The 144,179-nt window shown below is 32.0% G+C and overlaps 1 protein-coding gene and 2 long non-coding RNA genes across 3 annotated transcripts; all 3 read right to left on the reverse strand.

Annotated features, from left to right (window-relative positions):
* Positions 1-10,972: 10,972 nt before the first annotated feature.
* On the reverse strand, positions 10,973-95,976 carry LOC141542499 (cadherin-related family member 4-like). Its single transcript, XM_074266931.1, has 8 exons — positions 95,845-95,976; positions 56,769-56,910; positions 56,338-56,594; positions 22,398-22,528; positions 20,195-20,287; positions 19,333-19,402; positions 18,282-18,318; positions 10,973-11,175 (listed from the first exon to the last, which is right to left on the reverse strand). Exons 1-8 carry the CDS (start codon positions 95,914-95,916, stop codon positions 11,117-11,119), a joined length of 861 nt encoding a protein of 286 aa, XP_074123032.1. The 5' UTR covers positions 95,917-95,976; the 3' UTR covers positions 10,973-11,116.
* Positions 95,977-102,814: 6,838 nt separating this feature from the next.
* On the reverse strand, positions 102,815-109,046 carry LOC141542500 (uncharacterized). Its single transcript, XR_012482180.1, has 3 exons — positions 108,905-109,046; positions 107,250-107,406; positions 102,815-102,896 (listed from the first exon to the last, which is right to left on the reverse strand). It is a non-coding gene; the product is annotated as an uncharacterized LOC141542500 (long non-coding RNA).
* A 1,377-nt stretch (positions 109,047-110,423) lies between these two features.
* LOC141543344 (uncharacterized) lies at positions 110,424-115,369 on the reverse strand. Its single transcript, XR_012482415.1, has 3 exons — positions 115,285-115,369; positions 111,006-111,118; positions 110,424-110,563 (listed from the first exon to the last, which is right to left on the reverse strand). It is a non-coding gene; the product is annotated as an uncharacterized LOC141543344 (long non-coding RNA).
* Positions 115,370-144,179: the final 28,810 nt, after the last annotated feature.

Genomic DNA, 144,179 nt, shown 5'->3' on the forward strand with positions numbered 1-144,179 from the left:
TGTCTTCCCCATGTGAGGGCAGAAATCATGATTTCGTCACATTTTTGTATCTCTAGGATTCAATGCAGTTCCTGATACAATTAGTGCTTATTAAATGAGCAATGACTCAATGAATTTCCTTACTATAACTATCTTGTAATTTAGCCAACATCTCCATAAAGTGTCTGCAAAGTTTGTGAAAGGAAATTGGTTTCATGTTTTGAAGAAATTATGTATAATGTGTCTACAATATTCCTGGGACATAAAAATTTATTTACTGTCACCAAAACGAGTGAGATTTGTTTGGCATGTCTTGTTGTTTAAGAAGCCATGATAACTCCTTTGCTTTTTAAATGTACACAGATTACTCCTAGAATAAAACTTCCATAATTTTGCCAAGAATTGAAGCCAAGTTCACTGGCCTATAGTTTATAACTTTTTTGAACTTTTCCCCTCTTCTGAAAATTAGCACCTCAGCTCTTTCCCAGTGCTGCTGTACTTCTCTTATTCTCCATGAATTTTCAAAATAGACTCAGCAATCATAGGTTTTTCAGTGCTTTGACACGTAGGTTGTTCAGACCTGATAACATCTGTTTTGTTTTGTTTTTTTTTTTTAGAATGTAGAATTTTACACTATCAAAATCAATATAGACAACTCTATTTTTCTAAACATTCTGAAAATTATATTTTCTACAATTATAGAATATTTCAAATAATTTCTGTCTTCTCTCTTTACTTTCATAAATTTCTTTAGAAAGTGGTTGAAGTTGAAGTTGACCTTCACTCTTTCACCTCCAAAAAAGATTTCAATTATTTTTATTTCAGCAACAAGTTGGTCAGAATTAGTTCCTAAAGAATAATTTCTTCTTTTTCATTTTAAAGAGTGAAATTAGTATTAAGGAGAGTCCAGAATTTTTCAGTTACTTTATTTTTGGCAGAAAACAGAACTCCAGGTGTTGATAATTAAAGTCCTCCATCATTACTATGTGATATTTTTCTTTGAGGTTCATGATCTGTTTCCTGAATTCTGCATCTATTTCTTCCTTCTGTCCAGATGGTCTGTATTTCAGTCTCCTCATGATATTTTTCTAAATCCTCCCTCTATTGATTACAAATAGTTTTGTATTATAATCATTTGTATATGTCATCTGATCTACCAGACTGTAAATTTCTTGAGTACAGGGAACATCTTTTACTCATATTTATGTCTCCCCTAATGGCTAAAACTAACACAATGATGTCTTGGTACTTATATGGTAAATGTATGTTGAAACAATTAAAAAAAATTAAAAAGATACCTCATGGTTTAAGCACTTAATGGTTTATATGAACCATTTACATTTGTGTTACTTAAGATATAATATATAATATGATATAACTCGTTCTTAATTTAGAAGTTATAAAATTATATAAATGCTAATATTTATAAATAAATGTTTAATAATATTTATTACACTTATCTAAATAGTTTCATATACTCATTGATCATTGAAAAAAGTACTAATATTCTAACAAAATTTGGAAGTTTTCCAAGTATTATCTATGAATTTTATATCTAGTGGAAAAAAAAACTTTAAAAAAATCAACGTAATTCCTGTATGTCATTTTCTATTTAAAATGGTAGCCAAAATATACCATATGAACTGAACTCCTATAAAACTTTTATTTTGAGTGCATTAACACATATGGAAAGAGAGTGAATTAAGAAGTAAGTACAATCTTACTTTATATGGGTTCTCTTTTCCACTTTGCTTTAAATTTCTGCAATATTTTAGTGTTGTAGTTTGAATTTGTAAAAGAAGAAAGTGCTTGCAGACTACTTAACACCACCAGGATAACAGATGGTTTTAATATGATCCAAGCACTGGCAAGCAAGTAGTAAGAATGTTATAGTAGAAATGACCTGTAAATCATGTCATTTGATAAATTTATTTCACTATGAAAAATTTTGGACTGTTTTTAAGATTCCCTTAAGCATGAAGAGAATTTATATATCTTATTCATTTTTTTAATTACTGCCTATGAGTTTAAAAAATGTGTTAAATACTTTAATATCATTAGGAAAAAAAGACATCAATTTGGTAATTTCAAAATATTCCTCTTTTTGTTATAATTAAAAGAAATAATACTTTCACTTGGACAAATCTATAAGGTATATAAGTAAACTTTAACATTCACAATGTATAGATGAGGAAAATGACTAGTTTACTGTAAATTTCCTCATAGACTTGGAGTGAGAATTGGTCATTAATGATTGGCAGATCAATATATTTATTATATCAAGAAGCATTTATTAAACAGCTAACTATTCAATATTCACTGTTTTTTTACTTTATATAGTAAATGGTATAGAGATATAAAAAAAGGCATGTTCCCTGCCTTCAGGAACCATGCCACCCAAAATTGTTCTAAATCATATGTGACAAATGATGAATAACAGAGTATTTCCATTTGATTCACTCAGATAAATTCCCAGGAGCAAGATGTAGGTCTTGAAGAAGGGGTAGAATTTCAGAAAGCATATAAATAGAATCTGAGATGTATCTAGTGGTTAATTAGTACTCTTCTTTGGCACTGGGCAAGACAAAGGCTTTTAAGGTAAATTGCATGGGATAAGTCTGGATATAAAAGTTGCTTTTAGAATTTGCAAGTCCTTGAAACCCTAGCTAAAGAATTCGATCTTTAATTGTTAGACAAAGGAAAAGACACAGGAGCACAATGATGACATGGTAATTACATTGATTTCATACAGGTTTGTGTAATGTATTGGAGGATAATAGAGAATGCAGAAATAGAAAGTACTTATGAAACTGCTCCAAGATTTTAGGAATCAATCCCTCAGCATTATTACATAAATATTATATATTAAGAAGTCAGTGTACTGAAGGCAGGGGACACAAAGAATTATGAGCCTGACTTAGTAAGGGCTTTATGTTTTAATTCAAAGTTAGAATACAAAGTCTTTAAAATCACTTCAGCAGAAAGTCTGAGGACACTTTGATAGACATGTTCTGGAAAGACAGAAATTGTTAATTATTTGGATGACTCCAAGGCTACAAGTACCACTAGTGGGACCAGAAATATCTAAGTCAGGAAAAGGAGCAGATATTATGGAGAAATGTTGGAGATGGGAGAACTCTCCCTTCTTCCACTCTGTCCTTACTGATCAAGAATTTAGAGAAGGTAGACTAGGGATATCTCTCTCCCATTTTATAGGTGAGAGAGCAAAGAAAAGTTAAATTTCTTTCCCAAATAAGTAGTAGGTCTTAAACCAGTATGTGAACTAAGTTCTTGGGATTCCTTATTTAGTACTTTTTCTACTACAACACTATTTCTACAACTACTACTATTTTCCTACTACGATACACAAATATGCATCTCTATGATATAAATTCTATATATGGAAGAATGGCTAAGGTTTTGCCTCCCTGATGCTACTCCATTATTTGGCTAGTGGTCTGGAGTATATGAGCTATTCAGGAGAACTAGCATCTCTGGTGTGAGGGTTTGCCAAACTATTTTCAAAGTTGCTCATCCACCTTTGTCTGCCTGGTGCTAGACTCTTATCTGTGGCTTCAAGAAGCTGTAGCATGCACCAGGGTAGTTATATCCTGGTAAACTATTGTAATGTGCCCTCCTGGCAGTTACAATTACTAGTCTGTCCTAGGCCCAATAGAGTACCTTTGACCATTGACCTTTGCAGTGTGAACAGCCATGTGTAATCTTAAAAGCCTTTATTATACCTACTCACATAATGCCCTGACTGATGCCCTGACTTGTTGGTTCCCGAGTGAACACCTGGTCAGAAGACCCACGTGTTCACTACCAAAATCCTTACCTCTTTTGGCTACTCATCTTGGCTTGGCCACCCAGGCTAGGGAGCCAGGGTGAAGAGCGCCAGGTTAAAAAGAGAGCGACTGCTGCCTGCAGTGGGTTTATAAAGGGCCTGTGAGGTCACATACACACACAGCCAATCAGCAAGAGAGTCACCCATTACGAAGCTATCTCATTGTGGCCAAGATCCCACCTACAGGGAAGTCCTAATATCCACAGAGATTACTTCTGGGCCTCAATCTCCCGATGCACTGTGTCCGCCCATTTAAAGGGCCCTTACAATTCCCTTCTCTTGTTTTGCAGGAACCACACATCTCATCAAGCTAAATTTTTAGCACCAGCTATAGTTCACTTGATCCACGAGATGACAGAGTGTTATGCCCAAGGAGGTACAAAGCAGCAGATCAGTAAACAGAAGTATGACAATGAGAATTAAGCTCAACAGTGGCCCAAGTGTTCAACCCATTCATCAAAGTCATACTCGAGATAATATGCCAAAGAGGTTTGATGCCAATGAGGTAGGATGTCAACACTGAGGTGGGAAGTCAACAAGGTAAAACATCACAATTCTAGTTAACAATTAAATATCAGTGAGGTAGGGTGTCACAATTCTAGTTACATTTATCACAATTCTAGACCAATTCTAGTTTCTCACAATTCTCTGTTGCACTTGTCACAATCCTAGAACAATTCTAGATTATCACAATTAATTGCACTTTTCACAATTCTAGAGCAATTCTAGCTTATCACAATTCTCTATTGCACTTTTCACAATCCTAGAGCAATTCTAGTTTCACAGGTGTACATAAGCAAAGTCATGTCCAGTAACATTGTCTCAATAACAACGGCAGGTGGGTGCGTTGGTTTTTCACCCACTAATTTAAAAGCATAGTCCTTCAATAGAAAGCATAGGGCAAAGCCTCTTCCCAGGCCACCATATGGCAAGTAGCCACGGGAGAAGCAAGCAGGCCCACCGTCCATTCACAGTCTTTATATTGCATATCACCCAAGACAGTCCATTTCAGCTGCAACACTGGAACTGTGTCTGCTGTCTCTGGTGTCACAGTCAGGAGGGACATTGCTGTCATCAGCATCTGAAGAGCTGCGGACATCTGGCTGGTCCCTCTGGGCGGTTGTCTGGTCTTTCTCTTGGATCCCCAGGTTACAAATGTCTCTGGTGGGGATGAACTCTGCTGCTGGATCTGCACCTAGGAAGGAATGTACCCGGGGCCCAACTTGGGCCTTTCCAAATGCCATCCAGGCCTTTCCACATCACAGTGGAAACAAAGTTGTTGTCAAAAAGATGAACAAAAGTCAGACAAAAGTGAGTCAGTCTGTCACTTAGCTGCACTTTCTGTGTATGCCCGAAGTGCATTGCTAAGGTAAAATGCAAAGAATTTAAAAATGTAAAACCAACATAATTTAAAAGTGTAAAACCGAAATAGATTAAAAATATAAAACCAAAATAACTTTAGAATATAAAATCAAAATAGTAATGTAAAATCAAAATACTTTGAAGATGTAAAATCAAGAGTGTTAAAAAATGTAAAATCAAAATTTTAAAATTGCAAGCAATCACAGATGTGTATTGCCGCATCTTGTACATATCCCAAAATTCCCTTCTCTTGTTTAGAAGAGAAGATCTTGGGGATATAGTCTGTGCAGTAATGACTTTACTAATAGGATTATAAGAAATGCCAATGGAATGGGCAAAGTCAAATTCAATGCAAAAACACCTAAAGGCAAAGTATTTGTAAGCCAATCCATAAACTGTCTTAAATGCATGTGAAATTTCTACAATGGAAAAATGATTGATCACATGTCTAGCTGCTTCTCCAGATTGGAATGAAGCCATAATATCCATTGGTCTTAAAACATTAAATTTCAAACCATAAGAGTTTTGTCCTATAGGGATTATAGGAAAGTGAAAGAAAGATAAGCTATGTAGCCTTCTGCCATGCTCTAGCTTCCTCTTTAGTTATCACAATTTTCAAATATAAGATTCTAGCAGCCTGATTATAAATGATTTGAAGGTCCACTCTGAAAATGGACATGTACGGTATATTTATCTGAGCGCTTTCTCACTCGCTCTCGAGACTACCCATCTTGGCTTGGCTACCCAGGCTAGGGAGCCAGGGTGAAGAGCGCCAGGTTAAAAAGAGAGCGACTGCTGTCTGCAGTGGGCTTATAAAGGGCCTGTGAGGTCACACACACAGCCAATCAGCGAGAGAGTCACCCATTACGAAAGCTATCTCATTGTGGCCAAGATCCCACCTACAGGGCAGTCAGTCCTAATATCCACAGAAATTACTTCTGGGCCTCAATCTCCCAATGTACTGTGTCCGCCCATTTAAAGGGCCCTTACAAACTATCTCAGCAGACGAGTTATACCAGCTTGAGTGCAACCCACAGGCATCAGAATCATTAGTGAATTAGGTGATTTCTAGCCTGAGCATGTGAAAACCTCCATATGCATTATGGGCAGATGGGAACAATTTGTTCCAATGTCATGAAGGCAGCTGAAGCAAGTACAGTGGAACACTTAGAGCTTGTTCAAACATCAAGGATGCCAAGATCATCCACTGCAAGGTCATTGCCATTCATCTTGATTTTTGTCTTGCCATTGGACTTTGATGACTATGGAAGATAGTTTCTGGCTAAATCCAATTTACCCATGAATCAAGACATCATTCATAATATCCTCTTCAAAAATGGAAAACAAACAACTAATGATTTAAGCTCCAAGATTGAGTCCAATATATTCATAAACATTACCATGGCAGATATTATAATTATACATCTAAATAAAGGAATAAAATTTGTCAGATACTATGCTAAAGTGCTAAATTATGAAGAAAAAGCTAAGCTAAACAATCCCTGCTTTCAAGACAACAAAAATGTGTGTATATATATATATATATATATATATATATGTACATATATATATTTATATTTATACATACATACATATACATATATATGCTGTTTCCATCATTAAAATGTGAATAATTCCTTGATACAGAAGAGAGACAGAGAAAGATAGAGTAAGAGCAAGAGAGAGTGACAGAGACAAAGACAGAGAGACAGAGACAGAGCAACTGTGAGATCTGAGACAGAAAGAGGCAGAGACAGAGATGAGACAGAAAGAGATATGAGATGAGAAGAGATACATAAAAAGTAGATACACTGAAAATTGGCCTCTATCAAAAAATGATGTTTAAGCTGAGTCATCATTAAAGCCAGAAATTAAAAGAGATAGAAGTGAGAAAGGAGTGCTTTCTAAGCATGGTATTCATAAAGCAATAAAAAAAATTACTAACATTTACTATTTCATATACTTGGTAGGGCTGACAATGCACTAAGACAACACTCATCAATACATGAAATCCAACTTTATTAAAAATTTAGTAGCACAAAAATTAAGCCCTCTGGGAAAAAAAAATGAAAAATTTGATTTCTAAAGGTCCTTGTAAACATCCCACATCAGTGCTTCCTCTTTGCTCAGCTAGAAGCCACGTATCCCACTACACACACCCTTTATGCCCAGGTAGCATTCTGCCAAATCTCTGACAATCAGCTTCATTCTCAGTGGACACAAGATGCTCGTATTTCCAAACTGGGGGGGAAGGGGGAAAGGAGGAATACAGGAGACTGTCCTGGTTGAGACCTAACACAAGTATACTAGTAAAAGTTAATTGAAGCTTCTGCTGAGTTTTTATTGTCTTGGCTAATGGTGTTTACAAATTACTTCTAAGATCACAATTACTGAAGAGTAACCTAAGTTATGATGAAAGATAACTATCAATCAAAGCTAATGTCATTTGCTAGCATATATCAATTGTTTTCCAGATTTGAGAGGCAAACGCATCATTAATAGCTGTTTACAAAATCTGAGACAAACCATATGCCATTAGTAGTAATTTACCAAAGTTCCCAAAAATCAAGGTTTCCCAAAGCTTAGAAGAGTGTCTGGAACATAGTAAAGATTTCATAATGATTTATTATCCATTAATCTTATTTATTATAGTGGAGAAATTGATTAGGAGATACATGGGAAATTAGAAAAGTTTGACTTAACAAGATCAACAACATAAGGCTTTATAATAGATATGGCAATTCAAGCATTTTACCTTTTTAAGAATTTAATTAGTCATATATTCTTCCAGTTTTCTTATTTAAAAATTAAGTAGAGGAAAGCTAAGTTTTTCAGTAATTTTTTTCAACATTAAAGAGTTTTTTTGGCAAATTAGATGTAATATGATTAAGCTACTTCATTGAATAGATGTAATGATTATTTCATATATATATACACACATACATATACAATTCTACACATTTTCAATTATATAATTCAATTTTTTCAAACAAGATTTTTCTATGATTCATTATTATAAGCAAATTGTATTAAGCAAAATTGGATAATGAATAAATTTCATGACATGTGAAATAGTAATAAGCAACTCTTTACAAAACCAGCAGATGGCACATGTTAGCTAGGAATAAGAAAGATAGTTTTGTTAAAGAAAATAACCAGCAATGAACATTTAACTGGCATTTTGCAGCCTCCTCTTTATGAATCAGTAGTCTTCTATACACAATCAGTCTTTGTTCCTTAACACAAATTTTCAACTAATGGAAGAAAGATGAGGCAGAAAGGCCAATAAAGCAACTAGGTTTCATAAAAATTAAATCAAATAACTAATATGTGAAGATGCATTATGTTTCTAGGTTGTATAATCAGTAGAAAGAAAGGATGCTCTTTTTGGAAAAAAAATTATATGATTTTGTTGAATTTATAATTTAGTCTAATTCCTCTCCCTCCACCAACATACTTTAGTACTGCCGGGTCTACGCTAACAGAGTTAAGTGAAAGATTGAGTCAGTTCCATCCAAATATTTTTATCCTTGTACTAGAGATGAAAAGTAGATGACAATAAATGGAAAGATAGTATACTTCAAGTCTGGTTAACAGCTTTTGTGTGGACTCAGAGATAAGAGATAAAATGGCAGATTAGGGGAATTCAATTACATGAAAGGTGTTCTAAGTACTTTATTTATGCTCAAATTAATTGAGATAATATTGGCATTAATTATCTATATAGTTTCTTCCTTTGGTTAAAGATATTATCTTCAGAAGAACACTGTTAAAACATTTCACCTAAGGGTCATCTCTCATTTATAATGAATATCAAAAAATACTAATGATTCATTTATCAAATTAGCTAGCTGTCATCCAGATGACTCCAGGGTCCTGAGAGAATGAGACACAAGGGATATAGGATTTTAGCAAGGGATACATATAGACACACACACACTCACACACACACACACACACACACACACACACACACACACACAAACATGCATGAGATCAAAAGGGAGAAAACCATAAGAGGGAAAAACAAGCAAACCAACAACAATAACAAAAGGTGAAAATTCCATGCTTTGACCAACATTTTACTCTTTATAGTTCTCTCTCTGGATATGGATGACACTTTCCATCATAAGTTTATTGGAATTGCCTTGAATCATCTCATTGTTGAAAAGAGTCAAGTCCATTACACTGATCATCACCTAATTTTGTTGTTACTGTGTTAATGTTCTTTTGGTTCTCCTCACTTCATTCAGTAGCAGTTCATATTCGTCTTTCCAGGCCTTTCTGAAATCAACATGCTCATCATTTCTTACAGAACAATAATATTCCATTATATTCATATCATAACTTATTCAACCAGTCCTTAAGTCAAGGGCATCCACTCAATTCCTAGGTCCTTGGTATTACAAAAAGAACTGCTAAAACAGTTTTTTGCACATGTGGGTTCTTTTTTTTTTCTTTTTTAATGATCTCTTTGGGATATAGACCCAATATATTGCTGAATGAAAGGGTATACATAGTTTTATAGTCTTTTGGGCATAGTTCCAAATTGCTCTTCACAATGGTTATATCATTCACAATTCCACCAACAATGCATTAGTATTCTGATTTTCCCACATCTCCCTCCAACATTTATCATTATTTTTTCCTGTTATCTTAGTCAACCTGAGTGATGGGAGGTGTTACCTCAGAATTGTCTTAATTTGCATTGTTTTAATCAATACTGTTTTAGAGTATTTTTATATGAGCATAAATTGTTTTTATTTCTTCACCTGAAAATTGTCTGTTTATATCCAATAGTCATTATTTTCAAAGAAGACAGAAGCAAAATTAATGTTGAACAACTATGCTTTCTCTTTGTATCTTAGTTATCATCATCCCATTCATGTTATTCAGTAGTTCTGACTATTCTTTCCTCAGCCTATCCCAAATGGAAGAGAGGAATTTGGGATTAAATTGCTTTGATTTGGAATTCAACAAGGAAAAGGGATGAAGGACATTTCATGCATCAATATCAGTAAGACAAAAGACTTAAAGCTGGATGCTTTTGGGGCTCATACAGGGCAAAGTAGAGGCCATTTTTGTCTGAAGTGTAGGGAGAATGGAAGAGAATGATTCAGATAGTGCTATCATTTATGGTAGTAATGGCAAAAATAATGAGTATTACTATCTTAATCAAAATTGAGATAAGCTCCCCCTTTGAAGAATTTCTAGCTGTGGGAATTTCCTAGTTTCAGGGCAAGTAATAAACATACATATGTCTTAGGTTTCAAAGTGTCTAATGATTATAGTACTTTCATTTGAGAGAAAATTAAAGTGACAACTATAAGCAGTAGTTTTAATTACCCAAATTAAACAATTTTGCCTTCAACATATTAATAAGAAAATAAAATAACTTTCTGAATGATTCTATAATAAGCCATAATATTATTGAATTTTAGAACTGAAAGATACCACATAAACATAATTATTGTTGAGTCAGTTTAGAGATATTTGGAAAAAAAGTTTTGTGGGATTTTCTTTTTATTTCTTTAATTCATCCACACTTGAATTCAAAATGCATCAACATAATTTAAGAAAGAGAAACAATCTTATCTACAAGATGCTGTAACTCTCTTTTTTTCCATTAATATTTCACTATGATGAAATATTTATCTAACAAGCAATAATTACCTGCATACTATATGAACATTAATATAATTGCAACAAATAATTAATCAGATGAATAAAAACATGAGCACTATAAAAAAGCATAAAAATATAAGCAGTTGGCTATCTCTTTTCTTGTTAAAAGTTTCATTTTTTGAAAAAAGACATTTTTAAACACTTCTAAAGACATATGAAGACAAAAAGATATAATGACCTTTATGCTTGTCAAATCAAACATCTTCTACTAAAGTCTGTAGATTTTCTTTTCTTTTTTTAAAACTAGTTCAGCATCTTGATTTCACCTGTTTGACTATTGAAGAGATACTGCTCTCCTGTCACTGAAGAAAAGAAAAAATCCATTATTGTGAATGCTCCATTTTAATGTCCATCTAAGAACTTGCATTATATAGCAGTTAATGGTCTAAAAATAATTTTATATAACATTATTTAATTAGATACTTACAACTCTGTGAAACAAATGCTAGTATTATGCCCCCTTTACATATATGGAAAGAGAAGTAGAGAGAGGTAATGTATATTTTCCAGGTATTGTATTTTTCCACACAAATATTAAGTTTATAATGCAGGATTTAAACATAGTTCTTCCTGAGTCTACATTCAGCACTTACTCTATCTACTATTCCATTTTGCTTCTCAATCTCAGAGCTAATAGATTCAGTTTTGAATGTTTTAAATGGGAAAATAGGATGTTATAGATTTGTTATTATTTTATAATATTTTACAAATTTTACAAATTTTATAAATTTATAATTATAATTAAAAATAAATACCTTAAACCTAATTATATATATATATAATATATATATATATATATATATGAGTATCTGTGTATATGTATAAATGTATGTGTGTGTGTGTGTGTGTGTGTGTGTGTGTGTGTGTGTGTGTTTTATAATGGATGTTCTCTAGAACTTTGGGAAACTCACTCTATTGAAGAACATTAGAAAAAAAATGGATAAGAATTGCACAGAGTGAAGTGTCAAAGAAATATTTTTTTTTTAACCAGGAGATGGCACATCCCTACTCAAGGATTATATCCATATATCTTACAGGTACATTTTTCCATGCTGCCCAAATGATATCACACTTTACATCTAAATCATGTATCCATTTTGATCTTATCTTGATATACAATATGAGATACCAAAAAAAAAGTACTTTTTTAGTTTTCCTAGGAATTTTTGCCAAATGGTGGAGCTCTTGCACCAAATCTTGAATCTTTGACTTTATTAAACAGTAGTTTACTATGATTATTGTTGCTATTTTATCATATCTGACTCTTTATAATCACAAGATCATAGTCTCTATGCTTTTTGTTTTTTGTGGTTTTTTTCAGGAGAGAGAAAAGATACTAGAGTAGTTTGCCATTTTTTTTCAAGTGGATTTAGGGTATTGGTTTGTAATTTTATTTTTCTGTCTTTGCTATCCATGATTTAAGTATCAAAACCATCTTTGTGACATAAAAGAAATTTGGTAGGACATTTTTGTCTGTTTCTTCAAATAGTTTTTATAGTATTAGAATGAATTGTTCTTTAAATGTTTGGTAGAATTCACTTGTAAATGCAGGCTTCAGGTTCTTTGTGTTTTTTCAGTTTTCAGAGTTGGTTCTGGGGGTCTCAAAGTTTTCATTTCTTTCAAGGCAGTGTGATCTGGGTCACTGCTCTCTTGGTCTGCATTCTGGTCTTTACCCAAAAAGGACCCATGTTTTCTTAGGATTATAAATTATACTATCCCTTCTTGATTTGTTTACTAAAAGTGCTCCTCTCAGTCTTTGAAATTTTACTTAGAGGTGGGTATAAGCAAAAAGCATCTGGTCTCCTGGTGCTGGAACATGGGTACTTTCTAATCAGTTTCTGACCAGTTGCCAGGCTCCCTTACTGTCTCTGGCTTAAAAGCTCCTTAAGTTGCTGATACTTCTGTCACTACCACCTAGTGTTTCATCCATGTGGGCTCAGGGCCAGCCTCCTTCTCTGTTTCAAAGATCTCTCTTTTCAAACTTTTATGTTGTCTTGGACTACAAGAATATATCATTCTGAGCTTTTGTTGGCTCTGTCATTCAAAATTTGATTTGAGACATTAGTTTAAATTGTTTTGAGGGGAATGTTGGAAGAGCTCAAATGTGTGCTTTCTCTACTCCACCAACTTGGCTCCACCTCTGGAAGTCCATCAAGTGAACAATTTGAACACAGTGAGGCAGTCTGGGTAATTAATTGTTTGGTTCATTTTTTTTTTTACATTATTAGGAACAGTTTTCCTATTTGACATGTAACCTGACAGAAACAATGCGATCCTCCATATTAACACAAGTGCCTAGAATGCATTGCTTCTTCACCTCTGCCTCTTAGAAAAATTTTTCCTTCTTTTAGGACTCGGCTCACTTGCTACCTCGATGAAACCATCCTTGATCCCCCACCTTCATTTAAGTCTTTACCTGTTACTTGTATTACTTACCTATGTATATGTTATATTCATATGAATATGTATTTGTAAAAATATAGACATGTAAGTATGCATCTCATTTTAATGACAACTTGAGAACAGCAATTATTTACTTTTCAAACTGTAGTACAAGCAGCTAGTATAAGACCTTATGCTTGTTTAATTGAATTAATTTTTTTTGCTCATAATTCAATTTATGGAAGATAAAAAATAGCACATTTGGAGATTTCTCAAAAATGACCACCGATATTTAATATCAATACCATAAAGTTGAACACATTTTAATGGATTTAATTTTCCTTCATAAAGGGTGAAATGGTTATCAATATATACTGCATTTCATTTTTTAAAAGGCTAAGGGCGGTTTTTTTTTAGTAGCTATTTCATTAATTCGACTATCAATTCTAATATTGGTGGTGTACTGCTGACATCATGTGGTATATTTGGGAAGTAACTAGTATATATACTATATTCTAGGGCATTGGCTATTTTCTCTTTCATCATTTCAGTGAAGCATTGAAATTCTTATAAGCATTTGTCAGAGATATGGTTATAAATGTTCTTGTTTTATTTAAGAACATATTAGAAATGTAAGTTAGCATCGTATTCTACATTATATATGTATGCCTTAGAGTACATGTAGCATACATATGTCATTTATTATGAATATTCTACAAATAATTCTGCATTAAAAAAAAAAACACTAGTAAGTATATGGAGCCAAAAGATTCAGCTGAAAGTCAATCCTCTACTAATCATAAACAATCTCATTGACCTAGCATGTACACACGTGCATAAACAGACACTCTCCAAAATAAACTTCAAGCAGGCTCAAAGCCAGATAAAACCATTGGAATAAATCCTAAAATTTTGAAACTAGGACTCTAGGGGATCAAAAAAAGGAGCTCTTTAGCAAAATTATGTTATTTCTCATGCTGGGAAACATAAGAACTGAATGATCTGTCAAACATTTAATTCACTTATAATTACAGATACTTGCTGACCTATGTACAGAATCATAGAATCATAGAATTTTAGAACTTGAAGAGACCTCAAGGGTGACTTACAACCACCCATGCTGCCAAAAGGAATCCCTTCTGCAAGACACAAAATGGTCTAAATATCTCCCCTTTGCTAGATTGGTGGGTCTACTATCTCTTAACATAGCCCATTCTATTTTTATGAGATAATTTTTGGGAAGTTTCTTCATTTATTAAAGCTAAATTTGTCTAAGTAGCTTTGTTTCTGTTTCTCTGTGGGGCAAAACAGCTCAAGTTTAATCCCTCTTTTATATGAAATGATTTGAAAAGAGCTATCCTATCTGCCTGAAAGTTTTCTCCTCCAACCACTTACACACCTATCAGATTGGCTAAGATGACAGGAAAAAGTAACGATGAATGTTGGAGGGGCTGCGGGAAAACTGGGACACTGATGCAGTGTTGGTGGAGTTGTGAAAGAATCCAACCATTCTGGAGAGCAATCTGGAATTATGCCCCAAAAGTTATCAAACTGTGCAAACCCTTTGATCCAGCAGTGCTGCTACTGGGCTTATATCCCAAAGAGATCTTGAAGAAGGGAAAGAGACCTGTATGTGCCAAAATGTTTGTGGCAGCCCTTTTGTAATGGATAGAAACTGGAAAATGAATGGATGCTCATCAATTGGAGAATGGTTGGGTAAATTATGGTATATGAATGTTATGGAATATTATTGTTCTATAAGAAATGACCAGCAGGAGGAATACAGAGAGGCTTGGAGAGACTTACATGAACTGATTCTGAGTGAAATGAGCAGAAACAAGAGATCATTATATACTTCAACAACAATACTGTATGAGGATGCATTCTGATGGAATACAAAGAGAAGATCTAATTCAGATCCAATTGATCAGTGATGGACAGAATCAGCTACACCCAGAGAAGGAACGCTGGGAAATGAGTATAAACTGTTTGCATTTTTGTTTTTCTTCCCAGGTTATTTTTACCATCTAAATCCAATTCTTCTTGTGCAACAAAAAACAATTAGATTCTGCACACATTATATTGTACCTAGGATATACTATAACATATTTAATATGTATGGGAATGTCTGCCATCTAGGGGAGGGAGTGGAGGGAAGGAGGGGAAAATTCGGAACAGAAGGGAGTACAAGGGATAATGTTGTAAAAAAAATTACCCATGCATATGTACTGTCAAAAAAAAGTTATAATTATAAAATTAATAAAAAAATAAATTTTAAAAAAAGTTTTTTCCTCCATTGTAACAATTCTTAGTTCAGTTCTGTCAACTGATCCTCATATGACTTGAACCCTTTCATTCCTCTGGGAGCCCTCCTTGAGATATTTTTGGATATGTCAATATCTTAAAAAGTGGTTCTAAGAACATGAAATAACTTGGACAGAATGGAGAAGAATTGCCTCCTTTTTATTTTAAATTTTCTCAGTGCAGTCTGTGTTCTATTAGAAAAATACAGTGGTTACTTCTTTACAAAATACAAGATCAGATAAAGAATAGAATTTCTTAATTTTACTTTTTCTACCATCTGAAATATGGCACTATTATTATTGACTAATAAAAAAGTTATTAGTATCTCTGTCTTTAGTACAGACCTACAGCTATAGTTGGTGTCTCCATAAATGAAATATTATTGTTTTGGATGAGTCCTCTGCTTAGCACCTATGATGTTTCCAGAAATCATCTATTTCCTTTCTGTCCATCTTTTCTTTATGTATATCTTCCTGTGGAAAAGCAGTGTTTATAAGAATTTTCCTTATCTCTGCTATCCACACTTGGTTTTTCCTTCTGCCTCTTTCTTCTTTCTGTTTTACTATATGAGCTTATTTTCTATATCACGCTCTTAGCCTCCAGTCCAGAGATGAGTTTTATTAAGTAGTGAGAAGAAGTGTTGTAGGAAGGAAAGGCAAATCCATACAGATATTCCTCAATTACTTATTGCTATCCTAAAAAGTCATATCTGTCCAAATTCTTTAATAGAGCCACTGAATACTGTCTCCCTCTTCCTCTTCCCTCCTTCCTTTTCTATTTTTCTTGAACCAAAAAGTCTAGCCTTTTCTTCCATTTCCTAATGTGAAAAGTCCTGAATCTGAATCTTGCTTTCCTTTAGAGAAATGACTAATGTAACTTTCTCCAGCTCCTTATGTACAATTATCTATTAGTGTCATTGAATGGCTATGATTTTCCACTTCAAAAAGAAAGAGCCACATATAAAAGAAATAAAACTAAAAATAGCAAGACAGAGATCAAGAGAGGCAAAGACAGAGATAGAGGCCAAACACACACACACACACACACACACACACACACACACACACACGCACACACAGATAGCCATGGAAAGAGTAAGAATTTATATAAAACAGAGGAATGAGGAGAGTTAAAAGCAAAGGAGAGAGTCTCTTAATTACATTCTTCATTCCCACTTCTACTCAGTACTCTCTCAAGCCATCATCCTTTTTTAGATTCTTCATGGCACTAAGCCCATAGTGAAATAATTCAGTGAACTATCCTCCAGTCTCATCTTATTGTCATCAGGAATCTTATCACTGGTCATTGTTTGAAATTAGAACTCTAAGGCATTGAAAGAGGATTTGTAAATCAGAAGCTTATTATTTTTCATGAGAGTTAACATAAACATGGAGTGCATTCATATTTAATGAGGTTATTCCTTCATTATATTTCTGGTACAGTAAATAGTTTATGTATCTAAAGTCAGAAATATCTAAATTCAAAACTTTTTTAAACACTAGCTGTGTGACTCTGGGAAAGTCATTTAAGTTTTGCCTGCCTCAATTTCCTCATTTGCAAAATGTCAAAAGTACAGCACAACCAAAAAAAATTCTTTAAAAGAGGGAGAGGGAGAAAGAATGCTAAATTAAGAGAAAGGCTACATGAAGTCAAATATGAACCAAAGGTTTTAAGCTTAGGTGACTGAAAGGATAATAGTTTCAACAACCTGAGCATTTAAATTCAGAGAAAAGACACCTGAAAAGGGGGCAGAGGTGAAGGAAATGATGATCTTACATGTTGAATTTGCAACAAAATTAATACATTCAGGTACAAATATCCAGCAAGCAGTTGGAGATACAGAATTTAGTTCATGGGATAGTTAAGATCTCAAGATAAGAAATTCTAAAATCACCTATTTCCAGGGCAATGAGCTGGTACAGTGCAGAGAATTTTGGGACTAGAGTAAAAAAGGCATCTTCTTGACATGAGTTTAAAGACATCTGTATGGCTCTGTAAAATTACCAGGTAAAGGAAATGGCAAACTACTACAGTATCTCTGCCAAGAAAACCCCATATGGAGTTATGAAGAAGCAAGTAGGTGGTGCAGGGATAGGGCACTTGACCTGAAGTCATGAAGACCTGAGTTCAAATCCACTTCAAACACTTATTAGCTGTGTGAGTCTGGAATGATCACTCAATATAATCTTGCTAGGAAAAAACTAATTGAGAATCACAATGGATATAATTGGGGGGAAAATCAACAACAATTGAGTGACAACAGCAATAAGTATTTCCAAGGAGAGGGGATAGAGAAAGCAAAATAGAAGAAGCAAGAAAAGTCCTAAGGGGACATCTACAAAAAGGCATTAGAAGAGGATTATAAGAAAAAAGAGGCTGAAGAAGAATGAGCAGAAGTAAAATCATAAAAGAATAAGAGAAAATCCAGGAGGAAAATCTATCAATAATGTAAAATGTTGCAGCTAGCTTAAGGAGACTAAGAATTATTTAAAAAGGTGATGAGATTTTAGCACTTTTGACCTTTGAATAGCAGTCTCAGAAATAGTGCAAAGTTAAATGATAAGGTTCAATTCATTTTACCTTTAGAAAAGCAATCCATGAAATCAATATTATTGGTAATGTTATTATAATTGACATTTAGGGCTAGCTATTTATTTATAGATTTTTACAAAGCTGTAAACATTGAAATATGTGTATGTTTTAAAATTTATCTGCCTCTTACCAGGATCAATTGCACGTCCATCATAAACTGTTGCTACCTATAAGAAAATGAAAAAATAAAATGCACTACTTTATCTCAAATGTGTCTTCATATTACTATATGATACCACAGTCAATGCTTTTTGTGCCACATAAATAGAATTTTAACTTTTTCTGTCATCATTCATACTATTTTAGAATCACTAATATAACATGGAATCACAGTAATTCATAACCTAAGTAATAATTTGAAGCATCAAGGTACTGTAGACTGAGAATAAGGAGTCCTGGCTTCTTATGCTGGTACTACCAATTTACTTTATGAAACTTGATCAAGTACTTCACTTTAAGGGACCTCAATTTTTTTCAATGGTAAAATTAGGAGAATGGAATAATGGATATTAGTTCTAAAATTATATTACTCTAAGCTAACTCTTATTGTGTGTACATATGTATATAATTTTATTATTTCTATATATACATATATGTATAATATATGCATATGTCTGTAAAAATATATCTATCACATATATTTATACACATATCCATATACATGACAGAATATATAAGAATTGCTTCTATCATTTAAACCTTGGTTCCACAAAAGGACAAATGTAATTGGATATTTTATACTTAATGAATCCCTTAGTCTTTATTTCTCAGCCTTTACCATATTTTCCAGGAATTCTCAAATTGATATAATTTACCTCATGGTTTTCAATATTTCAAAGGAACAAAAGCAAAATAAATATGAATTTTCTATACTAAAATACTTAGTCCATTAAAACTTTTTTACTTTACTATTCTTCATTTAAATAGTTAAAGTTCTTTACCCCTGGTTTCCAATTCTAATTGGTTAAGAGATTCTAATGTTTGTCTTTTTTCCATTTCTACTCTTTTACTTCAGTTTTCTATCATGCTTATTTCTGTTCTTGTTTTTTTTCTTTGTTTATAAGTTTCATTATTTCTGTTCTTAACTATTATTAACTGATGCATTCTATTCCCCTGCAAGCTTGAAGGTTCAGAAGTGCTTGGTTTAATAACATTGATTTAATTTTCCTCTTTATACTTACATTTTCATTTCCAGGCAGTAATGTTGCCTTTGCATTTGATGTTTGTTGACTGTTAAATGAGTCCACGTTCCTAAATAATACCATTAAAGAAATATTGAGAATCTATGCACAGGCATTTTTCCCTATATTTTGTCTCTAATTGTAATCAAAATCATATTGTTGGAGGAAAAATAACATGTGAACATGTTGTGTCAAGAATTAGTCAGCACAGAATCAGGCACTAACAGAATACACACTCATCATATAGAGGATTTGTGTTTTTATCTTCAGGAGGCACTCCTAGTAATTCTTTCTACCAAGATAAAATATACAGTGCATAATTCAGAAGTTCAGTTTTAGGACTTGCTTAAGGCATGGAGCAGTTAAGTGATTTGCCCAGGTGTCATAACTTTCATATCTAATATTTCCAGAAATGAAAATTGAATCCAAGTTTATGTCCTTGCATTCACTCTGTGTTTTTCTGTGTATCTCTCTCAATCCCTGTCTCTGTCCTTGTTTCTTTCTGTCTTTCTCTCTGTTTTTCTTTCTGTCTTTGACTCTGTCTCTCTTTCCCTTTCTCTCTCTTATTTAGCCTTATTTATATAGTGAAGGAAAGTGGGGAAGGAACTGGGAAGCTATTATACATGCTCACAGGTAAATGACATATGCCTTATGCAAAAAACTATGTTACAGTTACTAAGCAGGAAAAATTAATCCTAAGATTAAGCTAATTTTTAAAAAAAATATATAAAATTGAATTGTGATCATTTAAATTAAAAATAATTCATATAATTTTAATTATTTCCTCACCTTTAAAATGTATTGGAATAATTGTTAAAATCTTAAAGATGAGATTAACAAACAATATGAGTCTTTCTTTTACCTGGGCATCTCGATGATTTCCTTAGTACTAACACTTGGCTGGCTCATTTGGTGCTGGCAACAATTGGGGAAGAATCTTGAACATCCTGAAGCACTAATTTTAAGGAAATAATATATACTAACATGAGATACATAGTCACTCGAAGAATAAGTAGTTAACATTAACATTGAAAAATAATTGCTAACCAATAGAATCATGCAAGGTACACTGTATCTATGGAAACACATTTCCAAACCATCCTCTATGCAGCTGATGAAGTGATTTACCCAAATTCAAGGCTACTATGTTATTTTTTTCTTTAAAAATCTTCATTGGCTCCCTACTGCCTGTGGAATGAAATACAAATTTCTGAGTTGAATATTTAAAGCCTGTCCAAACCCACTATTCCTGTTTCATTTCTCATTATCCCCTTTTCTTTCAAATATAAAAGGAAGATAGATAATAGAGTGAAATAGCCAGGCCTGGAGTCAGGAAGACCTGAGTTCAAATCTAACCTCAAGAATTTAATACTTTGTGATCCTCAGAAAATCCTGTTTGTTTTTCAGTTTCCTTATCTGTAAAATGACCCGGAAGGAGAAATCACAGACCCTTCCAGTATCTTTGCCAAGAAAGCACAAATGTGGGGATACAAAGAACCAGATATGACTAAAAAAACAACTGAACAGTCAAAAGCCAGATTTTAGAGGATATCAAAGATTTTTAAATTGAAATGTGTGACATGGTTAGATCTGTAATATAGAAAACTTCATTTGGCAGATGGATTAAAAATTGACAAGAATTAAAGAAGTTTTGTAAGTTATTACATTATTACATTTGTAAGTTATTACATTTGTAAGTTATTACAACATTTGTAAGTTATTACAACAGTTCAGGCAAGAGTGATATAGGATAGTTATGTGAGAAGGGAGAAATGTATGCAAGAAATATTATGAAGGGAAAATGAAGACTATAAAGAATAGAAAAAAGAATAAAGAACTATTCATAAATCTAAATTTTCAAGCTTGCTTGATTATAAAAATGTCCATGTGTTTGAAAGAAATAAGAAATTTAGGAAGGGTGGGTTTAGATGGAGAGATAATAATTTTGGTTTTAGCTGTCTATAAGACAATCCAGGAGAGATGTCCAGCAAAATATGGCTAACAGAGGGACAAGGATGATGTTCCAATAGATAATTAGAAATGATCAGATCAAAGACTGAACAATATTATGAAATATTAATTTAAATTATTAATAAAAGATATGAAAAATCTACATGAATGACTATTAGTGATCTTTCTGTTTATGTTTTATATTTCCAGTTGATTTTTTTAGCTTAAGTGTATTCATATTTATTCTGATTTTATGTGTTTAATAGACATTGATATATTTCATCTACTATTTTAATCTATTAATCTTTTTGTATTTCAATTGTGAATTTAAAAGTTTTAACTATCCCTTCTAATTTCATGTCATCTGCAAATTTGTGAAGTATGAACTTAAATTGATAAAGACACAATCAATTGTAAAACCCTTCAGCAAAGCACTACATATTTCTCTTTAGGTTTATATTAATCTAACAATCAATTCTCTTTGGGCCACATCCAGTCATCCAACCAATTCTGAATGCATTTGACTATATTGATTTTTATCTTCATAGGGATATCATGAGAAACTTTGCAAATTGTCTAACTGAAATATAGCTATACAAGACAGTATATTCCTGACTATCTAATATAGTAGCTGTTTTACTTTTAAATTTGCTACTCTAAGATTACTTGTATTTTAGTTTATAAACAAATTTTTCCTACTCAAATTCATTTATAGGAAGCTACAGATAGTTGCCTAAATAAATGAATCTTGGAATATCCAGGTTGAATTTCAAGGGAAAATGCCTTACTGCTATAATACCACTATTTTACCCTGTATCTTCTTTTCAAAACAAAGCTACCATACTTTTTTTTTTGATATATCAACTCCAGTAACTATTAACAAAGTAAGATGGAAATTGAGATATTCTGTCTAATTAGACAAATAAATACTGGCCACCATGCTCTCTAATTTACTCTCATTCAGGCAAAAGTTTATTTTGTTTTAGAATCTTGAATTATTTAATAATTTCTCTAGTTCATAGTCTAGACACTGTCTTTCACAATATTTTTTAGTCATTCTTGATGGCATTTATAGAGAATTAAATTGTTTAAAGAAGTAATAATTGAAATCTTACTCTTTGAAGAGACACCATGCAACAGCATAGACACACATCAAAAAAAGGACACTTGTTATAGTTATCACTGCAGAAATCCAATTATCAGGGGTCCAGTAATATGAAATTCTCATTAATATAGATGTAGTCATCTGAAAATGAGAGAATATCTATTAAGAATTAATAGTAAGATGCCTTAGAAACAGCATATCTTGAAGATTTTTTTCTTCATTGGTGATGGGTGGCTTCTAAGTATTCCATTCTTGTAGGTCAACTTTATTTTTTAATAAAATGATGTTCTGACCATTATTATTAGCATAATTTAAAAGAATAAAACATTTTCTGTCTTAATTTTCTGTCTACAGAAATAAAAAAAATAACTGTTCTAAGTAGTTTTAGTGAATATGACACTAGATGTTAGATAATTTTACATCTGATGTGGAAACAAGTTATTGGCTGATAATATAACAAGGAAATTATCAAGAGAAAAATTAATTATCTTGTCACTATATATAGATTAACTAAAACTGAAGATTAGACTTTAAACAATGATTCAGAAGCTAAAAAGGATAAGGAGGAAGATATATAATGAGGAAAATGAGGAAATAGATCCTTTTTTAAATTAAAGTTTTTTATTTTCAAAATATACACATGGATAATTTTTCATCACTGACCTTTGCATAGCCTTGTATTCCAAATTTTCCCTTCCTTTTTCCCACCCCCTCCCCGGATGGCAAGCAATGTTAAAAATATGTGTTAAATCCAATATATGTAAATATACTTATACAATTATCTTGCTGCACAAGAAAAATCAGATCAAAAAGAAAAGAAAATGAATAAGAAAACAAAATTCAAGTGAAAAACAACAAAAAGAGTGAGAATGTTATGTTGTGATCCACACTCAGTTCCCACAGTCCTCTCTCTGGGTGTAGATGGCTCTCTTCATCACAAGATCATTGGAACTGGCCTCATTCACCTCATTTCTGGAAAGAGTCACATCCATCAGATTTGATCATCGTACATAGTTATTTCTGTATACAAGGATCTCCTGGTTCTGCTTATTTCATTTAGCATCAGTTTATATCTCTCCAGACCTCTCTGAAATCATCCTGCTTATTGTTTTTTATAGAACAATAATGGAATCCTTTTTTTTTTTTTAAAACAATGTCTTAAATTAGATACATATGTTAAATAAAATCCTGTCTTGGCACTCATTAATATGGCATTCTCTCCTTATTGGTATAGAAAAATCTTGCACTGTGTGAGGGGCAGGATGCAGCTGGCAAGAAACCAGAGAGCTTCAATTGTCATCCAGCCCCTTTTCTGAACAGTTCAAGTGCTAATTCCTTTAAGAGCTTTCCAAGCTTTAAGTTTTTTTTAAATATCAAATCATTTCTGGCACTTCTGGCTTCTAGCTTTGAGAGGGAAGATACAAGAGGCTAACACCACTCAGGTTGCTGAGGATGAAACTCCAGGAAGACATGAGTGGAGCTGGTAATTTGCTATACTGAAGAATTTGAGGTTCAATAAATAAATGACCCTGGAGTCAAGAGGTCCTGAGTTCAAATCTAGCCACAAATTCTTGACATTTACTGGCATATGACCCTGGGCTAATCACTTAAACCTGACTGTCTCATCCCCCCCCCAAAAAAAAATCTGATGAAATCCCTTTAGGTGAGAGTTGGAATCATTTCTCTTAGTTGATCTGCGTTACTTCACTTCTAATTGGAAGCTCCTTCACCCTGTATTGTCTGATATATATTCTCCTAGGTATAAACCTCCTCAGATTTCTGTTTTATTATAATTTGGATAAATGGATTTCTTTTCTATTTTCTATGTGTTTATAGTGGAAATGGTTATTGAATAAAAAAGGTTAGGCCTTAGATAAAACTTGGAATTTTCCTTTCACCTAGAAATGAGAGTAATGAGAAGTTAGATGTAACCTTATCATACATCCCAGATGGATAATATTTAACAGAGCAGAGAAATATATTTTTAATCTTATATCCCCTCCCTTTGAAGAGACCACAGTGACTTCTGAACCAAATACCTATGTCCCTTGCAGTAATGTGGGAGAGAAGAGCCACACTATGATAGCCATTTTTCCCTCCCTGAAATGAAAGAAAGAAAGAAAGAAAGAAAGAAAGAAAGAAAGAAAGAAAGAAAGAAAGAAAGAAAGAAAGAAAACCTAAAAAAACAAATAGAATGACAAAGGGATATCTCAACTGACTACTTAGAGAAAAAAATAACTAGACAATTATTAATATTTATAATTATAAATTAAATAACTAGACAAAATGAGGAAAGACAAAGGAATTAATAGGCTAAATAAAAAATCAAAACTAGGGAAATTATGATATGGTAGGAGGAGTGGAACATAAGGTTGAAGGGAAGAAAACCCATGGGAATAGAGTTGCATTAAAATAGAATTAACAAAAATGACTGAAGAAATAAAGAGTTGTCTTTCTAGGTATAGAGAAACTAAGAAATTCTAACTAAAGGAAAAAATGGACAAAAATAGAAATATAAATCTAATGCATAACTTTAAGTGTGAATGAAGCTAATAAAATAAAAAAGAGTGACAAGAATAACAAAATCAGAAAAAATTAATAAAAACTTACTATGTACACTTGTATTCTAACAAATTAAGAATTTTTAAAAGAGAATAAGTTCAAAATATAAAATACCCAAACTAACAATAAACCAGTTAGAGATCTTAATCTAGTCTCATAATAGAAATAGAACATCAATGGTAATGGGGATAGAGAAATGGGTACTCCTGGCCCTGATGGAGTTATAGCAGAATTATATTAAATATAAAGAACAATTAGTTCCAATACAATTTATTTTCAAAAACTAAGAAAATACACTAGCAGACGTGTTTCATGTGACACATATTGCCCTAATGTTTAAAACAGAGAAGGATAAGTCACATTAGAGAACAATATCATCAATGGATGACTGAAAAATTTTTAAATAAAGGCTGTACAAATTCATCTAAGCAATTTTTCATTATGTTCAAGTTGGATTTGTATCTGAGATAAAAGAATAGTACAGATTAAAGAAAATGATAGATGTAATTAATCGTATTAAAAACATCAAAAATGATATTGTTGTCTCAATAGATATAGAAAACACCTTGTTATTTATGATATTAACCTAAATAATACATATATAGAAGAAAATGATTTAATGTCAAAGAAAGTATTGATCAAAAACAACACTATACATCACATGCATCTGGGATAAACTAGAAGCTTTCTCAATAAATACATAAGAAAATCAAAGTGTTCTACTCCCCTCGATATTACTTTATCTAATTCTATAAATGCTAGTAATAGCAGAAATACAAGAAAAAAATAAAAATAATCAGAGGAAAAAAATTTTCCTACTTATTTATGACATCATTATAAGAAAGTACCAAAAAATCTAGAAAGACATTAATTAAAACACAAACAATTTCAGCTAAGTGATGGGCTATATTTCTATAAAATCCAAATCTATAGAAGTTTAATTTTCTATCAATATAGCATACTCTAAGAGGCAATAATGGATAAATTCCTTTCTCATAACACAATGATTCACTTTTCTGTTAATATCCCCAAGTAGGCCATTGATAAGATGAAAATCCTCCTATTTACCTAAATATCTATAGCATCTTCTTTGGGGGGTAGCAAAGAATTAGAAATAAGATAGACATGCATAGAAACAATTTATTAATGGATACAAAATGTTTTTTAGGTTAAATTATAAAGTTTTCTTTAAAAAAAATAAAGAAGAATTTGAATATCTTGATAAATATTCAGTACTCATGGCTAAGCCATGACAATATAACAAGTTTAGTACTATCAATTCCATTTTATGTTTTTAATATTTTATCAATCAAATCATCAAAGGGATGCTTTATAGAACTGTATAAAATAATAACAGAATTCATTTGGAGAAACAAGAGAACTATAATATCAAGGAAAATAATTTTAAAATCAGAGATGAAAGGGGGACTGCACTTCCAGACCTCAAATTATATTATAAAACAATAGTGATTTAAAAACATTTGTACTGTTTTTTTAAAAAATACAGAAGTAAATCCATAGAACAGACTAGAAAATGGAGAATTAGAAACAATGGAATTCAGCAATTCAATGTTTGGATACAAACTACTTAGGGAAGAGCTCCCTATTTGACAAAAATTGGGAAATCTAGAAAGCAAACTTGCATATATTAGGTTTTGATTAATATGCTATATCCCATTTTAAAATAAATTGCAAATGATATCAACTTATGTTGGACACCCTTAATATGGTTTAAGCTTGTCTATAGGAATAGTTTTACAATGATGTGATCACAGTGTATGCTTGGAGCCATAAGTAAGAGCTGGGTGGCAGGTAGATACCAAAGACAGAAAGAAACCCTGAAAAGTGTTCTGTGACCCTCACAACAGAGGTGCCTGTCTTCATTTAATACTTTGGACACCCCAGATTAGTGTCAGTTTCAGAAAAGAAAAGAATGTATTTGAGAGAGATTGCAAAGGTGAATTGAAGATAAAACCTAGGACATGAGTGGAGACCTTGAGAGGATGGAGTTGCCCTATATAATAAAATGATATTAATTTTAAAGATAATATAAAAATTAGTAGGGGATATATCCTATCCTTTCAGAAGTATAGGTTGGAATTATATTATTAACTCAACAAAAGTTGGAGGCAATTTTAAAAGATGAAATAGATAGCTTTCCTTACATGTAAATCAAAAATGGGAATAGTTAAGTGACACCATGGATAGAGTACCAGGCCTAGAATCTGAAACCAGGCCTGATACACTATCAATGGTGTCACTTAACTGAGTCCAAATCTGGCTTTTGGCACTTACTGAATGTGTGAACCTGGGAAAATCATTAACCCCATTTGCTTCAATCAACTCATTTGTAAAAGAAGCTATAGTAGGAAATAGCAAACCATTTTATTATCTTTGCCAAGAAAACTCCAAGTTGAGTCACAGTCACACATAACTGAAAAACAACTGAACAACCATAAACTGAAAAGTTTCTAAAGAAATAAAATTAGTATGCTTAGGACAAGCATATAAGCCATCAAATTTGAAAGGAAAAAATATAGATTTGAATTACATTTCCTAGACAAGTGATGTCTATCCAATGCATTATCTCTATCTACATCTATATCTACTTCTATAAACAATATGTGCATACAGGTGTGTACATCTATACATACATATGCACACATGTTCAAATAAATGTATAACATATAATTTGTACATACATATATGTAAGTATATATGAAAAAAATCAATTTGGATATGAAAAAATTGTTCTCAAAAAAGAATTTCAAAGTATTAGTGATTTTATGAAAGAATGGTCCATATCACTAATAATAAGAGAAATGTATATCAAAGGAATTCTTATATTTTACTTTATACCTGAAAATTATCAAAGGTGTCAAAAGTATTGAAATGTTGAAGCTATAAAACAAGATAAACTTTTAAAGAGTAACTTAGAAATATGAAAATAAAATGATTACAATGTCCATACTCTTTGCTCTTCACTTTGACACAATGATTCACTTCTCTGTTTCTATCCCCAAGTAGGCCATTGATAAGATGAAAATCCTCTTATTTACCAAAATATCTATAGTATCTTTTTTGGGGGGGTAGCAAAGAATTGGAAATAAAATAGACATTTATCAAGTGGGGAATGGCTAAACAAATTATGTAATATGATTGTACTGGAATACTAAATATTTTGAATATAAATAACACGAAAATGTACATGATTTACTTCAGAGTGAACTAAGTAGTGTCAAGAGGGCAATATGCATACTAACTATAATTTAGGCAGAAATAACTACCATGCACACAAAGATACATACAAGCACAGATGAATGTTGCAAAACTTAAAACAATGAGCATGGCCCCAAAGGAGAGATAACAAAAGTTAGCCATACTCTACTCCTTTGTAGATATGGAAAGCTCACTGGTTTGATACTGTATATATGTTTTCAGTTATTTTGAGGGTTTTTAAAATGTTTTTCTGATTTTTTTTTCTTTTTTCTGAACACTATTATTTGTAATGCAGGATGCTTCTTTGAGAGCAGGAAAGAAATCTGGGAGAAAATGTGGCAATGTGAAAAAAATATATCAAAATTTATTTTTAAGTGAAAGTTCAAGAAGGAAAATTTTTTATTAATACTTCCCAAATAACCAGAAAAAGTAACATTAATGATCAATTTTCAAAATTGTCATATGTGAGATTTTTTAAAATTTCACATCTAAATTTCAGTTTCAAGAAGAGAAAACAAATATTTTAAAATGAGTATAGTTACAAAGTAATAAAATAAAATAGCAGATACTAAGTAATCACTACTGACTTCTCAGCCTAAAAACATCACCATTCCTGTCAGACTATTAACTTCATTCTCTCTTCTTCACTGAAAAATATTTTTAAAAAGTAGTTTCAATTTGCTACATTTTCTTTCTCACCATTTATTCATTCCTTATTCCCCAGAAAGAAGCTAAATTCAGGAAACAAGTTCATTTTCTGTAGCATATGCACAGCCTCATTCCCAGTCTCTTTATTTATAGGTATTGGAACTAAAAATCTCAAAGAGATTTTGATCTACAGGTTTACGCAATTATCTGTTGAACATTATTACCTTGATATTCAACTTTGCTAAAGAGTGGAATTGAATTTTTACCGTCCTTTCTAAAACCTTTCTCTCTTCTTCCTAGTTTTGCTAATAGTAACATCATTCTTGTAGTTGCCCAGTCTCAAAATCTAATTCATCTATGAATTCTCTCCTTTAGCACTTGTTACAAGGATGGACAAAATGAAGGTGTTCAAACATATCTTCTAAATCCATTGATAAATGAATGGCTGCACAGATGGATGAAGGATGACTAAATGAATTATTGAATGAACCAATTCCATCAAAGTAAATTCTAATAATTAATCAAGAGACACAAATATGAGAATTGTGGTCAAGAAGACCTAAGTTCACATAAGTCTCTTTGCCCATGTTGATCAGATGGGTTGAGTAAGATGATAAATAATAATGTTTGTTGCTGCCTTTGAGTCCAAATGAAACAAATTTCCCTAATTCTTATTTACCTCTTCAATGAGAATCTGCTAACCATCCCTCTATTTAGGATAAACTTTAATCAAGATGTCAATATTGAGATAGTTTGGACCCTCCATGGTCATTGGTCAGTGAAAAGGATAAGGATTTAGGCAATCAACAGCTGAGTCAAAGTTTATACTTAGCTTAAAAGTTCTGATTTCATACATGCTATGTCCCCTTTTCTGAAATTATAATTTTTTTTACTTCAGAAACAAAAGAAATCCATAGAGGACTGAAAACAGTTTTGGTATTTTTCTTTGTTTTATGGCTTCCCTTGCCAGAGAAGTCATCACCTTATGCCCATTCTGCTAGTAATAAACTTTTCTATATGTAGCTGAGCTGGTCCTCAGGAAGCAAACAATCTGTGACAATATACTGAAGACTTTCTAAAATAACAGAATCTGCCAGAGTTGGTGTTATAATGAAATAAGTTTTTGTAATTTTCAAATAAGAATAAAATTTGAAATGCTTAATTTATTAAATCTACATTCTAACTCAGTTTATTCAATTAGACCAGGGTTTTTTTTTTTAAATTATTCAATCAATATATCTGTTTATGTTGTCATGAACTTACATGTCAGGCTAGTGAGTGTTCTATAAATTTCTTCTAAAATTATGTTTTTATATGTAGAAAATAAATAATTTTACAAAGTAAATCAAAGCTTAGTGAAAATAAAGATATAAGGACACCCCCCATGAACATTATCCATTCTCAGAATTTTATCCATAGACTTGTGCATTTTAAGTTTAAAATTCTTAATTCAGATATCATTATCAAGGACATTCTGTTAAGTTTAAGAAAAAGTCTTCTCTTGTTCTTACCTTCTTCAGGAAACAAGCACAAAATATAGACCAGATAGGTCAGAGGCAAAAATATCCAATTACATTCAAAAGAGATCAGGTACATGTGGTAGCAAAAAAAATTCCAAACTAGAGCTGTTTACATTTAAATAATTCCCACTTTTGCCAGGAGATGGCAGGACAGCACATCATAAGTTTTTGTCAAACTTGTTTATTGACATTTTCTAAGGCGATACAAGATACAAAGCTGGATTTCCACAAATAGAAAGGAAAAGTTAACCTGAAACTTTACAAATGAAATAACCCAAGAAGATAATTGTTTTAAGGGCAGTAGATCAAGCAATGATTTTCTTTTAAAGTGAAGCAAAACAATTCTGATTACTGGAAATTTCTGGTAAAGAATAAAGCATTGATCGACTCTACATAGTTTACATTGTAAGAATTGGGCATGTCTGGACAAAGGAAGGCCAAGAGATGAGAATAAATACTGACAGTGCCAATTGTTCCATGTTACACAGCAGACCAACCACTCATTTGTCACTCTCTTTTAAACTAAGCAATCTGCTACAATCACAAGTGCTTAATCTACTGGCTGGGGACAATATAGTTCAGTTATTAAATACCCAAATTCCTTCATCTGGAAGTTCATCTGGAAATCATACCTTTACCTAGTATAACATCATGTGAAAATAATAGCACCAATGTATAATCAGTGGCTTTGGACTTGTTTAAGTTCTGATAAAGAAGCAGGGAGTGAAGAAGCAACCAACCAACCAAAAAGCATTTATATTATTCATTATCTATTATGTTCTAGATATTATGTGAGATGCTGGACTTACAAATGGAAAAATGAATCTGAGTGAGATTTTAAGGAGTTAATAATCTACTTCAACATAATAAAAAGGGTTCAATCTAAGAAGAATCTGGTAATGTATTAAGAAGTATAATTTTAAACATTTTTGAGAAGCAAAATCTTACCTCTGTAGCAAGATGGTGGTTGTAATCACATGTAAATAAAGGTAGGTGGTATAACAATTACAGTGACATATACACACATATTTATATACATATATGTGTGTTTGCACATATATGTGTGTATACATTTATAAGCTTGTCAAAAATGACCACATAGTATACTGGATAAAAACTGACCTTAAAATGAATAAAACCTGGATTCATGATCTTCCCCCAATACCAGTAAAATCTCCACAGTCAAATCACTTAAACTCTCAGCACTTCTTCATAACTCTCCAAGCAATAATAATAAGAATTTAAATTATCTTTATAATCCCAGGTATAATCTACAATAGGATAACTAATTGGCACAGTGAATAGAGAGTTGGGCCGAGAGTCAGGAAAGCTCAACTACATGAATTCAAATCCAACCTCAGACACTTCTTGGCTATATGAACCTAGACAATTCATTTAATTATTTTTGCTTCAGTTTCCTTCTCTGTAAAATGAGCTAAAGAAGGAAATTATTAATCACTCTACTGTCTTTGCCAATGTGCTTACAAAGAATTAGATATGACTAAAATGACTGAACAACAACAATAAAAATAATCTGCAAAAGGTACTTGTCCAATACTTTTCATACTTTTATCTGCAAAATAACAACTGTCTCTTCCAATATGTGTGTATACACACTCATATTTACACATTTATTTGTATTTACATATATATATCATATGTACACATATAACTATATTTGTATTCATAAGAAAGACTTATCTGTTGCTTTTAGTGAGTTAATCAAAAATTCAGAAGTTTGAATTTTTAAAAAGAAGGAAGTACATGTAGAGAAAAATCTTTCTACAAGGATTAATGATAACAATGCCTTGAATTTATATAACATGTTCACTTCAAATAACTTTCATGTCTGTTATTTCAGTTGATCCTAACAACATTCTCATGAAATAGGAAGAACAAGTAGTCTAATCTCTTCCCTAAAACTTATACCTATAGTAAATATTTAAATATATATTTAATTACAGGCTTGGCTCTTTTACTTTTTTTTTTTTTCAATTCACTAATCATACTATTGTAGCTTTCGGAAATGGGAGAAGAATGGAGAAAATAATATTTATTCAGTTGAATTCAACTTAATATTAGATATCACTCCTTGTCCAATTCAATCTACTGCCAACTATGCTACCTTCATAACATTCTCTTAGGTTCCTTTCTTCTCCATTCACTAACAGAAATACCACCTTAATTTAGTCCTTCCTCTGTGCTCTGTACTCTGATGTATGATATTGCTAAGGCCTTCAAGCTGGTCTGCCTGCCTCAAATCTTTCCTCATTGCAATCCATCTTCCACATGACTGCCAAAATTATTTTTAATACAAATTTTGGAATCAGCTAGCTGCTGTAGAAGATAGAGCACTGATCTTTGAGTCAGGAAAATGTAAGTTCAAATGTTCAAAGAACAATACTATGAAACAAAAATATTCAAACATAGAATCTTCAAATATCTATAAATTTTAACACTCTGGGGTCTTCTTCCATTACTTTATATTGCAGTAGTCTAATACAGCAACCCAAAAGGTTACTTATTGGATGGTTAAGATTTTAACTATGAATCTATCTGAACTTCATTCCTTGAATGAAAGACACAGACTCTCTATATAGGTGTGTACTCAAAAATTTTCCAAGTTGGTAGGATCCTCTAAAATTTATTCTATTTCCATAATGTATAGCCAATTCTACATCTGAAAAAGGTACCAAAATAGGATCTTAATGCAAGTACCTCAATAAGAAAAAATTGAAATATGGGGGAGGAGAAAGTTCACATTTAATTGAAATTGTATCTTTATAAAAAGGGACATTATCCCTTAAAAATATACTGCATGTAATGTTCTGTATATGCATGAGACAATTATATATAAATACATTCCAAAATTGTTCTTAAAAAGTATTTTTTCTTATACAAGAGGACATTTTGATACAATCAATAATTATTATTTTACAATAATTTTAATATACAATATTTAATAAAATCTATAATTATTATATTAATAAAATACAATCATCTGTTTTTATCATGTTAAGAATTTTTTTCCTTTTTTCCTTTTTAACTTATATCAACCAAAAAAATGTAGCAAAAAAATAATTTCTACTGAACAGCTGAGTCATTCTCTATTACAAACATGAAAAAGTGCTGAAACAAATGACTAATGATGTACAGAAATCCGAGTTTGTATGTCATCAAACATTCATCTCACTTTTAAGTGAGTGACCATTGAAAAAATAGAAATTACCATCTGCCATTTGGTCATGCATTCAGTGTCATACAGCTGCATGCAGTTAATTTGATTTGATTCATAATCTTAATTGCTTAAGTTCTTTCATTATCCAAAAAATGACAGTGACAGTACTCTGTCTTGTCATGATATCTTTCATCAGTGGATATTATTTTAGGGTAATTGTGCAAGGGACTAAAGGATATCTACTGACAATTCAAACTTTACAATTAATTCTCATTTTAGTAGTTTTGTTTTTGTTTTAACTCTTTCCATAACAGTAATAAACTGCCATTCATCAAGGTCAAATGGTAATATGATACACAATGTTGATAGATCTAAAAAAGCTTATGAGCATATTTCTACATGAGCTAAAATATTGTGGCAAAATACATGTTTTTTCCTGAGTTAACCAAAAATTTTAGATAAAAGCAAATTGGAAAACAAAGTATGTTAAGTGTGGAGGTGACTTTTGAGAAAATCTGATCCAATAGACCATACTTCCTCCATTCATGGATTGTCATTACAATTGTCAAATACTGAAGAAGTGCCAGTGAGGAGCACAACATGAATATTTTAATAGTTAATTCAGTGTACTATCTACTACTCCATGTTTTCATATACATTGTATATAAAGCCCTCATCTGATGGCTTCAATTCTTTCTAAAGGCCAACCAACCTAGCATCATAAAGAAATGGAAAATTTAGCAATCAGCTTATGAAAAAGCTTTACTTTAAATGCCTAGAAAATTGAGATAAGAACTTTGGTGATGAATTAACTGGGCAACTCTCTGAATTCCACATTTCTTCCTGCAAATAGTGACATAGTCTAAGAGGAATTATTCAAATTTGAAGTCTAGGATGACCAAAATCAATAAGGCTTTTTGAGTATTTGGGTTTGTTTTATTTCGTTTTAATTTTTTAATGTTATGTAGAACTGAATTGCAAACTTCCTCACAATTGAAAAAAAAACTGTTCATATTGTATATGAAGACTCTGAAAATGAAAACTGTTATGTCTGTTAAGTATCATGATATCATGACCTTGTCCCATTTTTTGAAGAGGAGGGAAGGTTAAAAGTGCAAAAATATGTAGATGTAATAAAGCAGCCAAATATTGTTTATCATATTTATGAAATGTGGAACTCATAAAATAACTAATTCTTAGGAAGATGCCTGTCATGACTCAAAATCCTAGGGAGAGAGAATAATTCAGAGTATAAAGAAAATGGTTGTTTCTAAAGTATGTCCATACATTAAACTTAGTTAATGAGAGGACACCAACGTGGGCTATCAGGGGTTCATTCTAACAACCTAAGCAGCTGAGTCTTGAAAGAGAACCCATGGGACAACTAGGTGGCACAGTGGATAGAGCACCAGCCCTGAATTCAGGAGGATACGCATTCAAATCTGGTCTCAGACACCTAACACTTCCTGGCTGTATGACCCTGGGCAAATCACTTAACCCCAGCCTCAGGAAAAAAAAAAAAAAAAAAAAGAAAGAGAACCCATGCTAGGAGCTTTATGAGGAAGTTAACATCAGAGAGACGGATGCTGAAGGCTAAATTCACGAAAGCAAGCCAAAAGTAATATCCACTTTTGGAAATAGAGAGATGAGGAAATTTCAAACTCCAAAGCACATACATTCCTTCAGGACAAATGATCAAGAATTTAGTAAAGATTTTTCAAGGTGAGGGATAGAACTTCAGGAGTTAATAGAAAGCAGCAGAAATAAAGTCTTATTTTGAGCTGTAAAATAGAAGTGAATATGGAAACCCCACCAAATCTAGGACAAGGTCGTCTAATGAAAAAAATCCATTCAAAGGACTAAGAGAGATTTTAAGAAAAATAAACACTTAGCTAAGATCATTTGTTCACACATTATCTGAAAATGATGTTTGGGAGGGAAAGATTCAGGAAGATTGTAACTCTATTTTTGCTAAGTAAGTGCAACAGTTAGAAATTAGCTAACATCAAAAATATGATGCAGCAGAAATTTTTCTTTCAAGAGAGAAGCGGGAGATAAGAAAGAGCAATGCTTAAATTCCTATATGGACCAATTGTCATTGTGGTTGTTGTTCAGTCATTTTATTCAGTCTTTTTCACTTTTGTTACTCCACTTGGGATTTTCTTGGCAAAGATAATGGGGAGTGTTGACATTTCCTTCTCCAGCTCATTTTATATATGAGGAAATTGAGGCAAACAGGATAAAGTGATTTATCCAGGGTCATTTAGCTAATAAGTGTTTAAGGCCAGATTTGAACTCAGAGGGATGAATTTTCCTGACTCCAGATTCACTAATCTACTTACTGTACTCCGTAGCTGCTCCGTTAGGGCAAAGACCACAGCTATAATATTACTTGAAAAAAATTCCTCTTTCATTAGTTGTTATAACTCCACTTTCTTCTAAAATATTTCTCTAGAAATACTCTATAGTAAATTATTTTTTAAAATATCAGACAGTAAATTGCATTCAGGAAAAGGCAGAACTGGATAGTAAAAGAACTAGTAAAAGAACTAGGAAGAAGAAGGGTAAGAGCAACATAAAAGCACTAATAATGGAAGACCAATGTGTGAATTTGGTTTGCTTATGTATACCCACTAGTTGCAAATTTTTTTGGTTTTCTTTCTTTTTTCAATGGGGATAAGGTGATAGGTTGAAAAGATAGATTTTCACTAATTACAATAATTTTTTTAAAAATTCAACTAATAAAAATGGGGGAAATTTTACAGCAAATTTATCTGATAAAGGTCTTATTTCTCAACTAAATAGTTATGCTAAATTTATAAAATTAAAAATCATTCTCTAAGTGATAAATGGTCTAGTATGAACAGATAATTTTCAGAAGAAAAAATCAAAGTTACAATAGTCATGAAAAAATTATTTAAATCACTATTGATTAGAGAAATGTATATTAAAACAACTCTGATATCCTATCTCATATCTATTAAACTGGCTAATAGGACAGAAGAGAAAATGAGAAATGCTAAAGGAGATGTGAAAAAAAAAGGAACACTTGCATTGTTGATAGTATTGTGAATTGGTCAAACCTTTCTGGAAAACAATTTAGAACTATATTCAAAAAGCTATAAAAATTTGGCAAAATTTACTAAGGAGAAGTACAGCTGATAGCAAAAACATATTAGGATTTAACATTTTTAAAATGATGTTTTACCCTTTATTTGCTTTGTACACTTTATCTGTGAAGAAAATATGCCTTCCTTTATATTTCTGAAAACACTGAAAATACTGTCCTTTCTTTAAAAATAATATTAATAAAACAACCTTTCCAAAGAAAAAAGTCTTTTCATACTCCAATTCTCAACAAAAGACAATTGAGTTTAATACTTATGCCCCTGTGTGGACAATAGTAATTCTGTGACGAATGAATCAAGTCTATTAGCTCCCTGTGATAAAGCTGAATTTTATTGTTTTCTTCTGTATTGGATTGAGCTTCCTTCTAAATAAAGCTGTTCAGAGCACTCCCAGCATATGGAGCTCATATATAGAAGAAGACTATAAAATTTTAGGCTAGAGACACTGCCAAATGCTTTTGGACCTAATTCATAGAAAAGCTAGTATATGTGACTAAACACACTTCCTTAATTTTTACAAGGCATACTTCTATATTTATTTATGAGTACTTAGTTTCCATTAAGCTTCCATAGCATAAACCAAGACACTAGAGTAAGCTTTTGTGTTCTTTTTTCCCCTAGAAGATTAAAATATGGTACTTGGTGATATTTTCCCTTGTCTCCAGGATAGCATAACAAAGCTTAATTAGGTATTTATGATCATAATTCCATAGATCTAGAGCTGAAGGTATTCAGAAAGCCAGCTAGTCTGATACATTCCTTTACAAAGAAGAAATTAAAGTACAGGGTAGTTAAGTGACTTGTTCATATAAGTACATCACATATATAATCCAAGTTGAATCAAAAGAGAAAAAAAAAAGGAATTTTTTTAAAAAGTAGTTCTACACAATACTTTGAGAATAAAAATTTTCAATGAAATAAAAGGTTAAAAAGAGAAGGAAAAGGAAGAAGCATCTATTATTTGCCAGATACTTCACTTAATGCTTTGAAAATATTGTCATATTTGATTCTCAGGATAACCCTACAGATGAACAAACTGAGGCAGAGGTTTAGTCATTTGCTCAGAGTCACTCAGCTAGTAAGTATTTGAGACTGAATCTAAGTACTCTATCAACTGTGCTACCTGGCCTCCTCATTCAAGTCATGTCTTCTAACTCTGTCCTAGAGAGTTGGTCTGGGCCCTCTTCTCTTTTCCCTCTATACTGCTTTACTTGGTAATCTCATCAGCTCCGTGGATTTAATTGCTATTTCTAGGATAATTATCAAATCTGCCTATCCTGCCCAAAATTTCTCTGCTGACTGCTAATCTCACATTTTCAATGCCTTTCAGACTTGCGGATCTTGTAAATTCAAATCTTAAACTCTTAAACTCAGCATATCCACAACAGAACACATTATTTCCCCAAACCCCATCACCACCACCACCATTACTTTCCATTTTATTATATAGGGCAATTCCATCCTCTCAGGGTCTCCACTCATGTCCTAGGTTTTATTTTCAATTCTTCAATCTGCTACTAAGGCCTGAAGGTATCACCTTTGCAATCTCTCTCAAATATATTCTTTTCTTTTCTGACACTGCCACTAATCTGGGGTGTCCAAAGTATTAAATGAAGACAGGTACCTCTGTTGTGAGGGTCACAGAACACTTTTCAGGGTTTCTTTCCGTCTTTGGTATCTACCTGCCACCCAGCTCTTACTTATGGCTCCAAGCATACACTGTGATCACATCATTGTAAAACTATTCCTACAGACAAGCTTAATCAGATTAAAGGTGCCCAACATAAGCAGGAGTCAAACACTTTGATGAATTAAGAGATATTAATTCCAAGCATGTGATGACTTCTCAGGTGGATATGAACAATTTGATCAAACAGGTCATGAAAGTAGTAGAAGGAGGTGCTATAGAGTGCTTACAACTTGGTGAAATATCAAAGATGCAAAGGCAGTCCACTGCATTCTGAGCTATCACCAGTCATTTTGACTTTGTCTTGCCACACTGGACCCTAATGACTGTGGAAGAGAAACTGAGGTCTACAACTTCACACGATTCTGACTCGCTTAAATACAATTTATACAAAAGTCAAAAAACCTCACCCATACCATTTTATAAATTCACTTACCTCAGTAGTATAATTTGCAGGAGATGTACACATAGATAATGAGGATGATACACACCTTGCCAGAGTCAGGTCAATGTTTGGGAGGCTCCAAAGGAAAGCGTAGGAAAAAAAAGAGGTATTAGACTGCCTACAAAACTGAAGGTCTATAGAACCACAGTGCTGACCTCATTGTCCTATGCCTGTGAAAACTAAATAATATACTCATTGCATGCCAGGAAACTGAATCACTTCCATTTGAATTATCTTACGATGATTCTGAAGATCTTGTAAGATGAGCACTAGACACTGGGGGCCCTTCTTTAGTGAACTGCCCATACAAACTCTACTTCAGAGAGCACAACTCCCCTGATTGGCCACGTTGTTCAAACCCCAAATGTATGTTTGCCTAAAAATCTGTCTTATGGAGAACTCTCACAAGAAAAGCGCTCATAGAGAGATCGGAAGAAAATCTTACACAGATGGCACTGTGCTCTACAGCAAAGCAGAATTGTAGTAGATTAAAAGAAATGCAAAATGCACACATTTAGAGACATTGCCACTTCAAATGTTCATATAAACTAATTGTTACTGACCTGTGGTAGAACTAATCAGACACAGTCAGACACAATGCACCTTGATTCATACATAGTGATGTCAGTTTGTTTCCCTTTAGCTATGAAGAACAGCAACCAGCTAGTCATGATTCTAATGAAGGTCCTCATGACCTCATAACTGGACTACTGCAATAGCCTGTTGATGTGTCTGCTTGACTCAATTCTATCCTTAGCTCAATCCATCCTTCATTCAATCTCTAAAATGATTTTCCTAAAGCACAGGTCAGACCATGTTTATCTTTCTATTTAATAAACTCCAGTGACTCCTTGAAGTCTTTAGGATCAAATACAAATCTGGTTGGTATCCAAAGCTCTTCATGACCTATCCCACTATAACCCTTTCCAGTCTCCTTATACTTCACTCCATATGGCTGAAGCCAATGACACTGGCCTTTTTGATATTCCATTAACAGGGAACTCCATCTTTCAGCTCCTGGCATTTTCTCTGGCATGCTCTTCTTCCTCACCTCTCCCTACTATCTTCTTTGGCTTCCTTAAAATGCTGATTAAAATCTTAGCCTATACAGAAAACCTTTCCCAACACTTAATTCTAGTATATTCTATCTTTCAGCTATTTTCCATTTATCCTGTATATAGCTTCTTTGAACATATGCCTTTATTTGTTATCTTCACCATTAAATTGTAAGCTTCTTGAGGAGAAGGGAGAGACTATTTTTTGCCTCTATGTGCCCCCAGAGCTTAGCACAGTATCTAGTACATAGAAAGCAGTTAATAAATGTTTAGTGAACAACTATTTATAATAGAAATAAGAAAAAATTGAAAACAAAATTTTATTTATGCAAATTGTATTCACAGAATATTCTTTATAAAGTGTATGAAAATATATGCAAGGGAAACAAATTATTCTCTTCCCATGACCAAACATTGTGCTGTTTTTGTTTCTGTCATAAAAGAGGATAAAATTCTATGAGAGTTCCCAAGAAAAAATTATTTCAGACTAGGCATAGCAACATGTAGCCTTCTTGTTCTTCAATGTTTTAAACCATGAAAGAAAGTCCAAGATGTTCTCATATACTCCTTGCCACTGGGGATGTATCAAATATGTCATACTCAACCAAAGATGTTTAAGAACTTTCAGTGTGAAACCATTTTTAAATTATTTTATTCACTTTAAAAACAATTTGAAATGTTAAGACATTGAGACACCCTGTTTTTCAGAACTAAAGCTTATAAAGTTTTTTAATAAAATGTTTAGATAATTTCCCCTTAAAGTTTTGTTTCAAGTTTTAAAAACATGATGTTGTTTATTCTATTATTGTATTTTAAAATCCTCTTATATTGTAAGCTTTGAGATTCCATTGTAACAGAAATACTGTTAGACAAAACAACTTTTAATCTCAATGCAGTTATATATGAATTGGGTTTTTGAAAAGATATGATAAAATAGATAATTAAAAATTGTTAAATATTTAGTGAGATATATCTTGTTGCAAAGTATTCTAGCAAATTCTCATTTGAAATTGTTGGCTGTTATGAAAATATATACGGTGGTTTAAAGAAGTAGCTTCAAGTATAGAATAAAGTGTTGGGAAAGGTTTTCTGTATAGGCTAAGATTTTAATCAGCATTTTAAGGAAGCCAAAGAAGATAGTAGGGAGAGGTGAGGAAGAAGAGCATGCCAGTTATGGGGTAGGGATGGGAGGACAGCCAGAGAAAATGCCAGGAGCTGAAAGATGGAGTAAAGGCCAGTGTCATTGGCTTCAACCGTATGGAGTAAAGTATAAGGAGACTGGAAAGGGTTATAGTGGGATAGGTCATGAAGAGCTTTGGATACCAACCAGATTTGTATTTGATCCTAAAGACTTCAAGGAGTCACTGGAGTTTATTAAATAGAAAGATAAACATGGTCTGACCTGTGCTTTAGGAAAATCATTTTAGAGATTGAATGAAGGATGGATTGAGCTAAGGATAGAATTGAGTCAAGCAGACACATCAACAGGCTACTGCAGTAGTCCAGTTATGAGGTCAAGAGGACGTTCATTAGAATCATGACTAGCTGGTTGCTGTTCTTCATAGCTAAAGAGAAACAAACTGACATCACTATGTATGAATCAAGGTGCATTGTGTCTGACAGTGTCTGATTAATTCTACCACAGGTCAGCAACAATTAGTTTATATGAACATTTGAAGTGGCAATGTCTCTAAATGTATGCATTTTGCATTTCTTTTGATCTACTACAATTCTGCTTTGTTGTAGTGCACATTGCCAAATAGCTTGGCTAAAATAACAGGAAAAGATGATGACAAATGTTGGAGGGGATGTGAGAAAACTGGGACACTGATGCATTGTTGGTGGAGTTATGAATGAATCCAACCATTCTGGAGAGTAATTTGGAACTATGCTCAAAAAGTTGTCAAACTGTGCATACTAGGTTTATTTCCCAAAGAGACCTCTATGTGCCGAAATGTTTGTGGCAGCTAGAAACTAGAAATTGAATGGATGCTCATCAATTGGAGAATGGCTGGATAAATTGTGGTACATGAATGTTATGGAATATTATTGTTTTGTAAGAAATGACCAGCAGGATAAATACAGAAAGGCTTGGAGAGACTTACATGAATTGATGCTAAGTGAAATGAGCACTTCAACAACAATACTGTATGAGGATCAATTCTTATGGAAGTGGCTAATTTCAACAATAAGAGAATCCAAATCATTTCTAATTGATCAGTAATAAACAGAACCAGCTACACCCAGTGAAAGAACACTGGGATATGAGTGTGACCCACAACATAGCATTTACATTCTTTCTATTATTGTTTTCTTGCATTTTTGTTTTTCTTCCCTGATTATTTTTGCCATCTTTCTAAATCTTATTTTTCTTGTGTAGCAAGACAACTGTATAAAAATATACACATATATTGTATTTAGCATATACTTTTACATATTTAACATGTATGGGGCTACTTGCCATCTAGGGGAAAGGGGGGGGGGAAAGAGGAGAAAAGTTGGAACAGAAGTTTTTGCAAGGGTCAATGTTGAAAAATTACCCATGTATATGTTTTGTCAATAAAAAGTTATAATAAAACAAAAGAAGTAGCTTCAACATATTAATGATGAATTAACTATCAGTTACTTGATGTATGCATGAAGCCACATAATATGGGTAGTCTTAATTTATAAGTAAAGAATAAATGAAATATTAACTGTCAGGGAACCATCAGGAAGTATGTTCAAGCCCTAAATTGTGATTATTAAAATTTTACTATTTAGAGTAAAAATTTCTGGGATTATAATTTACTATTGTTTTGAGATTTTATTGCATGGAGAATGGTCTGAATTGTCATGAAATCAGTAATAGAAAATTGCATGAACTACAGTCTGTGAAATATTAAAAGTGGATGTCTGTGCCTGGGAAAAATTTTGGAGATGACTTAAGCATGGACTAGGAAGGATCCTCCTGACTTGTTTCCCCTATTGTGTTAGTTCCTTTCTGAAAAGGAAAATTCCCACCCGGTTAATCCTGAGCCTTGCTTTTAAAATGATTGGTTGTGAAATATGATTCATTCCCAGAATCAAAGAAGGCTAAGAGAGTTTTTCTCTCTGTTATGACACATAACTTTGTTATGACTATGTCCCTCTTTTTATAACAAATCTGTATAATCAAGAAGTTTTGTAAGTGTAACATGAAATCAATAGATTTATACTGGAGCATTGCTGAGTTACTATAATAGTATGCAAGTATGAACATCTTACAATCTTAAACTATATTTATGGTCAAATTATTTAACTAAGAATCTATGTTGTCTGATCAGAACAACTCAGATCTAAAGTTTGATGCAAGGAGTTTTCTAAAAAGGCCACTACCAGATCTTTCTTACTACTCCCATAGCTTCCAAACTTTTGCATATGGACTCCTGGATCATCTGAAGAAAGCCCCTATACCTAAATATATGGCAAAATCCTCCAGGGACCTCAAAGTTCATATAGTATGGACCTAGAAGCAGCCGACATTTAGATGAGACAGCTGTTCCAAGATTCTGGACAAGGGCTAAATATACAATCCTAGGTTTTCTTTTTTTCCCTTTCTTCCCTTTTGTTATGTGCCCTGATTCAAGCATGTTTTGGCATTTTCTCTATCTATATACTTGTTCCTCTATTTTCTTCTTACAAGCAAACAGTGACACACTTCCCCTAAAGATTACCTCAAGGAACTAATACCCTGGACAACAAACATCCTGTCCTGGCCCAACTGGCCTCTCATGCAAATTGAAATTATATCTGCCTCTCCTTAACTGGCCATAATGATAGGGTTCTTTTGGACTCAGTCTCTTTGTCCAAAAAAGTGAAATGTTAAGATATCAGGAGACACTCTGTTTTCCAGAGGCCCAGCAAGCAAATGCTATAATGGCCTTTATGATTTTATAAATTTGTGATGAATGAGATTCGTTGGAACTTTCCTAGTTCCCAGGAGATCCTGCCCCAAAGTCTGGGGCTGCAATCAATATACTGCAGCAGAAAGTGATCAATCACATCTCCTGACACTTTGAACAATTCCTGTGCTTATAACTGTTAAGTGAACCAAACCAGGTCCTGTTCCCACCATGCAAACTCTGGTTCTATACCCACCAAACAATCATAAGGCACAAGGACTTGAGACAATCATAAAACTCATTGATTCTAATTACTTACAGACTGCTACCATGGGAGCCAAGAACACCTTTATTGTCCCCAAATATGCCAACTGTAGAAACTGTTTACTCAAGACATAAGAATGACTGCATTGTGTCTTGCCTTCTTAATATTCTTAAATATTCTACCCCTGTTATAAATAATTAAGGCCTCTTTCTTAGGAAGGTGGATTTCTGCTTGCAATCATTTTCCTCACTTTGAAATTAAATTTCTGTTTGATTTCTTACTCTCCTGTCTCTAGGCTGTTTTGTTTGGGTCCACCCATCCACAGGCTAAAATCCAGTTTCAATACAATTGACACAGAAAATGACTAAAACTGACAATTTGTCATGACTATGAAAAAGAGCTTGAGAACTATCCCATTTTATTTTAGTCCTTTCATTAAAAAAGGCTAGAAAACAATATTAACTAGGGCTCTTATTTTTTTAATCATAGTCACAGAAACCTATGAATTCCTTGAAATATTGTTTTTAAGTTTTATAAAATATAAAACACAGCCTTACCAAAAAAGCTAAATAAATTGAAATGTATTTAATGAAAAAAATTAAATTTGTGGGCCCTCTCTTAAGGATCCTTCGAGCAGAGTCACCAAAATGTTATTGGAAATGATACATGATTGAAGAAATGCAAAATTTATGACCACTTACAAACAAGGGAAATCAGATTTGTACTCCCCAACATATTTAAATTATTTAAATTAAGATACTGGATAGAGTTTCCAGCAATGTAAGATATAACACTTAAAGTTGTATAGAAAGCTTAGATTATATGTGGTCTACCAGGAAGAAAAGGAAAACTTGTTGACACTCCAAGAATAAGCTGATTCTGTGAAAAAAGAAAAGTATCACTGAACTATTACCCTTACAGATGAAGGAGGGTACATTTTTTCCTTGGTTCCTCCTTAACAATTTTAGCTGTCTTCTCACTACCAAGCAGGTGTGAATCCCAAATATCTCCCAAGTTTTCCTCTTATAACTTCTTTCTTTCTGCTTTCTATACTCTTTCACAAGAGCTAAGTCTAAGAGGCATATGAAATCTATATTAATATAATTACAGAAGGCCTAGATACATCCATTGAATCAGTCAATTAATCAAGTGTAATTTAAGTTGAGAAAAAGTCTTGGTAATGTATTAAAGAAATCACTTGTAAACTTGATGTGGCCAAGTCCTTAAAAAAATTTGGGGATGTAAATTACCTTAATAACCGAATTAAAACATATGAAAATACTTAGAGAATGTTATCAGTATTTGTTAAAAAAGAATTATTCCCCACTCTGGGTAATGTATGTCATAGCAAGCCAATTTGGAAGCAATTGCTAAAGAAGATTAATGAAAAAAAAAAAAGTCTAGTGATAGATAAATAAATAAGGTTGGGGGAATGAATTCTCTCTTTTTCCCTCCCTCCTATAACTAAGAAAACAACCTTTCAAAATGTTGGGAAATTTGACATAGGTAAACCTGGAGTAGCATCAGTGGTTGATAGCAGTGTCTGTATTTGGAGCTAGTTAAAACACCAAGGAAAGAATGATACACCAATGAAAGATAGATTTAGGTATCAACAAGGCCATCTAGTTTCCCAGCCAAGCAAAAAGGTACCTAAGGGGAAATTCATAATGATTTCATGAAGTGAGAAAAGCATTTTTATTAACCAGAAACTCTGAGTTAACCTTCTCCCCTAAGTTCATGGCCACTGTCTCCATGTCCCATGTAACTATGGGAGAGTGTGTCTCAGGCATTTGACAGGGATTGGGGGGCTAGAAAAAAAGTTTTAGATTGATTTATACATCTAATTAGAAAATACCTCTTTCTAAAAGCTAATTGTTCATCCAATAATAAGTAGATTCACTAGATAGAAACCCGTAAGTAACAATAATTGAAAATCCAACATAATCTGAGCAGCATTCCTCAAACCTTGAGGAGAGAAATAGTTAGCAACCTTTGGGATCTTAATTTGCCATAGCACAAGGAAGTAGTCCAATGTATATAACACTCCTACATAAAGTTTGTATGACTCTAGGTTTGATCATGGTTGTCTTAGCATTTGATGACCTATCTACTATAATCATGGCTAATAGGGATGTTTCCATTGTATCATGAAATCCTCCCTCCCTCTTTCCCTACTTCTCTATTACACACACAGACATATCTTAAAGAATGCATGCACACTATTTTAAAAAAATCTACTCTGTATTATCCTTAGAGATTAAATTTATGCTTTGCCATTGATTAAAAAACAAACTTATAATTAGGAGTACAGATAAGGAAACATGGTATCACCTTCCATGCCACTTAAATGCATTTTCCGAACTCTCTTCATTAGGATGGCTCACAATTGCTATGTAGAGTTCACTTGCCTCAAGAATTAAAATTCCAGATTTCCTTGAGGACTGTGAAGTTCAGAAGGAAATGATACATACCTAATTAGATCACTGACTTTATATCAAATTCAAACCTAAAGGGAGAAGATTTTAACTTGAGTTATTTTATTCTTCCCTTTCATCACCCTATATCAAATATCTATAATAAATCTTTATATGTGGATTAATGGAAAATTTATATTATTTTTATTTTACCTAGGTTTTAACTGGACTTTTATGCTGGCACTTTATTTAGCAAAGAATTTCTGGCCATAAGTTAAAAGACCAGAGATGACTTCCTCTATTGTTTTTTTTAATTAATTTTATAATTATAACATTTTTTGACAGAACATATGCATAGGTAATTTTTTACAACATTATCCCTTGTACTCCCTTCTGTTCCGAATTTTTCCCCTCCTTCCCTCCACCTCCTCCCCTAGGTGGCAGGCATTCCCATATATATTAAATATGTTATAGTATATCCTAGGTACAATATATATGTGCAGAACTGAATTTTGTTGTTGTTGTTGTTTCAAAGGAAGAATTGGATTCTGAAGGTAAAAATAACCTGGGGAGAAAAACAAAAAAATGCTAACACTTTACACTCATTTCCCAGTGTTCCTTCTCTGGGTGTAGCTGATTCTGTCCATCATTGATCAATTGGATTAGCTCTTCTCTATGTGGAAGATATCCACTTCCATCAGAATACATCCTCATACAGTATCATTGTTGAAGTGTATAATGCTCTCCTAGTTCTGCTCATTTCACTCAGCATCAGTTGATGTAAGTCTCTCCAAGCCTCTCTGTATTCCTCCTGTTGGTCATTTTTTACAGAAAAATAATATTCCATAACATTCATATACCATAATTTAGCCAACCATTCTTCATTTGATGGGCATTCCTTCATTTTCCAGTTTCTAACCATTACAAAAAGGGCTGCCACAAACATTTTTGGCACATATAGGTCCCTTTCCCTTCTTTAGTATTTCCTTGGGATATAAGCCCAGTAGTAGCACTGCTGGATCAAAGGGTATGCAGAGTTTGATAAATTTTGGGGCATAATTCCAGATTGCTCTCCAGAATGGTTGGATGCTTTCACAACTACACCAATAATGCATCAGTGTCCCAGTTTTCCCATATCCCCTCCAACATTCATCATTATTTGTTCCTGTCATCTTAGCCAATCTGACAGGTGTATAGTGGTATCTCAGAGTTGTCTTAATTTGCATTTCTCTGATTAGTAGAGATTTGGAACACTCTTTCATATGAGTGGATATAGTTTCAATTTCATCATCCGAGAATTGTCTGTTCATATCTTTTGACCATTTATCAATTGGAGAATGGTTTGATTTTTTATAAATTAGGGTCAGTTCTCTATATATTTTGGAAATGAGGCCTTTATCAGAACCTTTAACTGTAAAAATATTTTCCCAATTTGTTACTTCCCTTCTAATCTTGTTTGCATTAGTTTTGTTTGTACAAAAGCTTTTTAATTTTATTTAATCAAAATCTTCTATTTTGTGATCAGTAATGATTTCTAGTTCTCCTCTGGTCATAAATTCCTTCCTCTTCCACAGGTCTGAGAGTAGACTATCCTCTGTTCTGCTAATCTATTTATGATCTCATTCTTTATGCCTAAATCATGGACCCATTTTGATCTTATCTTGGTATATGGTGTTAAGTGTGGGTCCATATCTAATTTCTGCCATACTAATTTCCAGTTTTCCCAACAGTTTTTTTTTTCAAATAATTTATTTTTATCCCAAATGTTGGTATCTTTGGGTTTATCAAACACTAGATTGCTATAGTTGTACCCTTTTTTGTCCTTTTTACCTAATCTATTCCACTGATTGACTGGTTATTTCTTAGCCAATACCAAATGGTTTTGGTGAGTGCTGCTTTATAATATAGCTTTAGATCAGGTACAGCTAGATCACCTTCATCTGACTTTTTTTTCATTAATTCCCTAGAAATTCTTGACCTTTTATTCTTCCTTATGAATTTTATTTTTATTTTTTCTAGGTCATTAAAATATTTCTTGGGAGTCTGATTGGGATAGCACTAAATAAATAGATTAGTTTAGGGAGTATAGTCATCTTCATTATATTCGCTCAGCCTATCCAAGAGCACTGAATGTCTTTCCAATTATTGAAATCTGACTTTATTTTTGTGGCAAGTGTTTCGTAATTTTGCTCATATAATTCCTGACTTTCCATTGGTAGATATATTCCCAAATATTTTATACTATCGACCCTTATTTTGAATGGAATTTCTCTTTGCATCTCTTGCTGTTGGATTGTGTTGGTGATGTATAAAAATGCTGAGGATTTACGTGGATTTATTTTGTATCCTGCAACTTTGCTAAAATTCTGAATTATTTCTAATAGCTTTTTAGCAGAGTCTTTGGGGTTCTGTAAGTATACCATCATGTCATTTGCAAAGAGTGATAGTTTGATTTCCTCATTACCTATTCTAATTTCTTGAATCTCTTTCTCAACTCTTATTGCTGAGGCTAGAGTTTCTAGTACAATACTGAATAGTAATGGTGATAGTGGGCAACCTCACTCCTGATCTTACTGGGAAAGGTTCCAGTTTATTGCCATTAGATATGATGTTTACTGACAGTTTTAAATATATGCTTTTAAATATATGTTAAGGAATAGTCCATTTATTCCTACATTTTAAGTGTTTTTAGTAGGAATGGATGTTGGATTTTATCAAATGCTTTTTCTGCATCTATTGAGATGATCATATGTTTTTTGTTAATTTGGTTATTGATATGGTTGATTATGCTAATAGTTTTCCTAATGTTGAATCAGCCCTGCATTCCTGGTATAAATCCCACTTGGTAATAGTGTATTATCCTGGGGATAATTTTCTGTAGTCTTTTTGCTAATATTTTATTTAAGATTTTAGCATCAATATTCATTAAGGAGGTTGGTCTATAATTTTCTTTCTCAGTTTTCAGCCTACCTGATTTAGGTATCAGTACCATGTCTGTGTCATAAAAGGAATTTGGTAGGACTCCTTCAATCCCTAATTTTTCGAATAATATATATAGCATTGGATTTAGTTGTTCTTTAAATGTTTGGTAGAATTCACATGTAAATCAATTTGGTCTTGGGGATTTTTTCTTAGGGAATTGGTTAATAACTTGTTCTATTTCTTTTTCTGAAATGGGACTATTTAGACTATTTACTTCTTCCTCTGTTAATCTGAACAAGCTATATTTTTGAAGATATTCTTCCATTTCATTTAAGTTATCAAATTTATTGGCATAAAGTTGGGCAAAGTAGTTCCTAACTATTGTTCTAATTTATTCTTCATTAATGGTGAGTTCTCCTTTTTCATTTTTAAGACTAACAATTTGCTTTTCCTCTTTCCTTTTTTTAATCAGATTTACTAAGGGTTTGTCTATTTTGTTGGTTTTTTCATAGAACCAACTCTTAGTTTTATCAATTAATTCAATAGTTTTTTTTTTTTTTTTACTTTCAATTTTATTAATCTCACCTTTGATTTTAGAATTTCAAGTTTTGTGTTTGTTTGGGGGTTTTTAATTTGTTCCTTTTCTAGCACTTTAGTTGCAAGCCCAATTAGTTGACCTTCTCTTTCTCTATTTTATACAAGTAGGCCTCTAGAGATATAAAACTTCCCTTTATTACTGCTTTGGCTGTATCCCACACATTTTGGTATGATGTCTCATTATTGTCATTTTCTTGGATAAAGTTATTAATTATGTCTATGATTTGCTGTTTCACCCAATCATTCTTTAGTATGAGATTATTTAGTTTCCAATCATTTTTTGGTCTATTTTCCCCTGGCTTTTTATTGAATATAATTTTCATTGCATTGTGGTCTGGAAAAGGATGCATTTACTATTTCTGCCTTACTGCATTTGATTTTGAGGTTTTTATGTCCTAGTATATGATCAATTTTTGTATAGGTTCCATGAACTGCTGAGAAGAAAGTGTACTCCTTTCTGTCTCCATTTAGCTTTCGCCAAAGATCTATCATATCAAACTTTTCTAGTATTCTATTTACCTCTTTTACTTCTTTCTTATTTATTTTGTGGTTTGATTTATCTAATTCTGAGAGTGCAAGGTTGAAATCTCCCACTATTATGGTTTTGCTGTCTATTTATTCTTGCAGCTCTCTTAATTTCTCTTTTAAGAATTTAGATGCTACACCACTTGGTGTGTATATATGTTTAATATTGATACTGCTTCATTATCTATGCTACCCTTTAACAAGATATAAATGGCCTTCCTTATATCTTTTAATTAGATCAATTTTTGTTTTTGCTTGATCTGAGATGAGGATGGCTACCCCTGCTTTTCTGGCTTCACCTGAAGCATAGTAGATTCTGCTCCACCCTTTTACTTTTATTCTGAATGTATCACCCTGTTTTAGGTGTATTTCCTGTAAACAACATATTGTAAGATTTTGGCTTTTAATCCAGCCTGCTAACTGCTTCCTCTTTATGAGGGCATTTACCCCATTCACATCCTGTTAACCCCTGCTTATGCTTTTCTCCTTTCCTTCCCTCTTACCCCCCTCCCCAGTATTAAACTTGTGAGCACCACTTGGTTTTCAGGGCCCTCCCTTTTTAGTATCCCTCCCCCACCTTAAAGTTCCTCTATCCTATTTTACCCCTTTTCCTCACAATTTCTGTATTCCCTTCCCCTTAGCTTATTCCTTCCCTCCTACTTTTCAATGAAGTGGAAGAAATTTCACCATAAATCAAATATGTCTATTGATACACGCTATGTTCATCTCACTCCTTTCTTTCTCTCAAATATAATAGGTTACCTTTGCCTCTTCATGAGATGTAGTACACCACTTTATCTTTTTTTTATGATATAATTTCTTTTCCACCTTTGGTTTCTAGGACATTATACATTATACATGTGTTCTTTACATATCTTTATGGCAGAAATATAGTTCTCAAGATTTATTTTTACTTTTTTAGAAATCTCTTGAGTTCTGTATTTGAAGATCGAACATTTTGTGTAGATCTGTTTTTTTCATCAAGAATAGATGGAATTAATTTATTTCGTTAAATGTCCATCTTCTTCCCTAGAAAACGATGCTCATTTTTGCAGGGTAAGTTATTCTTGGCTGCATAACACGTTCCTTAGCCTTTCAGAATATCATATTCCAGGCCCTTCATTCCTTTAATGTGGATGCTGCTAGATCCTGGGTTATCCTTATTGTGGCTCCTCCATATCTGAATTACTTTTTTTTTAGTAGCTTCCAATATTTTTTTCCTTTGTTTGATGGTTCTTGAACTTGGCCACTATATTTCTTGGCGTTTTGATTTTAGGGTCCCTTTCAGTAGGTGATCAATGAATTTTTTCAATGTCTATTTTACCTTCTGTTTCTAAAACGTCTGGGCAGTTCTCTTTGATAATTTCCTGGAAAATAGTGTCCAGGCTCTTTTTTTTCTCACATTTTTCAGGGAGTCTGATTATTCTCAAATTGTCTCTCCTGGATCTGTTTTCCAGGTCTGTTGTCTTTCCAATAAGGTACTTGACATTCTTTTCAATTGTTTCATTTCTCTGGTTTTGCTTGACTACTTCTTGGTTTCTCCTTGAGTCATTCATTTTTACTTGTTTGAGTCTAATTTTCAATGATGTATTTTCTTCACTCACATTTTTTTTTATCTTTTGTAATTGTCCAATTGAGTTTTTATCTTCTATGGAATTTTTTTCCATTTCATCCATTTTATTTTTTAGAGAGCTGTTTTCTTTTTCCAACACACTAATTTTATTTCTCAATGATTTGATCTCTTTATCCACTCTGGATGACTTCTCCAGACTCTCTTGCCAAGCTTCCCTTTCCTTTTCCCATTTCTCCTTTATCTCTCTTGTGAGAGCCTTTTTGATTTCCTCTATGAGAGTCTTATGTATTGAGGAGCAGCTCATATCCCCCTTAGAGGATTCCTCTGGAGACAATCTGCTTTTACTATCCTCAGCGTTTGAAGTCTGCTCTCTATCCATACAGAAGCTGTCAATGGTTAGAGCCCTTTTAAATTTTTTGTTCATTTTGTCAGAGCGGGAATTGAAGAAAACAAATTGACAAGAGAAATGATTGGTCTGTTTCTGAGGGGAATGAGGCTGGATAGTGTTACCGGGCTTCCTCTACAGAATGAGGGAGACAGCAGCGAGGCACTAACAGGACAGCGATGGTTGCGCTGCATCTGCACTCTGAGGCTCTACGAACTCACTGATTCACTCCAGGTGGGGGTGGCCAGGTCCCGAGAGATGTAGCTTTCTAGGGTTTTATTCTTTACCTCCAGTGTTTGCACCTTGTCTGCTGATCCTGGCTTGCTGCCAAGATGGAATATCCACACTGGGGTAAAGGTGGCTTCACAGAAATAGAAGATATCACACCCCTCCTCCCTCCAGTCTGAGCAGTGAAAGCTGCCTGCCTTGCTCTTGCTCCTGTCCTCAGCCTGCGCCCAGTCTGTTCGTCACCATCCCTGTGCAAACACAGACCTTTTCTGGTGAATTTCAAAGATGTCTTCTGTTGGTGATTATTTGTATGTTTCTTTTCTGGTCAAGCATTAATTCCGAGGCTTATCATGAAGTAAATTCTGAGAGAAAATGCAGAGCTCAAGCAACTGTGTGCCTCCTCTCCACCATCTTGGCTAAAAGTCTCCTCTATTGTTTTTAAGCCCTTTTCATAGCTATCATAGATGGAGGAGCATAGATGATGCTCACAAGACTGATAATGTATAAGTAGTTCATGAACAGAGAGAACACAGAGTAGGTAAGCAAAGAGCTGGTCCCATAACATCCCATCTATGATATATAATGAACAAGAGGTTACTAGGAGTTATTTACCCTCTAAGTGACCCAGCTAGTTGTCTAAGATTATAAGTTATAAAATTGGTGGCAATAGTATGAGTAGAGGTCCTCCTCAGGAAGTACCCTACACTGATAAATAAAAAAATCTAATGTGTGTATGTGTGTATTGTGGATATATAAAACATGTATTTATGCAAATATATATATATATATGTGTATATGTACATGTATTTCTTGCATAACCACTAAAAGGATTAATAATTTTGATGTCAGTTTTAATTCTCAAAAAATAACAACTTAAATAGTACATTTAAAATAAATTAAGCTTATTAATTAAAAAGCTTATTACTGAGATCACTATGGCTTTCAAACACTTTTTTCAAAATCTGAGAAATATATTGATATAGAAAAAAACTGAAAATAAATCTAAGTATATTCAATTCACAATAAAATGAAAATATTATATAGAACTAATAAGACATTTGAAAAATGTGCCCGCAATCTGGATTTATATAATGTATTGTTTTTAAAAAAGTATCATTCAACTTTTTTTGTGTTAAGGGATCCTCCCTTTAATAGGAAATCTGCATTTTATTATATTAATAGAACACAATGTACTCAGCTTATTCTCCAGGGAAGCAATCTCTTTTGAATATTTCTTTAACATAGAGTAAAAGATATATAATTGCTATAATTTGATTTTTAAGCATGATTGGCTGACCATATATGATATATCCTATACATATGAATACTGTTATATTATTCATAGAGCATCAAGTACCTTCCAATGTATTTAATAGATACTTGCCTGATTCAAGTTACTTAGCTTAAAAAGTATATATATTTAATAAAATGAAGATATGTTGAAATCAACTATCGATACAAGAATTAACTGTCACCCTCTATCATGTATATTATTTGTACAACATGTGTGAATCAATCTCAAAGGGTCTCGCTCTTGAAAGGAAGCAGTGCTGCTGATCCAAGTAGAATTCCAGTCCCACCTTTAAAGTTGGATGCATAACACTAGCCATCCTTTAAAGTTTTCCTAACATTGTACCTCCTGGAACTTCATTTTATCTTGTGCTTCACTGTATACCTGGACCAAGGCTCAGAAATCAAAATCACTACCCACTAGAGCAGATACAAACAAGAGGCACTATTTTCCCTGTCTCCTCAGCTTTACTTTTGACTCCTTGCTCTGAATGCACCCTCTCCAAACTCTCCATAACCTGTTCTTAAATTTAAGTAATAAATATCAATTTTCTGACCCTCAAAACAATAATTCTCATATATACTTATTGGGAAACAGGGTTTTTACTTTACTAAATTGTTGTTCTTGCTGTTGTTGTTCTTGTGTTGTTTTCAGTTAAATCCAACTCCATCTGTTTTGGGAGTTTGGCAAAGATAATGGAGTGGCTTGTCATTTTGTTATCCAAATCATATTACAGATGAGGAAATTGAGGCAAACAGCTAAGTGATTTTGCTCAGGTTTATACAGCTAGCGATTGTTTGAGTTCATATTTGAATGCAGATCTTCATATACATGTGTGTATATATATATATATATATATATATATATATATATATATGTACACATATAGATATTATTAACTATTTCAAAATCTCATCTCTATGTAGAAACACTGCCCAGTCAATGGTCCTTATCAAATTCATTAGTATTCTGAAAGGGTCTGTAGTATTGCTGAAATGAGTCGATCAAGTATTACATGTAGTTTATAATGAGTAACACAACTTATATGAATGTACACATTCATAAATGACCCTCATAACAGAGTACTTTTTTCTGAAGCAATTGAGCTTGTGACTTGCCCAGGGCCACACAGCTAGAAATTGTTAAAGTGTCTGAGATCAGATTTGAACTCAGATCCTCCTGACTCCAGGGCTGGTACTCTATCCACAGTGCCACCTAGCTGCCCCAACTACATTAAATTTTCAGTGGTCCTGAAGAGATTTATATATTTCTTAAGAATGTGCTATATTATTTAGTTCAATTCAACAAGAAAAAGCTGTTTCCTTTTTTTCTGTTACTACTTTAACCTCTAAGCCAAGTTCAAATTCCCTGGAATCTAACATTTTCATTTAATTTTTATTTCTCTCAATGCTGTCTTCATTTTCCAATTTTGTTATCATCCACCCTTTCAGAAATATTTAATAGTTTCCTATTGTCTATGGAAAAGTTAAAAATTCCTCAATATAGTATTGAAGATAACAATTCTACTTCCATGCTTTACACTGTTCTGCAAGCATAACATGCTTTTTTTTTTTTCCTTTCCCATGCTTTTGCTCAAACTGTTCACAGCACCTGAGTACTATTCACCCTTGCCTTAAGAACATATAGGACTGAGATCCTCAGAATCCATCTATTCCAAATTCCCTATTTTTTACAGAAGTCCAGGGTGATTAAATGACTTGTCCAACATTATGCAAATAGCCCATTTCAGAGATAGGATTGAAATGTAGTTCCTCTCACTAAAGACCATATGATTTATTTTTCACATTTTCTACCTACAATTATACAAAATCCTTTTTGAAGAGGGTGACATTTCTCTCAATTAATACTTATAAGTATCTATATTCATATTGCTATCTTTTATTAAATATTATTTAGTATTTATCCAAATATGTGTTATTTATAGTTATATAAAATATCTACTAAATACTTTGAAATAACATATTTAAAATAATTTATATTTAAAATAAGCTATTCTGGGAACTTGAACCTGAACCTGAATACTTTGCTTTTATTTTCACATAAAATAAAGCTCCATTCACAAGTAAATCAGGGCATATTAGAGAATTTTTTTTGGTCTTAAAAACTCCACTGTATAATCAAGACTCAAAAAACAACATGTGACTTATTATATGAATTCATAGTGAAGGCATATGGTACAGAACGATTCAGGATAACATTACCAATGCATTTATCTTGAGACCCAATTAATGGTGATAGCTACCATACTTTTCCCCTGTTGTTGAAGAAAATCCAAGTAGACTGACATAATTGCTTCATTGATGAACCTTGGTGCCAAAAAGTGGGAATAATTTCTCTTAGACTTTGCCAACATTTTATTTGTTTATGCATCCTATAGACTAATTGAAACTACTCTGGGGTTCTATTTCATCACTAAGTACTTACTGTTGTTGTAATTGTTGTTTTTGTGGCTATACTTGGATGAGGGGTAGTCCAGGGCAACATATGAATTATTACAGTTGTTGTGGTTGACAGCTGACTAGCTTTAGTCCCACCTAATTCATCAGTAACTTCAATAAGTAGCTGGAAAGTAGTGGGATCTTGAATCTCTCGAAACACATCATATTGGAAATTCTTAGTGGTGGCCAAATAAGGAGGATCAACACCTGGTCTCTCTAGTATGAACCAGTTGTTTGTGTTTCCTGGGAACAATAAAATAATAAAATTAGAACCAAAAATGATTTCATGTAGAATGTAACCACTATTGTCTCATCTAGGCAAGATTATGTTTCAGAAAGGATCCTAATGATATAATTCCAATAGTAACAGAATATTTTCTTTTTGTAGAAAAACTAATTTTAATTTATTACTCTTACCTCTTATAATTGAATAGCTGAGCTCTTTATGAGAAGAATCTTTGTCAGAACAATTCAGCTGAAGGAAAGGTATCTTAGTTGCAGCATAAATAATCTTTTCCAAATGTGGTGGATTGCAGATAGGAGGTTCGTCATTTATATTCTATAACATGAACAAATGGTTCATTACTGAGGTTGTTCTTCTGAATATATTTGTTGGATAGACATGAATGAGGTTCTATATGCTAACATGTCATTTACTTAGTTTTTCAATCTTTAAAAATATTACACATTAGGAGCTCTTAATCTAGAGTTCATATACCCTTGAAGTTTATAGATAGATTTTATAGGGTCATGTAATTGTATGAGAACAAATTTTCATCTTTATTTCAACAGAATTTATTTTCTTTGTAATCCAATTTATTTTATTTTGTATATAAAAAGTAAACAAGAAAAGATCTATAGACTTCAAACTGACCAAAAGATCCACAATAAAAAAAGTTAAGAACACTAGATTTTACCATTTAAATCAAAATATCATAAACCTGTAAGTTAGATAATCTACTTTTTAAGGCAAATGAGCAATCAATTTGATGAAATATGTTTTTATTGTGTCAACTGTGTGCTAGGTATTCAGGATACAAAAAAAATAAATGAAATAGATTTTGACCTCAAATACTTATATTCTGGAAAATGCCATTCATATCCAGGGAGAAAACTATAAAGATTGAATATAGAACAAAGTATAAGTATAGCTATTTTCACTTTTTTGTTTGTTTTCTTTTTTATTTTCTCATGTTTTCCTCCTTTTTGGTATGATTTTTCTTGTACAGCATAACAAATATTAAAATATGTTTAAAAGGTTTGTATGTGTTCAACCTATATCAAATTGTTTCCTCTCTTATGGATGGAGGAGATAAGAGATGAAGTAGAAAAATTTGGAACACAAAATCTTACAAAAATGAATGTTGGAAACTACATTTATGTGTATTTGAAAAAATAAAATACTATCAAGGTAAAAAAGAATTTACATCTTAGGACATGAAAAGTCCATAAAAACTAGTTTACATCCTACAGAGGGGCACCAACATGTACATAAATAGGTAAATATAAAGTGATTTGAAGGTCAAAAGAAGGTAAGGAGATAAAGAAAGTCTTGTATGGGAAGAACATCTTGTGGGAGCTGAACAAGCTGATTCAAGTTGGCTAGGAGTTCCATGAGGAAATGGCATCATCCAACTACTACTTTTTCACACATGAGACAAAGGAGATTCATAGTGGTTACATTTGTACTCTTTTCATAATAAAATTAAATGTTTTAATAGATGAATAATTAATCTGAATAAAGTAATCCTGCAATTTTTTTCCCCCTGAGGCTGGAGTTAAGTGATTTGTCCAGGATCACACAGCTAGGAAGTGTTAAGTGTCTGAGACCAGATTTGAACTCGAGTCCTCCTGAATTCAAGGCTGGTGCTCTATCCACTGCACCATCTAGCTGTCCCCAATTCTGCAATTTTTAAAAAATGGTCATTATGTCTTAAATTATGGCTTTTATGCCAAACAGAAAACAGATTATTTGCAAACAAAACTGATTCAGTATTCTCAAAAGCCTAATGATATTCCAGTCAAGTCTATTTATATCCTGAGGAAAACAATTTTATAGTTTCCATTACATTACCATCTAGATAAATTTAAGGCAACATTTGCCTCAACAACCTTTCACCCATCAAAGCATTTTAGCTTACCTTCCAAAGTGCTGTTCTTCATACTCTTTGACAAATTCCTTGGAATCTCTACTGTATTACTTTTTTATTCAATTTTTATCTCTTCCTATTAGATTGTTTCTATCTCCAAGCATCAACTTGATGACTCTTTCCTGAGGGTACCAAATTTTTTATCATATTTTTGCTATTGGTCACTCCTAATCTCAAGATCTCCAGGACAGGAATAGACTGAATACACTTCACATACACACATTCCACTCCTCCCATCATTTCCTAATCTTTGACTTGCTATCACTGCCATTTACTGAATTCCAAAATGCTTTCATACCTTCCTCAGTGACTCTTCATTACCTTCCTCATATTCTTCTATATTTTCCCATCTCTGTCATCATACTAGGAAAGATAGATATGTCCATATTCATATTGATGGAATTCACATTGATGAAAATTTTGGTACATTGGGCTCTCAGTTTCTCAAAATGTTCACATCATGACTTTCATCTCCATTGTACCTTTATCATTCATAGGTATTGTCAATCTGTCCTATCATTAAGTGAAATTCTTCTATATTTAAGACTCTGAAATTGTCTTATTTAATCACAGATTTTATCCTCTTACATCTACCAGTCTAAAACTCATTGTCTTTTCGTAGTTCAGTCCTGTATTCCCCAGCCCTTGGCAATCCACGGCCTCAAATGTATAATTTAATCATAGATTTCAAGCTTGAAGGGCTCTAGCCTAACCTCTTTCTACAGAAAAAGAAACTGAATCCTGAATAAAGTGATTTGATATCACAAGATAGTAAATAATGGATTGATCAACAAGTACAGTCCCTATAGGGTGAGGAATCCACTAGACCTAAGGAAATAAAAAGTCTCCTTGCTAGCAGCTTTTACTTGATCTTGGAATTGCTAGGTATCATGTCATCCATTCAAATCTTTCTGGTATGCTTGAAACAAAAAAATGTCTATATCCTATAGGACAGAGCCTATTGATAATCATTATTCTCTAATTCTAAATAAGTCCCAGAGCCTAATCCCTCCTTGTAATAGGTTCAGGCCTGGCCATAGGCTAATTAACATATGGCCTTTTGGATACATGGTGACTTTGTTATTCATCTCTTAAGTCTCCAGTTATATTACATAGTTACCATGACTTTTGTTTCTATACTCCGAAGTCCTCAATTCACAAAGTACTATCTTAATTGAGGGCTTTATCATTTCACATTTAGACCATTTGGTTAGCCTCTTAATTTATCTCCTTGTTTCCTAACACTCTTATCTATAATCCAACATTCACAGAACTGCCAAAATATTCTTCATAATACACAAATCTAACCAAACTTTCATCTGCTTAAAAACCTTTCTTGGCTTCTATTAAGTAAAATGTCATATAAAAATTCCTTGGCCAATTATTCAAGGCATTTTACAATTTAAATGTAACCTGTTTTTACAGTATTAAGCTACAAGTATTTTGTATTACAGCCATTTGAGACCTCCTAGCAACTCTGATCTAATAACTGCCTCTCTTTGCACTTTATGGATTTGTGCAGGCTTCTCTCATGCCTTGAATAGATAACCCTCACTTTACCCTTCACATTATAACCTATTTAAATTCAAAACCACAACCAGATACTACTTCCTTTACAAAGATTCTCAAAACTGCACTTTTCACTTTTACCCTTATTGTTCATTTACTGCATTTTAATTTTTATCTGTTTGTATATAAAATTTATTCCCTTGGTGATTGAAAGATTCTTGAAAACAGGATCTTTTTTTCAACCTGAATAATTAGGCATTTAATACATAATTGTTAACCTTTTTTTAAAAAAATGCATGTAAGGCCTAACATTGTGAGATTGGAGGGAGCTGATCATCATCAACATGGATGCGGCAATCTTTCACAAGACCAAAAAAGATTTGCAATCTATTTTCCCTCCACTAATTGAGATAGAGAACCCAGAAAAAATCAACTACTCTACTTAAAAAAATAAAATTATTGCCAAAATATAATCACAGCATTTAAACATAAACTTGACTATGAAAGAAAACAATAAGACATGCAAGAACAAGAGTCTTGATATCAGTAGTATCTAGTCACTGAAAAATAGAATTGTCTGGATACAGTAAGCAACTAATTCAACTATTTTCTGCTTTCTTCCAACTTTAATTATTTTATCAAATACAATGATTCACTTTACTAAAGTTAAAGGGCTCCCAAAAAGCAATTTGAAGCTCATAGCATCTTTTTTAGGTTCAGTTGTTTCTCTGATGACTTTGCTGGTAAAAAATTAAACTTTCTCTATTAGGCAATATTTACTAATAGAAATAGTCTCCATTTTTATTAAAGCCATACTGGAACAGAATTACTGCTTTTTGCTAATTAAATCTCAAGAAAGAGAGAATTATACTTTCTCCTTAAAAATTGAAGTATCATGGGATTGTGGTATCTAATACTCTCTGGTGTTTGCCAAGAGTCTAATAGCATGGCCCAGCATCTCAATGATGTAGTAAATTATAATACAGTCCATAATACCCACTATCTGGGTATCCATTCACAAAAGTGCTTACTCCACATCATATATCATTCTCTATTTGGCATTTAAAATCCTTTACAATCTGGTTACAACCTCTCTAGACTGATTCCATATTACTTACCTTCATTCAATCAAAGCTCCAACCAAGCTGACTTATTTATTCTTCTCACTATATAACACTAACGCTAAAGCTTTTTGGCTTTAGCATAATCTATTACCCTTGTTTATGATGCTCTCCCTACTGAACTCCTCCTCTGTGAAACTTTTAAATACAATTTCCTATAAGAGCCCTTTCTTTCTTAATTGTCCCAGGTATTAGTGCTTTTCTCCATGGTCCCTCCTTCCCCACCTCCATCCCCCAGCCCCATACTTTGTATTTATTCTTCATATAGTTTCTGATTATTTATCTTAGTGCATGTTAATGGAAGGGAAGCATTGATAGCAAACTATTTTCTTTCTATATTTGTATCCCCAAATCAAAATACAGTGGCTTGCACCTAGTAGACAATATGCACATATCCTTTAAAATGAACTAATTTTTAAAGAGCCCATTTGCAACAATAGAGAGACTTTTCCTAAGTTCCCTGAACTAATTAAATCACAGTACTGGAGAAATATGAAGAGATAGATGGAAATAAAAATGAAAAGGGAAGGGAGGGAGGGAGGAAAGAAGGGAGGAAGGGAGGAAGGAAAGATGAACATTAAACACAAATTGTGTACTGTAATTAGTACTATATTAAGATAGGATTACAAATACAAAAGACAATCCACTGACACACATTTTTCCATGTAAAATGGTAATTATAATTTTATTATAATTTCTTGTAACAGAAGGATAAGGAGAGTATGCAAAGGAAAAATAGGAAAATTGCCTGGGTAAAGGATAGGAAAGTATGATACCAGAGAATAAAGATTCAAGTGATTTATTTTCTCTTAGGCCAGGGGTTCTAGTAGCCTAGTGTGGAGATTAAAATTGTAAAGCCAACAGGAAACATTTTTCAAACTTTTAAAAGATAATATTTATATGAAAATTAGGTTTGACTATTAGAAATTTCTAGAAGAGGGGCAGCTAGGTGGCATAGTGGATAGAGCACCAGCCCTGAATTCAGGAGGACCAGAGTTCAAATCTGGTCTCAGACACTTGACACTTCCTAGCTGTGTGACCCTGGGCAAGGCACTTAACCCCAGCCTCAGGAAAAAAAAAAAAAAAGAAAAGAAAAGAAAAGAAAATTTTAGATGGAAAGAAGTGGAACAATAAGGTAGATAAGAAGTTGTAAAAATAATAGCAAACCTAGAAAAAAAAAAAGAATGATAGATTTGGAATTAAAAAACGCAGAGGTAGAAGAACATTTGCTGAAATAATAAAAAAACCAACAAATTTGGAAGAATTTATGAATTCTGAACAAGCCAAAAAGACTTCCCTTAAAGACAGGAAATACAAAAATAATTTAGAGTTTATAGGTACTCCCAACCTCCAAAAAACAATATGATATATTAAGAAACTTGAATAACGTTGTACAGGAAGAATGTAATAAAACTATTCAAACATTTTGGAAATAGATAATTAAGTACCCATTGACTGAATCAACAAGTTGTAGGCAGAAAAAAAAATCATAATCCTTCATATTCCAGATTAAAAACAGACATTTTTCTTCAACAATCATTAATATTGCATTAAATTTCAAATATGATTTCAATCTATTATGAGCAGACTGAATAATATTTATCAAGATAATCTCACAAACTGGAATAAATTCTAAATACAGTATTTCATAATTAATTGTGGTTGATAGGTTATATGAGAACTGCATTTCAATTACAAAGAATTAAGTGACGCTAAGTAAAATTGAGTATTTAATATCCTCTAATGACTGGAGTAGTCTATAATGGATAGATGTTTAAAGTCAGAATTAGTCAGAATTCCTCAATTCTAGATAATTATTAACAATGATCTTTCTTGAGAGTTTATTTTAGATATATATGCATTTCTATCATTTAATTTATTATTTTTAAAAATCAATTTGACCTGTTATAAATTTATTATGGAAAATTCATTGTATTTTGGATCCATTTTTGATCCTGTAAAAAGGAATTAAGTTACATAAATACCTATGAAAATTACATGGTAGATGAAAGAAAATGGTGGAATATTTTCAATTCTTATTTACAATCAAGTACAACAAGGGAAGTAGGACAATAATATATTCAGATAGGGAGATGGGTTTGATATATCATGAAAATAAAGGGGAAAAATGAATGTCAGGATGTTCTACTAATGGCTGAGCCAAAAAGAGGACCTATAAAAAAGCCTTTTTATAGATTTGGGAAAGAATAGGAACACGTTATGGAATATGAAGGTCTACATGGGTTTCAAAATGTACTGATATTAGGAATAAAACACTTTGAAGAGATCCATTGAAGTACTGGAGAAAAAATAAGTAAAATATGCTCACCTAAGTCAACATTACATAGAAAAAAAAATGGCTCCAAATTATATTGTCCTTTTTTTATATTGCATCATTTAAAACAAACCATTAATACAAATTTCCTATATAGTATCAAAAATAAAAATAAAATAATGACATGAATTATATTACTAAAGTTTAAAAAATATTTATGAGATTTTTAAGTTAACTATTGCTATTGTATTATTCATTTTGCATAAACAATTAGATGAAAACAACTGCTACACACAGTGGAACAATAATTCATTAAATCATTATGATTAATATTACATATATATAATTAATGTCATGTAAATCATTATAAAAGGGAATATCAATGTTGCACTTCAGAGTGTACTCAATTTGGGAGCAGTGACTGGATTCTATTTCTAGTTCTGTCATTTTTTAATTCTATGATCTTTCTTAAATCATATAACTTTTTTTTTGTAAAACTATTCCTTGATTTTATCCACAGGCAAATTCCCTGTGAGGAAACTCTAGCTTCCAATAAAGATTGGTACCTATTCTGCAATTTATAATCCAAAAGTTATGTTAGGTCACTGAAAAAGAAAATTATTTATTAAAAGTCAAAATCAAGATTTCAGATCTTTTGTACTGAGGCCAACTCTCTTTAAGTCACTAAAATAAAAAATATTTTGTTGTTATTTTGTTATTTATTATTCAGTTATTTTTCAGTCCTGTGCAATAACTTTTTATTACCCCATTTGAGTTTCTTTGCAAAGATACTAGAGTGATTAGCCATTTCCTTCTTCAACTTATTTTGCTGATGAGAAAACCGAAGTAAACAGGGTTAATTACTTGCCCATGGTCACACAGTTAGAAAAATTTTGAGGCCAAATTTGAGCTCATAAACACAAGTCTTTCTGACTCCAGATCTGGCACTCTATTTACTGTTCCATCTAGCTGTCCCCAATAATATACAAGGCTTTTGCTAAGTGAAAAGGATACAAAAAGAAGCAAAATATAATTTTCCATCTTTAAGAAGCTAAAACTATATGAAAGACAATAAAGAAATAAATATGCAGAAATAGGAAGTAATTAAGAAAGGAAATAATTAAGAAAGAAAATAGGAAATAATTAAGAAATAATTAAGAAAGATTGGTAAAATATTGTTATAGAAGAGAGATTTTAGTTGAGACTTAAAGGAAGCTAAGAAAGACAGTAAGCAGAGATAAGAGAGAGCATTCCAGGCACAGAGGACAGCCTAAAAAAATTTCTAGGAGTATCTTATTCATGGAACAGCAAGAAAACCATTGTCATTGGATCAAAGAGTAGATAGTGAAGAATAATATATAAAAAGACTGGAAAGGGGAGAGTGAGACTAGGTTAAAAAGGGTTTTGAATATAAAATATAGAATTTTTGTACTTTATCCTGCGGGTGATAGAGAATCATTAGTTTATTGAGCAGAAGGATGACATGGTATAATCAGCACTTCAGGAAAATCCTTTAGTGACTAAAGGGAGGATAGATTAGAGTAAATAGCCATGAGGCAGACAGAACTACCACCAGGTTATTACAACAATCTAGATATGAGGCAAAAATTGATCTGCACCAGAATGTTTGACAGTGTCATAGGAAAGAAGGGGGTACATCTGAAATATGCTACAAATATGAAACTGACAGTCCTTGGCAACAGATTGGATATTGGGGGAGAGAAGCATAGAGATAGTAAGGAATGGAGGATAACACCTAGATTGTGAGCTTGAATGATTGGTAATGATTTGCTATTCTACAACCAAAGCTGCCTTACGGGATACTTAAGAATGTCAAATCATGTGTGTATATGTAGATATATGTGTAAATATATATACATATATGTATATTATAGTATATATATATTTGTTATATATATTAGCTATAATATAAATATGTATGTATATATTCTTCCTAACTATCAAGTACTCTAAAAACTTACTAATTTTCAAGCATCAGTGATAATAATTAAAATTCATATACATTTCTTTGAGGTATGCAAAGTGCTCTGCCAATGTCTTGTCATTTAATTCCTTACAAAACCACTATGAAACACATAAACTGCAGGTTTTATTATTGCTACATTACTAGGTAACATAGAGTGACATTTTCCTATTCCCATTAGAGAAGAAAGAATAGGAGCTGAAAGAGGTAACTAGCTCACTATGGTCTGAGAAATTGAAAAACTCATTTTAATTTATCTTTTCTAACTACCAAAACTAAATGATGTGGATAATGGATATAACCAGTTACAATTTGTTTTTATACTCCAACTACTGAACCCAACTTTTTCTTTAATTTGCCATATTTTCTGTTATATGACTTTGGCATAAGGGGTTTTATTTCTCAAAAAATGGCCACATATGTTTCAATACTGTATACACTGTTTTACTCTTGCCATTGAATTAATAAAAGCAAGATGTATGTGATAACAATAAAACAATGTACAATAAAACATTAAAATTATTCTGCCAGAGCCTCAATGAGACAATAGAATTGCCAAGATAGGACATATAAGTTTCTTGAAACCCAGGATTTCTTGGAAATCCACACTTTATTTTACTTAGTTTCTAAAGCTTCTACTGCTTAAATACAGAGATAAAAGCATTTTTTAAAATGGTACGCAGTTCATATCTGATTCTTAATTTGTGCATTGAGCATGCTTTGTCATAAAAAAAATTAGAAATCATGAAAATTGGTGTTTTAGGGTTTTGTCACCATCATGGACCATGAAGTGTTTTTTGGCTTATTTGCAGTTTTGTCTGAGGAAGGTAGGTAAAAGTCAGACAAGGAAAGATCCTCATGTTACTCATTTTGCCACCTATTTGCAACTCTTCTGTCTGCCTGCTGTCTTGAACTTGAAATCTTTCTTTCCCCATTTCTAATGTTTGAGTTGTATGACACAATCCCTCTATCTGGCTCTTCAAGATTTGGCTTTATGGATGTGGTTGACATAAAGTGTTGGACTTCAGTTGCTAGAAGAGGAGATAATTTCTCCTTCTCCAAACTTAAATACAAATTACCAAAATGAGATTCAGAGGTGTTAAGTAACTTGATCTTGCTTATGTACTTATTAAGTTTTAAAGGAGAACTTCAAATATGGTCCTAAAATCTCAGATCTAAAACTTAGAAGGAAACCTTTTTGTTCTGCCATACCATCTCTCAAACATACCTGACAGGATACTTGTGAGCATCAAGTTAAATGATATATGTAAAATCTTTCATAACTATCAAAGCCTATTAAACTTTCCAATTTGTCTCTTTACATTCAAATTCAAAGTCATACCTTGTTACTTTCTCTTTTGATATCTTCATTGATACTATTGAACTCCAGGCACTGTCTGGAAGGTTAGAAATGCTCCATTGTACAACATTCTTATTGAACAGTCTTTCAGAACTGTATCTTGACACTGAGTACAAGGTAATCCTGCCAACCTTGAATCATCAGTTCCTTATTTCTGTGGTGTTATTTCTGTTGCCTGGGATTTAATATAATATTCCAGGGCTTCATGCCAGGTGAATTTTGGCAAAGGACCATTATTACCCTGGTTCACTGAATCTCCAATTACAGGGTAATGTAGCACATTCATTTCTCTCAATGTTCCTAATAAACAACATTAGAAGGATAACTATTGATTTACAGAAATTTGGTCTTTCCAAAGGCTATAAGAGGTAGATATGCCAAACTTTTAACTGTTCACACATTCTCAAAGCCAAAATGCTCATTTTGTTGAAGTATCTATGGTCAAAGAAGTCCTATTTATTGCCCATTTTCTTCAAGGAATATTCTCTTCCTCCTCTTTCATAAGCAGCCACAAAACTTAAGTGCTACAGGCTGAAGAAGAGATGTTAGCAATGGATGTGAGCTTTAGAGCAGATGTCCATTAAGTACATTATAACAAATGTTGAATTACAGAGATAACCAAAGTGTTTAGAAATGTACTGGTTTTTTAAACCTGTTCCCAGTAATTTTCCTTTTGCATCTTAGAAATAGATTTTTTTATTCCTCAGTAGGGGTGGGTTGATATTAATAAACTGTGACAAAAAAACCATACATAGTCTAATCTATGTAGACATCTATACATGGTTAGTTTTAGACTAATTTACTCAATCAAAAAATGTTATTAAATACATCATAAAACATTATGGAGGCAAGATCCCTTCTCTAATAGATTCTAATGCAATGTAATATTTGAATAATTATTTCAAATCTTAAGATATACAACACTGAATTATCCATTACATAGGGGCATGAAGAAATTACTTGCACAAGAAACTAGATATTTAGGTATCTAGGAATTAAAGCAGTTTTATGCCTAAAACGAGATTTTTCACTTCTGAATTATGATATTATTATTGCATTTTAATATGTTATGTTAAAACTAATCTAAGATTATATACATTTATTACATTCAACAAAATGACCAAGTGAATAGTTTATATAAATTAATTCTGCTTGCATATTCAAAAAAATTTCAAAGCTGGAACCAGTATTTTCAAATTAAATTTTAAATCCTCTGTATCAAAAGTTGAGAGAATAAAATGAAGAAATTGTGCAAATAAATCCAGGATTTTCCAAAATTAATAGATTAGAAAATATTATATGTGATTGTGTTATATAACTTAAGTATCTTTATGTAAAACTGATATCTAAAGTTTTGAATTTATCAAAGGAAGACTGTGGTTATTTGCATTATAAAATAAGTTTACCTTCAAAATAGAATTTTCTACAATGTCCCCTGAACTAGAAAGGTCTTTTTACTATATATAAGATTTGATTTACACACACACACACACACACACACACACACACACACACACACAACACATTGATCTCTATGAATCTCACTTCTAGAATTTATACTTTTATAAAGGGTGGAGAGTGAACTGAATTATTCAGTTCAAAGATCTGATAGTTGAGAGATATTTATTCTATGAACAAATGTGGCTCTATGTCTGGCTTTGTTAATCAAACAGTTACAAAGATACCTGACTTTTAATATACAAGTGGATTAATTATGACAAACTGTTTCTTTCAAGGTGTTATTTACTGTCTTGCTTCAAGTTGTTGAAATTAGCATTTACTCAGTTTGTTTTTCTTTGTTGACAGTAATAATATCTCTAGGTAGTTTTGCCTAGCAAAATTTACGAAAGCATTTTATAATTGAATTAAATTGATTTTGAATTGAATGTTGACTAATTGAATGAATGTCTTACATAACAGGAAACTTATGCAAGTAGCATATACAGGATATTTCAGTGACCCAGAGAATTGAGGCACCCAATCCTTAAGTAACTTTGAAGCTGTCTATGTCACTTGAAAAGAAATACTATACATATAATCTGTTTTCCATTTCTAAAGTTCTAATCTCATACAAGTCCAATTATTAGGACCATAAATGTAGAGCTAGAAAGGGCTTTAGTGTCAGCCTAATGAAATACTCCTATTTTTCAAATAGGGGAAACTGAGACTTGGGAAGTTCCAGTGATCTGTCCAAGGCCATATAGTTCATAAATGGCAGAAATGAGTTTCAAAAGAAACAAACGTAAAGATCTTCCAATAGATAGATGACTAACCCTCGAGTCAGGAGTACCTCAGTTCAAATTCAACCATAGACACTTAGTAGCTGTGTGACCCTGGCCAAGTCACTTAATTCCTATTACCTCCAAAATAAGTCAGAAAAGAAAAGAAAAACATTCAGCATCTCAATGAAAAGAATGCTAGCATTGTTATCAGATGCCTTCCATTCCAATATCATCTCCTTCATTTACTATCTATATGATGTTGGGCAAATCATTTAACTTTTCAGAACTTCAATTTCCTCATCTAAAAAATGATGGGTTTCTATTTGATGACTTCCATGGTCTGAGTCTAGATTCCTATGGGTGACTTAAAATCCAGAGCTTTTGCAGATTGCCCAGACTCCTCAAAAATTACATTCTTTGTTTCATCCCCCACACCCATCCCTATTTCTCCTGGGAACATCAGAATTTGACTTATGACTAACTCTCTGCAACAAAAGAAAGAAGGAATTTCAGCTTCCTGTAAACACTCAGGTCAAGAAAACATCAAACAGAAGCCAAACTTTGTCTCTGCGTTCTTTTTCAAAGACAGAACCCCCAAAGTAGAACTCAATTGTGTGGACTACGAATTCCAATCATCAATCACTAATCATAATTCACTGTGGTCAAAGAAATAAAATAAAGTGTCAACTAAAAATAGAACAAGTCCACACCTTATCAAAGGGTCAACACTATCAAAAGTTTCTTTTCTTGTTTAAAAGACATAATCAGTAGTTATTTTTTTAAAAGGCTGTGTCAATAGGGCATCAAGAATCCTGAATAGTCAGTGTACAACTGTACTATTTGTAAAGTTTAACTTTGATTTTTCTCCCTAAGTCAAGGAACAATTAGGGGTTTGATGATCATCAGAGTTTAGTTAAAACTTATAATGAAGTTGCATAGTTTTTTAGTTCATTCTGAACCAGTTATTTATAATGTGTCCATACTATTTTCTTTATTTAGACAATCAAGTTTTTTTTCCACAAACCATCTTTTGAAGTGGAAAATGAAAACACATGGTCACTAATCTTAAGCAGTTTTTTTATGTAGCTAGTGAACGAAGCTAATACACATAAAACAATTACAACATGTTAATACTATGTGATATTGTCATAAGCTGGAAAATTGTAGAAATCTATTTGTTATTGTTTTTGAATCATTCAAATGTGTCCAACTTTTTGTGACCTCATGGATCATAACAAGCCAATATTGTCCATGGGATTTTCTTGGCAAAGATGCTAGCATGGTTTGTCATTTCCTTCCCCAATGGATTAAAGCAAATAAAAGTTAAGTGACTTGCCCAGCATCACACAGCTAGTAAGTGTCTGAGTCTGGATTTGAACTTAGCTCTAACCTGATTCCAGACCCAGCGCTCTATCCACTAAGCTAACTTAAGCTACCTGCAGAAGTCAGTATAAACTACACTATTTAGGCAAGATTTTCTAGAAGAGGTAGGACAGAAGCACAGCCTGAAACCAATAGAACACAAATTTATTAGTCACTGATATGTGCAAAGTATACTGAAGATACTAAGGCATATCTGCATATAGGAATCTTATTTTTCTCTGGTAGAGCATCACATAGCAATATAGCAGCATCAGTATCATAATTTAAGGAGGGAGTACTGAGATTAAAAAAAAAGGCTTCACTTAGATGTTGCAAGTGCTTTGAAGAAACTGAGTATTCTAAGAGGAAGAACCAAAGAAGAACCACATTTCCCAGCTTGGAGAGGAGCCTGTGCAAAGGCAAAGAGGTAACTGATAGTATGTTATGTTTGGAGAACAAGGAGTCTAATTTGACAGGGATGATGCGTACATTGGGTAAATGGGAAGAAAGTGCAATAATCTGGTCTATGAAAGTCAGAGCTAGAATGTGAATGTATCTAAATTCCCTCCTAAGCAGTTGATATTTAATCCTGGAGGCAGGAGGAATTATTTGAATTTTCTTAATTTGGACTGGAATGATTTAATTTGTGTCTTAGCTGTAAAATTTTGGCAGCTTTCTGGAGAATAAATTGGAAAAGAGAAAAAAATAGAGGTCAAGAATACAATTAAGAGGGGGTTGTAAAAAGTCAGAAAAGAAGAGGTAGTAAGGATGTATATTAATTTGGTAGGTATAAGTAAAAAGAAAAAAAAAAAAACTTCTGTGGAAAACATTGAGGGAAAATTACCAATATCTGACAATTGATTGGAAAAGTTGAGAGATAAGAACAAGTCAAAAGTGACAGCCATAAAACATACATAAAATGACTGTGTATGCATATGTGTGTGTGTGTATGTGTGTGTGTGTGTGTGTGTGTAGAAGGGAGTTTATACATAGAGGGATTTCCCCATATCAATGAAAAAAGCTGGTTCTCTTCCTATCCGTATATATTGCTAGTGTCCTACCTCATAAACTAATGTGAATTTAACTATTTATGCATGTTTGTGTTTACTTTATAATTTTGCTCATGAATCAATATGTAAGTATAAATATATTCATATATATTTACTGCTTGCAAATTGTTACTATTTCATTCTTAGTACAGAGAAAAGGAAATGACCCAGAATGTTCTATTCAAATATAAATTTGTAAACATACACATATATTTGATCCCTATTATTCATGTACCCTATATTTTTGAATTCACCTACTAAAATGTATTGGTAATCCCAAGATAAATATTTGTAATGCTTTTGAGTCATTTTGGCACATGTGCAGAGCAGTGAAAAAATCTAGTTGTCTATCATATTGTCAACTGAGGTTGAATGAGTGAGTGGACACTGCTTTCTTGATTCAGCTCTAATACAGTAAATAAGAGTCTTTTCACAGTCTATTAAGTGTTACATTTTTTACACTTTTATGCTTTTTGTTGGTGACTCTACTGTTTTAATGGTCCAAGAATAATGCTGATATCTTTCCAGTTTTCCTAAGCACAAGAATGCTATGCCTAATGGGGGAAAATGTGATTTAAAGAAGCTTTGCAAAATGACTGTCAGTCATGAGTTCAATGCTGATGGATCAGTTAAAAAAAATGATGGTGCATCAAAAAAGAAGAACGAGGAGGAGGAGGAGGAGGAGGAAGAGGAGGAGGAGGAGGAGGAGGAGGAGGAGGAGAAAAAGAAAAAAAAAAGAAAAAGAAGAAAAAGAAAAAGAAGAAGAAGAAGTTCTCTGACTTGTGTTTATGGAAAATTGTTAAATAAACTTTGTGACCAGACTCTCCTAGAAGTCTAATCCTGTATTTCCCCTAGGATTCAATGTTTGTGGTAATCTTATAGAACATTACTACTTTATAGAAAGTAATTATGATGAAAATCAAGGAATATAAATGCATATAATACAGATTTATAAATATTTACACACACATACAAATACAAATGAAAATATAACCAATTCAATACCAATGTAACAATCTGGCATCCAGAACTCCCAAGAATAAAATGTTTTCTACTAATACAAATCACCATTTGCTTTGGAACTTATAATATCATACACATACACATGCATATATATATACAAATCTTCTGGGTCATCTCCTTTCTTTTGTACAAAGAAGGAAAGGAGCTTACATTCTACTAAGGGAGAAAAGAAATATATACATCAATATATACAGTATGTAAAAGGGAATAAGTATTAAAATGCACAAAATAATTAATTCAAATTAATTTAGGAAGTATGGTCCTAACAATATACATATATACGTGGATATTTATTAGAATTATGATTTCATTGATATGGGAACTCCCTACATCAGTGCAATCTAGAAATTTTTCCTCAAGTTAGTATCTTAGAGAGTTGCTCATAGTACTAGTTTGCTAAGTTGCTGGTTTATAGTTATACAATTAGTTTATGTTAGAGATGGGATTATAATATACATCTTCCTAATTCTGAGGATTAGTTTTTAATCCATCACTGATGTTGTATCATGGTCAGAAATAATTTTGTTTTCTCACAAGTTATACCAATGGTACATAAGCTGACAAGCCCTATTAAGTTAAAAAAGACTTCAAGCAAAAAGTATAACACTATTCTGTCTGTAATTAAGTTCAGAAAGGCTCATTATCAAAAGGTTGGCTAACAGAAGAATTTTTTTTTTTGGCAGTAGCAATTCATGAACATCATTTACTAAGGTGTAGAAGGGTTATGATATACATTGGCAGAGGGAGTACCCACACCAATGAAATGATGGATTATTTTTTTTTCAAAGCACTGAAGTAATTACCACATTGAGTAGTTCTCCCAGTTTCCAGAGCCAAATAAAAAGAGATTACTTTTCACTATAAAGTAAGATGATCATAAATTTGGTTCCCCAAGAAGGAAGCATGGGCAAGAAAATGGCCATATTGTATCTATTTTCAAATGTACTTTCTGGTGACAATTTTTTAGATAACCATAAAAAATTATGCACTTCCTTACCTATTAAACAAGATTTGTTTAGATACCTCCTATGTGCAAGGTACCAAAGGTACCAAAGGTGCCAAAGATACAAATATCAAATGAGTAAAGTCCCTGCCTTAGAAGAAGTTCATTCTATCAAGGTAAGATAAGTCTATGTATCATTCATGCCATTCTGTTATTCCTTAGTTACTTTATACATTCATTCATTAAAAATTAATTGCCTAAAAACAACTGTTTGGTCATGTATACATATATTGTATTTAATTTATACTTTAACATTTTGAACATGTATTGGTAAACCCGTCATCTTGGGGGGGGGGGGGGAAGGAGTGGAAAAATTAGAACAAAAGGTGTCGCAATTGTCAATGTTGTAAAATTACCTATGCACATATCTGGTAAATAAAAACTATTAAATAAAAATAAAAAATAAAAAAATAAAAATAAATTTAAAAAAAATTTTGAAAAGCACATATTTTCTCACTATAAAAATAAAATAAAATAAAATAAAATAATTGCCTACTGCAACCAAGTTCCTGTGCATCACAAAGGAACACTATGAATGCAAAACTTTTGCCTGAATATCTGCTAGTTCTACAAGAAACAAAGGATAAAGGCCTTGGAATTTAAGTTTATATTATTAAATCCAATTCATCTTATTTTCATTTTTGATAACTAGGAAAAAGGACTAAAAAACATGTTCTTTGCTAGCCTACTGGGATTATTTATTTATTCTCTCTAAGAACAACAACAACAACAACAACAACAACAACAAACATTCCTTTACAATATTTTTTGTACTTTGTGGGATCAATTTTCCATATGGTATTTGTAGTACTTACTGGAAAGTTTGTGTTTTGGCTTTGTCTCTTATAAAACACATGTTCTGGAGTTCTTGGAAGTTGATTGAACATCATATGTCTCAAAGGAGCCCTGAAAAGTTGTTTTTATATCAGTCCTGGGATTTAAACATATACGGGCTATAGCTTGAGGCTGGATTTTAATTACTTTAACCTAAAAGTACTTCCCACTTGTGGGTGGGCACAGCTGTAATTTTCCCCTAATCTCTTTTCTTAAATGGTCTCACTTTTGCACACATGCAAAAAAAAAAAAAAAAAAAAAAAAAAAAAAAAAAGTTAATTACAATGCTTCCTAATCTTGGTTTTCTAATTGATATTTCCATTGCTCAAGAAGAAAAAGTGGTTTAGATTTTTGTTTTTTTTTTTTTTTTTTTTTTTTTAAATTAGGTGGCTCAAACTTTTATTAAGATTTCTAAAAATATTCAGACTTTTCTTTTGGATATCCTTGTTTTGGCTGAAAAAAGATGTAAAAATTACCAAAATCCAACAAGAAAAGTGTTGGGGTTTTTTGTTTGTTTGTTTGTTTGTTTGTTTGTTTGTTTGTTTTTTGGCATTTCTAATGCTGCTGGAATTCTAATGTACCATCAATCTCATGAGAAATCTTGGTTTCCATAGCTCATATTATTCTGTCCAATAGGTTGTACAAGGTAGCACAAACAAAGAAAATGGTACTGGAGCCAGTTTGAGGATGCCTGCTAAAAAGAATTCTGGAACTCTTTGTCAGCTTTGGCCGGTATTCCAAAATTAAAAAGGAATGAATTTATAAAAAACTACTGGAGAACATCTTGCAGTGGTTGTTCTAAGCTAGTATTTCAAATTCAACATATCCAAACCTAAATCCTCTTCATTCTAAATAGTTTTTCTTCCTGATTCATCTACTCCTATAAACATTACCATGAATCTCTAACTCACCCTGCTTCACAATCATCCATATGTAATTTATCTCTTTCATACATCATATCTAGTCACTTACTATGGCTTCTTTTATTCCTACCCATCCTCTGCCATATCCTAAGCATGAGGGAGTCATTGCAAAGAAATGGGTATGTTAGATGAAGAACAATGTGTTGGGAACACAAAGAATGTCAACTCTGGTTATGTATAAAGGGGAGTATTGTATAACAAAGTTGAAAAGGTAGCCTGGAGGATGGCTATGAAGAAATTTAAGAGCCAAACAAAGAAGTTTAAGTTTTGTTCTAAAGGCAATAGGAACCATGGGAGTGTACTAAGTAGCAAGATCTGCACATTAGAAATATCACTTTACCAGTTGAGGAAAGAAGGGATTGGAGCAGAAAAATATTTGAAGCAGGGATAACAATTCAGAGACAATTGCAATAGTACAGGCAAGAGATTATAAGAGCCTGAATTAGGTTAGCAATCATGTAAATAGACATAAAGAGAAGGAGGGAGTAAACACAAGATGGAGGATTAAAGGCAGCAACCCAGCCAAACGCTTCCTTGCAAATTTAAAATATTGCATCAAATCAGATTTTAGAGCAGCAGAGTCAACAAAAGGTCATAGTGGTACATTTTCTCAGCCTAAAACAATTTAGGAAGTCAACAGGAGAAATCTATGATACCAAAGTGGAAGTCAGTTCAGAGCACAGGTGGCAGCAAAAACACCAGTTTTTTGCTTTCTCTAAAAGATATGGTTTTGCTCCATGATATTTCTTTACCAATGAGTGAATTGCCATATTCTATATCCTTTTATATCTACATACTTCTTTATAATTTTTATCATTGTAAATATCACTTCCTTCCTAAATGTTGCCCTTTCTTTGGGCATTTGTGGTATTTTCCCCTTTACTTTTCTTCCTATCTGGTTCCTTTTTCTGAATGTCTTTCCCAAATATTCAACATTGGACAAGATTCATCTTTTGTCCCCAACTGTGGGTATGCCAAAAAGTTCTCTTATTTTCTATCATTCTTGGATTTAATTATCATTTCTATTGAGATGAGTGTCAGGTCTATATCTCTAGCCCTAAGCTTCTCTTGAAGTCCAATACCACTTCTGTACGTGCCTATTTAACATTTCTTCTTTGATATTACATTGGCAACTCAAAATTAACACATCAAGTATGGGATTGTCTGTCATCTAGGGGAGGGGGTAGAGGGAGGGAGGAGAAAATTCTGAAAAAAAAGTGAGTACAAGGAATAATGCTGTAAAAAAAATTACCCATGCATATGTAATGTCAAAAAAAATTTAATTATAAAATTAATTTTAAAAAAAGATTTCAAAAAATTAACATATCAGAATTTGAAATAATTATCTTTTCTCCCAAACCCACTTTTCTCTCTAACTTTCCAGTTACTATCAAGGGTGCCAGAATTCATCCAATTTACCCAAATTCACCATCTTGAAGTCAACCTTATTTCTTCATTGTTTCTTATGTCATATATTCAATCAATTGCCCAGTTTGTTAATATAAACTCAACAATTCTTACATTTTTTTTCTTTTCTCTACTCATAATAACACACTAGTGCAACTTCTTATCATCTCTTGATTAGATTCTCATAACAGAATCCTAATTGTTTCTATTCTTTCCCTTTTCGATTCATCTTCTATATGTTTATCTAAGTGATTTTCCTAAAACTCAAACTTAACCATGTAACTCCTTTACTCAAAAAACACTATTTGTTCCCTAATGCCTTTAGAATAAAATGCAAACTCCTCTGTTTAGCATTTAAAACTCTTCACAATCCACATCTAGTCTTAATTATCAGACTGATTATTTATAAACTACTCTTCACACACTTCCTGTTCCAGCTAAACTGGCCAATTCTCTTTTCTATGCACAATATTCTATCCTCTGCCTTCATTATCTTTCCTCACAACAGACCATTCTTCACAACAGAATTATGCTTTTTTTTATCATGTCATCTTAGAATCTCTAATGCCCTCCAAAACCCAGCTCAAGTATCACTTCCTACATGAAAACTTGCCTTACCATGGAAGCTATTAATAGTGTCCCCTCCTAATGTCTGTATTTACTTTATACTATATATTTTATTTACTTATATGATAGGCTTGGTAGCATTTATTTTTGATTTGTGTGTATGTGTGTTTATGTTGGGGAGGGTTGCTCTTAATATTTAATGTAGTATCTGGCATATAGTTTAAATTTAATGTTTGTTCTTAAATACTTTCCACCTCTATGTCTTTATGTTTTTCTTCAATCAACTCTACTTATTGAAAGTATACACAACCTTTAAATTCCATTTGTTATAGTTGATGATTTGATACTAGACAGCCCTTTCACAAGGATGGGCAATCAAGCATATTCTCAACCTTATTATTTACATAGACAGTCCTAGCTAGAACAGAAGTACATCTCCAGCACTTCCATTTATTCCTGTAATTCTAGGCCTATCTCATGGGACATGCAGCAACAGGAGGTTTACAACCATAGATACAAGAGAAGGAAGTCTGAAGATCCTACTCTGTCATCATTGTAGCTGTACCACTCAAAAGCCTCTGTCTAGACTCATAGTATTTATTCTCTTTGTAAAAAACAAACAACCATACACTTTTTTTGCTCTCCTTTTCCCCCACTAATATTTTTTAGTCTCTCCTTCCTATAACTGTGTCAAGGAATCATTGCTTAGAATAAATAATTTTAAAATTCCTTTAAGAGCTCCTATTTTAATAAAGGAGAGAAACAAGATGCTAACTGATAGGAACAAACAAGCTATAAGGCATATATGTACATATAAAAATAATTGAAACCTAACTCTTAGGAACTGGTACTAGAAAATTTTATTTTATAAGGTAAGACTTTGGATTAAATGTCTCAAGAGCCTGAGAATCCAGACCACACAGAAGAGAAAAGAGGATACAACAGTGAAAATGCTAAGTATAAAATTGGAAGGTCTAGTATGAAGAATAGCAAGTTTCACTGAAGGTGGAAGTCTGGAAAGATATGAAGAGGGAAAATTAGGAAGAGTTCTAAAAATTAAACGGTTTGATTTTTGATACTGGAAATAACAAGAAGCCACTGGAATTTATTGAATGGAGATTGTGGAGTGACATGGTAACCTACATTTAAGGAAGACCAATTTGACAACTGAGATGAAGACAGACTAAACTGGGAAGAGACTTGAGGCAGGGAGATCATTTAGCAGGGTTCTACAATTGTCCAGCACAAAGTGGGTGATAGGGTCAGGAGGGAAGGGAATGTATACAAGAGATGTTATAAAAATATAATTAACAGCCCTTTGCAACATAATGGAAATGGAGGTATGAAAGAGTAAGAAGCCAAGGATGGCAGCTACATTGTAAATCTGGGTAAGTGGAAGGCTGTTTGTACCCTTGGCAATAATATGAAAGAGGAAGAGAGGGGGATCAGAAGAAAGATAATGAATTCCATTTTGGATGTGTTGGGTTTAAGATATCTATGGTACATCTAGTTTGAAAGGTATAATTGACATTTTGAAATTCAATACTAGAAGAGAGGCAGGACAAGAAAAATTAGGAACAAAAAAGATTCGAGAATCATTTGCCTAAAGATGACAATTTAAATCATGGTACCTTGTGAGAAACAGTCTAGAGGAAGAACAGATGAGAGCATGAAACAGAGCCTTGGGGGATGCCCATTTTTAGTGTTGTGACCTGGATAAACATACAGCCCATGAGACCAAGAAGGAGTAGATCAGACAAGATTGGAGGGCTTATCTTAATGAGAGGCTATTTAAATACATAGAATGGTACAGTGATCCATTACTGGGACCATTTAATAGCTGAATCAATTGTTGGAACCGACCTGCCATTTTTACCTTAACATTCAAAACTGAGAGTTATATGTAATTATTCAACAAAACCCAATAGATTTCCTAATTTGATTTCATTCAATGGCTTGAATCACTTCATTCTTTCAACCTACAACCTAACAGATACCTTTAATTGACTGATTCATTTAAAAGAGGCATTCTGAAATTATGTTTACCTCTTTTATGCTTTTAATTACTTGCCTGATTCAGTAACATAATAATAGGATTGTTTTTACCCAATAAAAGTATTTGGTTATAGAGTATTATATTAGCTATACTAGCTGGTTGGTTTATGATTTACTCCTTTCTTATACTTATTACAAGTCTGTTATTTCCTTATTTCTTATCTCCTCACAAAATTTGTAGATTCTTTGAAGACTCAGCTTAAGTTCTATTTCCTTTATCAGGCCTATAGTGATTCTTTCCTTATCTCATCCTCCCCTTAAAGCCCTCCCTGTTCCTAATTTTTCCCCCTTAGGAAATTACTTTGTGATTGCATTGAAGATATTTTGGATTTACTTAGCTATGTATGTTTATGTGTCTTTCCCCTTCCCATATAAAATGAAAGTTTCTCAATAACAGGGTTTTTTCTTTAATCTTTCTATATCTAGTGAGTAGAAGAGTACGTAGAACAAAGATATATACATATATATATATATTTATTTAATGCTGTTTGAATATATGAAGATTCAGAGTTCAAATATTTTTAACTACTGGGAAGAAGTCATGTCTTACATGTATGGCTAACCATTCCTTAGGCCATAATTCATGGATTCATATTCAAATGAGACAGTAAATTCTAAGTTGCTACAAAAATAAATATCATTTAAATGCTTATTTTATATACTTATTATGGCAAAAACTAGATATGGAATTCCACATATGCTATTTGATATGTTCTCAGAAACAACTATAATATATAATGACATACTAAGATCATATTTTACACTGTTGTTGAGCATTTCTTCTTCACTCACGGAACAACAAAGTTCCAATAAAAACATGAGACAAGGACAAATCAGACACATTAAATCCAAAAAAAGGTTACTCACTAAATAATTTAATACTGGAACAAAATATCCCTTTATAAATAATAATTACTTATAAATCCAAATTTATATAATTTTTATAATCACATATTTGTGATCATTGGCACTTTTATGCAATTTTCACAAAAATCCTAATTATTAAAATTGACCAAATGACCTTCATGTTCCTAAATTGTTATTAGTAGTTGATAACAAAAAAAAAAAAAAAAAAAATGTTACACAACAAGGAAAGCCACACCTAATTCTGTCATAAAATTTGTCTATATAACCATAAATTCTTCTACATAACAATTTGTTTTAATGAAGCATTTCAAATCTGTGTAATCTGATATGTTATATATGATGCACCCTACCTTCACTTTGAAATTCCATTTTTGTTTGCTTGTTGTTGTAAAGAAGATATTATTGGAGAACTATGACTTAAGGTCATGAAAGATTACCCAAGACTGCCATTAGAAAAATCTTGCCATTTCCTTCAAACCAATTGTATTCAGGGAGGTAGGGAAGGCTGTAAAATCAGAAGATTCTTATAGCATATTTGGTATAGGATAACTCCAAAGTTACAATGATGTTCAAAGAGCATTTTCATTTTTAAGGAGATATTTTATCCTTACCTACTTTAGCCCTTGTTGATTTCTATATCCTTCACACAAAACAATTTAAAACATTTGCGTCATATACAATCACTCTTTCTTGTAATTTGGTCTTTTTTTTTTTCAATTGAAACTGTAAATTCAATTAGGAAAGGAACAATCACTTAGTATTCTTCCAGAGCTTTGTGAACATCCTACACAAGTATCCAGAGGAAGGACAAAATGAAAGAATAGCTACTTATATAATATGTAATGAAAATAGCCTTAGGAGAAATGTATAATGAGAAATAAAGTTAGAAAGTAAAGTGGGGTGTAGGTCGTGGAGGACTTTAAATGTTCAGCTAAGGATTTTGTTCATCCTATAGAAAATGAAGAAGCTCAGAAATATTTTAACCTGACAAGATTTGTATACAGGATGGGTTAAAGGAGAAGGGAATGTGTTGATTAAAAGCTTGTGTCCAAGAGTGTTTTGAATTGCTGTATCATAATCTGAAATAGAAATAATGGCTCTTGGTCAGGGAGAAATTTTACTGGTTAAGATATGACAATTATGCATTCATTTGGAATTTTGCTAAGCTAACTGTGGTGACATTTTAGATATATCATTTTCTCAGTGAAGAAGTGTTGAAGTTAGGGAGGAATTCCAAAAGGCTGGGGGTCACAGACTGGTGATGTGAGGTATCTCAAAAGAATTTGCAGGCTTGAACCCATATCCAAGTCAAGAGGCAAACTTTATTGTAATTTTAACAACAATTGATCAGGGCTAAAGTCCAGAAGAATTTACCAAAGCACCAGAAGCAAGGAGACATATTTATCTAATTCTTCGTGTCATTGATATCCTAATGTTATGGCCTAGAAGTAGAATGGAGGAGTGGTCTCAGGAATTTGATTATCACTGACCAGCAGACTATCCTAAAGCCAGAAGACTTCAGAATCATTGACAGACAAGATTGTTCTAACAATAGTATTCTAAAGTTAGAATACTATTGTTAGAACAATAGTATTCTAATACTATTCTATACTATATATTAGTATATAATATAATATAATACTATATTAGTATTCTAATACTATTGTTCTAACCTTAGAATACTATTGTTTTAACAATAGTATTCTAAGGTTAGAGAGTCTCAGGATCACTAATATATCTTCCCTAAAGTTCAAGGGAAAAAATATTATATTCCTAGGCCAGAAAACTTTTACAGTCATTGACAGAACAATAGCATTCTTAGATCAGAGGATTTCAGTATCACAGATTCCAAAGCCAGAAGATTTAGAATCACTGACAGATTGTTAGAACAGAAGCACCCTAAAGTCAGAGACCTTAATATTATTGTTGTCTTCCCTTGAAACTATATTCCATCAGAGGGAGAAACTTCTCAGAATCTAGTTATATGAGTTTCTTGGAAATAAAGTCCCAGATGCCACTTTCTTTCCATTCTGGAAAGACCAAGAGACTCTCCTGAGAGACAAGACAAGAATGGATAAAGAGTTGGGAGACAATAGGAACTGAGTCAGATGAGATGGGGAGAAATTGGAGAGAACTCTGTTGGGTAAGTTCCCTCTAGGAGTTAGAGGGATCAGATTGTTTTGGCCAATGCTGCTGCTGTCATGTAATTTTATGTTTTTTTGGATACTGGATTGGGAGGAGAGAGGTTAATCAAAGGTTTCAAATAGAGTTGGCTGAATGAAAGTTAGGAAGAGATCAGAGGTCAGAGTAAAAATTCAATCCTGGCAATAGCTGATGTTGAACATGACTGCTCCACCATGACTGCTGGAGCCAGCACTGAACCAAATGAGACAGCTGAGGCCAGAGTACAGGGAGGGTCCAGTAATTTGGGTGGTTTCCCCAACCAACAATTTATGCAGATAATGAACTTTCTATTTCCCTCTTCTATTTCCATTTGCGAAGTCTAATCCCAAATTTTCCTGTTTTTTATAGTTGCTGACTTGCTGTTTTCATTAGTCTCAAGAACAGCTAGAGAAGTAGAGAATGTAAATGGGAAAAAAAAAAAAAAAAAAAGATGATTGCTATATCTTCTACAAATCCCAATCAAGGAAATAAGCTAAAGTAAATTTAGCGCATAGAATGTAGACAATGCCTGAGGTTTGTTAAAGCAGCTTAACTGATAAGTAAAAAGTAGGAAACATTTCCGGGGCAGGGCTGTTCATTCAGTTTAATTTCTTCCCTTACTTCCTCCTCTGTCCTTTCTTACCAAAAGTGTTCCACCAGATCCTTAGCAAGAGGCAGAATGAAATGCTTTACTAAGGCTAAATCATGTTGCCAGTTGAAGGGAGAATATACCCACATAAAATCTGACCCATCCAATGGGAAATAGCTAGTCTTCTGCTAATCTAAAACCCTCCAACCCCACACTAAAAAGTGAATGGAAGGGAGAACCCACCTAATTATCATAGAAATTAGCTTTAACATAGGAAGAATAGTTAAGTCACAAATTTATTCAGAATGTACTATGTACCAGGCATTATGTTAAGTTCTGGGGTTCCAAGGGAAAAAGTGGTCTTTGCTTTCAGGATCTGACAGTGAGAAATGTATTGTCTAAAAACAGAAGTAGCAATACATTTAAAGAGGGTAAAATCCAACAAAGAAGATAACCCTAATGTATGATTTCAGCTACTACATAAAAAAGCATAAATTATGAGTTTCAATCAAAGTAAACCACAAATCATAAGGAAAGGATATATATGAAAGGACTAATGGTAGAATATCATTTTGGAAAAAACATTTTATTCAAAACAAATAGGGTAGAAAAAATGGAATAGAGTAGGTAATAGGCAGCAGTAGAATTGTATACTTAAAATTTCATGTGAAGAAATATAGAAACAATAAAAAGAAAAAAAAAATTTCCAAAGATCAACTGAGATAGAAACAAAAGTGATCTTGTCATTGGACCACCTGGATATAAAAAGAAAAAAAAGATGAAGGGATTAGGACAGGACCAATGCCTGATATCCAGATATCATCTAAATTATTGTTTAGGATGAGATCACCAAGGGAAAAATAATAGAAAGAAAATAAAAGAATAATTAAGACAGGGCCTTAGTAATGCCCACTCCTGACCGTCACTCCTGCCCTCACATTTATGGGTGGGAGACAGAGGAATGGCTCAGTAGAGGACCCAATAAGTGGAGCTGTTTCGTGAAAAAGGGTAGGCAAAGCTACCCCCTGCAAACATAAGGAATACCTGTACTCAAAGCCAAGGCTTAGAGCTGCATAGGAGGCTTGGAACAACACCCTCTTTACCTCAAGAGTAAAACTCAACCATAAAAATTTAAAAAAAGAGGAAATGCCAAAAGAAAAGCAATGAGAAACAGAAAATAATCTTGACTATAGGAAGCTACTATGGTGACAGGTAAGATCAAAACACAAACTCAAACAAGGACAAAATGTGCACACAAGAAACCTCAGAATGATATGAATTGGTCTAAAGCCCAAATAAGCTTCTTGGAAGAGCTCATAAAAGACTTTAAAAGGCAAATAAGAGCGAGAGAAGAAAAGAGAAAGGAAATAAGAGATATGCATAAGAGAATCAACCATGGAAAAGGAAGGAAAAAAATTGCCTCAAAAAAACAATGCCTTAAAAAGTAGAATTAACCAAATGGAAAAAAGATATAAAAGTTAACTAAAGAAAATCAGACATTAAAAACTAGAATAGAGTAAATGGAAGCTAATAACTTGGTGAGACAATAAGAATTGGTGAAACAAACTAAAAAGAATGGAAAAAAAAAAAGAAAGAAAGAAAGAAAATGTGAAAAACCTCATTGGAAAAGCAGCTGACCTGAAAAATAAAGTAAGAAAAGAAAACTTAAAAATTATTGGCTTACCTGAAGGCCATGATTAAAAAAAAAAAAAAAAAAAAAAAAAAAAAAAGGAAGAAAGAACAAGGATTGCATTCTTCAAGAGATCATTAAGAAATACTGCCCCAAAATTCTAGAAACGGGAAAATTCTTAGTGAAAGAAACCATTGATCATCTTTGGAAAGAGACTCTACAAGGAAAATCCTAGGAACATTGTTGCAAAACTCCAGAACTACAGCCCCAAGGAAAAAATACTGCAGACAAAAACAATTCAATTATAAAGGAGCCACAGTCAGAGGATCTGGCAGGATCTGGCAGCTTCTATAATAAAGGATAGAAGAGCCTGGAATACCATACTCTTGAAGGCAAAGGGCCTAGGGTTACCTAGGGTTTACTAGCCAAATAAACATCATCTTTCAGGGAAGGCAATTGGATCATTAATGAATTAAGAGTAAATAGGGGGGAAATATGCATAAGTTAAAGGTTAAACTGTTTACATCCCTAAATGTGAAAATGATATTTATAATTCTTGAGAACTGTATCTGTCAATGGGACAGGGGGGACATCACATGGACTGAGGGTATAGTTTTGAATGGACTCTGATATTATAACATAAAAAAATGCATTAAGTGATAGAAAAAAATCTGTACTTGAAAAAAGATAAAAGGAGATATATAATGGGATTATTAGTTCATATGAGGATTTGCAAAAACCCTATTACAATAGAGGGAAAGAAGGAAGAGAAATGAGCATTTTTTTGAACCTTTATTTCATCAGTTTTGGTTCTAAGAGGAAATAACTTAATCATTAAGTTGGGCATAGAAATTTATCTAACCTTTTAAAGAAGTAGGAGAAAGGGGAAAGAAAAGGGAGGGGAAGGGTTGAAGCAAAGACAGAAATATAAGGGGGAAAAGTAAAATAAGAGGGGAGGGGTGATGGAAGAAAAGGTAATATGTGGAATGGGTAAAAATAAAACATGTAAGGGCAGGGTGGAAAGAGACAATAAAAGTACATGCAGGGCAGAAAATAGGATGGAGGGAAATACAGAGATGGTAATCATAACTGTGTATTTGAATAGAATGAACTCTCCCATAAAATCAAAGTGAATAGCAGAGTTGATTAAAAAACAAAATCCAAAAATATGTTGTTTAAAGAAATATATCTGAAACAGAGAGACATATACAGAATAAAGGTAAAAGGCTGGGACAAAATTTACTATGCTTTAGCTGAAGTAAAAAATTCAGGGGTAGGAATTCTGATTTCAAATAAAGCAAAAGTAAAAATCAATCTTATTAAAAGATATAAGGAAGGAAAGTACATCTTGATAAAGGTACCATAAATAATGAAGTAATAATTATACTTAATATGTATGTACCAAATAGCAGAGCAAGCAAATTCCTAGAGAAGATTTTAAGTCAATTACAGCAAGAAATAGATAGCAAAACTATTCTAGTAGAGAATCTAAACCTTCCTCTCTCAGAATCATACAAATCTAACTACAAAGTAAACAAGAAAGAAACTAGGGACGTTAACAGAATCCTAGAAAACCTAGATATGATAAATCTCTGTAGAAAATTGAATGGAAACAGAAAGGAATATACATTTTTCTCAGTAGTACAAGGCATCTACAAAACCTGACCATTTATTAGGGCATTAAAAACTTCACAATCAAATGCAAAAAGGCAAAAATAGTAAATGCTTTCTTTTCAGACAACAGTGAAATAAAAATTATATCCAATAAAGGGGCAGAGAAAGAGGGACTAAAAACCAATTGGAAATTAAATAAACTATTCTAAAAAATGAGTGGTTCTAGCAACAAACCACAGAAATAATCCAAAATTTGGTGTAAGAGAATAACAATGAGACAACATACCAAAATCATGTGATTCAGTCAAAACAGTTGTGAGGGGAAAATGTATATCTCTAAATAGCTACATGAATAAAATAGGGAAAGAAGAGTTCAATGAATAGAGCATACAATTAAAAAAAAGCTAAAAAAAAATAAAAGAACAAATTTTAACATTTAAAAAGAAACATCTATATACCTCACACCTCTCAAATTTGCTAACATGAGAAAAAAAGGTAATTTTGGAGGGCATGTGAGATAACTGGGACACTAATGCATGTTGGAGTAGTTGCGAAAGATTCAATCATTCTACAGAGCAATCTTGAACTATGCTCAAAGGACTATCAAACTGTGTATGTCCTTTGACCCAGCAGCGCTGGTTCTATATCTCAAGGAAATCTCAAAGGATTTGTGCAAATCCACATGTGCAAAAATGCTTATATCAACTCTTTTTGTGGTGGCAAAGAATTGGAAAATGAGTAGAAGTGCATCAATTGGAGGATGAATGAACAAGTTGTGGTATAAAAAGATATAAAAATTATGAACAAGATGATTTTAGAAAGGCCTGGAAAGACTTTCATGAACTGATACTGAGAGGAAAAAAAAATACATTGTACACAAAAACAGCAAGAATATGTGATGATCAATTATGAAAGACTTGGTTTTTCTCAGTGGTTCAGTGATCCAAAACAATCCCAAAAGACTTTGAACAGAAATCTACACCCAGAAAAAGAACTATGTTCACTTCTTTTTTTATCTCTCCCATGGTTGGTTGTTCTCTTTTGCTCTGATTTTCTCTCCCAATATGATTCATAATGTATATTAAAAATGAAAAAAACTAGAAAAAAAGAAATGCATATATAGATATTTTTTTTAATTTTTAATTTTTTTATAATTAAAGCTTTTTATTTACAAAGCATATGCATGGATAATTTTTCCAACAATGAGCTTTGCATAACCTTTTGTTCCAAAATTTTCCCTTCTTCTCCTCACCCCCTTCTCTAGCTGGCAGGTAGTCCAATACATGTTAAATATGTTGAAATACATGTTAGATCCAATATATGTATACATGTTTATAGTAATCTTGTTGAGCAAGAAAAATCAGATCAAAAAGGAAAGAAAATAGAATGTAAGCAAGTAACAATAGGGAGAATGAGAATGCTATGTTGTGTTCCACACTCTATTCCCATGTTTCTCTCTCTGGGTGTAGATAGCTCTCTTCATTACTGTACAAGTGGAACTGGTTTGAATCATCTCAATGTTGAAGAGAGCCATGTCCATCAGAATTGATCACCATATAGTTTTCTTGATGCCATATATAATGATCTCCTGATTCTTCTCATTTCACTAAGCATCAGTTCATGTAGGTCTCTCTAAGCCTGAAATCATCCTGCTAGTCGTTTCTTACAGAACAATAGTATTCCCTAGCATTCACATACCATAATTTATTCAGCCATTCTCCAATTGATGGGCATCCACTCAGTTTTCAGTTTCTAGCCAACACAAAAAGGGCTGCCACAAATATTTTTGTACATGTGGGTCCCTTTCCTTCCTTTAAGATATCTTTGGGATATAATCACAGTAGAAACACGGCTGTGTAAAGTATGGGCTAGCTTCCTTGAGGGCTTCAGAGTCAGCCAGAGTCAGGGTAAATTAAAGTCCTTGGTCTTTAGGGGGAGAAGTAAAGAAGGCAGACAAACTTCCACAAGGCTTGCCAAAGATCTCTCCTGGATCCTGGAGTCCTGAGTCCAGCCTCTCTCTTCCTTGTTTCACCCCTGATCTTATTGAAATGGTTCTAGTTTATCCCCATTAGATGTGATGCTTCTTGATAGTTTTAAATAGATGCCATTGACTATTTTAAGGAAAAGTCAATTCCTATACTCTCTAGTATTTTTAATAGGAATGGGTATTGGATTTTATCAAATGCTTTGTCTGAATCTATTGAGATAATATATGGTTTTTGTTAATTTGGTTATTGATATAGTCAATTATTTTAAGTCTTCCTAATATTGAACCAGTGCTGCATTCCTCGTATAAGCCCTACTTTATAGAAATGTCTCAATACATCTTTATATACATATAAGTTTGCTTTTCAATTTTCTTTTTCAAGGAAAAATTGCTGTCAAATTATTTTTTTAAATGCTGAAAATAGAATGACCATAAGGGTATGGCATACATTTTTAAGTGGTGCTTTTATCATGTCTAAATAACAATAAAAACCCATTCTAGTATATATTTCATTATAATATCTACTGTTGGAAAACCAAGAATATATTGACACCTTTTTGTTGTTGTTGTTAGTTTGTTTGTTTTTTTCTGTTTGTTATTGAGTTGTTAATAACATGAGAAGAAAAGGAAAGCAGTTTTCTTGGCTAAATTCCTACATTGATATAATTTTAAATTGAGCAGAAATAGGAATATGCACCTATGTTTATTGAAGCTCAAAGAACTATTAATGGGAAGATCTTCTTATTGCCTTCACAGATACCAATGAATGTGTGGTTTTCTTAGGCAGATGCATATAAATTTTATACTATTTTATTCATAAGCACAAAATATCTTCCCTTTGTTCACTTTTTTCTTTTTTTATCTTTGACACTCCTCCTTCCCAGATTCCAATTCACATCAATTGGATGAATATAATTCAAAGTCATCAAGATCACATATTTTCACACTTGTAAAAAAAGATGTATTTATGCATTATCATATAGTCTGAGACCTTTTCACAGTACAATGTGTTCCATTTTCTTTTCTGTACTTATTAGCAAACACTGATAAATTTTATTTTGCCTAGACTTTTATCATAATTAAAATGTGAATATTTTCCTATTTATTAGTTCAAAAACTATCATTTCAAAAGCAAACTTACAGGATGAAGATAAATCATAACCTCAAGCATGAAATGTTTTCCTGGGCACATTTATAATTAAAAAATAAATGGCTATGTTTCACTATAATCCACATCTGACATTTTTTTTTGCTTGACTAGGATATATATCATTGCCCATAATTTTTTTATTAACCAGGATACATTCAAAAGTTTGGCTTTTGAACATCACTATAATCATAGTTTTTGAAATCCTAAGCACAATCCACTAATTTTTTTGCCAAAGATAGTCACTTTGCAGTTATTTAGGGAACAGAAGATTCAAGAAAATGTCTAGCAACTTTTACATTCACTTGGGTTTACACTTCTGAGACATAATTTCCTTCTTCTTCATGCAATTCATAAAATCTAGGTGAAGACCTTGACCCTGGATATAGTTGTCTTTAGTAACTTAAAATTCTGCTGATCCAATTAAAAATAGAGTTTTTAAACTTCAACAGAAGTATGTCTAGAAATTGGTTGACTCTTTAAGAACTTCACTTAGTCCTGGCTTTATTTTAGCATAGTTTTGTATAGGCTATTATTTCTAGGAATTTAGAAGGAAAGAGGAAGCGAGGCACAGAAAGATAGCTTTAGTGTGTGGCAAGCAAAATTAAAATGGCTTTGAGTTATTTTAAAATTTGTGGATATTACATAATTATGCATGAAAGGAAAATTGAAGATGAAAAATACAAAGAGAATGAGCAATGAAAAAAGCTCCCAGGGAGAGGTTTAAGAGCATCAGTGAAGAATGAGATCTGGCAAGAAGATAGGGTCATCATTTCCTGAAATCAGAGGAAAGGAAAAGAGGAATAGTAGATAAAAGAGAGATGAGAAGAAAAAATAAGACAGTTCAAAATAGTTGACTTCAACCTTCTCAGTAAAGTAGAAGTTGAGGGTATTTGTTGAGAAATAAAAAAAAAAAATCCATGTGGAGTTAGAGTTTGGATGACTTGAGGAAACAGAAGGTTTGAAAAAGGATAAGAGCTCAGGGAAGAGAGAAACATTACAGAAAAAGCAATTTGTCATTCCAAAAAAGTCTCTACCAGGTGAGCAGTAAAGTACTGGTCCAGAGCATTTCACTTGGGATATAGGAAGGCCCCAAGATCATAATTCGGCCCATAGTTGCCATTATCTTTGTTGTTTCATGGAAGCTTTTTATTATTCCTCGCTCATGATTAGGGCAGCTGTACTGGGAAAAAATGGGCCAATCCCAAGAGTGTCAAGTCTGTTTTCTTCCTATAAAGAAGCCCACAAACTGATCTAATAAATCTCTGGAAAAATATAAAGGTTGAGGATGCAGTGAGGCTAAGTGATGGAGGAAGACATAATGAAAAGAGTTGCTATTGACTCCAGGAAGAATTGAAAATGTCTGCAAGCCATAGTGGTAGGCTACTGGATTATAGGAGTGACATTATCTGGAAAATAGTGATACATATTTGGAAAAGATGCCCAAATAGTCATGTTGCAGATTTAGAGGAAATAGAAATAGGTATGATTGATGATCACTGGAAGAACATGGAAATTGTAGGATAGAAGACTTTTATCAAAGGAAATGTGCCTTCTAAATTTCAGTCACAATTATGTTGAGTCTACCTACACCAGTAATACTGTCAGTTAAATTGTCTATATTTTTGTTCAACCCATAAAAATGGTTGCATGATTTCCTGTGAGTAGATAAAGAGTTAAATAGCAAGATGGTTCTAAATTGAAACTTAGGGAAAAGTTTCTATTTTTCAGGTAAAAAATCTATTGTTAAATTCTCAGGGTCAAATGCCTATAATTATTAGCTAACTAAACACAAGTTAAAAGTTCTGAAAGGGTAAAATAAAACCAATATAGAGATGATGGCCTGGGGAATGGAGAGTGATAAAAGAAATGGTGGTCTTGATAAAGAAGAAAAACAAATTCAGTATCTATGTGGCTTTAGGAGAAATAGAAGTTTAAAAGAAAAAGATCAGAAAAGTGATTCTCAGAATTAAGGTTCTTTGGAAGTGAAGTAATTTGGAATGATTATGAGATCTAAATTCCCTTGGATAATTCTTATGATAGAATTTAGAGCTAGAAAGGATCTTAAAGATTATTTAGCCTAAGTGAATTGTCTACAGTCACATAGCTAACAAGTGGAAAAGATAGGAAGTGAAACTTTTGTCTTCTGCCTCCATGAACAGATTAAAAAACACAATATATGCATGACTGGACTTGAAATCAGGAAAATCTGAATTCAAATTCTGCCTCGAACATTTACTAACTTTGTTACTCTGGGAAAGTCAATTCATCTCATAATCTTGATTTTCTAATTTGTAAATGAGAGATTTCAGACTCAATGGTCTCTAAGTCCTCTTTAAGCTCTAAATATAAGATACAATGAAAAAATTCAATATTTTCTTCATGCTAATGCTAAGGTAGATTATGGAGTTCACCTGTCACTAAAATAAATTTTGGAGTACCACATAATATTGTGCACTATGTGCTTATTATCACTAATGAAAGTGGGGAAATGATCTAAGGGTTAGTAGATGGCATCTGAAACACTCTCAAATAGATTTTATGAATATTGATATGAATTGCAAAGGAGAAGATACTGAGTGATGGGATCAGAGTATGTATGTCATGTTCATCAAGGGAATAGGAGTTATGAGAGTTCTTTCTTTTGTCCCTGAAATAAATGGGTCACCGTTGGAAAAGGGAATGTGATGAGGTTTCTTTGTAAACAGAATAAGGAAAGATGCAATCTAACTTAAAATGTTAGTCTCATTTATTATTTTAGAAAAATATCTTTAGAGCATCCCTTAGTCTTGGTAGAATCATTTTAAAAGGAAACTAGAGAAGACTCTTGAGGGACTAAATTCTCCAAAGCTAAAGGGTTGTAGTGTAAAATATATAATAAATATGTCCTATTCAAATATTTGCAATCCATTTCTATGATTTTGATGGCCCTTAAAAAAAATCCATTTTTCTCTAGATAGCAAAGTATATGCTATTCTATAATAGCCATTACCTATGAAATAAATATATTTTATAAATTTCTTCAAGAAACATGCATTTGTCAAAATATGAAATTTTCCAAAAATGCTTGCAAACACATGTTCAGCTTGGGTTATTGACAGTGCAACACAAGAGCAATAATATTAATTTATATCAATGGATCTAAGTTGTTGGAAAACAGAGATCTCTAAAACTAGTTTTCTTGAGAGCAAATAAAAATACCTCACAAAGTTCTCAGGACTAAGGGCAAATTTTTGCTGTTTACCCACAGAAAAACACAAAATATAAAACATTGTTTAAATCAAAAAGAAAACAATCTATAGGGGGAGGAACATTTCTTTTTATTTGTTTGTTTCCTCTGTTACAGCATTTCACCCAATACCCAAACATTTAAGTTAAAGAGTATATATATATATATATATATATGTATATATATATATATATATATATATATATATATATATATATATATATATATATACATATATATATATATATATATATTCTTAAGTAGAATAGAAAGCATATACTGATAATGTAACCATTACTAAGCTGTTGTTTCTGTAAAAAGAACTTAAATTTCCTTTTGAGAGTATTTTTTTTTAATTATCATGTAAGGATAGCAAGCTGATGAGCTTCTACAATAAGACTTACTCTGAGTCACTGTCTAAACCACTCAAATTACCTTATTCAATTTCTTTCCAGAAAGTATTGTTGGACTGGTCCCTCATGTTTCCCAGATATGATTAGGCTATAGTGGGGATTATAATACTGAGTCATTGTGTGGACTGAAGAGGATTTCAGTTCACAAAGGACACATATGCAAGTGTTCACCATATAGGAGTATGCACTGGCAATGAAGACTTTTTGTGGCTTTATGTTTCTGTTAACAGAAGCCATTATCTGCCCAGTGTTATTCACTGAGCTTGGAAAAAGAACAATTATATCATAAGATAAAGACAAATTGTAAAATATTTTTGGTTTCCTACAGGTTGTTCCTAGATTTCTCCTATCCATTGGACACATGGGACACACACACACACACACACACACACACACACACACACACACACACACATATATATATATATACTTACATGTATGTGCCTCACACATGTTCAAATTTTTCTTTAAAAAGTGATTTGAGGACAACTTTTGAATTACTTAGCTCATGAATCTTTTGTACTGCTTACCTCAGACTCCCTACCCCAGATTACTCTCTGGCTAAAGGATGGAAGACACTTAGATTTTCTTTAAAAAGGGGAGAGAATGGAAATTCTAATTGAGTGAACTTTACTTGGCTTCATAGTAAGACACTGAAATATATTACTATGGAATGAATTAATGAATATCTGGAAAAAGAAGTAGTAAGTATAAAGAACTTCATATATAAAAAAAACAAAAAACAAAACAAACAAACAAACAAAAAAAAAAACAAACACTTCATTAAAAGTGATCTGAACAGAGAATCTGGAGTAAGAAGGCCTAAATTCAAATTCCACCACTTGGGCCAATTATGGCTCTCAATTTTTTCAAATGGGAAATTAAAGAGTTGGACCAAGTACTTGCTAAACTCTCTTCTAACTCTAAGCCTATGGTTTATAATTAAGCTCACTCAATAGATCAGGTCTTAAACTTGGACAATTTTTTAAAGTACTTAGATATTTGATAAAGTCTCTAATGCTAATCTTCTGGACAAGAAGACACATGGACTAATCAACAATATAGTTAGACTGATTCAGAAATGGATGGTTAACTCAAAGAAGTGTAATAATGTAAAGTCAACTTGAAAGGGATTTTCTGGTAGTATTCTTAAAGGAATCTCTGTTCTTTATTTTTTTTTAAATAATAATCACTGAATTGGATAATCAGTGGCATAGATAATGTGATTGGTGATAGGGATTCAAAAACAACTCAATAGCCTATAACAATTGGGTTGAATCCCATAAAAATGAAATTGAATGGAATACATGTTGTTTTATACTTAACTTCAAAAACAGTGATTTCTTAAGTGCAAGATAGTGATTAAATAAGCCATTCATGCAGAAAATATATGCAGTTTTTTTTTTTTAGACTTCAAGAAAGGACTACCATAATTTCCAAAGAAGCATAGTTCAGTCACAGAGCAATAGAAAGGTGTATACCTTCAATGTGTTACCAATAAAAAAATATGTTGGAATATTACTATAAAAGTATAATCAAATAAATGTATCTTTGGCAAAGTTGAAAAAATCTTGTACTAAAAGTGCATCTATTGGTTCTTATAATATGTAAAGAGATTTAGACAATACCCCCTAAGACATTATTAGTAAGATCACCCATTCAACATTTATGGGGAGATATGAGCAAACATTGTACAGCATTAGAACATTTAAAAGAGTTTAGATCTGAATCAGTGGAGGAAATATCATAAATTAAATCATAGTTCTGCTGAAATAGCAAAGTAAATTCAATGTTATTATATGGTAGCCAAAATATTTGATGGGACATTAGGTTATTTTGAAGGAGGTATAATATTTTCTAGCTTATATGATCAACAAGATAGAGGGCTAAACATTTTTCCAGTCTCCATTAACTTTCGCGAAATCTCTAGTCTCTCAATGAATAATTATATTCTCAAGATAAGCAATTAAAATTAATCTATAGGAAAAGGAAATATGCCCATGCTTATGAATTAACACTAGAAAAATCTATAACTTGCTAATATTTAACCAGATAAGTCAGAAAAATTCTGTTGCCATCCTCCATTTAACCATGAGTTTATACTTTGGAATTTATAAGAATTCCCTTTCTGATTTAGAGATTCTGAAGGCAAACTGCACTGAAAACCCAGACCCTTTTCAACAAGAAACAAAACTTGGCTATATTTAGCCACATAATGAGAAATGAGATAAGAATCAAAGAAAGAGGACAATCAGGCTTTCTTATAGTTTGGATGACCCTGAAATGAGGGAAAAACCACAATTGTGGAGATTCTTCCCAGACTACCAACCTTCCTGCATAGCTGTAAAAATGTCAACAATGAGATAATTGAGGCCAGAGTTCCAGTGATCTTGTAATGAAGAGAGCCATCTCACTAAGAGAAAGGACTATGGGTACTGAATGTGGATCACAACATAACATTCTCATTCTTTTTGATGTTGTTCACTTGCATTTTGTTTTCTTATTGGCTTTCTTTCCTTTTGGAACTGATTTTTCTTGTTCAGCAAGATAAGTGTATACATATGTTTACCTATATTGGATTTAACATATTTTAACATGTATAACATATTGGATTGCTTACTATCTAGGTTGGATAATTCACCTTGTAAGTTAGCTGGCATTTTGTGTCCATTTCTGGAAACTACGTTTCAGGAAGAATATTGCTAAATTAGGGAATATTTTCAGAGGATGACCAGGATATTCAAGAAATCTCTATTATATGAAATATGGTTAGATGACAACTGGATTTAGATAGCATATAAAGTCTTTTCTCAGAGTGTCAGATACTCTGTGATTTTTAATTGATAAAATTATTGAAATTCAAGCACAAATTGAAAAGCTCATGATTGTTTAAATTTAGTTCTAAACTTGGTCCACTAAATTTTTAACACTTTTTAAACAACAAAATGCCATTCTCTCCCCCCACCCAATAAGATATATATAGTCCCACAGAAAATCATCTCATATTTACCAGAACATTGATGGTCACAAGAACAGAACTACTTCTTTGTCTGAGTGGATCAGGTTGAATGTCATTGTCCATATCTGTTACTCTTACTATTAACTTGTACTGGGCTTGAACCTCTCTGTCTAATGAATCCAATAGCTTTATCATTCCTAAAACAAAAGTTCAAAGAAGTCTATTATAGGGTCATCAAAAATTCCAATATTCATCTGAGGTGAAGTCAAAGAAATAAGAAAAATATAAGAAGAAAATGAAGATAATGATGCTATTATCAACTTTATGACATTATAACAAATCAATTTATATAATATATATAAATGCTTTGCAAATTATAAAACATGAAAGAAATATAAGCTAATAGTGGGATTTGAGACTGGATCTATGATTTCACTGAAACAGGAAACTTTCTCACTATATATTGCCATCTGCTCTGCATTATGGTTTTAGAGAATTGCCCAAGATAACAAAAAGTTAAGTGACTCAATTTGCTGCCAGACTGTATCAAGAAAAATGCTGAAACTAGGTTTTTTCTGAGTACAATGAGAGCTTTTGAACTGTTATACAAAACTCTATGTTTGTTCTTATAACCTGAGACTCATACCATTTGCATCAGTATTTTCTCATTGATAGATTGAATTTGATTTTATATGTCTGCATTTCATGAGGGGAAAATCAGAGTCCAGATCCTCTCATGTCTTCTCATGAAGCTAGAAGACTTAGAATCATAAAAATCATCATTCTGTTCACCAATAAGGAGAACTTTATATAAATAGGCATAAGCTTTAGGTTATATTCTTAGTAATAAAAACAAAAAATATCTTTGAATGTGAATTTCAAATTGGTGTTCTGATGTTACCTGTGTTTGGTTCGATGTAAAATTTGGAAGATGTCCCCAGATTACCTCCATGAATTTCATATTTTATATTATTAAATGGCCAATCTGCATCTGTAAATACAACTTTCCCAATTAGAGCATCCATCCTGCTGTTTTCAGGTACACTGAAGGTAAAAGCTGGCATGTTACCAATTGGATTTAGTTCATTTACACGAGTCACCCGTAAAATAATTGTAATCATAGCTGTGAAAAAAGAAGCATTTTTACTTTCTCATGTACCTAAAACATGAATCTATGTCACTTAGGTTTTTAATTTTCTTCCTTAACAAAATCCTAAAAATGACTTTTTTAAAGTTTTTAAAGTTTATTTGAATCAATGTACCCTATGAGCTTCTTTTTAATTGTTCACTTAATAGTTTGTTTTATTCAAATTAAGAATTTCTTATCAATAATGAATAAAAGTTCTTTTCTAAACTCATAAATCTGCATACATAACCATTAAGTGAATGTATCATTGGATTGTAATTATTATTATTGCATAGATATTGTGCTGAGTATGATTCAAGTCTCTCTTTTCTCCTACCTAGTTTTTTTAACTTAGCACTGGAAGCATAATTTAAAAAATGAGAAAAATAATGTCCACATATAAAAAAACATTTTTTCTTTACTCTGATTTAACTTATGCAAATAATTTGAATTTGATTTAGATCACAAACTGTTTCTAAGTAAATGTGTATACACTAAGTATATTTGAATAGAGCTGTTCATCAAATGTTATTTTATCAATAAAGTATGAATGTCACATCTTAATGTCAATTCCTTATGTAATATTCTTTAGTAAACTCCAATTGATAAGTCCAATTCATCTCTGGTATCAATGTTGAGACATTGTTCTTCACTTGGATTGTTAGATACCATAGTGATATATTAGGGGGCTTCTATGAAAACTCAATAATAAGTAGCCCCATTCACATCTCAAAAACCAATAGAATTAATATTTTCTTCATGAAATCTGAGCTCTCAGTAACAACTTTCCCTCCCCCATCACAATCTGAACATTTGCATTTATTTGATTCAATTCAATTCATATCAATAAATATTTAGGAAAATATGAGGCAAGAGAGAATATTTTCAGGTAAGAGATTCAGGAAAAGTTTAATGAATGACATGGTACTTGAAGTAGGAGATTTAGAAAAAGAAGTAACTTCCATGTAAGAAGAGATGAATAACAAAACTTGAGTTCAAGAATAGGTGATAATCTATGGTGGATGGAATCCAAGGTGAGTGTTTAAAGAAACAAAATTAAATAATGTGCAGACCATTGTCATTTTACTTTCAGCTACTCTTGATTCTCTAAACTTTTCTTCTTCCTTCCCAAGAACCTTCCTTTTTCTGCACCCCTCTCCTTTTGAGTCCATTTTATGTGTTATCTTCTCTAATTGTAAGAAGAAAGGCTACCTCTTTTCTTGCACTTTTATTCTCAAAACTCAACATGTTGCCTTAATAAAAATTATTTTTATTATCTATTCATCTAGCCATGTATGTTTTATCTTACAATTAAATCCTAGCAGTATGACTTTAACTTGGCCCTTTTTGTATGAGTTTTCTCATCTGTAAAGTGAGTTAGAGAAAGAAATGGCCAACATTGCCAAGAAAACTCCAAAAAGGGTGACCAAAAAAATCAGACTTGAATGAAAATGATTAAACAACAACCACAACCATCCCCATCCATCTATGTCTTATTGTGTGTTATAGCTATGGGTGTTTGTGTTCCATCATCACACTGCTCCATGAGGATAGGCACTTTCTTTAATGTATTATCTTTTTCAGGACTTGGGATATTATTGCTCTGGATATTATTGTATCTTAATAGATATTTGTTGAATTAAAATGATTTTAAAACAAAGAGGCATCGAGTGAATTGCTCTCCTAAGCTATACTTGATCCACTTAACTGTTTTCTGGAAGGAAAGGAAGCATAGAACACTTAAAAAGTTTTAGTTCAACTTCTACTAGTTCAAAGTTACTTTCCTTTTTTGCTTATTCCTTCCATGTTTTGACAAAAGAATGCCAGGAAAATTGACTGAAAGCTGAAGTATTGCTTATAAAAAATTATTCTTTCCTTTCTCCATGTTGCTTTAAGGCTCCCTATTTCTTCTTCTCTTTTCAAAAAGAGGGTTTAATGCATCCATTAATACTTTTATTTAATTATTTTATTTTAATTTCCTAGGTAGACAACAGATTTGCTTTTATTCTTTCTCTTCCTTTCTTCATTTCATCCTTTCATTTTTCTTCCTTCTTTCTCTTTTTTCTTCTTTCCCTCCTTTCCTTCTTCACATTCCTTTCCTTTAATCTCTTTTTTTCTGTCTTTTTTTCTTTTTTTCCTCCATCTCTTTCTTCCTTTTTTCTTTCTTCTTTCTTTTTTCATTCCTCCATTATTTTCTAGGTTTCTTTTTTTCCTGTCTTTGTATTTTTCTTAGAAACCATGCCTAAACTCATCTGAAAAACTGTAATCACTAGCTTTACATTGAAAGTTAGGGAATTTGGGGCCAGCTAGGTGGTGCAGTGTATAGAACACCAGCCCTGAAGTCAGGAGGACCTGAGTTCAAATTTGATCTCAGACACTTAACTCTTCCTAGCTGTGTGACCCTGGGCAAGTTACTTAACTCCAATTGTCTCAGAAAAAAAAAAAACACAAGAAAGGAAATTTTATAGACAATCAATAAATATTTATTATGTCCACTGTGTGCCAGGCACTGTATAGAGGAAATAAACAACAAAAAAAGGCAAAAAGATAGTTCCTGTTCTTAATAAACTCGCAATCTAATGAAAGTAACAATAAGCAAACAAATCTATACAAACTATATAGGGGATTTATAATAAAAATAATACAGCTAATATTTATGTAGTACTTATTACATTCAGGCACTGTGCTAAGTATTTTATACTTATTATTTCATTTAGTCTTCACAACAGTCCTGAATGGTAAGTGCAATTTTATCCTCTTTAGGACTTTCCCACACCAGCCCACCCCCAGTCTAGGATTCTTGTACCTTTTTGATGATGTGGATAATCACCTTTTCTAATATCTTATTTTAGACAGCTATATTGCTCAGATCATCTGTCTTAAAACTACATTAATATAAAAACCAATGTTTATTAAAGCTTTTAAAACATAATTCACTATTCTACTTATAAAGTTTTTGGTAGAGAAAGAACTGCACACTAAAATACTGAATTTCTGTAAAGCAATTTAACAGCCTCCTTGGTGGTATGTTAATATACTCTTCACTGCAGAATCTATTTAATTCCACATCTACTCTGTTCTTTAAAAAGCTCTCCTGCTCACCAAGAATTAAGGAATGCCCAATTCTGGTTTTATCTTTGAATGACTGCTATGTTTGGTTTCAACAAATTAGAAATTAAACACCAGTTCAAGATCCAGATTGCCATTGGAGTGTATAAATTTCATTTCTAAGGGATATTATGTTATATTTACTCATGGTTTTAATTGTCAACTAGCGCATTTAATCTTGCTTGATATTTATCCTCTTTAATTTAGGACAGTACTATTTTTTTTTCCATTGAGCATTGTTGCCTTCCCTTGAACTTAGACTTTAAAGCAGAAGTTTCTTTCTTTTTTTAAAGACAAACCAGTATTACTGGATTTAAGTATAAATGGTGACCAAAAAGGTGGAAGAAGACTAGAAAGGGGATATTGAGCTAGGTAGTGAAAACCATGATTCTGAAGATAATAGATATGATATCATACAGTTCTACTTGTTAATATAGTTTTCAGACATTTACAGTAACATCCAATGCCTACTGACTCCATTTGCAGTCCTCTTAGCAAAGATATTGAAGTGTTTTGCCATTTTCTTCTTCAGTTAATTTTACAGATGAAGAACTGAGGCAAATAGTATGATACAACAAGTATCTGGAGCTAGATTTGAATTCAAGAAGATAAGTTTTCCTGTATCTACCATACCACCAAGCTATTCCTAACTTCTAGTACATATTACCATTCATGTTTTTGTTAAATATATTTGAAACAATTATCAGCTTTTAAATATTTAGTGGATTCTGATTCATTAAGAAAAAGTGTTCATGAACTATATCCAATAAACAACAATGAAGCACATATTAAAGATAATATTTGCAAAGGAAAATAGCTTATAACTGAATGTCACTTTACCTCTTTAGTTATTATGAATGTTTGAATAAACATTTATGACCTCAATATTTGGTAATTATCATGATTTAAATAAGATCCTATGATAGTCCAATTATATTTCTTCATAAATGAATCAATGTAAATGTGGACTTTCACTATTTTCTGTGCAATTTAAGAGAGGTAAGCAATTGTAATAATAAGAAAGTCAAAAGAACTTAAAAATCTCAATAAGTTTACTTTTAATTGCATACCAGTTGAAGTCACAGCAGAAAAAAATAAAACACGTGTTTGAACTATGACTACATTTTAAAATGAGAATTATGATAGAGGTGTGTTAAAAATATCAGCACATAAAATAGTAAAAGGTAAAAATAAAAACAGCATTGCAAAAAGTTTAACCTAAAACTCATTTAGATAAAATAATCCTAAAAAAAAAAACATCTGGAGATGAAACTAGAAAAAAATACAATAAATATATACAAACATATCCACACATCTATTAGAGTGGATCCAACATATGTATATGCTATCATCTTGGGCCTTGATATGTTGTTCAAAAAAATTAATTTGGCATTAAAAGTAGCCATAATACAAAAGCATACAAGAGGAGGTCTGTCTTTGAGGTGACTCAGCTTTGAAAGGTTAATAATAAAGATATCACAAGGAAGAGAAAGAAGAATAAATTAATTTTACAATTTTAAAAAATGTGAATGAGAGGACATCTATAACAGCAGACTGATACATACTTTTTAATTTCAACAAAATTTAGGAGAAAGATCTTCAAATATAATGAAGATAAAGAAAACACTAGAATAAAAGGTTTCACAAATTATATCCTTTAACAGATGATATTTATATAACTGAAAGCTGCAAAAAAAAGTGATTCCATTTAGTTTATTACTTGCTATCAGTTAAAAAAAAACATATAATTCAATAGATTAAAAAATTAGCCTGTTCTTTCAACTAAGTACTTTCCAACTAAACCTCATAGATAAAATAATCAATATAATTTAATTTATTATTTTATTATTAATATTAAGCAAACCACCAAAAGAGACATGGTTATCAAAGTATTTGTGACTATCATAGAGTTTTCTGATGGAAAACACAAATAAAATACATTTCTCTAAAGTTGATGGTTCTCCATATTCTCTTGTTTACAGAAGACATTATGCATATTTCATCAAACCTGAGGAAATTACATCTCCCTAAACAAATTAACTATATTTAGGTTAGTATTGTTAGGTTTGGCTTAATAATGAATACAAAATTAAAAGAATGTTAATTGTTTAGTTTATGGAGATTCAATTGAATGGAGAGCCCATTGGATTTGTCAGTATCAGTCCACATATCTTAAAGAAAAATTACAGAACAGTGAATTGAATTCAGAATTGAACAAGAAGAAAACTGAGATAGATTACATTTAGGAGATTATGCAGCATTTTCAATTAGACCAAGGTGCTGAGTTGAACAAAAACTCATCTTTTAAACACCAACAATCTTCTAGTTTTTCTGTATACCTGCAAGTTATAGAACATCACAATCTCCAAAGAATCAAAATTTGGAATCACACTGAGACAATGAAAAGATATGGTACATAAATAGACTAAAGTATATAGATTACTGCATGCACACAGTTGTAGGCAATACCCACTATAAAGAGCATAGAAATGGAGGTGTTTCAGATTATGTAATGAGAATGAAGGATAAGAAATGAAAAACTTGTTGCTATGAGAAAGAAAGCAAACATACAAAAAACTACAGGGAAGCCTTTAATAATTAGATAAATTCTCTATTGAGTATTCATGAAATGATAGAAACAAGATTTACATAGCATGAAAAAGCTTCTATGGTTTGAATCTACACCACTGGTGAAAGTGCCTATATCAAGAAGATAGCAGAACTGTTGAAATGTTTAAATAAAATAAATAAGCAGTCACTTACTTGATAATTCTGGGATTCCTCCATCAGATACCCTTACAAAAAGAGTATATTTAAACTGCATCCCAGCAAAAACAAAATTATCATAATTCAGTGGATTAGGGCCAATCTGTCAGTAGGAAAAATATATATCAACAATTATTTTCTCCACTCATTGAAATGGGCTCTTTTATTATTGCAAAAATAGTCATTAACACAACTTAAGGAATCATTTTTTTTAAATGTTAAGTGGCAGCTAGGTGGCTCAGTGGATAGAGCATCAGCCCTGAAATTAGGAGGATCTGAGTTCAAATGTGGCCTCAGACACTTAACACTTCCTAATTGTGTGACGCTGAATAAGTCACTTAATCCCAATTATCAAGAAAAAAAAATACTATAGGTTGAATATGCTGGGAGGGCTAATGTCTCTTTTAATCCATATGTATCATATATTATGAAGAGCTGAAGATGCAGTATAGAATAAAATAAGATGAGAGATGTCACACCTGGCAGCAGAACCTTTGAAAAATGACAAAAAAGTTATTGAACACAAATAGTACAAGATAGGTACAGCAGCAGGAGATGAGAGAGTAAGAGCAGATCCACATACTTTTTCAGTTCTGGACAAACAGAGTAGATTCACACTTGGACACATGATAAGAATATCTGATGGTGGCCCAGAATGACAAAGCATGGATAGAAAAGAAAATCCCATGGCAGGGAACCAAAAACCAAGAACAGTGGTGAATTATGAGGAGGACCATAACTATGACTTGTTCCTTTCTTGTTTCTTTGGGATTCTTGTACAACTTTTAAAATTTTCTAAGAAATAATGATAATCTTGACAAAACAATACAGGAAATAATCCAAGAAAACTGAGTGATAGAATATGAGTAGAAAGTAGAATTGAAATTGAAATTTAAAAAATCCTCCAATCACTACCTCAAAGAGATCATTTGTGGGAAATACACAGGAATGTTTTGTCAAATTTTGAAACCCCCAGATCAAAGAAAAAAATTTGCAAGAAAAATAAGAACAACAACAACAACAAAAAAAATTCAAATACACCGGAGCTACAAATAGTATTGTACAAAACTTATCAGCACCTCCTGTAAAAGATCACAGTTCCTGGAATCATATCTACTGAAAAATCAAAAGAACTAGACCTGTGGTCAAAAATATCACATCCTAGAAAAATTATCTAAAACTTTGAATAAAAAATGGATCTTCAATGAACTTGCAGATTTTTAGAACTTTCTGTCAACAAAACCTGAACTCAGCATAAAATTTTACATAAAAGAATTACTTATAGGATAAAATTTAAGGAATTTAATATTGGACAAATTATTTATGTTTTTAAAGGAAAATGCACACTATATATTTAAGATTTGCATCAATAATAGGGTAGTTCAAAAGAAAGATTGTAGAGTCAAGGTAAAAATAATCATCTTATACAAATAAGATACAGAGGAAGAATAGACACAGAGGCATTAGAAAGGAGAAGAGGACTTGTAGTTCTGAAAACTATTCACATCAGGAATGGTCAACATTACATATATACCGTGAAGGATATAACACTCTTCAAAATCTATAAAGAAAAAAAGGGAAGAGTGATGGGTGGGTGGAGAAGCAAAGGCTGAGAGAAGAAGACAAGAAAGGGATCCTTGGTTGTGAGGAGGTTAAGTAATAGCAAGGCAAGTTATGGAGCAGAATTTAATTAAAGAGTCATCAGGAAGAGGAAAGACATGTGTGTATGTATGTAAGAGGGGCAAGTGTGGGTATGAATGTGTGTATGTATGTATCCACATATGTAGATATGTAGCATATCTACATATGAATACATAAATATATATTTTCTTAACTGTAGGGGGGGAGTGGGGAGAAAGGGGGAAAATAATAAAGTAAATAGGGTGCACAGCAGAGAACCAAACAATAATTTATAAAGAAGTAAAGGAAAAAATGGACATTCATGAATATAATTTCTATTGACATATACACTTTCTTGATCTATAATTTGCTTTTATATAGTTTAAATTTTCCCTGATTTTCTGCTGGGCACATGACAATATTCTCTTTTTATTTTGCTTTATTTTGTTTTGTATTTCATTTACGTTTGTCTTTTCTTCTTATTTTTAAAATAAAATAAATTTTAAAAAAGAAATGGTGACAATCAAAATCATTGCTTTGCTTTTTTAGTTCCTATTTCTTAGAGTCAAGAACTTGTTTAAATAGGTGAGGTTAAAGCATTTTTAACTGTATGCAGGTTCTTCTTATTTTATCCCTTAATCTGTGGTTAATCTGAAATTTGTGTTCAATCAGTGTTCTGGACAAATTTGAGAAATGCAAAGATTTCTAGACAAATTTTTACTAAATGTCTAATGAAAGAAGATGAAAGAGTAGAATGGAGTAGACCCAAATTATAACTATGTGAGGAAATGTAAATGAGAATGATTGAACTGAATACTGATTAGAACTTCAAGCATCTCATAAAATTTATGATGTTTTATGTATCAGAATTAACTGATTTAAATTTAAACTGTTATTAATCAAGCTTAGATATTTATATTTATGTTCAATTTGCTAATAAAATATTTCTATTTATTAAATTCCCAGGAGAAAAATGCCCTTTTTACCCACTTTACATTTATAAGAATACATCACAACTATTCTTCCAAATTACATATGAGGAATTTTGGGGAAAGAAAGAAAATTAAGACAGAACCAAGTATTAGAAAGAGAGCCATGGAAATTTACACTATATATTGATGATGAACCTTTTTCTATATTCAGACTAAATGATATTTGAGGTCCTTTCCAGCTCAGAATATACAGGGCTATCATCCTACTATTAATTTTACCTAAAGATACAATTCTATGAGTCAAGTAGTTCAAGTATCAATATTACTTCTTTATTGATAAGCACATTACTATTAAACTGATAAAATCAAAAACAATGTGAGGTAAACCTCCTAACTACAACTCTGGTTCACTTTCTACTTTGCCATGCCACCTCTCAGAAACAAAATATCAGAAAAAAAAACATATGTTTATAATTAAAAGGTTTCTTAAATATCCACATAGAGCTTCATGTTTTGTTGGTAAGGAACTCAACCTCAGAGAGATTAAATACTTTTCATGCACATAACATTTCATTCATTTCATTATAAAATAAATTTTCAGTTGTAACATTTTTCATTTTTATGAAATTCAAAAACCTAAATAAATTTTTTATAAAGTTATATTTACTGAAATATAATTCTTATTGCTCTATTGAATGTTACTTATTTTTTTTCTAGAGTTTATCAATTTAAGTTCATTGGAAAGATTTCTCTAGAAAGGGTTGAAAAAGAAACATAAATAGGAAAAAATAGAAGAAGGAAACAATATAGGAGTCAAGATGAGAGATGAAGATAACCCGAACTTCCCTGGTTTCATGTAGAGTGAAAAAAAGGCAGGGATGTGAAAGATAGCTTGGAAGTACAATAGATAGCAAAAGAATGAATTGCAAAGTGAAAGAAGGCAAAAAATGTCCTGAGTAGAACTTAATAAACTTAAATGCACCATGTATTTAAATTATGACACTTTCTATTTATTATATTATTGAATACAATCACTAATATCATTCATTACTAGTGTATAACTATGTATAATCATTATCATATATTAATTTATTAATGCAATTATTATTGAATACAATCCTATGTTGTTAGGCATGCTTTGTTTTTTAAAAGATCCATGGCATCACAATAGTAAGGATTAGAGATATCTTCACTTAAATGAGAATTGGATTTAAGTGAGGTAGTTACACAAAACAGTCTCACTCTTTCTTCCACAGACACTGATGCACAGTAGCAGGACAAAGATTAGTATGATTGTCAGTGGTTTGGGAGGCAGTAAATAACTTTGGCATATTTAATGACTGACCTAACTCTAAGTGCCCTATGGTGCTTCCTTAAGCCACCTTCATGGTTGTTAGAACAAGTAGTTCTTGTCCACCTATTAGATGGAGAAAAGTCTTAACAATGCTTAGAAAAGGCATTCCTGAGATCATCAATGGGTTTATAGCCTGTTGCTACCTTCAACCTGTTTTGTGCTTCGATAGTTTTTACTGATATAGCCTATACACATGTTATTGTGTCTTGGAGCTGCAAGCCAGAGCGCATTCATTAATTCACAAAAGCACATTCATTGCTGGTGATCATTGTAATGATGTTTTGTGAATTAATTCTTTCCCAAATTAAAAAAAAAATCATTAGAGAATAATTTATTCTAATGGTGTTCCAATAATTTAAAAATGCATTCCAACAATAATACTGGAATATCTGTTGGTGATCTGATGTTCATTTGAAAGCATGAGAACATATTCTGCTATCAAATATTTAAACTGTTAAAATTCATTAAAATTTTGTAGTAATAAAAATCCAACTTCTTAATCTAAGGAACTCTCGATGTCATTATCTGGGAGTAGTTTTAAAATACTTACTTTTATTTCATTGTTGGTAAGGGTAAATGTTTCATTTGAAAATGTATCCACGATCAAGTGATAAGTGATGTTATTATTGGGATCTGTTCCATCTTTATCAGTACAAACTAAAGACACCAAGTGAGTTTCAACAGGAATATTTTCAGGAAGTTCAATTCTACATTAAGGCAACATGGATAAAGAAAGACATTATTAACATTACAGCCTACATTCCTTCAAGTGAAAACATACATTCATAAATATTATTTGAAACAATGTATTCAAATTCAAATTTCAAATGTATTATTTCTCTCCCTCTATACTGAGGAATTTTCCTTAAAAAAGTTTTGTGCTAATATATTATCATGATATTGCTATGGTCTTGACCTCTCAAAGGCTGTATCAGCAAAACACAATCTCTGGAAGATTTTAGCAAAATGTAAAAGCTTTAAATATAGATCTACTTAATGACCATATCCACTAACCAAGAAACAGTATGTAGAATAGAGACATTTTTCTCATCATTAATAGTTGTAAAATTAAGTGATGAATTAAATAGCTTGAGCACAGAATGCAAATAAAAAATGGGTGAACCAGGAAAGTTCAGTATTCATTGGAACCTTTTCTAAAAGTAGTCGTTATCTAGTTCTTTAAATCTAGTTCTATAATTTTATATTTGTTTTTTTAAAGGAAGGAAAGAACAATAAACTGTAATGAAATTATCTTTTCTCACATTATCTTTCTATCTCTTTTTTCTATTTCACATTCAAGGCATTCTATAATATAATGATTCTTTACTTTTCCCTTCTAATTGTTGTTTTGCTACACATAACAAATCAACCATCCTATTTTCTGTCTCCTAAATACAAATTACATCCTCAAATTGCTATAGTTTCAGTAATTGATCTCTATAAGTAGAATGTCCTATCTGTCCCATTGTCTAATGAATTGTTTACCTTTCCCCAAAGTCCAATTCAAAAGTCAACTCTTCTAGAACACTTCCCCTCTCTTATCCCCAATTGTTTATGGTTTTTATCTCAAAGATTACATAATATTTGGTTTTATATTTCTCTGATACATTTATCTAACAAGATTGTGTTCAAATCCTCTCTTTGTTATTTATTACCTATATGATCTTGAGCAAATTGCTTTACATCATGTGGTACCAGTTTCCTCAAGAGCAACATGAGACAGTTGAACCAAATGATCTTAAAAATTCTTTATAGAACTAAATCACATAAAAAACACCTCCAATCTCTTATATACCTTCAAGAATTTGGGCATAAACTTTCTCATGCTAAAAGTCTTAGAGCTAAAAGTTGAAGTTATATTGAATTGAAATAGCAAGTGTTGTTTTTTAAATTTTATAAGTATTTTATACTTCTTGCTTCCAAAGCTGAATGATCATCCTAGAAAAAGATGCTCTACATACATTTGTTGCAGTTCTAAAGTTTGTGATTCCATGAGTCTATAAGAAAAACCACTGGGCTCCAAAAGCAAAGAGACAAAGGACTTTGATGTTCTGGGAATATAGGAGAGAAGAAGAGAAAGGATATTCCTTCCAGGACTTGAAGAATATGATGTTTGCCTTTTGATTTGCTTCTTCCTTTCTCCACTCTCCCCTCCTATTTGATCCATAAACATTAGGGAAGATTTCTATGCATATTGCAACTTACACATAATGGTCCTGAGTACACTGGGGTGGGTTATCATTTACATCCTGTAAAATTATGGTTAGTGTGCCAGTGATGGAATGTGTCCGATCACTGTCATAAGCTCTGATTTTCAATATCCAAGAATGTGGAATATCAGGGTCTTCATAATCCAATGGTTGTGAAATTGTGATCACTCCAGAATCTAAAAGCCAAAAAAAAAAATTAGAGAAAAAGAAATACAAAAAGATGCAAGGGTATTTTATAATTCTAAAGACCTTTGGGTTCAAGGATTAATACAATAGCCCATATCAAATATATGATGTTTTTATTTGATATATATTTTCTTTAGTTCAATGACAAAACATGAAATATAATAATATACATGTATATTTCATCACTTTTCTTTTTTCCCTTGAGGCAATTGGGGTTAAGTGACTTAACCAGGGTCACACAGGTAGGAAGTGTTAAGTATCTGAGAACAAATTTGAATTCAGGTCCTTCTGACTTCAGAGCTGGTGCTCTATCCAACCTAGTTGCCTTCATCACTTTTCTTAAATGAATTTTCAAAAGTTATCTCAATAGACATAATTCTACTCTGGATATTTTGGAGAAAGTTTACAAAGTTACACTTTTATTTCATTTTCTAGATTATCAAAGTCTTAAATGAAAGTTACTCTTTTTCCAAACAAAAAAACTTTATATAGCTTATATCTCATCAGCTACTTATAAACAGGACTAGATTGAGATTTATCTAAAAATACCAGCCCTTTTACTAAACTAAAGCCCTTTACTAAATGGATTTAATGCTTCTTGGAGTCTCAGAAGCAAATCAGACTAAAAAAAAAATGAGGAAACTAGCACAAAGAGTTTAGGTGACTTGTCCAAGATCAAACAAGTAGAAAAGGGTCAAGCTAGCCTTGCTGAGACTCACTGATTTCAATATGAAGTTGGTAAGCACAACATTGTTAGAAATATCATTTATACATTTGTTATAGAGATATGTTATATGAATATACTGATTAATTTACATTTCTATTAATGAGAAAGGAGAAGAAGAGAAAGGGAACATGAAGGAGGGGAAAAGGGGGAAAAGAGGAAGGAAGGGAGAGGGAGAAGAAGGGAGGAAATGAGAGAGGGAAGAAAGGGACAGAAACAGAGATTTAAAAAAAAGAGTTGAAGAGAGTGCCTAAATCTGTCTTTTGTCTTTGGAATCATACAAACATTAAGAATTATTATTTCTACTTCTCTCTAAGCTGTGGCAACTTCTAGATTCTTGGTCAGTCAAAGCTCTTTTTACACATAGTTTAGCATTTGAAGATTTAAGGTAGCTGCTGTGTGGAATCAAGAATGAAAAGAAACATGTTGTTGGACAAAAGGTTTCTTACTTCCTAAACTCATATTAAGTGTACATTGTTAGATGCCTATTTCCCAGAGTCCATAGATAGAATATTATTAGTTTTTTGTGGAATAATGACAAATACCTTTCATGTTATGTTTAATGGAAACATGAATAAAATGTATATTTGTGGCTTACCATCATTTATAGAAAACTGTTTAAAAGTTCTCACAAATTCATAATGAACAGAGTCTCCAATGTCTCTATCATTTGCAGTTAATTTGATTAGTTCTCTTCCAAGGGGTAGATTTTCATAAATATTTATAGGTGCATCTGGTAGATATCTATGGGGAAAGTTTTTTTTTAATATAATTCAAAATAAACAAAAAAGAAGTTTTACTTATTGAACAATAGATTTTAAAATTTAAATTATTTAGTTAAATTATATAACTTATTTAATTTCCATTCGCACTCTCATTTAGTCATTTTTCCTTTTTAAAAAATACAATAGAAAAATTAAAAGGATTTGCATTCTAATTTTATCCCTGAAAATGACCAGCTATATGGGCTAAAACATTTTAAGTAACTTGATCCAATCTCACTCATAAATAAAAATAGACAATGCTGTTTAACTCATAGAGATACTTTGTACATTACCTTTAACATTTTAAAGATAATGAATAATATAAATCAAGGCAACACATTCTATTTACATTATAGCATGGTATTTGGGGTAGGGGGTAAAAATGTTAGAATTTGCATACTTAGTCTTTTTCCAAAACTTACGCAAAGAGTGGAATCTCATCATTAACATTCTGGATGTTTACTGTGATGGTGCCAGTGCATGACTCGAGAGACATGTTTCCTCTGGTTCTGGCAGCAATCACTATCTGGAAATGCTAAAACAAATAAAAGAAGACAGTACATTTTTTATTCCCCCAAAATTGCAAATTAAATTTACTTCACATTTTTAAAGAATGTTTAGAAATCTAAGTTGAAGATAGTTTGAGACAACAGCATAGTCCAAAACTACTACTTATTTTTTTAGTCCTTTTATGGAGAATAGGAAGTTGACATTCGTCATGCTCTCCATATTCTTGTGAGTTTTGCTGCCTTATAAACATGATGAAATATAAAAATTTTGGTGTTTGGAATCTTGTATCTGAAGTAATATGTTAAGGTACCATTTAGATTAAAAAATTGTAATGAAAAAGCAATTACACTTCAATTTTTAAAGGAGAAGATCTAATTCATAATACCTTTCTTATTGTATTGGGAAATTTTTGAACAAAAGGAAGACATTTTTAAATTAAGAAAAAAACTGATGCAGGAGTTCATCATGCCAAATATAAATAAAGAACATTATCTTATCAAAATTGATATAAGTAAGCTTGAAAAATGAGCTTCATAATTACAGGTACTAATATACAACAAATGCTTGTAGAATTGGATCTGATTATAATTTGAATTGAATTTGATAGTTAATTGAATTGATTTAGCAATTAAAATTTATCTCAGAAAAAAATAATAAAATTTCAGATAATAATATTGGAATTATAAGTTCTAATTGCACATTTATTTAATAGAAAAATTTATTGAGCACCTTCCATTTATTCAACAATCATATAGTAAATACCTATTGTGTACTATTCTATGGTGAGGAAGATTCACCCTCTAGAAATATCAAAGGTTCCTTTCTTCATAAAGTTTATGGTGGAACAAGAGAGATCAACCTCATATTGAACAAAAATTCTTAAAATAAAAAAATGTCTCTGCTTTTGTGGAATCTATAATCACAGTAAAAGACTTGGCAATCTAACACACACACACACACACACACACACACACACACACACACACACACACATATATATATATGCACATAATCAGTTTTGTTATTTGTTTAGAATATATAAATTTAAATCTTACAATTCAAAAAACTGGAAAAAATACTAATATGTTAAAAAAAATCTGTGCTGAAAACACAGGATGTCTAATCTAAAAAAATATACTAAGATTACTGATCATTTTGTTACACGGTTATTATGGCATTGATTAAAAGAGGTCTAATGAACAAAACTGCACATCATATGTATACTGACAGTGATATAACTATTAACTCTTTAATGATCAAATATTTGAAAAATGCATTTATTCACTGAAGCAACAGTTAGTGTCTGTTATGTGCTGATTTATAATTCATGCTACTTCTTAAGATGAAAAATAAGATGAATACCTGTCCAAAAAAAAGAAAAAAATTAAGTCTGTTTAAAAATGATGATAGATGTTTTCTCCACATTTAATTTTCTTTTGCTAGCTTGCCTGACAAATAATTTAATAGGATGGATATATAGAGAAAAAGTTTTACAAGGGTTATTTACTCCTTCAAGCCTGTAGGAAAGAAACTATTCTGCAAGCATGGACTACATCAAACAAATAAGAAAAGACAAGATATGATGAGGTATACTTGGCAAATGTAACTGAACTCTGATTTGACAAACATACTACTGGTAAATATAAGTTCTAAGCAGTTCAGAGACAGATACAAATTGCCTAGACATCAGATCAGAGAAAGAAAAACATTTCTCAAAGTGTGACAATGGAACACTGAACACATCTGTGTTAAATGAAAAATATAGATATTAATCTTATTCTACTTATTAAGCTTTCTGACATGGTTAAATATGAAAAAATATGAAGTGAAACAAATTAATTTTGCTAAAAATGATACTAATTTGTCCACTCTAGTTAGAACTAACAACCTGATCCCAAGCCATGAATTTATGAGTTCCAACAACATTTTTCAAACCTCAGAGAATTCTGTGCCCAAATTATTTTGAGAAACTCTGGCCTTGAAGATTACTTACAAAAAAAAATGGAATTTAGCATTTAATAACAAATTTTAAAAACCTTTCCTAATAATTCTCTCTCACCTCATTCTTAATAAATAAAAAAACAGTTTTGAAGTAGGTATATTGATCTAAGAACTATCATATCTAAACATAGTAGTTCACTACAGGAAGCAGTTTACCTCTTGCTAAAAATCTAAGAGTCAAAATTCACACATATGACTTCAATTCAGGCCATTTGAGGGGGGTGGGGTGAGGAAGACAAGGGAGGGAAGAGGGAACATGTACAATTAAGAAACATCATGAGTTCAGTTCTGGTGACCATCTTACCCTGCTTTTCAACAGTTCAAGAATCTAATTTGGTTACCATAAGGTATAGAAGTACAAACTACACTTTCGTGAAAAATCGCAATAAAACCCATCCATCCTCAAACTTTAAGTAGTGTGGAAAATTTTTAGGATATAGTACCAAATAATTTTACTAGACAGAATTTCTCAGTTTCTCTTCTGAAATTTATTTTAAATTAAAAATAAAATAATATATCACATTCATATGACATTTTAAGATTACATCATTACCTTAACATTATAACATTATTGTACTTAATTTTCAAAACAAGGCTATGCAATAGTGAAAGAGAATTGGAATCAAGTTTGAATGTGGGCTAAGCCACTTATTGGGTAAAGCATTAAACCCCATGGGTCTCAGTTTTCTCATTTGTAAAATGAGTGATATGGATATAATAATCTCTTAAAGTTGTTTCAGTTCTAAATCTATATGTCTATGATCCCCATTTTATAATTAGAAAACCTGACAGCCAGAGAACTTCCATAATATACCTAAAGTTACAATACCAAAAAAAAAGTAGATCTACAACTTCAATCTAGATCTTCTGAATTCGAGCCAAAAACACTTTCCTCTAGACCATATGATATACATACCCACTCCATCCCTAAAACAAAGAAAAAGTAGAAGCTGTACAATAGAAAATTTATGGTTATATTTATCTTGTGAGAAAAGGTATATTGGGTTCAAAATAATTGAGAATTAAATTATCTCATTAAAGAAATAACAGCATCACTGTTATTTGGATATTTGAAATTATAATGGACCAAGAGACAATGGATAAACTGAATGATTTATTATAGTGTTCTGCTCCTTTGTACTTCATTCTTCTTTCCAAACATTAACTAATTTAAATTTTATCATGGGTTTTAAAATATAGGCCAGATCTCCATAGTAAATCAAAGCCTTGTTGAATAAATTCTCCTGATAATTCAATAAAATAAAAAATAATATTTAATTGTTCTAAATGCTGCCTCGTATTTTTCATGACTATGGACACACAAAAAAACCTCTGAAATAATGTTAATAAAATTTAGGAGATAAACATTAAGATGGTTACTTTCTACTTGTCCAGAAAATTAATAATAATGTTCCTAATCTTAAGTGAATTTTCAAATAGAGAAAGAAAGAAAATGACAGAGAGCAAGAGAGAGAGAGAGAGAGAGAGAGAGAGAGAGAGAGAGAGAGAGAGAGAGAGAGAGAGAGAGAGAGGGTAATAGAGGAAGAAACAAAGATACAGAGACACAGAAGAGACAAACAAAAGATAATTGTGTAGAAGTACAGATAGACAGAAGATAAGCACTCTGACACTGAATTCAGAAAGTTCTAACTTCCAAATATTGAATCTGACACATGATGTACAACCATCAGCTCACTACATAATTTCTTATTTTCATGCAAAACTCTTTAAATCTATAAAGTGCAAAAGTTATCAATTATAATTCATGGAGTGAATTGCCATACAGATACTTCACCACACTATTGAAATTACAGATTTGGATCTTGTTCATATACTAATACTAATACATGCATATCTATCTATATATGTATATACATTTATACATTATAATGTGCAATATATATATGTATATATGTAAACATAAACACATCTAAATGTATACACATTCATACACAAAGCATAAATATGTACAAGTATATTATATACATATATATTGTAGAACCATCTGTTTATTTTTAATTTCAGTTGAAATATTCCTTTATAAGTGTTTGAGAGAAAGCATTCAGGAGGAAAATCATGTTGGATTTTAGAAGTGAGGGAGGAATTGCCTTCAAAAACATTATAAATATTAAAAAATTAGTAATATATATTTAGATATCCTTTGAGTGATATTTTTTCTTCAATTCTCACCTTAAGATTTGTTTCATAATCCAGACGAGGTTCAACAGTTTTAGAAAGAATGCCATTTGTTGAATCCAAAGCAAAGTAATCTGTGGCATTAACTGTGGAGCTTAATATTGAAAACTAGAAAAACAAATGGGTAATATTTCAGCAAAAGTCATGTTTTGAGTCCTGACATTGTTGAAAGAATCTTATTTGGCAAGAATTAAGCAAATTAATTCTGTGAAGACATTCCACAAAGCAAGCAGAACTTTCATTCAGTTCCAAACTTCAAAAACAATCTATACATGCTTTCAAACACATAGTTGAATGTATGTATCATTTAGTCTCAGTATCACAGTTTTTTGATGAATATGTACTATTTGTTGAATTATTAATTGAAATCTTAATGCTGAAATTTTAAGACTGAAAATAAAGAAATTTATTTCCTACTTCCTAACTCAAATAACCACCACATAAGGGAAAAGCACTGTGTCATTTGGAAGAAAATACCTGACTTTAGCTTTATATCAATTATCTGCACATCCAAAAGAAACTACAGTTTTGGACAAACACACTGTTTTTATGGGCATCAGCATCCTTCTACCCATAGCTTCTTTATCTGACTAGCTAACTTTTAAAGCAAACTTACTAAAATGGCCTGCCTGACTAAATAGAATCATGTGTGAAAATAATAATGATAATAACATCCTATTCTCTAGACTAGGATTGGGGAATCTTTATTCTGCCAAAGGCCATTTGGATATTTATAACATAATTCACACGCCATACAAAATTATCAACTTATAGGACTCAAGATGTGGGAGGTTGCTGTACCTAGATTTCAATTCATAATTATCTGCTTTTGCTTTGGCAGGGTCAGATCAAATAATGTTTTGTGCCTTATACAGCCTGTAGGCTGGATTTTATCCTCCCCTGATCTAGACCAAGGTAATATGTGTAAAATAAGAATAATTTTCACATTAATTTTTTTTTTAGCAAAACTCCTGATGTGAACAATAAAATAGTTATTTTCAATCTATTTCCCAACTTTTTGAGAGGAAATTGGCTTATGCTGTCCAGTCTATCACTGGGCAGATAAATTGGTTACTTTAAGATAAAATCTAATTAGAGATGCTTTTTTTTAAAGATTGACTTTCCTCTTTCCCTGTTGCCAAAGCTTTGTTGTCTTTTTCTTCCTTTGTCTGTTATTTGGGGGTGGAGGAGCCCCGGTGTGTTACTGGATGAGTCTTCCAAAGTAGGCAAGTTAAGTAAGTATTTGAATATCTTTACTGTCAAGACAGATTACACAGGGGGTAAGTGTGTGTGTGTGTGTGTGTGTGTGTGTGTGTGTGTGTGTGTGTATGTGTGTAGAATAGCTACATTTTCAGAGTAATGCTTCATTATAATCAATTTGCCATGTGCAAATGTTCTACTTATAGACTCAATTCTCTAGAGAGCTATACTTTAAGCTTCAGCTTTAACATCCTCACTTGGGAACCTAGAAGAGACAGACTAAAATACTCAAATAGATTCATGATTTCATTGGTATGGGTACTGCCTCCTTTGGGATAGAATGTAATCTTTCCATCCCTTCTCATTAAATCTGATTTTTGTATGTCCATATTTTTCTTTAAACCTTCCATAAAGGATCTACTCCAAGCACTTGAAGTTTTAGGTTCTTTTTCTTATATTAGGTATGCTATATGGGCTATTCATCTATTATCTTTAACCCTTCTTTTAAATTCTATCTACAATCTTTCCATATACACTTGTCTTGGTGATAGTCGTTATACTATAAATTGCAACATAGTCAGGAGAAGGTGGTAACCAAATTTAGGAAAGAGTTGGGTTTAAATGCCTAATGCGGCACTTATTAACAATTCTGAGACCATGATGAATTCACTCCTTAACATTTCTAAGTTCATTTTCCCCACCTGTAAAATGGGAATAATAATACCTCACAAAATTTTAGAAAAAAAATCAATTTAAGCAATGCACATAAATCACTTTATAAATCTTGAAATACTATATAAATGCCCAATATTATTTTTCTACACATCACATAGTTGGTAATATGCCATAGACTTCTTGGTACCACTATTCATCATTCCTTTGAGTCCTTTGCATTTTAAATTCTTTGCTCATGATTCATACTCATAAACTACCTCTAGAAGAATGTTAGTGTTTAAAGAAAAGATGAGCATTTCAAGAAAGTTGAAATCATGTACTTGCTTGGCAGTTTCCTTAAAGCAATCTACCTTGATTTGCTCTTTCTATTCAGTTATGTATCCAACTAATTTTCCAATTGCAGTATTATGCAAATGAATTTATCTTAATAGACCTATTCAAAGGACTACTCTTTCAACAGAATATCATTAATTGGGCAATATACATTTTAACATAATTTGTTTGTTTCAGAGTGGATTGCTAAACATTTCTTAAATAGCAATGAATTATACTCAGAAGGACCTTTGACATTGTAGCACTTGATACAAATGGCACAATGACATTTATTATGGGCTGTAAATGGAGAACCTTGTCATTCATAGAGAATATTTCTATTTTGATTATGTAAAACATGGCTTCCATGATACTTATTAATTACTTAAATGAAGGTTGCTTGATGTTACAATCAAGTAGGTGACACAGAAAAAAAAAAAAACAAACTGTAGTTAGCATTGGTCATAAAATCATTTATATTCTTAAAGATTTGAAAAGCAATTACTTTAAGAAAAGTTTTTATGTAATATTTTGCTTTACTATATAAAAATTATTCTGAAAACCAATGAAAAAAGCAGAATAATCTTAAAGTTACTTTGTCTATTTCTTTTTTTAATTTCTGAAAATGTAGCTGGCTAGAAAATCACTAATAAAAGTCTTCTTGTTTCCTTCTCATGTTTTTATTATATACTAGTATTGCCTGCATAAATCATTCCATAAAAATCTTGTCTTCCCCCCACACCCACCCCAGCACTTGAGAAAACATCAGCAACTACAGATCATTTTCTTTTACATTCTCACAATGCAAGGTTTTATCTTGAGTTCAGCAAAACTATACTATATAAAACGCTCACAGCTACATTTCCTGACCTTTGCAAAAAAGAAAGACTAGAGAATTTTCTTCCTTCTTCCTATGGGATGTTTGTTCATTATAACTTCATAGCATTTCTTTTCCTTTTTTGCTTCTTTCTTTTTCTCCTTTCTTCTTTCCTTTTTTTTTCTTTCTTACATTTTTGTTGAGTAATAATATAAGTCATTCACTATCTCCTGTTATTTTTATCAATAATGGATTGCAAATCAAGTCATACTCCAAATCCATGGACTTGCTGATCATAAATCTCTACTTGAAAAGGAGATCAAGTGTATGGCTCAGTGGTTTCCAGCATTTTCTGTTCTTATCAGTGTGACAATTGATTTTCATTGCTTAAACTTATTCCAAAAAATAGTAACTTTTGTCATTTTTTTTCTTTTGTTCATGTCCTATTCTTTAGAATTAACAGATGATTTAAACAGGTTGGGTTTCAGCAGATATTACTATACACAATGTCTTCTCATCTTTACATTTCCATTTACTGTGATACTAATTTCAATGTTTCCTTGACCAGTGGATAATCTTACTCCACATGAACAAAGAATTCTCAAATTATTCCTAAATTGGTCACTACTATTTTTCTGTTTATAAGATACAGTCTTTGTTTTTATTTTTGCTTTGACATTATTTAGTGCTCATCATGACCAGTAATGCGATACAGTGAGGTATTCCCCAAAGACAATATAATTTCATGTCTTGTAGTCATGCAACAAGAATAAGAATATTAGCATTAAAACACAGAATTTTTTCTTGGCAAAGTTTGGAGTCATTGAAAGAACTTTGCAATTTTCCAAAGACTAGTTCTCTCTCTCTCTCTTTTCATTTACATGTGTATGAATACATACATATATGTGTGTAATATCTGTCTAAAAGTATTTATAAATACTAAAAAGAAAAGAATCATGTGCATTTACATTCATATAACACACATTTACACACATATAAGTATCATTCAGAAGGAATTGTACAGCTGATAAGAATAGTCTATAATACATTGTAAAAATAATTACAAAAAAAGTAGAAGAAAGGATATTATCAAAGAAATGCCTGAACAAAAACAAAGGTCATGTGATGAAAATGAGGAATAACGAATGGAGAGCCATAGGCTCTACTTATACTTATACCCTTGCAATTTCTTGCATGTAGGGAAAAATCTTTGTAATGAAATTGTGAGGGGATGGGTTGGATGGGTTCCATATTGGAAAGTTAAAGGGTAAAATATATATTGTTGAGATGAAATCAGAAATATCAATCCAAAAACAACTCAACTTCCTAGTTATGATCTAATTCATACTTCATTCTTCAAATAGCAAGTATGAGTTCATTAACAGGAATGCAGAGATAAATAATTGCCAATTGACAGCTGCAATCGAAGCTCAGAATAACTGAAAAGGCTAGGAACTTGATTTTTTTATTCTATGGAGACTTTATATGAAACAATACAAAATTTGTGATAATATGTTTCAGTGTAGTAATATGATTTATTCTTTAATAAGTGATCCAAGAGATTAGATAGTTTTTATTACTATAATTAGAATATACACCATTATTTATAAAACCATGGAAAAATCTAAAGTAATTAAATCTGTTTTATTCTTCTAAATCTTGCTAATATGTAACTATGTTGTTTCTTCTTGATTAATCCTACAGAACAGTGAAACCAGAAAGCACATAAAGATCCAGAATATCCTTTATGTGAATTGTGCATGTAATAAAGAAAATATGTCTGAAGTGGGATGTATAAAAGGAAATGAAACATGAAAGGATATTCAATCAGTTTATGTAAATGTAATGAAATGGACAAAAAAGAAAATAAATTATACTTTTTATGTAGTGTTCTCAGTCCACCTTTGAAAATTTATTGCCTTTCTTTTCATAATGCATTGTATTTATTCTATGTAAACATAATATGTTAAAAATGTTAAATAACAAATACCAATTGAAATTATTTCATTGTCATTACTAAATAACATTTTATAGTTAAAAAATAAGTTAGGAAAAAATTCAATTAGAATGATCACTTTAAGAGATTACAAACTTACTTCAACCTCTTGATCTGGGTCTGGATCTCTTGCAAGAATCATGTATATGAAAGCAGATGATGGAATGTTTTCAGGAACAACTACAGAAATACCTAAACCATTACAGAAACAATTATAACTAATAGACTATTATCACTTCTATTTCTTATTTGAGAATGGTCCTGCTTTTAACATTTATTCTTTTATTGCAGGCTCTTAACTGAGAAACCTCACAGCTGTTTTGATGACTCCATGCTTTCCATGCTAGCCAATATGTCTCAGTATCCTTGTGCCCCTTCTTTTACACACTTCCAGATTTGGCCACGTGTAGACTGAGGTGGGGGTTTAAATGGCAGTCATGTTGAGTAAAATGTGGGTGGTCACTGGGACATGATCCACCCTCAAAACAGCTGCAGAATTTAATTGTTTGATTCATTCATGTCAAACTCTTGGATATTCAACTATTTCCTCTGTGTGTCTTCCTTCCCACCTCCCAGAAAGCTATAGAACACATACGGATAACAGGACACACACACACATCCTCTTACGTTACCACAGCCTCCTTACCTGTCTGGGAAAGTTGCCTTAGAGAAATTGAAAATGTATATACTATATCTCAATGTGGAATGACATAATCTCTTTTATTCAGTGTGATTCAACAACTGATTTTTTTAAATAACAGAATTTTTGCTTAATGTTATGCCAGAAATCAAACAAACAAAAATCAAAGAATAGATACATTAATAAGGAACAAATACATTGAATCAAAGAATTACTATCATTGTAGTGAAGCCACCAAATCTGAATCTTAAAGTCATGCACTGTGACATTTATAAAGAGCTGTATGGCTTAATTATTTGATATGTTTTGACCTTGGAGTGTATATAATACTATTTAGAAGTAGATGTTATAAGTTAGTGACCTGCATCTTCTTTGAACTGAGATAGAAAATAATGGCCACATTTGTATGTTGAGTTTCTATGAATGGAGATGTAAAAATCACCTTTCCTAAAACTAGCTGCAGTGAGAAAAGCAGTGATGGTGATGAGGATAGCATAGAAACAAGATGACAGAGAAAAGTGAAGAGCACACCTGAGCTCTTCCCTAAAGACACCACCAAAAAAAAACTTCAAATAATGCCCCCCCAAAATTATGGAGCATCAGTACCCACAAAAAGATGGGATGGATTTTTTTCATCCAAAGAACATCAATAGAAAGTTGTATTGCACCAGGGTGAGAGAGGAGCACAGTTCAGTACTAGCTATAACCCAGCAAACTTCTAGTACACCTTGGGAGCAAATGAATCAATGATAGCAGTAGTAGTTTCCAGATCTCTCAAGCAAAGATTAGGTAGGAAGTGGAGGAATAGGAGAAATCATCAAACTGGTCACAAGAAGATTGGGGGGTCCCTTTGTAAATATCAGGGGCAGGATTCTGTTATCTTGCCCATATTTGGATATGGTACACAGTACTGAGTCTCAATTCCATGGTGAGGAGCACTATTGCACCAGACCTGGGGTCTACAACAAAGTTCAAACTCTGGGTACAGTTCCAGAGTGGAAAAGAGTACTCACAGACCAAAACACAGACCAGGAGAGTAATAAACACATCACTCTCTATATCAGACCATCTTAGGAAGATTTTAAAACTTACAGGTCACTAAAATTATCTCTGCAAACAGCTGCACAAAAAACCTGAACATTGGTTCAGGTTCCCCGTCCACTCAAAAAGCAAAATCCCATTTTAGCATCGACTTAAAGGTCAAGAGGTAGACTGGAAAAAATAAGCAAATAGGAGAAAAATGGTGGCTATAGAAAGTTATTATGGAAACACGGAAGATGGAATCACAAACTCTGAAGGAGACAACAAAGTAATAACTGCTAAATCCAAAGTCACCAAAAAAAAAAATGATTGGTCTGTGGCCATGGAAGAACTGAAAAAAGGATTTTAAGAATCAATTATATCATGTAGTAGAAAAATTAAGAAGAGACATGAATTATCAAAAAAATCTTGGAAAAAAAGAGTCAACTGTTTGGTAAAGGAGGTACAAAAAATTCTGAAGAGAATAATAGAACAAATAGTAAAAAGGTTAAAAAAATCTTATGAAAGAGAAGAATTCCTTGAAAAACAGGATTGGTCAAATAGAAAAAGATATACATAAATTCACTGAAGAGAAGAATTCCTTAAAAATAGAACTGGTCAAATGGAAAAGAAGGTGAAAAAAGAAAATAAATTCCTTGAGAAAATAATTCCTTTAAAATTAGTATTAGAATTTATTCATGCTATAGAGCAATTTGGAACTATGCCCAAAGGTCTATTAATTTTGTATGTTCTTTGATAAAGCAATACCAATACTAGGCCTATATCATATGTACAAAAATATTAATAGCATCTCTTTTACTTGTGACAAAGGATTGGAAATTCATAGGATGTTCATCAATTGGGGAATGGCCAAACAAATTGTTGTCACAGAATACTATTGTGGTATAAGAAATTATTATCAGGACATTCTCAGAAAACCTAGAAAGACTGCATGAACTGATACAAAGTGAAATTACTGTATACAGTAATAGCAACATTGTATGACGATTAACTATGAATGACTTATTATTCTCAGTAATATAGTGATTCAAGACAATTCTGAAGGAATTATAATAAGAAATGCTATCCATCCCCAGAGAAAGAATTGATAGAATCTAAATACAGATCAAAGTATGCTTTTTCTTTAGTTTCTTTTTTTCTTGTTTTTTTCAGATGGGTCTTTTTTTCTTTTATAATATGACTAACTTGGAAATTTGTTTTGTATTACTGAACATATATGACATATCAAAAAGCTTTCATTCTCATTGGCAGAGGGGGGAAAGGAGATGGGGAGAAGTTGAAACAAAAAAAATTAAAAATAAGTTTTAAAAATGTTTTAAATGTAATTTTAAAAAATAAAATGCTAAATAAAAAAAAAAAAAAAAAAAAAAAAAACAATAGCTTGAGTGTCCTGCCTGAAATGAGGAACAAAAACCTAAGAAAAAGATTCAAAGGTACCTTATTGGTCACAATGAATGTGGCTCTGTTTCCTATTGCTACAGTTGCATTGTTATATGAGATACTTTTAAACACACAATCCACATAAGACTCAAAAAAAAAAAAAAAACAGTTCAAGCTTGTCTCAATTAAAACAACGCATCTTATTTACTCTGGAGTTGGAGGGGCTCCTTCCAGGTGCACATATTACCTTTTACGGTGACTTTACTCCATCCTGGGGATGTATAAGTTTAAAACAGATGAATAAAGAAGATGAAGTAATCACATAATATTTGGGATCTTCATCATTCTCATTCAAGAAGGTGAGGCTTTTAATCCATAATTACAAGTTGTGATTACAAATTACAAAATGTGAAATTCTTACCCTCTGTTTTCATATTGATTTTGGTTGTTTTATTTTAAAACTTGTCTAAGAACATTAATTTTTGTTGTGAACATTGAAGATTAACATACCTCCTCCAGTAGAAAAGCTAGGATCACAGATGACAGGATCATCTACATTTTCTACAAAAATTGTAAATAAGTAGGAGCTCGTATTATTTCCATTATCTTTGGCCTCTATTTCCAAAGGGTAGGCATTAGGACGATTTGAGTTGTCAAGGGTCAAAGGTTGAAGCAGAGTAATTGTTCCTGTTACTAATGACAAAGAAAATAAATTATAAAACTAAACAATAGAGCCTCTTAACTTACTTGAAGGACATATGTTTTTCTTCAAGAATGAAGCTAAAGTTTTAATAATTCCTCATGCTCTGATTTTTTACATTGACATAGTCATTGTTTAAATTGTTAAATGAATATTAAAACTGACTTTGATTTTCTTTCAGGCTTTCATATTTTCATGTTCTCTTTATGTTCAATTATTGTTTAAGCAAATGTAGTATTCAATATACAAATGTTCATATGAAGGTACATTTTCATTTCAGTATGAAACTCTTAAAAATCATCAAGCTTTTCAGAATCTAAGAATATAATTTCTAATAATAGAGTTTTAGGAAATCTGAAATATCATAAGGATATATGTATTTAGGCATAGAATATTACTCAATATTAGTCACATCATACCATACAAGACAGATTATAAAAACAGACAAACAAACATATAGCTATACATTTAACTTTTAAGATCAGAAGATTAAAGCTATAAGGCAACTAGGGGAGGCATAGTAACAGTAGGAAACATGGTACCCCATTCATTGTAATCAAAAAAGGTATATTTGGCTATTTCTCTAAAATCATTATTCAGCTAAGACATTCAAGCTATTGTTTTTTTTATCCAGTTTTGTTGTTGTTGTTGTTGTTTTGTTTTGTTTTTATCAGAAAGACTTAAGTTTGAATTCCACTTCTTTGATTTACTAGACATGTCAATCTGGGAAAAATCATGAGACTTCAAATAGTCTCAGATTTCTCTTCTGTAAAATGGGAATAATGATAATAGAAAATAATTCTAATTAATATCAAGGGCAATTATATATGTAAAATCAGCTTGCAAACTTTAAAGTAGTACATAAATATTAGCTATGAATATCAACATTAATTATAGTCATACAAATAGTATAAAACCTCAGGATTTTATTAATAGTTGCAGAACATTCTTCAATAAAATCATTAGGGCAAAAACATTTTTAAAATATAAGAATAAATGGCTATTTTAGTTAATGCTATAAGCAATAGATACTTAAAACCAAGGGCTAAAAATATTTGTAATGTAAAAACATTAGAAGTCTTCCCCAAAGTTCTAAGGTAGAAGAATATTGACCACTATTATATATTAAAGATATGATTGTAAAAATTATAGCTTGATAGAATATATAAAACATAAATGTAATATATATTATTTATTAGTTACATATAATTAGCATATCAATATATATCACATAAAACACATATTTTGCATATTTATTCACCAAAACAAGTGATAGATACATCATCAAGACATAAAAGGCCATATTATTATTAAATTTGGAGAGCAAAAAAAATTGGCTTTTGAATGCACAACAGGAGAGGAATTTATGACCAAAGGAAGGATAGAGAGGACTTAGAAGATAAAATGGATATTTATATTTTTTTAAGGTTTTGTTCAACCAAACGCAGATGATGCATCTAAGATTAAAATGAAAACAGTTAACTAGCAAAAAAAAAAAAAAAAAGCCTAATTTTTGAAGTTTGTTTCTCTGATAAGTCTTCCAAAAATACAGATTCAAATTTAAAATACTGAGACCAATCCCCCAATTGATATATGGCCAAAGAATATCAATAAGCATCTAACCATAAATGTGAATGGGGTAAACTCCCTCATAAAGAGGAAGCAGCTACCAGACTGGATTAAAAGTCAGAATCCTACTATATATTGTTTACAGGAAACACACCTGAAACAGGGTGATACATTCAAACTAAAAGTAAAAAGGTGGAGCAGAATCTACTATGCTTCAGGTAAAGCCAAAAAAGCAGGGGTAGCCATCCTCATCTCAGATCAAGCAAAAACAAAAATTGCTTTAATTAGAAAAGATAAGGAAGGGCATTATATCCTGCTAAAGGGTAGCATCAATAATGAAGCAGTATCAATATTAAACATATATGCACCAAGTGGTGCAGTATCTAAATTCTTAAAAGAGAAATTAAGAGAACTGCAAGAAGAAATAGACAGCAAAACTATTATACTGGGAGATCTCAACCTTGCACTCTCAGAATTAGATAAATCAAACCACAAAATAAATAAGAAAGAAGTCAAAGAGGTAAATAGAATACTAGAAAAGTTTGATATGATAGATCTTTGGCAAAAGCTAAATGGAGACAGAGGGGAGACAAAAAGGAGTACACTTTCTTCTCAGCAGTTCATGGAACCTATATAAAAATTGATTTTATAATAGGGCATAAAAACCTAAAAATCAAATGCAGTAAGGCAGAAATAGTAAATGCATCCTTTTCAGACCACAATGCAACCAAAATTACATTCAATAAAAAGCCAGGGGAAAATAGACCAAAAAATAATTGGAAACTAAATAATCTTATGCTAAAGAATGATTGGGTAAAATAGCAAATCATAGACATAATTAATAACTTCACCCAAGAAAATGACAATAATGAGACATCATACCAAAATGTGTGGGGCACAGACAAAGCAGTATTAAGGGGAAGTTTTATATCTCTAGAGGGTTACTTGCATAAAATAGAGAAAGAGAGGGTCAACGAATTGGGTTTACATCTAAAATTGCTAGAAAAGGAACAAATTAAAACCCCCCAGACAAACACGAAACTTGAATTTCTAAAAATAAAAGGTGAGATTAATAAAATTGAAAGTAAAAAAACTATTGAATTAATCGATAAAACTAAGAGTTGGTTCTTTGAAAAAACCAACAAAATAGACAAACCCTTAGTAAACCTGATTTAAAAAAGGAAAGAGAAAAAGCAAATTGTTAATCTTGAAAATGAAAAAGGAGAACTCACCACTAATGAAGAGAAAATTACAACAATAGTTAGGAGCTACTTTGCTCAACTTTCTGCCAATAAATTTGAAAACTTAAATGAAATGGAAGAATATCTTCAAAAATATAGCTTGCCCAGATTAACAGAGGAGGAGATAAATTGCTTAAATAATCCCATTTCAGAAAAAGAAATAGAACAAGCTATTAATCAACTCCCCAGGAAAAAATCCCCAGGACCAGATGGATATACATGTGAATTCTACCAAACATTTAAAGAACAATTAGCCCCAATGTTATATAAACTATTTGAAAAAATAAGGGATGAAGGAATCCTACCAAACTCCTTTTATGACACAGATATGGTACTGATACCTAAACCAGGTAGATCGAAAACTGAGAAAGAAAATTATAGACCAATCTCCTTAATGAATATTGATGCTAAAATCTTAAATAAGATATTAGCAAAAAGACTTCAGAAAATCATCTCCAGGATAATACACTATGATCAAGTAGGATTTATACCAGGAATGCAGGGCTGGTTTAATATTAGGAAAACTATTAGTATAATTTACCATATTAATAATCAAATTAATAAAAACCATATGATCATCTCAATAGATGCAGAAAAAGCATTTGATAAAATCCAACATCCATTCCTACTAAAAATGCTTGAGAGTATAGGAATAAATGGACTATTCCTTAAAATAAAAACGAGCATATATTTAAAACCGTCAGTAAACATCATATGTAATAGCGATAAACTAGAACCTTTCCCTGTAAGATCAGGAGTGAAACAAGGTTGTCCACTATCACCATTACTATTCAATATAGTACTAGAAACTCTAGCCTTGGCAATAAGAGCCAAGAAAGAGATTCAAGGAATTAGAGTAAGAAATGAGGAAATCAAACTATCACTCTTTCCAGATGACATGATGGTATACTTAGAGAACCCCAGAGATTCTAATAAAAAGTTATTAGAAATAATTCAGAATTTTAGCAAAGTGGCAGGATACAAAATAAATCCACATAAATCCTCAGCATTTTTATAAATTACCAACACAATCCAACAGCAAGAGATACAAAGAGAAATTCCATTCAAAAGAACTGTCGATAGTATAAAATATTTGGGAATATATCTACCAAAGGAAAGACAAGAATTATATGAGCAAAATTACAAAACACTTACCACAAAAATAAAGTCAGATTTAAATAATTGGAAAGACGTTGAGTGCTCTTGGATAGGCTGAGCGAATATAATTAAGATGATAATACTCCCTAAACTAATCTATGTATTTAGTGCTATACCAGTCAGATTCCCAAGAAACTTTTTTAATGACCTAGAAAAAATAACAACAGAATTCATATGGAACAACAAAAGGTTGAGAATTTCAAGGGAAGTAATGAAAAGAAAATTAAATGAAGGTGGTCTAGCTGTGCTTGATCTAGAACTATATTATAAATCAACAGTCACCAAAACCATTTGGTATTGGCTAAGAAATAGACTACTTGATCAGTGGAATAGGTTAGGTTCACAGGGCAAGATAGTGAATAAAAATAACAATCTAGTTTTTGACAAATCCAAAGATCCCAACTTTTGGGATAAGAATTCATTATTTGACAAAAACTGCTGGGAAAACTGGAAATTAGTATGGAAAAAACTAGGCATGGACCCACATTTAACACCACATACTAAGATAAGATCAAAATGGGTCCAAGATTTAAGCGTAAAGAATGAAATCATAAATAAATTAGAGGAACATAGGATATTTTACCTTTCAGACTTGTGGAGGAGGAAGGAATTTGGGTCCAAAGGAGAACTAGAGACCGTTATTGATCACAAAATAGAAAATTTTGATTACACCAAATTAAAAAGTTTCTGCACAAACAAAACTAATGCAAACAATATTAGAAGGGAAGTAACAAATTGGGAAAACATTTTTACAGTTAAAGGTTCTGATAAAGGCCTCATCTCCAAAATATACAGAGAATTGACTAATTTATAAGAAATCAAGCCATTCTCCAATTGATAAATGGTCAAAGGATATGAACAGACAATTTTCAGATGATGAAATTAAAACTATTTCCACTCATATGAAAGTGTTTCAAATCACTATTGATCAGAGGAATGCAAATTAAGACAACTCTGAGATATCATTACACACCTGTCAGATTGGCTAAGATGACAGGAACAAATAACGATGAATGTTGGAGGGGCTGTGGGAAAACTGGGACACTGATGCATTGTTGGTGAAGTTGTGAAAGAATCCAACCATTCTGGAGAGCAATCTGGAATTATGTCCAAAAAGTTATCAAAATGTGCATACCCTTTGACCCAGCAGTGCTACTACTTGGCTTACATCCAAAGGAAATACTAAAGAAGGGAAAGGGACCTGTATGTGCCAAAATGTTTGTGGTAGCCCTTTTTGTAGTGGCTAGAAACTGGAAAATGAATGGATGTCCATCAATTGGAGAATGGTTGGATAAATTATGGTATATGAATGTTATGGAATGTTATTGTTCTGTAAGAAATGACCAATAGGAGGAATACAGAGAGGCTTGGAGAGACTTACATCAACTGATGCTGAGTGAAATGAGCAGAACTAGGAGATCATTATACACTTCAACAATGATACTGTATGAGGATGTATTCTGATGGAAGTGGATATCTTCAACATAGAGAAGAGCTAATCCAATTCCAATTGACCAATGATGGACAGAATCAGCTACACCCAGAAAAGGAACACTGGGAAATGAGTGTAAACTGTGAGAATTTTATTTTTTGTTTGTTTTTCTTCCCAGATTATTTTTACCCTCTGAATACAATTCTTCCTTTGCAACAACAACAACAAAATTCGGTTCTGCACATATATATTGGATCTAGGATATACTATAAGATATTTAATATGTATGGGAATGCCTGCCATCTAGGGGAGGGGATGGAGGGAAGGAGGGGAAAATTCAGAACAGAAGGGAGTACAAGGGATAATGTTGTTTAAAAAAAAATTACCTATGCATATGCACTGTCAAAAAAAGTTATAATTATAAAAATTAATAAAAAAAGAAAACTTAATAACCTAGGCTTGCAATTAAAACAAGAATATCAATAAGCAATTCTAAAGCTAAAATAAAATTGTTAATCCTTAGATAATCAAAATAAAACAACTTTGAGGTTCTTATACCTATCAGATTGAGAACAGTGACACAAAAAAAGGAAGTTTAAAAATATTGCCAGGGGCAATAAGAGAACAATTACATTAAAGCATTGTTAATGGTTCTATGAATTGATGCAGCCATTATGGAAAATGATTTGGATCTATAACTCCAAAAGTTACTAGATAGTTATATTTTTTTTACCCAATGGCACTATAAGTAGATTTTTACCCAAAAGAGATCAAACAAAAAAAAAGGGGGGGAAGTTATTTTATATTCAAAAACTTTTATCCTTCTTTGTATTAGTCTAAAAGAATTAGAGAGTAAGATTTGCCAATCAATTAGGGAACCACTGAACAAATTTTAGAACAAAATATAAAATATAAATGTAACAAAAATTTATCTTGCTAAAAGAATCAATGAAGGGGACCAGTTCAGATAAATAGGAAGAATTGAACAAAATCATTCAGAATGAAGTGAACAGAACGAGAAGAGCAATTTATACCAGTAGTCAATCAATTTAAGAAGCTTTTATTAAGCACCTACTATGTACCTCTTCCTACAAAAAAAAAGAAAGTTAAGCTCCTAATATACAAAGAAAGGCAAGGAAAAAAATAAAATAAAAAGTATTTACTTTCAAGGAATTCAATCTGATGAGAACATAAAAAAATCAAAATGTTATACCCCCACAATACACATATAGGTTTATATATATATATATATATATATATATATATATATATATATATATATATATATATATATATATATATGTATTTATATATGGATATACATATAGATATTTGTGTACATGCACAAGAGATAAATTAAAGATAATTGAGAGGAATTGAGAGAAATAAGAAAGGCTTCATATAGAGGGTAGAATTTGAACTGTGACTTGAAGGAAACCAGGAAAGTCAGGAGCCAAATTAAAGACAGAGATAATTCCAGATAAAGGGGACAGTAACAGAAAATTTCTAGATTCAGGAGATGGAGTATCTTATTCAAGAAACAGCAAGGAAGTCGGTGTCATTAGATTGCAAATTCTGTGAAAGGTAGCCAAATGAGGGATTTTATTTTTATTTATTTTTTTTAATTTTTTTTTAATTCATTTTTCCAAATTATCCCCTCCCTCCCTCCACTCCCTCCCCCCGATGGCAGGTAATCCCATACATTTTACATGTGTTACAATATAACCTAGATACAATATATGTGTGTAAATACCATTTTCTTGTTGCACATTAATTATTAGCTTCCGAAGGTATAAGTAACCTGGGTACATAGACAGTAGTGCTAACAATTTACATTCGCTTCCCAGTGTTCCTTCTCTGGGTATAGTTATTTCTGTCCATCATTGATCAACTGGAAGTGAGTTGGATCTTCTTTATGTTGATGATTTCCACTTCCATCAGAATACATCCTCATACAGTATTGTTGTTGAAGTGTATAGTGATCTTCTGGTTCTGCTCATTTCACTCAGTAACAGTTGATTTAAGTCTCTCCAAGCCTCTCTGTATTCCTTCTGCTGGTCATTTCTTACAAAACAATAATATTCCATAACCTTCATATACCACAATTTACCTAACCATTCTCCAATTGATGGACATCCATTCAACTTCCAGTTTCTAGCTACAACAAAAAGAGCTGCCACAAACATTTTGGCACATACAGGTCCCTTTCCACTCTTTAGTATTTCTTTGGGATATAATCCCAATAACAGCAATGCTGGGTCAAAGGGTATGCACAGTTTGACAACTTTTTGGGCATAGTTCCAAATTGCTCTCCAGAATGGCTGGATTCTTTCACAACTCCACCAACAATGTATCAGTGTCCCAGTTTTCCCACATCCCCTCCAACATTCATCATTATTTGTTCCTGTCATCTTAGCCAATCTGACAGGTGTGTAGTGGTATCTCAGAGTTGTCTTAATTTGCATTTCTCTGATCAGTAGTGATTTGGAACACTCTTTCATATGAGTGGAAATAGTTTCAATTTCATCATCTGAGAATTGTCTGTTCATATCCCTTGACCATTTATCAATTGGAGAATGGTTTGGTTTCCTATAAATCAGGGTCAGTTCTCTATATATTTTGGAAATGAGACCTTTGTCAGAACCTTTCCTTTTAAAAATATTTTCCCAATTTGTTACTTCCCTTCTAATCTTGTTTGCATTAGTATTGTTTGTACAGAAACTTTTTAGTTTGATGTAATCAAAATCTTCTATTTTGTGATCAATAATGATCTCTAATTCTCCTCTGGTCATAAATTCCTTCCTCCTCCACAGGTCTGAGAGGTAGACTATTCTCTGTTCCTCTAATCTATTTATGATCCAAATGAGGGATTTTACATTTAATCTTAGAAGCAACAGAAATCCATGAAAACATATTGGGAGTAGATATAACATGATCAGACTTGCACTTTAAAAAGTTACATTTGATAAGTAAATGATGGATGGAATTGAGTGTAGAAATATCGATCCCTGGGCCATTTTGCAATAGTCCAGGTAGAAGGTAATGATAGTCTATACCAGAGTGGTGGCAGAGGGTAGAAGTAAACATATTTTAGAGATGTTATAGAAGAGAATTCATAGAATTTGGCAGAAAATTGGAAGTGAGAATGAGTAGCTGAGGATCATATCTATGTTGCATTACTATGTGACTGGGGGAATGGTGGTGCTCTCAACATGAATAGGAAAGTTAGGAAGCTGAGTACCTTATAGGTAAAATTAATTAGAGGCTGGAGCTCAGTATGAAAGTTATGGCAGGATAAGTAAATCTGAAAATTATCAGCACGTAGAATGCATTAAATGAATTGAATACATGGGAGCTGGTGAGGTTACCAAATGAAATAGGATAGAGGGAAAAGAGAAAAAGTTCAGACTTGAAATACACTTTGGGATTATTTGGTGTGACCTGGATGAAGTTCAAGAAAGTAGGCTTAGAAGGAGGTGTCATACAGCTAAGAGGATAATTAGAAGGAATATTATTCAGAAGAGGAAGATGACTTAGTGTCAAAAACTTTAAAGATATCAAAAAAGAATGAAGATTGAGATTATTAGGATGGTGATAACAGAGCATTGATAACTATACAGAGAAGAGTTCCCATTGCATTAAACTATAGCAAAAGCATTGTAAAAACCAACAATTCTGAAAGATTTGTTTAGCTTTAAAGCTCTTTATAACTTACTTCCAATCTATTTTTCTGACTCTTTATGACTTCTTCTCATGCATCCTATAGTCAGTGTAGTCAGACTTCTATTCCAATACATGGCACTCCATCTTCCATCTATATGCATGCTTTTGCCTTAGTCATTCCCAGTAATGTACATCCATCTCACCTCTATCTCAGAGAATCCAATCCCCTACTTCCTTCAAAGTGAAGATCAAGCATACACTTATATATAAAACTTTCATTAATGCCCATAACTACTATTTCCCTAAATACCTAACTACATTGCATTTAACTACCTTGCATTTAATTTTTATACATAATATTTTAGTCTTTTTTACTTGTATCTGACTCTTTGTGGCCCATATGGGGGCCCATATCTTTACAAAGATACAGTAGTGGTTTGCCATTTTCTTTTCCATAATGTTTTACAGATAAAGAAACTGGGGCTAACAGTGCTAAATAACTTACCCATTGTCACAAAGTTTCTAAGTGTCTCAGATTGGATTTGAATTAAAGTCCTTCTGATAACAAGGTCTAAACTCTATCCCCTGTGCCACCTCACTACATTATATTATTAAATATATTAATAATTATATATGTATGTTCTGTATAAACATGTACATGTCATCTCCCTTGAAGTAGAGAGCAAGGATTGTTTCAGGGTTTGTTTGGTTATTTTGTTTTCATATTTCCACTACCTTGCCCACAATAATTACTTAATCAATTTTTGCTGTCAGATTGAACTACAAATAAATACTTTATAGAAATAAAAAATGCTTTAAATAAGTAGGGAAATGGGGCAGCTAGGTGGTGAAGTGCATATAGCATCAGCCCTGAATTCAGAAGGACTTGAGTTCAAATCTGGTCTCAGACATGTAATACTTCCTAGCTATGTGACCCTACGCAAGTCATTTAACCCCAAATGCCTCAGAAAAAAAAAAAAAGGAAAAAAATAAGTAGGGAGACTTTAATTCATAGTTGAGTCCAGCCAATATAAGAAATATGAAAATACTACCTAATTTAATCTATATATTTACTGCCATATCAAAGCAATTATGGAATAAAATAAAATATACTTTAGTGAAACAAATACTCAAAATACAAAAGGAAATAATGAAAATAGCAGAAATTAAAGGGGTCTAGCATTATGTTACAGGAAAAGGTAATAATCATAAAAGTTATTAGTACTTTTTAAAAAATAGAAAGACCCAGAATAAATTGAATGTTTTGATTTAATATTGGATACAACAAAGCACAAAAACTACTGGATATGATTCCCTATTTAATAAAAATAGAAAAATGATAAAGCAAGTTAGCAGTTTGGGAGAAATTATATTTAGAGCAATATTTTCAGCCATATACTGCAATAATCTCTAAATGAACATGTGACCTAAATATGAATGGTCACATTACTTGAAAAATATTTAAGGCAAATGGAAGAAGATACTTGTGCAATTATGAAATTTGAGAGAAAATAAGTGATACAAGAACATAAAAGAGAAAATATATAATATGAATTCAATTAAAACACTTTTGTGCAAAAGCTTAATGGAGTTATAATAAATGAAGCTATTGACTGGGGGATAATCTTTACATCATATATATATATATATATATGTATATATATATACATATATATATATATATATATAAAATTATAGCTTTTTATTTACAAGATATATGCATGGGTAATTTTTCAGCATTGACAGTTGCAAAACCTTTTGTTCAATTCTTCCCCTCCTTCCCCCCACCCTCTCCCCTAAATGGCAAGTTGACCAATACATGTTAAATATGTTTTGTTTTGTTTTGTTTTTCCTCTGAGGCTGGGGTTAAGTGACTTGCCCAGGGTCACACAGCTAGGAAGTGCTAAGTGTGTGAGATCAGATTTCAACTCGGGTCCTCCTGAATTCAGGGCTGGTGCTGTATCCACTGCACCACCTAGATGCCCCCTAAATATGTTAAAGTATAAGCCAAATACAATATATGTATACATGTCCATACAGTTATTTTGTGGTAAAAAAGAATCTGACTTTGAAATAGTGTATGATTAACCTGTGAAGAAAATCAAAATTCCAGGCAGACAAAAATAGAGGGATTGGGAATGTAATATAGTGGGTCACACTCATTTCCCAGAGTTCTTTCGCTGGGTGTAGTTGGTTCAATTCATTATTGTTTTATTGGAACCGATTTGGTTCATCTCATTGTTGAAGAAGATCATGTCCATCAGAATTGATCATTATATAATATTGTTGTTGAAATATATAATGATCTTTTGATCCTGCTCATTTCACTCAGCATCAGTTCATGTAAGTCTCTCCAGGACTTTCTGAAATCATCCTGCTGGTCATTTCTTATAGAACAATACTATTCCATAACATTCATATACCACAATCTATTCAGCCATTCTCCAATTGATGGGCATCCACTCAGTTTCCAGTTTCTGGCTACTACAAAGAGAGCTGCCACAAACATTGTTGCACATACAGGTCCCTTTCTGTTCTTTAAGATCTCTTTGGGATATAAACCCAGTAGTAACACATCACATATTTTTGATAAAGTTCTTATAACTAAAGTGGAAAATGGAGTTTGTTGTAGTAAAAAATTAGTTAGCCTAGGAGTCAAGACCTGTATTCTAGTCTGTTTCTAACACATACTATGTGACCCTAGAAAAGTCATTTAAACTCATGGTGTCACGCTTGGAGAAGGCTTTGAGATGATAAATTGTGGAAGAAGTATTAATCCATAAGGATAAAGAGAATTCAAATTCATAGAAACCAAAGAGTTTTAAGACAAATCTTAAGACATATAAAGTACTTTATAGCATTTTTCATGGTAGCAAACTCATACACACAAACTTGAAAGAAAATGGCTATCATTGATTGTGAAATGGTTGAACAAATTGTGATGCACACATGTAATAAAATGTTATTTGCCATAAGAAATGAAAAAATATGAAGAATTCAGAATAAATTGGAAAGACTTGGTTGAATGGTATGGTATCCAGAACCAAGAAAATAATTTACATAATGAGTGCATTAATGTAAAGGAAAACAACAGTGAAAGACATCACAATTCTGATCAATGCTGTGACCAATCTTGACTTCAGAAAACTGACAAGAAAAATACCTCCCTTCTCTTGGCAGAAAGATGGTAAAGTAAACTTGAAGAATGAGACATTAATTGGCAGATGTGGTCAATGGTTCTATTTGTTTTGATTAACTATATTTCTTTGTGGTAAGAAAGAATTGTGTTTTGGGAGAAACATTAGAACAGTGATATTAAAATATCAAAACTTATGATAATTATTATTAATTAATTAATTAATTAAACTGCTTATGCTAGAGAAATCCAGGATTTCCTCCAGCCTTTTTATATATATTTATTTGTTATTTTTTTCTAAAAATGACTATTTTCATATACAAAAAGAAAAGAAAAAAAAGGATGTTATGTGAGGCCACAATTTTATTACTTACAACTTATGTTTTATAAATATTTACTCAGAATATTACATAAGTTCTAAAACTGTTTCCTTTCTGTTTGTTATCCTCTGAATCTGGTTCTGAACTCTTCTATCCTTTTCTTTTGATAATATCTATTTTTTTGGCTATTTCTAGAATTTTTCATTCTAATTTATTCTATCATCTCTGTCAAGACGTGGGTGTCATTCTTCATCACTTGTCTCCAAAATTATGGTTGAACTTTGTATTGAGGATATATCTTTACTGACTCAAAGCTTGTAATATTTTTTATTATAATCTAACTTATTTTCCTGATTCTCTTCACTCAATTCTATAACTGGTTATATAGTCCTTTTCAGGTCTTTCTAAAAATTATTTTTCATCATTTATTTTAGAAAACTAGCATTCCATTACATCCTAATACCAGTCACCAAATAATGGACATCATCTTAGTTTTCAGTTCTTTCACAAAATAAAAACAACTGCTATCAATATTTTTGTACATATAAGACTTTTTTTCCTTTTTTCTTTATTCTCTTGTAGGTATGAGATACTAGATAATACCATTGCATGAGTCTTTCTACTACCCTCAATTTTCTACTTTCTTCCAAAAAATTTCTCAGGTAACAAACACAATCAAACAAATGAAATTCATATATCAGGAATTCCCAAGGACATATATCCAATTTTTCACCTTTAGTACAACAGCTATCAATTTTCTATATACTTGCTTTGATTAGAGATCAAGGTTGTTTCTCTGCACAATGCTTCCATCATTATATAAATTATTATTTTTCTTCTCTTACCTAATTGTGAATTGGGTATAAAAATCTTCTAGGGAGTTTCTGAAATCAATCTCATCATTTTAAGAGTATATTAATATTCCATTAAGTTCATATGCAAGATGATTCCAGCCATTATTTATTTGATGAGCATATTATGATTCTTTGCTACAAAAATTGCTCTATAATCTTTGCATTATGTTGCTGTATTCTCCTCAATAAAATTTTATTTAATTATTTGTCAATATTTACTAGAAATATTGACCTATTAACTTCTTCCTCTGTTTTGACTCTCCCTAGATTTTGATCTCCTCTTAACTAGATTGAATTTGTAATAAAAGCAAGAATTCTATTAAATAATATTTATTTTATATTCAGTTATTCTTTCAATTCAATTTTACTTGATAAAAAAACTACAAAAAGTAAATTGATTTACTTATTATATTCTTTCTCTTTAGTGTTTTTTTTAATATTTTCTTATTTCCTCTGTTATTTTTATCCTCTAAATATCTTGCTTTATGCATATTTGTTTACATATAATTTCCTTAATTAGATTGTAAATTCCTTGAACAGAGGAACTGTCTTTTCCTCCATTTGTATTATAAGCATTTAATCCTGCTTGGCACAGTAGAGACAATTAATGTTATTGATTGATGATTATGATTTTGTTTTATTATTGCTAGAGATAGAATTTCAAGAACAATAGCCAATAACAGTGGTGAAAATTAACAAATTTGTCTTATTCCTGATTCTTTGAGCCTCTAGCATTCTATTTTATATTTAATGCTAGCTTTTAGCTTTAGATAGATACCATTTATCCCAATGCTTTTTAGTATAGTTAGCTGAAATTTGCATGGTATTTTGTCACAAGTGGTTTTTTTTCTATATTTCTTGATAAAATAGTGTAACTTTTGTTATTTTACTTATTAATATTGTCTAGAATATCTGTATTTTCCCTAATATTTACCCATCCCTGCATTTCTGATGTAAATCCAACCTGGCCACAATATATGATCATTTAATATATTGATATAGTCTGGTATCTAATAGAGTATTCAATATTTTTTGTTTGATATTAAGGATCTTGGTTTAATTTTTTCTTCCTTTGCTTTGTTTCTCAAAGGTTTAGTTATAAAGAATATTTCTGAATCTTAGAATAATTTTAAGGGTATCTTATATTTACAGAATTTTATTTTTTAATATTAGAATTGTTTAGTGATTGTTTGATAGAGTTTAATTATAGATCAATTTGCTCCTAAATGTTTTGGTAGTATTAGAAGGATGTTCATTTATGATTTATTCAATTCATTTCTCTGAGTTTAGCTTATTTAAATTCTCCATTTCTTGTTTAGTTATTCTGTGTAACATTATATATTTATATATATATATAAAATATGCATATATGTATATACTTAAAATGAATCCATTCCATTTAAATAATCAACTTTTTAGCATTGATAAAATATTATTTAATAATGTATTTTATTGTCTGTTCATTTATTGTGAATTCTCTTTTTTTCATTTTTGACATTGGTAAGAATTATGCTCATTTTTCAAAAATCAGAATAGCTTGTAATTTTTATTTTTAAAGGTTTTTAAAGGTCTTATTTTTTAATTTTAACATTTTAATGTTGGTGTTCTGTGTAGTTGTGGAGATTTTTTCTAATCTGTTGCTTTTCTAGTTTTTTAATGGTATGAGCAGTTCAATGATTTTTAACTAATAGCATTGTAAATGATCTGAATTTCCTCTCTAAGCACTGATGTTGCTTCATCCCAAAAGTTTTGGTATAATGTCTCACTGATGTCCTTATATTTGATTAAATTATGCATTATTTCCATTATTTATTCTTATCCATAAATTCTTTAAGAATAATCTGTAGTTAAATTTGAGTGCTTTCTTCAAAAGCAATTTATTTATTATAATGTCAGGGAATTATGTTGGAATACACAAGAAAGCTGCTGAAATACATGGGAGCCACCTAACAGTGGCTGCTTGGAGATCTAACCTAGAATGGATCTCCTCTTGTAAGAGGATGATACAAGGAAACTGGGAAGCAGTTGTTGTTCTCTGACCTCTTTGACTGAGAGGCCATTGCATCTCCTATCTCCTCTTCCCTCTGCCTCCAATTTATTTCATTCCTAGTTTGCAACAACTGTGTCAGCAAAGGCTGTCTTACAAACCCTTCCGATGTTATAATTCACAGCTGTGGAGACTCTCAGGGAATTGATCTGTCCCTTAACAGAATTATGATCATAAAGGTTAGTAAGTTATTTGTCCTTTTTTCCGTTTGTTTTTGTGATTTTTTTTCTTCCAATACACCAAAATGCCATATGCATGCATGTGTGTGTGCACGTGCGCACGCACACACACACACACACACACACATACACACACATATAATTTTTATATTTTCATTCAATAATTGCCAGTGTTCTAACATATCTAACTTTTCTTTTAAAATGTATTTAGGTCCTCAGTTTCTTCCTTGATTATCTTTTTATGACTTTTTTCTGAGTCCAAAAGTAATATATTGAAGTTCCTAAATATGCTCTCAATTTTCCCCTGTAGTTCAATTAATCTTTATTTTGAATACATGGAAATTCTGCACTTTGGTACATATGTATTAAGAAATATTGTTTCAGTGAAGCCATATCAATACTAAAATTATATGCACCAAGTGGTATAGCATATAACTTTCTAAAGGAAAAGTTAAGAGAGTTGCAAGAAGAAATAGACAGTAAAACTCTAGTAGTGGGAGATCTCAACCTTGCACTCTCAGATTTAGACAAATCAAACCACAAAACAAATAGAAAGAAATTTAAAAAGTAAATAGAACATTATAAAAACTAGGTATGATAGACCTTTGGAGAAAACTGAATGGCGATAGAAGTTCTTGTATCCTATACAAAAATTGACCATATATTAGGACATAAAGATCTCAAAATTAAATGTAGGAAGGCAGAAATAATAAATGCCTTCTTCTCAGATCACAATGCAATAAAAGCTACATTCAATAAGAAGTTAGGGGTAAATAGACCAAAAAGTAATTGGAAACTGAATAATCTCATCTTAAAGAATGACTGGGTGAAACAGAAAATTATAGAAACAATTAACAATTTCATCCAAGATAATGACAATGATGAGACATCATACCAAAATCTGTGGGATGCAGCTAAAGTGGTAATAAGGGGAAATTTTATCTCTTTAGAGGCTTATTTGAACAAAATAGAGAAAGAGAAGATTAATGAATTGGGCCTGAAACTTAAAAAGCTAGAAAAAGACCAAATTAAAAACCCCCAACCAAAAATCAAACTTGATATACTAAAATTAAAAGGAGAAATCAATAATATTAAAGTAAAAAAAACTATTGAATTAATAAATAAAACCAAGAGTTGGTTTTATGAAAAAGCCAATAAAATAGATAAACCTTTGGTAAATCTGATCAGAAAAAGGAAAGAGGAAAATCAAATTGCTAGTCTTACAAATGAAAAGGGGGATCTTTCCACCAATGAAGAGGAAATTAGAGAAATAATAAGGAGTTACTTTGCCCAACTTTATGCCAATAAATTTGATAACTTAAGTGAAATGGATGACTTCCTCCAAAAATATAGGCTTCCTAGATTAACAGAGGAGGAGATAAATTGCTTAAATAATCCCATTTCAGAACAAGAAATAGAACAAGCTATTAATCAACTCCCCAAGAAAAAATCCCCAGGTCCAGATGGATTTACATGTGAATTCTACCAAACATTTAAAGAACAATTAGCCTCAATGTTATATAAACTATTTGAAAAAATAAGGGATGAAGGAATCCTACCAAACTCCTTTTATGACGCAGATATGTACTGATACCTAAACCAGGTAGATCGAAAACTGAGAATGAAAATTATAGACTTAATGAATATTGATGCTAAAATCTTAAATAAGATATTAGCAAAAAGACTTCAGAAAATCATCTCCAGGATAATACACTATGATCAAGTAGGATTTATACCAGGAATGCAGGGCTGGTTTAATATTAGGAAAACTATTAGTATAATTGACCATATTAATAATCACATTAATAAAAACCATATGATCATCTCAATAGATGCAGAAAAAGCATTTGATAAAATCCAACATCCATTCCTACTAAAAACGCTTGAAAGTATAGGAATAAATGGACTATTCCTTAGAATAATCAGAAGCATATATTTACGACCATCAGTAAGCATAATATGCAATAGAAATAAACTGGAACCTTTTCCAGTAAGATCAGGAGTGAAACAAGGTTGCCCACTATCACCATTACTATTCAATATAGTACTAGAAATTCTAGCCTCAGCAATAAGAGCTGAGAAAGAGATTCAAGGAATTAGAGTAGGAAATGAGGAAATCAAACTATCACTCTTTGCAGATGACATGATGGTATACTTAGAGAACTCCAAAGACTCTGCTAAAAAGCTATGTTTAATTGAAGAAGTTCTCTCACCCATATCCTCACCAGATTGTCCCTTCTTCCTTATGGTTGCCCAGAACCAGATCACTGTTCTTGATCTTTATTTTTCTCTTCTTATCCTCTTTATAACCTATCCTCTGAAGTTGAAATTTAAATTTGTGTGAAACTCCTTCCTCTCTGATTTTACCATCCCTCTTAATTTCCATATTCTTTATCTGTATTTCTACTTATTTCCCTGTTAAATATAATGCTTTTATTAAAAATTTTGTGCAATTTATTTTATCTGTTCAGTTCAGATAAGAATGAGGTTCATGCTATATCCTCTCTCTAAAATTCTTCTTCTATTTCTGTATAGTTTCCTTACCCCATTTTGAAACACAGTAATTTATGCCATCTTCTTCCTTATTTCTTCCCAAGTGTTTTCTTTTGGAGTCTGAGAATATAATGACTCTGCTACTTTCCTTTCTTAAGACCATCAAAACAAACAAACAAATACCCTTGGTTCTTCTGTTTGTCTTCTTGAATTCCTTCTATGACTATTGAACACATTAGGATTTTGAAGGGATGCTTGATTTTTCTCCCTCTCTAAGGATAAATTAACCTCATACTATTTAGCTTCATTATATCCATGAAATGCATTTGTATTTTTTCATTTCCCTTGACATGTTTATTTCCTCATATTTTGGATAGCAAAAAAAAAATAAGTCAGTCAATAATTAAAGAAATTAAATCTGACTTTTTTCTTGGAAAGACAAATATTAAAGTTGAAACTTAAATATTTTCTTCTTATAATAAGAAGACAGGATTCAATGGAAAAAATTCTAATATAGGTAAAAGGAGAAAGGGAAGGCAGATGATGAAATGGTTATATAGTGTTACTGAAGGATTGAAAATGAGCTTGGGCAGTCTTCAGGACAAAGAGGAGGATTGAGGAGCTTGGCATCCTGTGGTCCATGGAGTTATGAAGAGTTGGACATGCCTAAACAACATATTTAAAAAGTCCATTTTCCCTCTATAAGATGTATTTTTAAATTGTCATTTTTATTTGTAAGTATTTCTCTTTTCCCTTTTACAATATTATATTCTAAGATTTTTTTTCTAATTACATAATAACTATCAGAAATTATTGAATAGTGACTATGAAACATTGGGTTTTGAATTCTTTTTTCTGGTTCCTTGAAATATTTTTCTTTGACATGAAAGCTCTGAATTATGGCAACAATGCTCCTAGAAAATTTCATTTGGGGTGTTTTAAGAGATAACTAGTGGATTATATTTCTCCTCTACTTCTAATAAAAGTATTAAAATTTTAAATGAAAATGTCTTGAAATTATTTTTTGTTTAGGGTTTTTTTTTTATTTTTTGGTCAATTCAGTTTTCAAATCAGTTGTTTCTTAAAGTATATATCTTACATTTACTTCCATCATTTCAAACATTTTTGTGATGATATTTATTGTTCATTAATCTCAGTCACTGATTTCTGTTTAATCTATTCTAATTCTCAGGGAATCCCAGGTTTACCACATTTTTTCCTCTTTTCTTTCCTCCAGAACTTTTATTTCATTTTTAATCTCTTGCTTCATTTATCTAGGTACTCATGCAGAACTTTTTGGAGTGCTATTTGTAGTATTTAAATTTTCATAGACTCTATTACTTGGGAAAGTTTCCCACTGTCTCTCCTAAGCCAGATATTAGCCTTATGGTTTACCAATAATGAGATCTTTCATTTATATTTCCCTTTTTTCTTCTTACTTCATTTTTTCTTGATATTTTTGAAATTCTTATGACCAAGTCACTTTGTTTTCCTCTTAAGTACTACTTGTAGTGCTGAACTTGCTGGTTTCTTCTAGGTTTAACTCTAGTCAATTCTTTATCCAGAGTATTTCTTCAGAGAACTTGTCTTCTGTTTACTCATATATCCCTTCTCAGTTTCTGATTTGAGTTTTTTTTTTTTTGCCAAGATTAGTTTCCATCATTTCTGCATTTATAGATGAAATATTCAGTCCCTACTTGTTCAATTTCAATTTCATGGGCTTTTAGCATTGACTTCTACTTCTCTAAATATGCCTACATACAAAGCATTGTGAAGCACTGTGTTGCTGCTATAGACTTTTGAATCAGGCAAAGTATTCCTTATTTGTTTTTGTGTTGTGCCGTGTGTTCCAGTAGGGCTTTTCTCATCCAGGTGTTTCTGTGGGTTTCTGTTCCACCAGGGTATTTCTGAATCATGTGCTGTTAATACATTTCAGAATTCTTCTCCTGGATTTATTTGGATTTTCCAAAATCTTCCAGTGGTCAGTGTTTTTGTCTGTCTTTTATGAAGTTCTTATCTGAATGAAGTAATATATT

The sequence above is a fragment of the Sminthopsis crassicaudata genome, chromosome 5 (assembly GCF_048593235.1).
Source record: "Sminthopsis crassicaudata isolate SCR6 chromosome 5, ASM4859323v1, whole genome shotgun sequence".
Classification (NCBI taxonomy): Eukaryota; Metazoa; Chordata; class Mammalia; order Dasyuromorphia; family Dasyuridae; genus Sminthopsis; species Sminthopsis crassicaudata.

Excerpts from the sequence above, each read along its gene's own strand:
- LOC141542499 (XM_074266931.1), bottom strand. The coding sequence starts at position 95,916 with ATGGACAATGACATTCAACCTGATCCACTCAGACAAAGAAGTAGTTCT. Across the intron at positions 22,529-56,337 it reads AAACAACAATTACAACAACA|ATGACTACATCTATATTAAT; the intron begins GTAAGTACTTAG and ends TCTCATTTTCAG. Across the intron at positions 18,319-19,332 it reads TACTGCCTGGAAATGAAAAT|GTAGCAACAGTTTATGATGG; the intron begins GTAAGTATAAAG and ends ATTTTCTTATAG.